Genomic DNA, 143,835 nt, shown 5'->3' with positions numbered 1-143,835 from the left:
TGTGTAGCCCTGGCTGTCCTGGAACTCACTCTGTAGACCAGGCTGGCCTCGAATTCAGACCTTTCTGCCTCTGCCTCCTGAGTGCTGCCACTGCACCCAGCTCCTGCTGCCCTCCTTTTGTATGTTAGACAAGGTGAGCCACCGGTGACCTTGCTACATAAAGGGTTATAGAGTAAGCAGGAAACCCAAGCACACTGTGATGGGTTAAAGTTAAACCAAGAACCGGAGGGTGAGGGCGAGTGCCAAGGTCTCGATGCTGGGAGTCAGACAAGGGCCACTGGGAGTCAGACAAGGGCCTGATGCTGGGAGTCCGACAAGGCATCACGGGCCACGGACAAGCCCCAGTGTGTGGTGCGCTGAGGGGATACGCCTTCACTCTGTCCATGAGTAAATCACTCTCACAGGAATACATATGTCCAAATATCATAGTATATGCTTCAAATATGAACAGTTTTAATTACCTCAGAGTTGAAGATGGCTCTGGGCTTCTTAAAGAATTTCATAAAACATTGCTTTATAAATACTGAGTTTCCCTCATGGGGAAACATTTACACAGAAATTGATAAAAGCCATAACCACCTGTTAACTGAAATTGGGTGTTTTTCCAAAAGTCCTTTATCTCATCTATTCACATTTGTAACCTTATTTTGTTACAACTGACTTGAAATTGCGTTAAGCCTGTAAGTTGCTCGTCTGCTCATCGGGGAGGACAGGTAGCAGTGCTGAGGGCTCTCTGCTGCATCGATGCTTGTCTGTCTTACTAGGAGCACAGAATCCCCTCATGAGTGCTGGGACACGCTCTGGTGCTCCTGCCTCCAGGTGTGGCTGCGCCTCCACACGGGACCAGCAGCTACGTGTGCAGCGTACAGCAGCCTTGCAGTGAGCTGGGGTCTGCCTATCCTCTGCTTGGTGTCTCCCAGAACGGCTACTACTTCTGAAGTTCCTTTCTCTGCACTCATTCCCTGTGACTTCCATCTGAAAAGTCAGCTTGCTCTGAGTGAGAGAACTCTCTCCTTGTCCTGGAACTGGCCACACCCTCATACCTCTTTATTTCAGGGTTAGGGGCAGGGCTAGCACAATGTGCCCAACCTCACTGAAGCAGGCAAAAAGTCAGTCATGGACGTCTAATGAGTTCTGGTGTGGGCCATGTTGCTTTTTCACATTTTGTGCTTTCTCTTTTCTTTTACAACAGAATCTGTTTGCCAACGATGTATGGATTCCACGCCTGTTGGGTAGGAGGTATGAATGAGGGCAAACTTCCAAGGCTCACGGGTATGACTGGTCACAGATATGAGGGACTGAATGTTTAACTGCGAATATTGTCATGTGTTCTGTCTGTTCATGAAAGGCAGAGTCTGGAGAGACATTGGTTTGTAGTTAAAGAAGGGAACCATGGACCCTCACTGGGATAACTTCCTGGTAGTTAAAGAAGTGAACCATAGACCCTTACTAGGATAACTTCCTGGTAGTTAAAGAAGCAAACCATGGACCCTCAATGGGATAACTTCCTGGTAGTTAAAGAAAGGAACCATGGACCCTCACTGGGATAACTTCCTGGGTGTCTGGGTTGTGCTATAAGTTTGATTCCCCTGAGAAAGAACCATGAACATACATTGTCCTTCATCCCTCCCCCCACACCTCCCACACTTCAAGGCGCCTGAGTTGATGGATTTTGTCACACAGAACACAGTCACAGGGGTACCTCTGCCTTGTTCCCGGAATCAGGACACTCTGGTGTGTTGTGCTAGAATATGGACTAAGCTTTAGCAGACAGGAAGCCTAGGACAGATTTGAGAGTCTGCGCCTCAGAACTCATAAACATCCATATGTATAGTTTTCTTTTTTTAGATATATGTATTTCATGTTATGTTTATGAGAATCTTGCCTGTATTGTATATGTGTACCACTTGCGTGCCTGATGCCTAAGGCCAGAAGAAGGTGTCTGGTCCCCTGGAACAGGAGCTATGTAGGTGATGGCGAGCTGCCATGTGGGTGTTGGTATCTGAACATGAGTCATATTTTTATATTAAGCAGGTGTCTTGCCAGATATTTATGCTCTTGGCATATGCCATTGTATATATTTTAGTTGAGGGAAATGTCTATATGCGTCACTTTAAAGAACTTTTTATTCTTTTTTCCATTCCCGTAGTCAGGGAAAGGTCTTTGAAAGCTGCGAAGCAGATGGACCTTCGCACCCACGCCTTGATGCTCTGGGACAACCAAGCTGCCCTGTTCTGTCCGTGCTCTGTCTGGGGGAGCGTAGGTTCTTGCTACTCGTGCTCTCTGCCTTAACTCTACCAACCCTGTAGTCCTCCAGGGCTGCACTTCCCACGTGGAAGAGGAACTTGGCCCTGAGAGAGAAGGAATCACCAGCTGCTACAGGCTCCCTTTCCACTGACAGTCCCCAGATGCCAAACTAGCTGGCATGGTGCTGCAAAGACAGAGCGGTGTTGGGGCATCTCCCATACAGCTTTGAATTTACTCTGTAGCCCAGACAGAACAAGAATCAGCTTCCAAGCAGCCAGGGTTACAGGCTCACACCTTCAGGCCTGTCTGTGTGCTGGCTTGTACAGAGAGAATTGAGCCAGGCAAGGTAGAGCACACCTGTAATTCCAGCAGCACGCAGGGGCCCGACTCAGAATGATTACAAGTTTAAGGCCAGTCTGATCTCCCTAAATTATCTGTCTTTAAAAAAGAAAAAAGAGGAATGACTTAAGAGATGCTTCTTTACTACCAAAAAATAATTTAAAAGGTGACTTTGAAAATAGGATCGAGTCGTCCCATTTAGAGGGCATGACAGGGAGTGGCCATGATCACGACCTCGGTTGTGGTGTCATTACCATCTGCAGGCCGCCATGCAACTGCGCTACTGCTCATCACAATGGGCGACTTGAAATCCATGACTGAGTTGGTGTCGTCGTGGGCCAAGAAATGGAAATTAGGGTCATTATGGCCAGAACCAAGATCCCTGCCTTGAATAAAGTGCTAAAAATAACTTCAGTGACTCTTTCTGAGGTAATGGTCTTCAGATGTGTAAGGGTTAGTCTCCAAGCAGAGGTGCTAGTGTATGCTTGGCTATTGGTGGATTTGGTCCCTAGGTATCTCTCCATTTGGAGACTTTGATATGGCAAATTAACAGATATCGATTCAAGTTTACTTTGAAAAGATTTGGTTATTATGTGTATATGAATGTTTCCCTGCAGGTATGTTTGCAAACATACTTGCTTGCTGTCCTAGGAAGTTGGAAGGCTCCCCATAGCCCCCGGGTCTGCAGTTAGATTTGTGAGCTGCCATGTGGGTGCTGGGAATTGAAATTAGGCTCTCTTCCAGGTCTCTTAACTGTTGTGCCATTCTCTAGGCCCAGATTCAAGTCTTCAGCATCATCTTAAAGCCATCAAAATATTAAGCATATAGATAGGACAATTTTCACCAATGGAAACTCATGTTACTGATAGGTCAAGAATCAACTTGTCTCACCATGGAGTAGCCCTGCCTGCCCTGCTACTGGCCACTCCCCTAGATGTAACCAGGGGCCTGGTGAGTTTTGTCTATTTGTGAACTGAAGACTCAATCCATTTCTTGGTTCTTAGGACTTGACAAAATGTGACCTCCTGTGATGCAGCCCTGTATAGATGCAGCCCTGTATGTGTAGACTCAGCTCTGTATCTATAAAGTGCAGCTCTGTATGTATAGACTCAGCTCTGTATCTATAAGTGCAGGCCTGTATAGACACAGCCCTGTATGTATAGATGCAGCCCTGTCACCTACTGTTTGGAGAGTGTGGACAGTACAAACCTAGACCACAAGCCATCTCATTTTCAATGCAGTTTTTTCCTTATGTATTATTAATACTCTTGTCAAATAAGCCTTACATTTTTCCTTCTCAATATGAAAATACTCTAGTGATATTTAGTAAGGGCTCCAAAGAAATTTACATTTAAAGGAAGGAATGAGGAGTCCAGGAGTGAGGATTGTTGGGCCTCGAGAAAGAGGAGCACAGGCTAGCATGAAGACATGTTCCATGCTTTTTACATGGGATAACTCCTGGGTAGCTGGCTGTGCTCAGATTTCAGATCCTCTGAAGAACCATGGAAAGACTTCAACTGATAGTTTCCCAAGATGTCTAAGTTAGTAAAAACCGTGGTCACAGGGGGTAGACGCTTTCTCTCTTGTTCCACATCTCAAGGACAGACTGGCACATTGTACTAGAACCTGCACCAAGTTTTAGAATAAAGGAGATTTGATTTAAAATTCTCAGTCTGACGTATATAAATTTGTCTCAGAACTCATGAGCATTGATGTTTTTCCTTTTAACACAGACTGAATCTTGTATAAAGTTTTCATAAGGTATGTCATTCTGTGTTTACAATGTGCTAAAACAGCCTTTGAAAATAGGTTGTTATCTCTCTTTTCAGATGGTATCTCCCTTAACTTCTTACATTCAGTCTGTTCGTTTTTCTTGGTATTATGTGGAAATTAGGGTGGCTCTGGAAAGCTCATCTTGTTAAGTGCTATATAATCTAGATTCAGAATATGTGTGAATGCAGCAGCAGGGGTCTGCAGGACTCAGGCAGTGATTGCAGCAGCAGGGGTCTGCAGGACTCAGGCAGTGATTGCAACAGCCAGGGTCTGCAGCCCTCAGGCAGTGGCTGCAGCAACTGGGGTCTGCAGCTTTCAGGCAGTGGCTGAAGCAGCCAGGGTCTACAGCTCTCAGTGGCTGCAGTGACTAGGGCCCATGGTTAATTTGATGGCGGCTGCAGTAACCACAGGCCTGCAGCTCTTGCACAGAGGCTGTTCTTTGGTTGACTACACATTGTCCTCAGGTTTTCATAGTGTTTTTAAAGCATCCTCCAACCAAACTCAGATCCTGCGTTACTTTAGATGAAGAACAGAAGCAAACAACAGTTGCCACCACTCTGCAGATAAAAACTGTTTGGTGACCCACAGACTCATCTAGAAAGTGTTCAGAAAGGAACATTCAAAGTCTGTGGTTAGTAGTTTTCTTTGGAAAACCTTAAACTGTGTCTTTTGGTTGGTGGGAGCTGGAGAAGAGCGTTGTTTAATCATCTGACAATGGTTTCCAGTCCATAGCTTTAAAGACTTTATTGATTCTTTATGAACTCCACATCATGCACCCCAGCCCCATCCATCTCCCCCGTGTCTGTCCTCTACCCTTGCAGCCTCCTCCCAGACCTCCCCGTGGAAGCCGCTGTGTGTCGCGCAGTCCACCTTCCTGCCCACACATCTTCACTTGCCAATGTTCACTGCACTGAGTCGCTGGTCTGGCTCGAGGCCTCTGGCTCCTGCTGCACCGTCAATACTGGGCCTCTCTCCGAGATCCTGCAGCGTTGGGTCTGCAGGCTGGTCCCCTCACTGCTCCAGCAGGTCATAGATGGGGTGGATGCTGGGGTCAAAGCCCTGGGTCTGGGCCCAGGTGGTAGCTGAGTTGGTCAGCCCACCGGCTCTCCTGCACTGCCCGCTTCCATAACTTTGGCAGGCAAAACTCTTACAGCTATGAATAGGGGCCTGGTTGTTGTAGAAGTGCACAGAGTGAGGTAAACTCCTGCTCAGCTTTCTGGGTGTCTTCTGGGTTCAGAGTCTGTGTGTGAAGTGGCAGAGTGTCATCAGAATTAATTTTGCTCTAAATTCTCCCCATCACCTATTGTCTTTGCCTGTAGGATTTTGGATTTTAGTCAAACACTAACAGCAAATGGAGGGTCAGATGTGCGTAATAAACTTGAGGAAGCTGTTCTGTAGCCCACCACCCTTGGCTCACCCACCACCCTTGGCTCACCCACTTCTGTCTTCCCAACTGTACACACACTCAACTCCGGATGATGGCTAGGAGAAAGCCAGCGGGCTGTGGTGGCACATGATGTAATCTGTTGGGAGAAACAGAATCACTGCAAGTTCAAGGCCAGCCTATATAGCCATGGGACACAGTGAACTAAGGATAAGAGGTGGGCTAAGGACAGAGGAAAGATAAATTACAAATCTCACAGTTGAAGCCCATGAAACGTGGTTTCTGTGACCTCAGTTAAATTGATTATTTGTGTTTTCTGATGGCATGTCTCTCTGTAATCCAGGCTGGCCTATAGGTTAGTGAGTGGTGGTGATAACAGTTACTAGTGTGTCCTTAAAGTTAGTCCATTCAAGCTGCTGAAAATTAGCATTGAAAACAGGAAGGAAGATATTTCTGTGTCGTACGTGTTCACAGAGTCTCAGGTAGGCATAGCAGTGACCTTCGCCATGTCTGTCTGAGCAAGCATGTTGATTTGCTTTGTTGTGACTGCTTCATGAGCTGCTAGGACTACACCATCCTGACAGCCACTCGCTCCCACCGCGCTGTTTATGTAGGAGAATAACAAGTCTGGGTGCTTGAGATTGTTATCCCCCATTTATAAAGAGAAAGTGACTGGCTGGGAACGATCGGTGCTATAAGCATCTGTAGCAAGCCACATCCCCTGGCATGTCCTCTATGGCAGACTCATGCTGTGAAAGACTAAACAGCTTTAGGAAGCCTCTGGAAGATGTTCCGCACTAGCTGCTTTGAGCGGAGAAGGAACTTAATTAATCTGCTCTATTAACCATGTCCATACTAGATGACAAAGTCTGACAAGAATAGAGGCTGGGAGGCAGTTTCATTTACTGTTAGATCAAACGGACCAAGGATTATTGTTTAGGCTCCCACAGTCACCCAGATAAAAAGAATCTTTCCAGAACAACAACGCCTGAAGCAGTGGGGTGGAATCCTGAATCTCTGGCAACTCTGCAGCTCTGCAGCGCCTTAGGCCTGCTGTCCCGCTACTGTTTACCAAAGTCTGTTTGCAGGCAGGGCCCCTGCTGGATGGTGACTTCTCTGGGGCACTCACCAACCCACAGGTTAGATGTGGTGCAGATGTCACCCTGTAAATGCTCACTTTTGTTTCTAAAGGAACAGACATAGAATAAGGAGGATCCTAGGTGAAGCCTGAACGAGGTTATCGGCTCAAGGAGCCGCTGGCTGCAGTCAGTGGACCAGCCGTGACGGACATTGGACTTTGGCAGGAAGCCTGATGTGCCCTTAAACAGAGCAAGCTCAGAAAGACATGTCCATGGCAGCGTGTTCAGCCCAACTTCAGCCATGGGGTTCTGAATCTAACCATTTCTCCCAGCAAGGTAAGTGGCTGCCTAATCGAGGCTTCAGGGAACAGGTCTGCTGTTGCATTGCAAATGCAACTTAGCAGCTGTCCTGGTTTCATTTCTGTCCCCGGATACAACACTGTGACAAAAGTAACTTTGGAGAGGACAGGCTGGCTTTAGCTCACAATGCCATCACTGTCCATTACTAAGGCAGTCAAGGGAGGAGCCCTCGGCAGCTAACAAATCACAAACACATCGAGAGCATAAAGACACAGCTGCCCCCGCTGCTCACTTGCATTTCTCTCATCTAGTTTCCTTTACTCTTACACAGAGCAGAATCCAGTCCATGGAACGGTGCTGCCCACACTCAGAGAGGGTCTCCTTAGCTCAATTAACAACCACACTAACCCCACAGACATACATACAGGCATGAGCTGCATAATTCTCCAACTAAGGCTCTCTTCTCAGATGATTCTAGGTTGTAAGATGACACTTAAAATTATCACCACAGGAGCACGTGGTGAAATCCACTTTGTCATTTCTGAGAAAGTTTTGAATTTTCAGTGTGATTTAAATTTTACCACCATAATCCTTTCAAGAAATCAAGAACACAGGACAAATGAAATGTAGTGAACTCTTCCATTTTATACAGAACCTGTATCCAATTGGAATAATGAGCTGATTCTCTTTCTAAAAGCCCTGCGAGCTTGTAGCACACACTCGTGGTTCCCTTGCGTATTCACAAGGGCCTGTGGCTTTCACACACTCCCCATTCTAGGCTGTACATGAAGCCTGGAGGCCCAGAGCCTTCCTCTGACTCCATCCCACTGGGTTGTAGAGAAGAGCTGGGGAGTCTGTGGGTGCTCAGAATCGAACCATAGATCAGGAAGGCCTTCCCTCTCGCTGTATGGCCTGGCCTGGTCTTACTCATGGCTGATTCTCAGTTCTAACTATTTGGAAAGAAAACCACAGTGAGCAAGGCATGGCAGGAAACCAGCCTTTCCTAGAACCAAGCTTTGTGCTCTGGGTCTTTTCCAGGAAAGCAGCTGGTGCATGATTAGAAATGAGTTTTGAGGGAGGTAGACGCAGGAGGATCAGGAATTCAAGATCATCCTCTTCTGCTGCACAGTGACTGGAAGACCAGCCTGGGCGACAGGAGGCCATGCCAGCCTGGGCAACAGGAGGCCATGCCAGCCTGGGCGACAGGAGGCCATGCCTAAAGCAACAACAAGATGCTTATTTGGGATTTACTTTTCCTTAGCACCATTGCTTTCAAAATAGGACTTTACAAAGAAATAGGTACTAACCGTAGGAATGGAGGAAAACGAGGCTAGGGCCCAACTTGTAGCGCGGTCTAGCCAGGATGCAGAGGAGGCCGTATGTGGGCTAGTTCAGAAGAATAAAGATGGAGAGTAAAGGAGACGAGCTGAAAGAACTAAACACACAGAAGGCTTTCAACGTGGTAAAAAGCTCTCAGAGTTGCTCAGCATATCCAGCCCTCATTCTTCTGCAAGTAGGGGCAGACATGTTTGTGTCCAGCAAAACAGGAGTGAAGTGGGGATGCAACTGAAACAATCTGGGTGATGAGGGAGCCTGGAACTGTTCTCGGCCTCCATGGCGAGCCAGCGGGGCAGACCTGGTTCAGAGGTGAATGAAGGCCAGGAGGGGGCTTGAGGCTGAGTTTGTTCTCTGAGGATAACCTCCTCGAGGTGCCGTCACTTTGAGTCACAAGACATAGCACTTACCTAGTAACAACCTCTCTTCCTAAGCACAGCAGCCACTGAGACGCAGCCCTTACCAACCAGCCTGAGCTGTGCGTGCGCTGCTCTCCATCGGACCACTTCCTGTCTCCTACAGTGCGACTACTCAGGCTTTCTCCGTGCATCTTGAAGACACACGAGTCGAAGGGCCATGGAGTCTTCCTCCGTGGTTTCAGAGAGCCACCGAGGTTGGGCATCGTGTGGTAGGCATGTCCCTATGCAAAGGTCTGAGAGGGCAGAGGCGCCAAGACGCCTGCTGAATAAGGCTATAAAAATCAAGCCAGGGTTGCAGCGGAGAATCTAAGATGTTGGAGAGGCCAAGGTCTGAGCTCTACCAAGAAAAGATGAATGAAGGACGTGGAGTCAGCACGGGAGAGAGAGAGAGAGAAGTGTGTCGCAGGCAGCAAAGCTGGTGGGGCAAAGCCGTACAAGTTTGAAATCAAAATCCCAGGAACTGAATGTGACATTACAAGATTTGGTGTTTGCCCTGATGGATGTTTTTTTCCCAAAACAGGGTTTCTCTGTGTAGACCTGGCTGTCCTAGATTTGCTTTGTAAACCAGGCTGCCCTAGAAGTCAGAAATCTGCCTGCCCCGGCATCCCTGAGAGCTGGGATTACAGGTGCGTCCACCACACCCAGCTTGCCCTGCTGGATTTTGGTCTTGCTTTGGTCCAGCATTTCTTATACCCCTCCTTCCTTTTGGAATGACAACATGTATTCTGTGCCTTGTATTAGAGGTACATTACTTACTCTTTTACTTTATGGGGAGTTGTGATGCAACAGTTAAGAGAGTTCTTTGAGTATCAGAAGAAACTTTAGACCTTGTATTTTTGAGGTTGGACTAAGTGCATTTCATAGTATGGTTTGGTTACAAGCCTGTGTAGAAGAAGCAGACTGTGGTGGTTTGATTGAGAAGTGTCCCCATGTGGCAGCCCTGTTTGCTGTAGGAAGTATGCATGGGGCGGGCTTCGTGATTAAATGCATCATGGATGTCTCTGCTCTGCTCTTACAGTTGAGCTGTGAGCTCCCAGTGTCCTCTGCTGCAGCCATGCTATGGCCACGGTTTTTATCACAGCAATAGACAAGCAAGTAATACATGTATGCAAAATAAATAAAAATTTTAAACTATCCCATTCCCAACTTAGAGTACTCTCTGTATACTAGATTCTTATACAGAAAGGTGTTTTCTGGAAAATATGCCTTTTTTATTTTGCCTTTTAAAAACTCTGACTTTGTTGTAGTATCACTAAAAATACCCTGTAATTTTCTAACCTAGCATTTCTGTGATATGAAATTGTCAGCTAGGACCTTGTGGAATTGTTGTTTCTAAGATGATAGCTGGCAGACCTACCTGCACAGCTGTAATGAAGCATTACCTTGCCTGTGCTCTGTGTAACTTCCTGTACTATTAAGTGCCATGTTTCTCCCTATGGGAGCTAATATTTCATTCAAGAGTAGTTTCTTACTGATTTAAGGAAACAGTTGATCATTTTCTCTCTCTTTCCTGGACATGACCCCTGCTCCCTGTAGGCATCTACTGTGGGCCAGGCCCTAGTGAGCCCCCAATGGACCCCAAGCCTCACCTCAGCAAGGTTAAAATGTAACAAGGACATGAGGCACTGTAGAAACATTAAAATATATGTCAGATGGAGACACCAAGGGAGGGAGGATGCAGGGGTGAGGGCAGGGAGGGAAGATACGGCTATGAAGGCCACAGAGATCTGTGTCACTAGACGGGGTGGGGCTGCGGTTACTGTAGACTGCGGCATCCCTCATAGCAGACCATGGGAGATGCACACCACCAATATAGCAGAGCATAAAACAGCTGGTCAACGAGCAAAGGTTTTTCATGTCATTAAAAATGAAAAAAATATGAGCTACTTTATATAAAGAAAATAAAAATAAAAAAGAAAAGAAAAATCAATAATTGCCTAAGTAAACTCTTCAACAGAAAAATGTTGAACAGGTAAACCTGAGATTTTCAATAGTTCTGAAAATATTTAAAGGATCACATAGCATGTTTGTAAATCAACGCTGGAAAAGCTTGAATCTTTAAAGACTATATTCTCCTGGTGCTGTCAATATCACATCGATCAGATTTAAAGTTAAAAAAGAGGCTCAAGCCTTTTATCTTCAATTCTTTCCCCACTAGCTGGCCAACTGTTGAGTAGGGTCTTCTGAAAGGAACTGGCCACTGCCCTCTTTCGATAGATGAGGAAAGTGAATATTTCTCTACTGGTTACTACACAGTCTTCAGTGAGTCTCTTGGGAAGCAGACGCTCAGCATGCAGGAGTCCCCCAGTTTCAGACTCAGCACCCCCAAACAAGCTAGCAAGTGCTTCAAAGTGGCTCTCCTCTTTTGTTTCCTGTTGCAGTAAGATGGATCCTCTGACTGTCTCCGTCTATTCATAAGGTTACAATGTTCCTGCAAGAGCACTGGCTTACAACAGAAGCAGATTTGAATAACCAGTCTTACAAACCACTCTTGATGTGAATCCACCTCTCCCAGTATAAAACATTAGCTCCCAGTATAAAACATTAGAGATTCTTTTATATTGGAGAATTCCTAAGATTTAAAACAGTATATGAATCTAGACACAGTGGTACACACTTGAAATCCCAACACTTAGGGAAGCACAGACAGGCAGACCACTGTGAGTTCGAGGCCAGCCTGGTCTAGAAAGCGAGTCTAGGGCATCCAGGGCTACACAGAGAAACCTTGTCTCAAAAAACCCAAGTGTATTAGCTGAGACACGCCTCAGCAGGCAGAGTGCTGCCCTGGCATGAGGGATGCCCTTCGCTCCACACCCAGCACCATACAGATTGGGTGTGGTAGTATATGGCTGTGATTCAAGGATTTGGGAACAGTGGCAGGAAGATCGGGAGTTAAAAGCAAGACCAGCCTGGGCTACAGGAGATTCTATATGAAAACAACAATGTGTGTGTGTGTGTGTGTGTGTGTGTGTGTGTGTGTGTGTGTGTGTAATTTCAAAAGAAAATTCAACCCCCTCCCTTTTTAAAACTTATCCAATAGGAGGGGGAAAAAAGTCAGATACAGGGCAGACATTTTAGAGGAAATCACACACATACTTACAGAAGATAAGGACACTGCAATGCTGAGCCTCCAGGTAGCAGCCAGTGGTTCCTTAAGCTGTTTGTTTTTCGTTCAGATTAGACCCTCCAGAGAAACAAGGAGCCAGCAAAGATCACCGGACTCTGATTTTCCCAATTTCAGGAGACCTGGAGTAAACTGTTTATATAATAATCTCTCCGTTCAGTGGTTTCATTGCTCCCTCCCCGTGTTTCTGAACAGGAAACACCGGCCCTGGAACTGAGCACGCGCATGACAGAGCTGCCCCTGTGCACAAGGAGGAGCCTTGCCCATGAGGACGTACAGGTTTCCCAGTAAAAAGGTAAAAGAGGTTTATTCTATACTTAAAAGACGTGACGTGCCCTATTAGGTAATCTCAGATGGACCTGATAGGCACTCTCAGAAAAGCAGCAGTTACAAAATCAATAGACAGTATCAGTGGGCTTTTCCCTACATTCTAGTAACAAGTACAGTGAAAAGGAAATCAGGAAAACTATTTACAACACATTTAAAAAAAAAACTTGGAAGCCGGACAAGATTGTGCACACCTTTAATCCCAGCACTAGGGAGACAGAGGCAGGTGGATCTCTGTGAGTTCAAGGCCAGCCTGGTCTACAAAATGAGTCTAGGACAGCCAAGGCTACACAGAGAGACCCTGTCTCAAAAAACAAACAACCAAACAACAACCCCTTGGAATAAATAAACAACAAGGGAAATGTTCATGTCTTAAAAAGGTTTGGCTTTGTCCAAGCTAATTTGTGAACTCCCTTGCCTGGCCGGTTTGCTGCTTATCTTTCGTAATCCTACAAACAGGGCCTTTTGATTCAGCTACAGACAGCTGGCTGCGGGTGCTGTGTCCTGTCAGAGCTGTGACTGCACTGCTGCATGCCTTGTCCCTGGCTAAGATCCTGCGTGCAACGCTTTAGGTGTGTGACCCACAGCAGCCTGTGACCGGGTGGGTTTTGTTTTTGGTTTTCTGTATTGTTTTGAACAAGAAAACAGCCCGAGATGTTGATGGTACTTGTCTGGTGTTTCAGTTTTTATGGATCATCTAGGAATGCTTGTTAAAGCAAGTTTGGTAAAAGTAGGACAAGTGTTTTTCAGTATATTGTTCATGAGATAGAGATAAAATAGTTGGGTCGTTTATTTCCAAGTAATGTCAAACATGAGCCCAAACATTCATGGCTAATTAAGTTCTATGAAAAGCAATATACTTGGCTCTAGTCATGTGTTTATATCTAGTCTTGGCATATGATAAAACAGCTCAAGACTGCTTTCTTCCTTGGTTTTCATTAACAAGCAAGATTACTAAGTGTTAAAAATACCTTTAATTCTGTATATAAACAATAGAGATTGTTTCAAAATATAGATATAGGGGGCTTACAATGAAAGAATCAATAAGGATAAAGAGACCCATGAGGAAGGTTGTAAGTATGAGACTCTGCATAAGGAAGGACCTTGTCCATGGGCGACCTGCCCTCAAACAGAATGACAGGAAGACGGGGCAACACCAAAGGTTCATAGAGATACAGGTGCCTCTGAGAGCGTTCCTCACGCCGCGTCACTCTCCTGCTATCCAGAGCCTCTGAGAGCATTCCTTACGCCCCATCACACCTCTCATACCCAGAGCCCAACCTTCCTCAACAAGGTGATGTCTTTGAGGGGTTTAAACAACAGAGGTGTGGCTGTGTCGCTCTAGGGAGTCACCCCTCAGCACATCCCAGGTAACCTGTGGTGAGAGAGAGAGAGAGAGAGACTACTACAGCTGAGTGCCTAAGCCCTGGCAGGAGGCCTCCGGCACCGCCCGCGGAGCTGGGGTGAGCCAGTGTTCTTTGGGCAGCAACACTGGGCAGGGATTCTCAGAGCCCCCAGAATGGGAGGGAAGAGCAGACATGACGTTCTCAGTTCCTTCTGCACAAAATGAATACTGACACCAAGGGTCTGCCCAGCTCCCTTTCACATAGCCCTGATGGTTTAAAAAGAAGCCCTGGGTTATCTTTGACACATCCAAGAGAAGCTTAGGATTTTAACTCAATACTGGATCCATATACTCTGTGTTGACTGTTAAAAAGTTACCCTTAGCTGGGGTGGTGGTGCACACCTTTAATCTCAGCACAGTTTGAGGCCAGGACACAGAGAAACCCTGTCTTGAAAAGCAACAACAACAAAACAAAGTTATCCACTGCGTGGGAAAGGGGGAAACTGGATGGTCTCTCAAGTCACTGAAATAGGCTAAGAAGTTTCAGAGCATTCACTTCTAGTGGCTCCTGAGTGCACCGGCAGGAAGGGCTCTGTTAGGAAAACTGGGGTGACTATAACTACCTAGTAGAATAGCAGGGAAGCTTCTTAGTCATCATTCCTCCTCTGACAAAACACCTGTGCTGAACACAAAGACAGGAAAAGGATGGGTTTGGCTCTCAGCTTTGGAGGCCTCCACCCAGGAACCCTTGGGCCTGTGGTCCCTGAGGACAAGGTGGAGAGACAGGCTCTGATTTCTTACATAAGGCTCTACTTCCTAAAGGGTTCCACCATCTCCTGTGTGCCTGCGTGTGAAACTAGGCATGCATGCATGAACGAATACAAGTGCACGAGTGCTGTCACACACACGTGCTGTCACACACACGTGCTGTCACACACACATGCTGTCACACACACATGCTGTCACACACACATGCTGTCACACAGCAACATACACACACGTGCAGGAGGCAGTCTCCCAGGAAGAGGCTTGCCCACTGCACTTGGATGTGCTGGGCCCCGAGACTCCCCACATGTGGGAACTCAGCTGTCTGCTTGTGATAGTGAGGAAGCTGCACTGGAGCCATCCTCTGAAAAGTGAAAATACCTTTAAAAAGAGGCATTCCCCCAGGCTGACATTTCTCACATGGCTACTTAGTCAGCTGGCCTTCAGTGGGTTTCCCAGTCAGAGAATTATGTACTTACTACTTCCGCTCAGCTTACGACGGCACCATGAGACATTTATTAAGAGCTTCACTCAAGTCGGAATCCTTAGCTTCATTCTGTTCCCCACAGCCACCTCATATCAGATCTTCTGAAAATGAAATTGGGTTAATCAGTGTGGCATGTTGAGGACCCTGTGCAAGCTTCTCGTGACCAACAAGCCCTTTTAGTACTGAAAACCCATCTGCCTAACTCTTCGCTGAAGTTGACTTTAATCCAACACACAGTTATGATCCGCTCTAAACATCAGCTGGCTTAATCCCCTTTGAATATTATAATGCATTACACTCTCAAAAAAATATGTAAAAGAAAACCAAGCAGAGCATGAGGCTAAGCCACATGCCCAAGACCACAGGATTTAAAGGTGATGGAGACTATGGGCCATGCTTGGCTCAGCAGAGGGGCTGAGCCACTCCAGCCTTGCACTGTAAGGGGACAGGGGGAGCTTGCCCTCCGAGACCAGCAGCTCAGCCTATGGCCCAGGGAAGAGAGTCGTCTAAGACTTGCTGATAGCTGGCCCCTTCAAAACACATAAAACAGGAAAAATGGAGAAATAGGATTATACAAAATTAATTTTTAAAAAATTTATGCACAACAAAGAAAAGAATCATCAGAGCAAAAAGACAACACGACAAAAGAGGAGGGCAGCATCAATCCAGGAGACTCTAACCACAGGCCAGAGACGCTAAGAGAGGCACCGACCCCTACGTGGCACCAGGGAGAATCTTGGATCATTTCTAGGAGGCGAGTTATTTCTACATCATCTCCAGTTTCTTCTTCATCACAACCCAAGAATGCACTGAAACAAACCCGGGCTTAGACTCCCATCTAAAGCGGCCTCAGCGAGAGCACGCCGCAGGAGCCCAGCGAATCTGCTCCAGCGCGCCATCTAGTGGTGAGGCACGGGAAGTGACAGCAAGCCCAGGGAGAACCGCCTCCCTCGGGACACTCGGGCTCAGTGGCAGTCGGAGTGGAGTAAGTATCCCAGCCCTGGGTGCTCATGTGCACACCAGCTCGCACCAACAGCCTCTAGGGAGCCAGGACTTATCCAGTACTCAAAGTGGCACTAATGTGCGAGGGAGAAGTCTCAGTGAGAAGCTGAAGTCAGTTTAAAGGAAAGTTGATGAGTTTAAGAAACTCAGAAAGGTTTCAATATCCTATCAGAGAAACTCATCAAGCTGAAAGCAGTTAAAAAGTTGCCAAGATGGGATATATTCGCACGGAAGGCATCCAAAGCGGGCAGGTTCGAGTCGGGCTACTTAAAATGCACTGTTGAAGAAAAAAGAAGGAAGGAAAAGGCTTACGGGAGAACCAGGAACCTCTGAAACAAATGCTAGATCCAAATGCTGGAGAAATTCTACTTTCATCTCTAGCTTTTGAAAATGCAAATGCTGAATGTAAAAAGCTGTAAGACCCTTGAGGGGAAGATCTGCACCTCTTCCTGAATGTCAGACATAGAAGTAAAAGCTCATGATTCAGTTATAATTGGACAAAAAGCTACAGGAGACATCAAAACACAAAATGCTCACTGCTGTGACTGTAAAAACTCAAATCATAATGAACAACCCACTCCTAAAGATAAATTACTCACAATGGTAATAATTCAGGGAGGAGGTTTCCTGTAAAATGTAGAAGATGTGGAAGGAATGGTCACGTGGCTCATGAATGTAGGCCATCCACGGATACCCAGGCAGTTCCCTGATTTCAGAAAACTGACTAAGGGGCTGAGCTCAAGGACCCACGATAAACAACATGAGCCATTCATTTCCTGTTCACCAAAAAGGGATTATTCTAAAGACAACAAGAAAATCCAAGGTCTGATAAAACAATAAGGCTACTAAAGACTTAGAAAACTCATTTAATGGAGATAATAATACCCCTAGAGATAAAATAAAAGGTACTGAAGATACTAAAAAACAAATATTTTGACAAACTACTATTAATGATAAGAGACTAAAGTCAAAATTACAATTAAATGTCATTGAGATTGAAGGATTGCTAGATTGCAGGTGTCAGTATAATTTCCCAAGATTCCTTGCATCTAATTTGGCTACTTCAAAAGGTATTTACCCAGTTCATAGGGATTGGAACGTTATCTCAAATGTTCCAGAGTGTCAGATGGTTTAAATGTCCAGGGCTAGAAGGTCAAACAGGAAAACTAAGGCCATACGTGGCTGATAGAGCCTTAAATTTATGGGTAAGAGATCTGTTACCACAATGGAAAACCCAGGTAACATCCCTCCAATTTCAGAAACAAGGCAGAAAACAGGTGATACTCCTGATTTAAAAATATTAGAACTATAAAAATGGGTTATCAAAGACAGTTACAGTCTGTGCAGGCTGTTCATAAACAGGGTACAACAGGGGCTGACTCTTCTAAATTATACTGGGAAACCACTGCAGATAAAACACCTGCGGCCTTGTCACTAAAATGGTTGACTGACCAACTAATTTGGATTGAACAATGGTCTATGACTAAAGAAAAATTTCAGGCACTAGAAAAGCTAGTCCAAGAACAACTGGAGGTTCAACATATAGAAGAGTCCAACAGCCCTTGGAATTCTCCTGTATATGTCATCAAAAAGAAATCTGGAAAATGGAGGATGTTAACAGATCTCAGAGAAATTAATAAAATTATCAGCCGATGGGAACTTCACAATCTGGAATCCCATTGCCTTCCTTGTTATCTAAGGAATGACCTATTATAGTGATTGATCTAAAGGATTGCTTTTTCAGTTTCTTTACATAAACACGATAGAAAGAGATTTGCCTTCTCAGTACCTAATTTTAATAGAAGCTGCCCAATAAAGAGCTACATTGGAAAGTTTTACCACAAGGAATGTTAAGCAGTCCTACCTTGTGTCAATATTTTGTACAACAGCCATTGGAGATAATTGGCAAGAAATTCCCTCAATCCATAATTTACCATTATATGGATGATATCTTATTGGCTGATTCCGATGCAAGTATATTAGAGCAGATTTTTGATGAAATAAATAGAACCTTGCCTAGTTGAGGACTACAGATTGCTCCTGAAAAAATACAAAGAGGGGATTCTGTTGATTAGCTAGGATACAAAATAGGCCTGCAGGAAATTTAGAGCACAGAAGGTACAAATCAGGAGAGATCAATTAAGGACTCTTAATGATTTTCAAAATTTGCTGGGAGATATTAACTGGCTACGGCCTACAATTGGTTTAACCACCCAAGAACTAAGTAATTTATTTCAAACCCTACAAGGTGATAAGGACTTGAATAGCTTAAGAAAGCTACCAGCTGGAGCTGAAAGGAATTGGCTCTGGTACAAAGGAAATTACGAGAGTCCAAAGAAGGCCTGTATTTTAGGGATCTTGTCTTCTACTCATTCTCCCACAGGAATTCTTATGCAGAGGGAAGACTGTATCTTAGAATGGATAGTTTTACCACACAAAGTAAAAAATTAAAAACCTACATAGAAAAAGTTTTTAAATTGATTGTAAAAAGAAAAAATGAGACTTTGCCAGTTACCTGGAAAAGATCTGGCTGAGATGGTGGTACCTTTTACTAATGCTGAGATTGCCTCGTTATGGGCTCACAATGAACATTGGCAAAGGGCTTGTAGTGATTTATTGGGAGAAATTACAGGAGATACCCCAAAGGCAAGTGATTTCAATTCATTAAAAAGAATTAATTGGATTCTTCCTCATATAGTAAAGAGGATCCCAATTTCTGGTGCTCCTACAATTTACACTAATGCCAATAAATCAAAAAGAGCAGGTTATAAATCAGAAAATATAACTAAGGTAGTTGAGAGTCCTTATGATTCCGTTAAAAAATCAGAATTAGAAGCAATTCTGCTGGTGTTATCAGAGTTTGAAGACTCTCTTAATATAGTTACTTACTCTCAGTATGCTGAAAGAGTTGTGCTGAATATAGAAACAGCTGACCTAATTCAGGATGATTCTGAATTAACTTCACTGTTTATTCAATTAGAACAAGTGACCAGAAATAGAAACCATCCATTGTATGTAACTCATATAAGAACTCACATGGGTCTACCAGGACCTATAGCTCAAGGTAATGATGAGATTGATCAACCATTGATCAGAAGTGTGTTAGAAGCCTCAGAATTTCATTTTTTAAAAAAGACACCATGTTAACAGCAAAGGTTTAAAAAAGGAATTTTCTGTTACTTGGCAACAAGCCAAGGAAATTGTGAAAAAATGTCCTACTTACTCTCTATATAACCAAACTCCATTACCTGCAGGAAGTAACCCTAGGGGTAATCAAAGAAATGGAATTTGGCAAATGGATGTATTTCATTTTACAGAGCTTGGAGAACTGAAGCATGTGCACTATATACTACAGACACATATTCAGGATTCCAGTGGGCAACAGCTCTAAGCTCTGAAAAGGCTGATTCTGTTATCACGCATTTATTAGACGTCATGGCAATTATGGGTATACCTAAACAAATTAAAACTGACAACGCTCCATCATATGTCTCTAATAAAATGAAACATTTTTTAATGTATTATAACATAAAACATGTTACAGGTATACCACATAATCCTATATGACAAGCAGTCATTGAAAGGTATAAATGTATAGGTTAAAGTTTTTTTTTTTTTTTTTAATTAGACTAAAAAGGGGAATTGTGGAGGAATGTCTTGAGTGGATATAACAACTGTCAATAAAGTGCTGTTTAGCCAATCAGCTGGGCAGAAGGACAGGAAGTGGAAGACAGGACTTCCAGGAGAGAGGGTAGAGCCAAGACTGACAGTTGAGAGGGGAGGAAGGTTGACACTGGAGGAGGACGGGGCAGAGAACTGGCCCAAGGATTATAGTGGCAAGTGCTTAGGATATATGTATGAGGTTTAGAGTAGTTTGTTTAGTTTATGAGCAGATTCGTATCCATTTAGATTCTGCCTGGCGCATAGTGCTAACAGTTTGAAAGTACATTTTAGACTCTGTGTCAGTTACTAGCTTTGTAGGCTGAACGGATGCAAATTATTGTAACACATCAAGTGTCCTATTGGGGTGCAAGGAGGACCTGTGAATGCCAGAGAGCAAGAAGGCTTATTCACAGAAATAACAGTAGAGAAGTTCCCGACACTGGAGCACAGGAAAGGCAAAGGTCGCCGGTCAGAGTACACTCAACACATCTACCCCAGAAGGGCAGAATCCAGCAAGCTCTTACAGGAGAAAGAAACGAGAGAACACACAGGCAGGCCCAATTCACCTGAGAGTACGCTTCTTGGCAGAGACTGCCATCGGGAATACTGCTCCAACCTTGCTGTTCTGTAGAAATGGACAGGTAATGACATTCCCAGATCACAGCTGAGAGTGTGTCTGACTTGATATTCTAGAACTAATGCTAAGGAAAGTTCTAAGGAAGCACAGGATGGCTGTACTCCCAGCACTCAGGAGATGGAAGCTGCAGGGTCAGGAGTTCAAGGTTATTCATAGCAACTTTAGTGCTAGCCTGGTCTACAAGAAATACTGTTACAGGAGAGAAAAGGGGCGTGATAAAGGAGGGGAAGAGAGAACAAAAGAAGGAAAACACAAGACTGTGTAAAACAGGGTAAGAGCGAGCTCAGCAAACACACCCAGGACTGTACTATTATAGGCATGGTGAAGAGGCCATTAAGGTCTTTAGCAGAAGCACAAAGAAAACAGATGGTGGACCTAGCTGGACCTACCTCTGTGCTCATATAAATAAGTAAGCTCAGGTTTTCAAGCTTCAAATTGGTACACAGAAACATGACGGAAGCCCATAAATTATACAGCTAAGTGTGCTGGCTCACACCAGTAATCCCAGCACTGGGAGGCTGAGGCAGAAGAACTGGCCCAAGTTCCAGGCCAGCCTGAATTATAAGCCAAGTCTGTCTCAGTAAACAAACACTAGTTAGTACAAAATTTAAATAGAAAACTAGCAATCACTATAGCTAAAGCGCATGATAAAGAGGCTCTGAGAAGCCAGGCAAGTGTTTCAGAACAAACTGACCATGGGGATTGGCAGCTAGGGAGAGGAAGGAAACACAGAGGACTGTAATCCAATCGAGTTTGAGGCTGCCGGTGATGTTCATTTCTCTATACAGAGAGAAGGAATTTGGGGTAGAAGAAAGACACAAAATCCTCTTGAGGCACACACGAGCCTCTATAGGGTAAAGAAATACCAGTTCCTCTGATGTTTGTTATTCACTAGCTAACGCTCACATCCAAACCACAGAGAAGTAAAAAGCTGTCAGGAAAATATACTTTGAGCATTTTCACTGAATACAGGCTGTTTTGAACCAGTTGTTCACCCTACGCTGAAACCTGTCTTCAATAACTGAAACATAACAGGTGGGTCTTCTCAAAAGCAGACCGCTCTCCAGACATAACACTGCCATGAACACAGAAGCTAACCTATAAAGTTAGCAGGCTGCACTGGCAGTGTAGCTCAGTGGTACGGCTTTACTTCTATCAGGCCCAAGCACCAGACTAAACAGCAAAGCACCGCAAAGAAAGAAACGCGTTAAAGAAAACAGAGACACAATGAAAAACAACTGTTTCGTTGCTTATCAGGTTCCACTCTTTGGGGAAACACTAACTGCTATGCTCATGTTAGCTTTGAAAATTATGGTTATTTAAAAATAGTAGAATCAAATTAGTTAGTTTTTCTATATTGTGAAGCCCAAGTCTCACGGGATGGTTATTACCCCTAAGGGCAACTTAGCCTGGAGACTCAGGATCAGGTGTGACTAAATGAACAACAGCTCAGCCTCTACCGAGTAAGAGCCTGGCCTGGGATCGGAGAGCTGCAGATGTCGTCTCTATGGCTAAGATTATAGCTAAAGTGAGGCTGCCTTTAGATACTTATTAACACATTATTATGCCCATTTCACAGATAAGGGGATGGAGATACAAAGAAATGCACTATGCTCTAAGTCACACGCTATAAACTTGTCAGGCTGGACTTCCAACCTAGGAAACCCTGGCTGGAGGCCGCGTGGATACCCATTCACCGTGTTCCTTAGGTGAGACAAGTGGAACTCACATTTAATTGGTGTGATTCTTAAAGTCTGGGAATTAGGTTGCCATCAGAGGGCACGCATCTGGCCTTGGTTTGAGGGGTTTGAGATTTTCCCCTCAGTAAAGGGTATTCACAAAATAAAACACCGTGCTCCATGTACAGCTTAGGACTTACGGGAGTCAAGATTCCCCAGCCTGTTTCTCCTTGACAGCTAATTACTCCTTACCTCCCTCTTAAAACTAAGATTCCTTACTCACTAAGTAAATAGTGGCATTATTTTGCAATAGTTTTGTTAGGATTAAGTAGGTAAAGCGGTTTTTGTTTGTATGTTTTTCGAGACAGGGTTTGCCCTAGACTCACTCTGTGGGCCAGGCTGGCCTCCAAGTCCGAGATCAGCCTGCTCCCCAGTGCTGGGGTTAGGGTCCAGCCCCGCGGGGCGAGAAGCGCTTCACAACAGTGCTTGCCGCGTAAACCTCCGTCACAAACACGTCTCTGTCATGTAACTGTTTCTCCTTTGGGCGCGCCTGGTCGCAAATGGGTGACAAGAGCCGGCATGGGCTCCCCGAGCTCCAGCCTTCCGGAGCCTCTCCCTTCCGCCCCGCGCAGTGAAGGCACAGGAAACGCGCCGACGCTGGGGAAGGGCCACGAGCCACCCTGCTTTCCGGCGGCGCTTACATCGAGGAGAGCGTTAAGCACGCCGGCCGCTCCCCTCGCCCGACAAGGCAAGTTTAGGTGTTCTTGACCGGAAGACGGAGGACGCTCAGCCACCGGAAGCGCACGGTGCCGCCGAGGCCTTAAGGTGGCTAGGACCACTTCCGGTCTGAAGACCCATTTCGTTCCGTTTTCTCCCGTCGCCTTCCCGGAAAGGAACGGACCTCGTGGTTCCGCTTCGCTTCCACGTAGCCACGCCCCTTTCAGGCTCACCGCGCCGCTTGATTACGTCACAGGCGGTCAACCCAGGAAATATCGCGAGGTCTCGTCCTGTGCTCCCTCCGGACACGGTCAGCTGCGGGGCGTAGGGGGCGGGGCGGGGAAGGAGGCGCGGAATTGTTTTTGTTCTCGCGATATTTTCCGGTTCGCCGGGCTCGGGCGACCCGGGCTTCTGTGAAACATGGCGGCCGGCTGGGACCGAGGCAGTAGGTGAGATGCGGGAGCCCCGCCGGGGCCGTTCCCCTCGGCGAGCTCGGGGCGGGTGGGGACGGGGCGCGTTGACGGGCTCCCCGGCGCGGCGCTGGCTGCTGGCGCTCGCTCCCCGGGCTCTGCGGACGGCCGCTCCGCTGCCTGGGGGCGTTCCTGCCCGCTGTGGCCGGCGGCCCGGAGCCCCGCCGCGGGGCTGCACACCGGCCGGCAGCTGCCCCGCCAGCGCCGCGCTCTCCCTGGCTGTCTTTTAAATTAAAAAAGGGGGCGCGGGCGCCGCCGACCCAGGTGGTGCGTGTGTGTGTGTGTGTGTGTGTGTCAGGTGTCGACCCTTTCGGGGGGTGGTGGCTCAGCTCCCGCCACAGCACAGCCGCGGGTCCCCGCAGGCTGGATCTGACAGGTTCATTAATTGTGTGTGTGGAATTCAGTGACAGCCCCCCGCCCCGGACTATAGGCAAGTAACATGTTTTCGATGGGCGAGATCGGCTTTCTTTCGGAAGCAATTAAAGGCAGTTAAAAATAGACTTTCTCCGTTGGTGTGAAGTTCCGAATTTCAGTTCTTCAACCTAATACATAGAGCTCCAGAGTGTGCTGGCTTGCGGAGGAGTTATTTGCCTACCTTTTTAAAATCACTCACCTTAAGTTTATTATTACTATTCCAGCTTGTAGAGGAAGATCGTGAGAAATAGAAATTACATGTTTTTGTCGTGAGGATTGGGAGGAGGAGCTTTTTTTTTTAATAGTAAACTTCACTGCGTTAGAGTATTAGACATTATTACACGTCATGGTACACATTACAGAAGTTAGAAGGTCTCTGAAAGGAAGTCACTGTAGTCCAGAACAACAGCAACAGAGATTTAGAAAAATAACATTTGTTTACACTGGGAGTTAGTCATTTAAGTGATAAGTCATTTGAAAACAAGTTGACTTAAAAAAAAAATTTATTTAAGTATACACTGTTTCACCTTAATGTATGCCAGAAGAGGGCACCAGATCTCACTACAGATGGTTGTGAGCTACCCTGTGGTTGCTGGGAATTGAACTCAGGACCTTTGGAAGAGCAGGCAGTGCTCTTAACCTCTGAGGCATCACTCCTGCCCCAACAGAAGTTGATTTTACACTGTGTATACTACAAATTCTATTTAATAATTTTCCTAGATTGTAATTCTGTGTTTTAGTGGCATGGAGAGCTTATCATTTGACTTCTAGTTTCCTCATCAATAAGATGAGAATAATATAGTAATAGTTATCTCAACAAGTTGGGAAGAGGGCTGGAGAGATGGCTCAGAGGTTAAGAGCACTATCTGCTCTTGCAGAGCTCCTGAGTTCAATTCCCAGCAACCAATAGCCATCTAGGATGAGATCTGGTGCCCTCTTCTGGCGGGCAGGCACACATGCAGGCAGAACATTGTATACATAATAAACAAATAAAACTTTTTTTAAAAAGTTGGGAAGAGTATATATTTCAAACCATGAAAGTACCTTGGCTGTCCAGGCTACCTTGAACTCACAGAGATCGCCTGCCTCTGCCTCCTGGAGTAAATACACAGGACAGTTTCTGGAAGACAGCAAAGAAACCATCTGTGGTATTAGAGAGCACTGTGTCTAGCAGTAACAGAAGCACGCAGTGACGCCTGAGTCTTTGAATTTTGTGGAGCAGTGTGGAAATACAAGAGCAATTACAGGGAATGCTGGGTTTGAAGATGGAAATAAAGTTATAAATTTAATTTTACTAAACAAGGATATCCAAAACAAAAAAGCCCCTGTGTTATCTACTTGTATCTTTTCTGTTTCTTTTAGTTTGTTTTTGTTGTATGTGTATGGGTGTTTTGCCTGGGACATGTATGTGTATACACCTCATGTGTGCGTGATGCTTTTGGAGACACCAGATGATGGTGGAATGAGAAAAATAAAAAGATGAGCACTGGCTGATGCAGGTGCACGCCACGGGAGGTTATAGGTGCATTTGGATGTGCATAGAAGTTGGCAGCAAGTCCTGGAGGCAGGGCCACTGGAATTTGGAGCAGACTTTGCAGCCAGGCTGCTTGGGACCAACTCTGTTCTACACAGTAGCACTTGCAGCTCCCTGGGAAACGTGTACAACTGCTCTTCTTTATAAAAAGGAATAAACTCGGGAGGCAAAGGCAGGTGGATTTCTGTGAGTTCGAGGCCAGCCTAGTCTACAGAGTTGAGCCCAGGACAGCCAAGGCTACACAGAAAAACCCTGTCTCAAAAACAAACAAACAAATGAAGGAATAAACTCCATCCGAAGCATAGAAGAGCAAGTTAGTGTGTACAGTGCATTGGTATTACCCAAACGTCAAGTTTGCCTGTTTGTCTTAATTGCTGTTTTCAGGGGAAGGGAGACTTCAAAAAGAAGAGCTGGGTGAGAAACGTGATTAAGAACACGCAACTTTTTACCCCGAGAGTCCTAGGAATGAAATATTGAATGGAAATTACAACATGAGGAAGTAGGATTTCATAAAGAGCAGGTTGATTTTTTTTTTTTTTTTTTAAGCAATTGCTGGTGTCATAACTGGTTTTATACAGTGGCAAGTGTTGGAGGTGGAATGGGTTTCTTGGAAGTAGTAGTGAGCTTGCTGGAATGGGACAGGAGACCTCATAGATGGTAGCCCTCTTCCTTCTAAAATGACAGCCCTAGAAAACAAGCCTGCAGGAGGCTTGAGGCTGGGCAATAGCCAGGTGGGCTATACTGTCTGGCTCAAGGTAGGGGAAATGCATAGATTGTTTTCTTGGGGTTTGTGAAACTAATAGCTGCTTGTCGTAGTGTCGTAGTTTAATTTGAAGGAAACTTTATAAAGTGCACCTTGAAAATAGACTTGAGTTTTGGAAGTGGGCTCCCCCACTCACTCCTTCAGTAGTTATAATACAGTTTTAGGCTGTCGATGTAAGTGTTCGTTTATGCACATAGGACACTTTGGATTCGCAGTCTGTGCTGCTGAGCATGGTTTTTTCTTCCCTCAATAATGTGTCAGGTATTGGTACTGCAGAGGTGAAGTTAAATGTGGTTCCTTTCTTGAGTGTCCTGTGGAGAAAGCAAACTAGGCAATCCATGGCTAGAAACAGCTGTGGGCACAGAAGGCACAGAAGGGTAGGCAGCACCCGAGAGGAAAGAATGAGCCCTGAAAGGTTTTCAGTGCTGCGGGGACTTCGGCTGCAAGACATTTGCTTTCATGGACTTGGTTTTGAAGGCTTCTGTCAGCCATGTTAGGGTGGTCTAAGTCCTAAGTGTCAGTGGGAAGAGAGGTCATGTGCAGTGTGACGGCCGTCAGCAGCCGGTTCATAGTGTAGGGGTGCACTGAGCAGTGCAGCGACATCACAGCAGTCCTGCAAGGGCTTCTCTGCCCTAGGAAGGAAGAAATAGAAACGGAGGGCGAGGCTAGGTCCCAGTGTGGCCTGTGTGTCCGCTGCTGCAGCTAGTTCCCCAAGTGCTGACCGTCATCAGGACAGCAAAGAGGAGGGCGGGGAGTGGGCCAGGCTTGGACTGCTGGCCTACCAGGAGGCAAGGAGACAGGTTTTTGAGGGGTTTGAGCTGAAATGAAGATTAGGAGGGATCCAAACATAGATGGGAAAATGAAGGATCAGGGAATCAGTTGGAAAACGAACATCGTGTCCAGTTTCAAAATCTGGGTTTGAAGCAGTTTTTCTTTTCAACTTTTGATTTTGAGATTGAGGTGCCCGCTGAGTTTCTTAGGTCAAGGCAAGAGGCAGTTTTACGAGGAAGATGACTCACACACACGGGTGGGTGGGGGAGATATGGATATAATACATTCTGCACAGGCTGCAGTGGTAAGGTTTTCTCTTGGACATAGTACTGTGAAAAATAACTGTGAGAGCCAGGTGAGTCAGGAGACGAGAGGGACTAAGGTTAGAGTTGAACTCAGTGCGTGCAGACCGTACATCCCTTAGAGCTGGACCGAGTGTGGAGAGCAGTACTGTTCCTTAAAGGCACGTGCACACTTTTTCTAGTTAATGAGAGGCCTGTGGTGGTGGCTCAGTCAGGTGCTTGCTGAACAAGCGTGCAGGCCAGGGTGTGCATTCCTAAGTGCCCATGTTACAGGCTGTGTGTGGTGGCATGTAGCTCTAATCCTAGCGCTCGGGAGACAGGCAAGGACACCCGGGGCTTGTTGGCCCGAATCCAGGCTATCTCGGTGATCAGCTCCAGGTTCAGTGGGAAACCTTGTCTCAGATAATAATGTGGAGAGATTGAGGAGAACGCTTACCATTGATCTCTGGCCTCCACATGCGCATGCACACATGTACACGCATGAGCAGATGCACCTGTATGCATCACACACATATAAGAAATCTTGTCGCATACAGTGTATAGAGACTGAATGATGGAAGGATCAGTGTGAGGTTTCTGCTTACGTGACGTGGAGATGACCTAACCGTGTGGGAGAAGGCGTGTAGGATCCTTGGCAAGTGCCGTCTCAGCGCACGGCTGCAGCTCCATATCTGTTCTTACTGTCTGTGGACTCCACTCCCCATGGACACTGAGAGACACCTGTGTTGCGACTATGTCATAGTATCTGAGAACTTAGCCATGGCTTGTTTTGCCTTATAACTTCCCACCACATATATGTGGAAATTATATATAAATTGTTATATATGTATATAATTCGTCAACTTTATAGAAAATAAAATTTAAATTTTTAAATATTAAAAATGTGACAGTTTCCCACCTTCGGTTGTTTTGCTATTTAATGTATGTTTGCATATTGCCTTTCATTAGTAATTTTGTCAGAGTGGGATTGGAAAAAAGAGAAAAAATGGGCATATATATTATATATACTTTACGCCCATTTTTTATCAAGGAGAGTTGGCGAGAATAATTTCTGGGAAAACATGTCGTCTCTTTATCTGTTTGTTCCTCAGCATGACTATATGAAGGAGGAGGAGGAGGGTTTTCCTGAAGATGAGGCGACTGAATCGGAAAAAAACCTTAAGTTTGGTGAAAGAGTTAGATGCCTTTCCCAAAGTCCCTGACAGCTACGTGGAGACGTCAGCCAGCGGGGGCACAGGTGAGCTCTGTCGAGACTCCGACCTACTGATCACCAACACCTGGGCGCTGGCCACAGGAAGGAGCCAGTGCTGATGTCACGGAGGCTTTGCCGCTGCTCACCACTCTCTGTATTAGTGCTCAGCAGTGCTTATCACAGTGTAGTGAGCAGGGCAGTACAGCTTAGGCTGTGCTGTGCAGGATTGTATTTACACGGTCTTACCCAGAAATGAGATTGAAACTGCAGGGAGTCAAGAAAGGCTGCTGACACAGCCCTGTTCCTGTCCTGAGCTGACTGACAGTAAATAAATGTATTAAATAAATAAGTTGTTATGTGTGAAGTGCTTATAAGAATACTTGATAATATTTGTTAACTACATGGTGAAATATAGAAGAAAAATATATGCCTATATTAATGTTTCCTGTTATTTCTTTCCCTGTGGTGAATTAATAAGGTACTATTGCATATGCCATTAAAACTTCATTGGATTAAAAAAAGTGTAATGAGGGCCACATATAGCTCAGTTGGGGGTGCTCGCCTAGTGTGTGTGTGTGTGTGCGCGCGCGCGCGCAGCCCTGGTTTTGAACTCCAGCAACACGTAAGCTGAGCACGGTGGCACATGCCTGTGATCTAGCACTAGGGAGGTGGAGGATCTCAAGTTCAAGATCATTCCTGATCACACAGCCAGGTGTACAGTAGCCTGACTACTTGAAACTGCTCAGAAAAAGAAAACCCAACAAACAAAAAACAAAATAAAGTGCAACAAAATGGCTTGCTAGTTCTGACACCTATAAGCTAGGTGAAAAGAGTGCCAGTTCTTGTTTCGCAGCCCGCCTTGTATCTTGCAGTATTCATTTAGTGAGGTTTTTGTTGTTGTTGTTGTTGTTTGAGACAGGGTTTCTCTGTGCATAGCCCTGGAACTTGCTCTGTGGAGCAGGCTGGCCTTGAACTCAGAGATCCGCCTGCTTCTGCCTCCCAAGTGCTGGGACTGAATGTGTGCAACACCACGCCCTGCTATTTAGTGAGTGCTTTCTGACTAGGTTTTTACTTAATTTGTGGTGTAGTGACACATTTAGGATATTGCAAAGTAGATGAAAATATTTTAGGGGCTTGGAGAGCTTATTTGATTTAAGCTGCATTCTAAGCATATATATATATTCCTTAATAATTAGGGAAGTGTTTCTAAGTTGGTGCTGTAACTCAATATGGCTTAGTTTTATTACTTATCCTGTCTGTGACTGCTATGCGGAAATACAAATTATTTTGACAAGTGAGTGATGCTGCTGACACTGAAGACGAGTGATTCTCAGTGTGCAGATGTCTGCTCCTTAGGCTTTCATTTTTGAGTTGTTTTAAAACATGTATAGCATCTTAAGACAAACCGTTTATACTGTTTTTTCAAATAACACTCAAGTTGGACTTTTTACTTTAATCCTGCTTAAGATAGCTGTGTGCGCTTTCATTGTTTCGACTCTGTCCTTCCTTGTTGGCTTTCCCAGTTTCTTTAATAGCGTTCACCACGATGGCTCTGTTGACGGTGATGGAGTTCTCAGTGTACCGGGACACGCGGATGAAATACGCGTACGAAGTGGACAAGGACTTTTCTAGGTAACTGGCTTAACATCTTCTTAAAATGTCCTTTGTTTTGTTTTTTCCCTGTCTTGGTTTTAAAGAAATGGTACTGAAAATTCTCGTTAGTTGCTTGCATAAGGTGAAGCATTTTAGAGTCATTTAAATACTGGTTAAATCCTAAAACAGGTTCAGTATGCATTTGTTTAAAAAAAAAAAAAGAACCCCCGCCGTGGCCCGCCCCCCCCCCCCCGAAAAAAAGCTCAAAAAACTAGAAATATGCTTTTCCTTAGCTGGGGTGTGGAGGCAGTTATGTCTAAGCTAAGCTGAATTTTGATAAATGACTTTAACCTTGTGAAGACGAAGTGCTAGGAGACAGAGTAGCCTGGCGGTCACTCAGGGTCATTTGCGTGTTTCTGATGGGTGCAGATAACAGGCAGAGAGATAGGCTCACTCCTCCACATCCCAGCTCTGCTAATGACTCCAACACATACGTGATTCTGGGCATGCCACTAGGTCTGTGTTGTGTGTGCTTTGCCTTTCTGTTTTCTAAAGTAGACATGGTAAAGTAGAAGTGGGTTGATGACCTGCATGGCTCGTCACATAGCCAACACTCTGGGCCTTGGTCTGCTCACCTGTGGCGTCTGTCCCTCCGCTGTTGTTCAAGGACCTTGTTGCTGCTGTTACTTCCTCTGTGTTCAGTGTCATTCAAACACTGGCTTTTGTGTGTGCTCTCAGGCGGGCCAGGAGCCTGTCTTCTTGGCCTCCACTGCTGCATCTTTTAAGTTCTCCTGAACTTGACACGTATTGACATTGACTGGTTTGAGTTCCAGACAATTAGACTGTGATACTCTGAAAATTTTTAATTCCTACTGAAATCAGTTGAAAACAAGTCATTAGAAGAAAAAAGTTTTGGTAGGAAGCACAACTGAATATGTTTATACCATTCTGTTAATAGTGTGTGTTAGTAACTTTTCTGTTCCTCTGATAAAACACCTTGGCCAAAAATAACTTATGGAAAAAAGAGTTTGTTTTGGCTTATGGTTCCCAGGGGCTAGAGTCCAGGAACCGGAGCCGGCTGGTCAGTGCTCATTCATATGGAGAAAACTCAGAGGTTTCTGTGTCAGACACAGCAGTCCTTGAAGGAAGTGGGTCTAGGCTACAAGGAGCCCTCACAGTCCTCCCCAAACAATGCCACACTGAGTGCACAGCCTGCTGGGGACATCCCCATTCCAACCACACAGAGGGGACAACTAGGATTGGTGTTTGGCAGTCAGCCATTTGGTTGACTCTTGTGTAAAGGCAGCTTTGGTGCTGCACATTGTTAATCCCAGCACTCAGGAGGCAGACGCAGGTAACATTGTGAGTTCCAGCCAGGGCTGTACAGTGAAAGCCTGTCTGTCTCAGAATGACAGGGCTAGCTGTGAAACCCACAAGCATCAGGTGCTTCCCTGGTAGCTGCTCTCATTTGTCCCGACCCAGACCCAGTTTCTAAGGCAGCCTGTGTATCTGTTGGCTGAACCTGCCAGTCATCAGTGCTCCTCTGAGCGCGAGCCCTTGAGCACCTGGGCCACCTCCTGCACGCTTCCATCCCATAGGAAAGCACTGAAGGATACCAGCATAACGCATGGCTCTATGACACTGGAAGGAAGACAAACTTAGCGTTCCTGCTCCTTAATTCAAGTTCCATGTTGTTGAGGACTGTTGTATCTGACGTTTAAGTAGTCCGAGGCTTCCCTGAGTTTCTCAGGATTGTTGGCTGTGGAGTCACTGTTAACAAAGGTGACTTGGGCTGGACATGGTGGCACACGCCTTTAATCCCAGCACTGGGGAGGCAGAGGCAGGTGGATCTCTGTGAGTTCAAGGCCAGCCTGGCCTACAAAGAGAGTTCCAGGACAGCCAGGGCTACACAGAGATGCCCTGTTTTGAAAAATGAAAAAAACCCAACCAACCAACCAAACCAAAACAAAGATGACTGTTAAACATGAAGAAGCAGAAATGTTTTGAATAGTCATTAAGTAGAACTTGGGGGAGCCAGAGGGATGGCTCAGCAGTTAAGAGTGCATATTATTCTTGCAGAGAATCTAGAGTTCGGTTCCCCTGTCCACATCAGGCAGTTTACTCAAACTAGACTTTTAAAAGCTCTCTTGTTCTGTTTTGAAGGAGTACAGGTTGAGCTGTAGCTTGTGTTTTGGGGTCTGAAGCCACATTTCCATAAGAGTTGATACATTTCTCGTGTCGCTGATTGATAGGCACTGATGGCTGCCCTCTTCTCTTTCAGCAAGTTGAGGATCAACATAGACATTACTGTTGCCATGAAGTGTCAGTGTGAGTACACTGTGCGTGTCGGTATACACACACACACACACACACACACACACACATGCTCTACTTGGGTGTGCAATAAAAATGGAAAGGTACCAGTGTCCAGTAGGTTATGCGTGACTCAGCAACGATGCTTTCCATGGAAGTTGTCATCTAAGTTACTGCTGGGAAAGTGGAAACCAACAAGATATTCATGCAGGATGAACTAGTTTTACCTTGTTAAAGGGATCAGTTCTGGGAGATTTTATCATAAAACAACATTTCTTGATTTTTTTTTTTTTTTTTTTTTTGGTTTTCCATATGTTAGTGGTTTTAAGAGATAAGGAAATAACTAAATGTTGAGTAGTGCTAATTATGAATATGTACCATATTTGAATATTTAAATACCATCAAAATGTTAGTCTTTCAAAATAAAGTTGTGATTAGTAGTGTGTTCACCATCTTTAGTACTTAGAGCCTATTTAATTTTGGGAAGCTAGTCAGTCAACCTTAAGCTTTTTTTTTTTTCCTTGCCTTTTTTTTTTTAACCATGTGTCATCTACTTTTCAGAACAAAAAGTAGGAAAAAAGTTATCTATAAAAGCTTCAAAATGCTACTGTTTTAACTTTTGAATACATGAAGGTTCCATTACATATTTTAGTTTGCTTTCATGTCTCTATAGCAGATGGTAGTTTTGATTTGTGCAGTGTGTGACCCCTTGGTTTTAATGCAGACGTTGGAGCAGATGTACTGGACTTAGCAGAGACCATGGTGGCTTCTGCAGATGGCCTAGCCTATGAACCAGTAAGTGTGATTTATGTGCTTTGTAAATATTTGCTGAAAAAACTTGACACATTTGTTCTTAGTTTTGTCTGATTTCTTTTTTTGTTTTGTTTTATTTAAAACATAATCCAAACTCTTTGTAGAAGCTTGTGATGGAGAAAAGTTCTACCTAATATCAAAAACTTGAGACAATCACAGATGGCGTTTGGGGTCCTGTGATGCTCTTGTCAGGAGCCCTTTCCTTTGCCTTCATGACCTACGCACTTTCACTGTGCCTAAACCTTTACAGCCATCTGAGCTGTAGCTTTCTTACCACAGCCCGAGGGAATCTCAGACATTTATTTACCTCTTCCAGTGTTGATATCTGTTACTAGTTTGAAAGCATAAGCCATTCATAAAGTACTTATGAATGCATAGTGCGTTACAGGGTAGGTGTGCTTGTACCTGATCAGAGCTAGCCCTAAAACAGCTTCTAACTAAGCATGCAGCCTATTGGTGGCCAGCATGTAGTTTACTTGTTCATTGTAAATTTATTTCCTTATCATTAAGCTGACTTGCAGAATGATGATTAAAGATGGCTGAAGAGTAGAAGTCGTTGACTAGGTGAAGTGAGAAAAGCCCCTGGACTAGTTCTGAGTGTTGAGTCAACTTAAGTGCACAGCCTGAAAATACACGCTTATTTTTGATGTGCATTCATTTTCATTACTTTTAAGTGGCTGTGACAGAACACCCGTCAGAGACAATCTGAGGGAGCAGCTGTGCGTTTTGGCTCACAGAGGGTTCTAAGGCCCCTTATACTTAGGCAGAACGTCATGGGCACTGCACTGTGTGGCAGGGAAACTCATACCATGGTGGACGTGTGACAGGGAAAGGCCATGACGAGACACCTGAAATCAACACCCCAAAGTCCCTCCTAGCCCAGGCTTCCACAGGTTCACTGTTAGCTGGGCTCTGGGCTAGCCCAGGCTTCCACAGGTGCACTGTCAGCTGGGCTCTGGGCTAGCCCAGGCTTCCACGGGTGCACTGTCAGCTGGGGTCTGGGCTAGCCCAGGCTTCCACAGGTGCACTGTCAGCTGGGCTCTGGCCTAGCCCAGGCTTCCACAGGTGCACTGTCAGCTGGGGTTCTGGGTTTTAACCTAGGAATCTGAGGGGAACAGTTCATATTCAGACCATCAAAGCACTCAGAAAGAAGTGTTGATAGAAAATAATTTATAATTGCTACTCTAATCGCCTCTTCTGATCTCTGTTTTTCCACTAACAATGTATATTTTATAGTAATTTACATGGATTAAAGTTACTTTTAAATTCAGAAGTTGTTAACTAGAGATTTAAATTCAAATGATTTCCAGTAGACACTGAAATATTTGCATATACTGTTTTCAGGATATTTAGCTGTAGTGCTTTTTCGTATCCTGTATGTATATGCTCACACACACACACACACAAACAGATGCGCTCACACACACACACACACACACCTGCACAATGTACTCACATACACATGCATGATGTGCTCACTCACACACATGCACGATGTGCTCACTCACACACACATGCACGAGCACGGAGAGACCTGTCAGCTGCTGTCGACCTTGGCAAAGGTGTTTCCTCCATGGTTCTTGAGCTAAGACTCTCTGTCCTGGCACTCATCCGTTAGGCTAGGCTGGCTGGCCGGCCAGTGAATCTGCTTCAGTGCTGGGATTACAGGCATGTGCTACAACATGTTGGCTGTTTTACATGGGATCACCGTCAGTTTTTCATGCTTGCAAGGCAAGCACTTTACCAGCTGAGCGTCACATCCAGCCCCTCTGACCTTTGCTCTCTACTATTCATAATTGTGTGGATTTTAAGTTTTGAGGTTTCTTTTTCAGCAAAGGTGTGTGGGTTTGTTTTGTGGCTGTTTCCTATCAGGAAGAAGGGTGGTGGGTGCTGTCTGTCAGCTGTCCACCCACCCTGGGCTGCCCCTCCAGTTGTAGTTCAGTTTCAGAAGCGGTGGGTCTGAGTGACTTGTAACCCTGAAGTCCTCACTTTTGTGCTTTGCCTGACGGCCAGCTGCATCCATTCATAGTGCCAGCGACTGCCCACAGGGAGCAGTCGGCACTAGTGAAGCTTCTCTGTGCTGTCTCTGAATAAACCATAATACTTCTTAGTAGTACTGTGGTTTATATTTCTTGTTCACAGAAAAACTTTTAAATTTGTGGTATATGTAAGCCAGGGGATTTGTGTGCCAGTGACTGTGTTCTCTTGTGTTACAGGCAGTGTTTGACCTTTCCCCACAGCAGAGAGAGTGGCAAAGGTAAAGTGTTAAAATATTTTAGTATATAAATAATCCTTAAGACCTTAAAACTATCAAATCTTAGGAAAGTCATACATAATCTTTACTGTAGTATACTTTGAATCATAAATAAGTTTTAGTTTTTATTTACATTTTATTTAATTAAAATTTAACTACGAAAGTATATATGAACATTGTTTAGAATTTAGTTTGGAGCTAGGTATGATGATGTACACCTGTAATCCCAGCATTTGGGGCTGAAACAGGAGGGTCATAAGTTCACCTCCTTCCTGGGCTAAACAGTAAGTTCTAGGAGATGGGTTAATTATGGAAACTGTCTCAGAAACAAATAAGTTCATTTAGACCTTGTCAGCATAAAGGAAAACTTTCTCATTCCGGGAATTGCAAAACCAATGAGTATAAAAGTAGCTTTTATTCTCCTTTCTCAGTTGTTGTCTGGGAGGCTAATGGCCTCTGTCTGCTCACCTAGGCCTAGCCCTGGGAGCTTCTACCCTCCATACAGTCTAATCTAGGCCTACAATGTTTTAGCCTCTGAGACTTACTGCTTAATAAGCTCACCCTTACTTTTCTTTCTGAGCTCTGGGCTGGCTGGTTCAACTCAGCTGTTCTGAATCAAACACCTCTCCCAGATGACTTATTCAAACTGGCTTCTCTCTGCCTGGAATTGCTCTGCTTGGCCTCAAACTAACTCGGCAATCTGCTCTAATCTTCTGGCTCCTTCTCATTTTCTGGCCTGTTCCGTCTTCACCTGAGTTCTCTCTCTGCAACCCATCTCTCTGTTACTGTCCTGGTACAAACTGCCTCTTCAGTAGCTTCCCTCTTCTCTCTCATGAGAATAGGGTGAATCCTATTCTGTCACCTTTTCTGTCACTCAGTTACACATCACTTTCAAACATGGGTGCTTCCTTCTATAAACTAACTACCCTCCTTTGGGATTAAAGGCATGTATCACCACGCCTGGACCTAAGCTTTTCTTTACCTGAAACTTGCTCTATACTAGGCTGGCCTTGAACTCAGATCTGTTTGCCTCTGTCTCTGGATTAAAGGCGTGTTTGTATTCCAGCCGGATCACACAGACCTAGAGGGTCTTTGGATGTGATCTCTTGCCAGAGCAGCCATGTTCTGAATTGACAGTCCTCTACAAATGAGTGATGAGAACTACAGTGACTCTCTAGGACTGTGTGTCCCTGCATGAGCCTCCCCTGCCAGTGAGTGCACTTCCTGGTGCTGTCTGCGTAGGTTTGATCCCTGCATTTGTAAGAAACTGCTTCTTTGTTAAGTGCTCCCAAGACGGCTTCCGTTTAAGGTTACCTAATTTCAGATTATTACCAAAAATGGACTTACATGGGAGTTTTTGGCAGACATTCTAATTCCTAGTACACGTGAAGAGTCCTTTTCTTTTAATTACCACTTTTCCTGGTTGGAAGAATCTATGGTTAAATAAAAGCAGTGAATATTAGCGCTCTCTGGATTTCCAGCACTTTTACTAGAAAACTCTATCTAGAGATGAAATATATTACTTTTGTCCAGAAATAATAAAGTAAAAGTCAGGTGTGTGGTGCATACTTTTTTTTTTCATTTTATTATTTTATTCATATTACGTCTTGATTGTTAGCCCTTCCCCTGTTTCCTCCCATTCTTCCCTCCCTCCCACTTCCCCCCTTCTCCCCTCCCCTATGTCTGTGATTGAGGGAGACCTCCTCCCCCTATATATGCTCTTAGAATATTGAGTCTCTTCTTGGTAACTTGCTATCCTTCCTCTGAGTGCTGCCAGGCCTCCCCATCCAGGGGACGTGGGGCCCCAAAGGCCGCAGACCAAACAGAAGGCCTACCCCCCTGGGGCAAGCAACATCCCGGAGGTACTAAACATACTCCCCAAACTCTGGAATGGAATCCACATGCAAACTGCAGCCTGTATATAAAGCACAGTCTCGCTGTTTGGGGAGGGGATTTTCCGGAGTCCCCAGCCAGAGGAGTCTCAGTGAAGAGGGTGAATCTGCCCTAGGATTCCTCCTTCCACACCACCCCAAACTGCGGAGGATACCTGCCTATGCGGAGTGGTGCATACTTATAATCCTAGTAATTAAGAGGCTGAGCAGGAGGATCAATAGTTCAGAGCCAGCCTGGACTACACATTGGAACCCTGTCTCAAAAAGCTAAAACAGACAACCCACTGTAAGATTTGTATTTATGTGTATGTTCTGTGCTGTGAGCCGCCTGGGGCTGCTGGGAGCTGAAGCGCGGTGTTGAAGAGTCGTCATGACTGGGGCCGACGCTGGGCCGCATCCCGCCCGGGCGTCTGCACTCCTTCATGTAGCGTTCACACTGGCTTTTGGTTGGTGTGCTCCAAGCACAAGTCTCCCACACAGTTTCCTCAGACGCTGACCGTTGCCGTCCACTAAGCTGAACTTGAGCTGTAAGACTGAGGAGATATGGAGACTCTCAGCTTCTCCGAGTACTTATGCCTTTAGATGTGGGGTCTGCTGTCTAGAAGCTTCTTAATTCTCATGTTCTGCTTCTGAGTGGGTCTTTCTTCTCATGTGGAGATCAGCGTGGCCATGTCACCTGATTGTGTGCCTTTGGAACTGGCTCTTAGTTGGTGTTTGCCTTAATTAATTAGGAATTCAATCTCTTTCTTTAGAAGACAATTTCAAACCTTGCACACACACCTTTCTCTTTCTCTTTCTCGGTTTAAGGTTTATTTCAAACTAAATTTCCTGTATAAAGTTGCTTTGTAATGTTAGCAGGCCTGTTAATCCAGTATTCTTGATAGGTAATGCATAAATACTTTCTCTCATTTCTATTTCTGTACAATACTTTCACCACTGCAATGAGTTATAGTATATTATGGAGTTAGTATATTTGTGGTTTTGTGGCTGCCTGTCCATTAAGCTGCTAGTCAGCCTACGTCACTCTTCTAAGAAACGTTCATGAGCTTGTTCTGGAATATAATCTAATAGTAAATATGTGGTTTATCTAGTCAGAAGCTGTGGTTGAGCGAGTCTGGCCTTGATGTGTGTGCTGCTGTCTTGTTGCTTTAGGATGCTGCAGCTGGTTCAGAGTCGGCTTCAAGAAGAGCATTCCCTTCAAGACGTGATATTCAAAAGTGCTTTTAAAAGTGCATCGACGGCACTGCCACCAAGGTGAGAGAGGCGCTTCACGTGTCCAGTTGTTTACCGGAACTTTACTTTGATAACAGTTTTCATATTGGTCTGTTTTGTTTTTGAAAGTGTTTTCTGTATTGAAGGTATTGTGCCCTTACGTTCTAGCCTGTGATCTTGAGCTTTTCATCAAGTGACTTTACTTTTGTATGTATTGTGTATCTCTGTATGAAGTTTTACTGTGTTTTAAGAACAAGTTATAAGTCTGTATACATTTTGGGTAAGAATTTATTTTTATTCCCATGTTAGAGTAGGTAACAAGAATTGTTGTAATCATGAAAATGGTTTTTCAAATTTAAAAACATGCAAAGGTTTTATATTGGCTTAGAGAGAAAACACCAATGGCAAGTGGGCTGTGTGCCCTTTTCTGACCTCGTGTTGTTTCCACCCCGCCTGCACTGCATGCACAGTCATGAGGAACGTGTGCCGCTGCACCCTGAGATCATAGCTCTTGTGCATTGGAGTTGGTCCTTTCGGTAGAATTGAGGGGACGTAATGATTGCTTAGTGTAAATAGGGTAGCTGCACAGCAGCCGTAAGAACAGTTAGACTGCTGCTCTAACCCTGACAGTTAGCACACTGGCTGTGTTTGTCTCACGGAGTCGTCTCTTCCCTGTGCGCCCCTTTTTACTCCACTGCATGGTCACAGTGTCCCGTGTGCACTAAGACACCTGAACGTTTGCTGCTTTACAGGGAAGACGACTCATCACTGACTCCTGACGCATGCAGAATCCATGGTCATCTATATGTCAATAAAGTAGCAGGGAATTTCCACATAACTGTGGGCAAGTATGTTCTTTCCACTTCCTGAGGGTCTTCACATGGGGCTGGAGTGTGATTAAAACCACAGTGCATAGGCAACCACACAGGGACCCCAGAGTGTAAATAGGACTAGGGTCTTTTACTTGGTGACTCTTAGTGGCCAGCGAGCCTGACCTTAGGTGCTCCAGCTGTGCTCACTGGCTGATAGTAGGCTTCTGTTTAGCTCTCATCAAAATGCAGTCCCGGTTAACTTCAGAAAAAGTCAAAAGTTGTTACTAGGTAAAAACATAGGAAAATTGTTATTTATTCTCCTGGATATTGCCCAGCATAGAAACCGTCACAGAAAGCTCATGGTAGAGGCCCCCGTGGATGAACAGCCCCTCCAGCCTCCTCCTCCCATGGAGAGCTGAGGAGCTCCTCACCGTCGAGGCCACTGCCGGAGTTGTTGTTGCTGTGTGGGGACCAGGCTGCAGCCTCAGGACCACAGTGAGAGAGAGAGAGGCCTTCACTCTTGCTCGATGCTAAAGTCCTGGCGAGAATATTCAAACTTTGACCTGTGAGAACATTAGTTATTACTTAATTATACTTGTACTGAGGCTCCAAAGAAGATTTATAACTGATAAGAAAAATTGTGCAACAGTCTGCGAGTCAGCAGATGCTTCCTGAGGAAACCTTGGCACCATGTGAGGAGTTAGGACTCTGTATGTGAAAGAGAGCAAGCCAGAGGGAGCGCGCTCAGAAAGGAGCGGCTTTGGTTTTTTGTTTATGTAGAGAGAACGTTAGATTTTCATCAGGAAAGACTTCATTGCTTATAATGATCAGATCAGACTTTGTATTTTCTTTGTTGTGCTTCTCCCCTGGAAATTTAGACTTTGTTGTTTGGTCACTGTTCGTTTCCAACCATTTACCCATTTGCAGCATGGTCCTGGGGACTTTGAAACCTTGGCACCGCAGAGGCAGCTGGTCAATGAGAGCGCTCATTACAGCTTTACCTGTAGATAGTGCCTCCAGGTCACATCTCAGCTCAGGCACCAGGGCGAGTATAAAAGGAAGGTTTAAAAATCAACTTAATTGTACAGTTTAGGAAATTCTGCATTAGGTTGGGAATTACTGATCTGTAATATACAAAATATGAAAAGAAGACTCTAATAGTATTCTAGAAATGTCTTCAAGGGACTAAATAGGCTTGTGTCTTCAGATTGTGTCTTCAGAGAGGAAATGTGAAAGGTTGTTTTAGGCCTTTACCAGACACATATGAGATCAGTTTTGAAATTAGAAACACCAACGTTAAATCTCAGGGTTTTCCCTGGAAAGCATATGTGAACTACAACGTGACCTCAGCTATTAGGGTTTTGTGTTTTGTTGATGATTGTTTATGGTGTTCTCATATGTAACTACATAACGTCCTGGGTTTCTCTCATCTTGGCTCCTAGAAAGTTAACAGGTTTCCCGTTTGGCTTTTGCAGCTCTGAGCTTCTTGCATTGCTGAGTCGGCTCAGCTGTAGGTTAGCTGCGCTTCTCCTATGCTGTGATACGAGCTGCTGAGTGACGTGGGAAGATTGGCCTTGTTAGTCACGTGTCTGTTTTTCCTCCTTTTAGGGCAATCCCACATCCTCGAGGGCATGCACATTTGGCAGCACTTGTCAACCATGATTGTGAGCAATTTCTGAAAATTTGTTTCAGTATAGAAAAGGTTTTAAAGAAAAGTTAATTTTGTCTGTGTGTTTTCCACTTGTTTTAAGTGCAAACATTAAAGACCTTTAAAAGTAAACTGATGACTCATGTCTTGGCACAGACCTGCCTTTAATCCCAGCCATCCAGAGACAGAAGCAGGAGGATCTCTGTGAGTTCCAGGCCAGCCAGGACTACATAGTGAGATTCAGTCTCAAAAATAAGCAAATAAAAATGTTAGCTAAGTGTGTCAGCATCTGTAACCCCAGCAGTTGGGAGGCTTAAGCAAGGGCATTGCTGTGGATTTGAAGTTACCCGTGCAACATAGTGAGTGTAGTGACCCGTGTCAGTGCCCTGTTTCAAAAAGCAAATGCCAAAAAATAAAATTAAAAATAAATTAAAAATTGATATCAAAAAAGAAAGCAAAAGCTTGACATCCATCTAGAGGAAAAACAAACAAGCAAACGTACTGTCCCTAGTGTGCTCTATCTGTAAGCTCACTGGGCTTCCTTTGTTCACTGCCAAAGACCACGGCAGCTAGTGCTCTGTGTCCTGCGAACATCCGGTGGTTTTGGAGAGTGGGGTTGAGGCATGTAGCCTGCAGGGTTGGCATCAGACTTAGAGATAGCCTTAGGAGACCTAGGACACCTGACCCTCTTGTGTTGGCTTCCAAGGGCTGGGGTTACAAGCTTGTACCACTGTACCAAACGAGTCTTTTTCTTAAACTTTGCTTTTGAGACCAAAATAAAATTTTCACAAAGATGATTGCTCACAGTAGCAGCCTGTATTGAAAATACCTGTGACCACTTTCCTTATTTGTCAGCATCATCCTAGGTGGTCTCATTGTTTTTGTACAATGTTTAGAATCAAGAATGTTGTATGTTTTTGGATGTAAGGATTAAATAAGCCATTTCATAGAAGTTAATTTGTTTATAATTCTAGCATTTCATCAGAATTTACTAAATGTACACTTCTTATATGGATCTTTCTTAACATGTTTTAGATATTAGATGATTTTGAGGGTAGGTGAGAATATAAAACCATTTGTAGCATGTCACTTTGAAGACTAATATTAATTTCTTTTTCTTTTTTTTTTTTTTTGTCTTAGCTTACAACTTTTCTCATAGAATAGATCATTTGTCTTTTGGAGAGCTTGTTCCAGGAATTATTAATCCTTTGGATGGAACTGAAAAGATTGCTGTAGATCGTAAGTATTTAGTGACAGCTCTTAGAATTTACATATAGGAAATCGATCTTGAAACCTTAATATTGATATGTTTTCCTTCGTTCTGGCACTCTTGTGAAGGTAGTCTGTAAGTGACCAATAAGTATGTGGTAGATGTGAATGGAATTCGAACGTTAAAAAGTCCTTAAACAGATTGAAGAGAGAAAAAGAGCAGGAGGGTTGGTGTGTTGGTGACGGTGTAGCTGTCCTCTTCATGGTCACAGAGGAAGGCGTTCTCTTGTCACAGGTTTGAGGCTCTACAGTGCTGTGTGCTTTGTTGTGGCTGTGTCAGGCGTGTGAGAGCACAGGAGCTGAGCGTGCCTGTTCTTAAGCCTCCACTCACCTTCTGACTCTGCTCAGTCAAGCGCTGAGGGTTAGTTTCTTAGTTCTGTAGCAGGTGGTGCAGACCATTAGACCAGGCTGGCCTTGAACTCACAGCAGTCTTTACATTGCAGGTTTGTGTTACCCTGTGCTCTTCGTTTTGCACATTGATTTTTGTAACTAGTTTTAACCCTGGTGATGCCCAGTGACCCTAAAAGTGACCCTTTGATTGCATAGCAATCACTAAGCAGTTTGTTTCGTCACCTTTCTGTTCTGGTGTCACTTTCAAAGTCTGGCTACTTGAACTTCCTGGTATGTTTAGGGTTAACAGCCATGGGCACTGTGGTTCCTTTGGTTTTATTCCTGTCTCTGCTCTGAGGGAAGCTTGCTACCTTTGCCTTCTTAAGTTCTGTGTGTGGTTGTCAGCGCCTGAGCCAGTGCACGCGGCACCCTCATGCCTGTTGTGTCCTAACTGGGACTTTGTTTTACCAAATATAAGCACATTGTTTTCATCAGCTTTTCTTTCCTTAAAACTGTGTTTATTACATACTAAATCAAATGGTTATGTTAAATTTCAGGTTTATCGTATTTAATAGAAGAATAGATTTGGTAGATTCTGTTGCTGCTGGATTGATGAGAAGCCATATTTTGTTTTTATTGTAGACAACCAGATGTTCCAATATTTTATTACAGTTGTGCCAACAAAGCTACACACATACAAGATTTCAGCAGACACCCATCAGTTCTCTGTGACAGAAAGGGTAAGTGGGACCTAACTGTTAAAATGATCAAGGGGTTTGTTTTTTAGTTCCCCAACTGCGAGATAAGGTTGGAGATTTAGGAGGTACCCTCCCCATCTAAAAATTCGTGTAAGTTTTAAAATGAATTAACATTGAAAGCAAGAAATGTGTCAGAAATGGGTATTGGTTGTATGTTCTAGAGGGAAAAAAATTTAAACATGGGACATGTCTCTATTACAAACTATGATGGCAGCTATTTTGAGTTTCGATTCGTAATATTCTCCTGTATTAATAGAGGTAGGTCATGATCTGCTGCAGGTTTTCTGGTTCCTTGTTGTCTGTAGTATGTCTTCCTCCCTGTGCATGGCCCTGTTCACAGCTAGTCCTGCAGTCAGTGCTGCACCAGGTCTGGCTGTAAGTGTGCATTCCAGCTTCAAGGCAGATGGCCTTAGCAGGTGCGTGGAGACAAAGGGCAGGTCTGAGCAGTGTCTGCTGTGCCTTGCTGTGAGTGAGTTTGAGGCTGATAGTACACAAGGCCAGGGCATGTGAAAGCTTGCTGCTGCTCTTCCTCGTGTGAGAGTGCTGCCCTTGATCTTCTCTGGGGCTTCAGGGAGAATAGTGTCTCCTTACTCCTCTCAGTTAGGTGTTAGTTCAGAAGGTAAGTGTCTGACTTGCAGATGGTTCAAGGAGCAAAAGCAGGTGTGTGTGTGTGTGCGTGCGTGTGTGTGTGTGTGTGTGTGTGTGTGTGTGTGTGTGTGTGTGTGTGTAGGAAGAGATTGCAAAGCAGCAATAATGACAAACATCTGAGAAACATTGTATAGGTTGGGCAAGATTTTGGGGCAAAGCAAGCAGGTATATAGGATTATAGAATTGCTGTGGGGTGCTAAGTGCCAGAGTCTATGAGAGAATGTGGCTGCACTTTGAAGCTGGCGTGTGGTGCATGCTTCTATTGCCTCTCTCCCTGTGCTGGAACCCCCTCTCCAAGACAGGGGAACCAGAAAAGCGGGAGGTTGGTTGTTGGTTATTGTAACGGTAGAAGTCTAGAGACAGCTCAGGCTGTGCATCTACTCAGTGGGACGACATGGGACTGTAAAAGGGACGTGTCTGGATGTGCGATTACCTCCAGGGCGTACTTAAAAACAGCAAAATTAAATCAAAAAGGAAAAACATCCATGTGTAAGCAATGTTTGCTATGATGAAAGTATTAATCATTTTATTGAGCTTTATAGTGTGGGGTAGGAGAGGGGCTGGCCAGTGTTAGTTTTAGAAGCGCAGTTTAATCACCCCTAGTCTTCTCCAGGGTTACTGGGTGCCCTGATCCCCAAGATAGCTTGCTTTGTTGGAGGTGGTCACAGGGTTTCCCTGCCTTCAACACGATATTGAGAGTTTCTGAATGGATTAATTGTTGGAAACTTGGTTGGTGGCTCATATGTAACATTCCCCGTGTTAGTAATAAGGGAGGGGGATTTTGACCACACTGTATTTGTTCCTAATGTTTGCAGTTTAATTTCAGCTTAGTAGACATAAAACGACACTGAAGTAAGTGCAAAGAAACAACACAAAAGCATGTCACAGAGTAAACTTGGGTTTTATTGCTTGGTTACTTGTAAGCACATGAAAAAAATGGTCCGTTTAAGATGACCATGTCTAAACACATTTAAGAGTGGTTCACCTCTGGGCTCTGTTCTCTTTTGAAATAGTGCCTTGTCCTTGAATTCATGGCCTCCGGCTTCTGCTTCCTACGGAAGGTCAGAGCTGAGCGGCGCAGCGCCAGCCAGGGCCCAGGTGATGCTCTGGAAAGCGAGCACACCCAGAGCTCATCCTAAGGAAAGTAAGGGTGTCTTGAGTGGTAAACCAGTAGGTTGGTAAGGAGTGCATGTTAGCACCCACAGACTGCATTCTGTTTCTCTTTCCTCCTCTTACCTTCCTTCCAGGAACGCATCATTAACCATGCTGCTGGTAGCCACGGAGTCTCTGGAATATTTATGAAATATGATCTCAGTTCTCTCATGGTGACAGTCACTGAGGAGCACATGCCTTTCTGGCAATTTTTTGTAAGACTCTGTGGTATTATTGGAGGAATCTTTTCAACAACAGGTTAACATTGATTTCTTTGCCTAATTTTGTTTTGTTTTCAGCTCTTACCGTGTGCTTTCATTGGGATTATAGTCACTTGCTGTCATGCCTGCTGTCTATCTGACTTCTAAAAGTGTTTATTGCTTCAGATGTTGTAAAGACAGTTCACTGCAAGAACATGCCATAGCTTTTGCAATTCACAGCCTAGCACAAAAAGTACATACACAAATGATATCTCTGTTAAAAGTCAGCAGAAAATACACATTTTTAGCCAGGTTCAGTGGCCCCGATACTCACTTAGGGAGGCAATGACAGTTTGGGTCTCTGAGTTCGAGTCCAGCCTGGTCTACAAAGTGAGTCCAGGACAGCCAAGGCTACACAGAGAAACAGTATCTTAAAGACAAACAAAGAAGTCCTTTTGCCAGCACTCGGGACGGGGAGGCAGGCAGATCGCTGTGAGTTCGAGGCCAGCCTGGTCTACAAAGCAAGTACAGGACAGTCAGGCCTACAAAAACCCTGTCTTGAAAAATCCAAACCAAAAAAGAAAATAAAAATATACATATTTATATTTTAATACTTGGAGACTTCTTTAAATTCTAAAGCTCTAAAATATATTTCCTGTCCTATAAGCATACCTAGTTCACAGGAATCAGCAGTGTAAGGAATTTATGTGGTTAGCCACACACACTCTGCATGTTAAATACAGACACAGCTAGGATGGAGTCTCTTCTCCGCTGACTCAGCAGTCCTTAGATGGTTCACCCATCTCTTCTGAGTGTCTGGTCTGAAAGTGTGCTGTAGGACAGACAAGAAAGTGCCCAAGACTCATCACAGATGTAAAGTCCCTATGCACTGCACGAAGTCATAAATTGAAGACTCTGGTGTGTTTTCAGAGATCCATCTTCAGCCTTAAGTTACTCCAAGCTAGATAAGTTCGTGAAGCCCTGTCTTGTTTGATTTATGTTTCTGGTACAAGTGAACAGCTTTTCTTACACAGTTCTGTTTGCTGTTTCATTTAAATCTGTTATTTGCAAAACGATGTGAGAAAGTCCTGAGTAGCTTGTATCAAGGTTGTGAGCTATGTGTGTGGACTGTGATTTTGATAAAACATTGGTTTGTTTTTTAAGTTGAACCCCCGAGGATAGCTTTAGCCTCAGAGGCAGCCCAGAGGTGGCTTGGCTTCCTTTTGCTATCTGTCCCGTACAGTTTTGTGCAGTTTTTTTATTCTCACGTAGCAGTTTCAAAAGCAATTTAATTAAGAACTTGAACTTATTTTACATGTTGCAGGCATGTTACATGGAATTGGAAAGTTTATAGTGGAAATCATTTGCTGTCGTTTCAGACTTGGATCCTATAAGCCCGTCCGCTCTGTAAGTGGCACTGCGCGTGGTGCTCGTCTCTAAGTCATGTTGCTGTCGTGAAGGCTAACTAGAAAAGTGTTGCAGTTGTCTTACCTGTATGGCCTAGGAGGCCAGTAACTCGTAAAACGAGACTCTAGTGTATTTCAAAGCTGCAAGCAGTATGCTGGGCAGAATCTAAACTTCTACCAATCTACTAGTAAACTAAAATAAACAACTCTAATCCCATGTCCTCATAACGTACATATATGCCCAACTCTCAACTGTCAAGCCACTTGCTCTTCCAACGTCCCTTGGAAGCCCTGCCTTCCACTTCCTATCCTTCTGCCCAGCAGATTGGCTAAACAGCGCTTTATTGACAACTGCCAAATCCACTCAAGGCATTCCTCCACAGAAAAGGATTGCGCCCCCCAGCCCCCTATAAAGTCTGTTCTCAGAGACGCCATACAGAGTAGAGCTAACGCCTTGGTCTTTTCTTCTCCTTCCCTCAGGTCCCCTTTGAGGATGGCCACACAGACAACCACTTACCTCTTCTAGAAAATAATACACATTAGCACCGCCAGAGTGCAGAAAAACTTTTTGCCTGAGACATAAAACCTTTTCTAATAATAAAATGTTGTGCAATATAGTCAAAAGAAAATACAAGAACCCGGAAACATACTTATTTAAAAAAAGGAAAAAAGAAAAACAAAAACCAGCCAAGGAGAAAAACTGAAGTCGTCCTGTCTATGTTGTGTCTGTTACAAATGTCTTAGAAGAAATGATGCAGCTAACTGCAGCACCAGCCCAGCCGGCCAAGAGTGCAGGTGACAGCAGCACCTGATGCTCTCCCTCAGCGGACAGTAGGAGAGCAGGGCCTGCAGCATGGAAGTGGAACAATAGTTAAGGACAAGGCATTGACAATGCACATGTGTGCGTCCTTCTGTCTTTAAAGATGTCGGAATAAAGTTTGTAAAACATGTGCAAAACTAGTCTAGACTTTAAAAAACTGTCATCAGCTCATGTGGTTAATAAAGGAAACAGGGACAGGCCCTGTGTTACAGCCATATTAATGCTAAGCCATACCGACAAGACCGTGTTGTCAGGTCCTGGGGTCTTGTGGCGGTTACTGCTTTCCCATGAGCTCCAGTGCTGACTTCCTGACTGTAGAAGGTTGGTCTTAGAAGACGAAGGGCAGGTATATGAGTGCTATGCTACGAAACAGGTGCCACTCACAGCGTGTGTGTGGACACTACGGGGAGAAGAAAGCATAAACGTTTAAAAAGTCATCAATTTGTAAAACAAGGAAAAGTAGAGTGTTGTGTGTTGTGAGAAGTGGAGAACAGGATAGCTGACTGAGCCGGGTGAGGCAGAGCCCGTCAGGTCTGAAGCAGCGAAGGCGCAGCTGTGAGCAGCTGGACTAGACCACAGCGCTGCCCCAGGGTCTGGACACAACTGAGGAGGCCGACGTAGCTGGAAGGAGTCCTGACGGGCGTTAAAAACTGCTGAATGTGCATCCGTTAGCCTCTGGGGGCTGGACCACTGGGTGAGAAGACCCGTTTCATCCCTGTCAGACACTGCACTACGTTGGCCGTGGTGGCTTACAGTGTGGCCTGTCACAAATTAGTGTTTCAAGTGAAGGCTTTTAAAGATGAAAAAATGCTTTCTTGAAAGAGGGTCGACAACCAAGGAAGGAGAAATGAGCAAAGCTCTCAGCAGCAGAGTCTATGAAAAATGACATTTTGTAGAGAATTTAAAAATCGGTTAAAATATACAGTACTAACAGTTAAGAGGTTTTTTAAAAAAAAGAGGTTAACCGACTAATAATACAATAATGTTTTAAATCTTTAAAAATGAATCTAGGAAATTTCAAGCTATGAATGAATGAATGAGGCTTCTCTGAAGTTTTGGTTTCATTTTGTTTTGTGTTTTTCCCCTCAAACTTTATAATTGTGCTAGAAACAGAACATCTTTCCAGAAGAATCCTGTTGGTGGGAGCTGGGATATCAGCTGCTGGGGCCGCATGTTCTTCATATCTGCTTGTGGAAAAAGTCAGGTTCTAGGGAAGGAAGCACTGGTCTAGAATTACTTTCAGTATTACAATGGTTTTAAAAGATTTTAAATTATTTTAAATTATTTCCATGTTTTCTAAGTGCCACGTTTAATTTTTATTGAGATGTATCTTTTCCATTAAAATTGACTCTGGGAATTTGTTTAAAGCAAAATTTTCTTTGCCATTAATAGACATTTTAAAAGTTAAGACTCTCATTTGTAAATGGGATCACTTTTTTTTTTTTTTTTTGTCTTTGTCAGTTAAAGAATGAAAATATGAAAATCCCGACCATCTGTCTGGGTGAGGAAGGCAACTGCAGCTAGCACTTGTAGAGAGATCTTTTGGCCTCACCAGCGTTTCTTTTCCAAGTCAGGAACTTGTCACTGGCCTGACAGTTAACAGCTTCTTTCTGCCTGTGGAGACAGGGTACCTGAGTGTTCAATCCACTCTTTTTCATTTTGTTATGATAGGGTGTGTGTGTGTGTGTGTGTGTGTGTGTGTGTGTGTGTGTGTGTGTGTGTGTGTGTGTGTGTGTGCGCGCGCGCGCGCGCGCTCTTCAATCCCAACATGTTAAGTCTGAGGCCTCCTTTACTTGAAATGTATTTTTTTATACAACTTTGTATTTGTATACTGTGGCCTAAAAAGGCGAGTAAATAATAAGGTGAGTAAATGCTGTCAAGTGTGTAAGCACTTCACTGTCTACCTCCTGAAATAGCATGGCTCAGTATTAGCATTGCAGACCCACTTAGATGAGCAATGGACACTTTTCTCACATTGTCTTTTCTTTTCTTTTTTTTCTTTTTTTTTTTTGAGACAGGGTCTCTCTGTGTAACCTTAGCTGTCCTGGACTCACTTTGTAGACCAGGCTGCCTTGAACTACTCACAGAGATCGCCTGCCTCTGCCTCTCCTAGTGCTGGGGTTATAGGCATGCGCCACCATGCCCAGCTTCTAACATTCTCTTACCAGATACACAGAAAAGCTGTCTGTTTCATCATCATTAGAATTTGTCTTCTGAAAATCAACTTACGGATAAGTTGTGATGTTCTGTGGATGTATTGTGATTCAGACACCGGGAAGTAAAGCTGCGTGTAACTCCTTTACTTCTGAGTTCTGTTTACCCTGTGTCTAGATACGTGTCCTTGATGGCTTAAGAAATGCTCCCTCCAGAGCCTCGAGATCCTTAGCAATTCAGCCACTTAATCTCTCGGAGGCTTTCCTTGCTTAAGCTTCTCTGCATAACATTACCAAGACAATAATGGAGTCTGGCACGCATCTGTAACCCCAAAATGGAAGGTGGGGGAAAGCAGAGGCAGGAGCCTCCCTGGGGCTTGCTGGCCGCCTTCCTGAATCAAGCTCTGGGTGACAGACCCTATGTCAAAAAATGAAGTGGAAAGTGAGTGAGCGAGACTCCCAACATGGACTGCTAGTCCACACACACATGTACACGTAGATAGCGTGGACAAGCTGTCTTGTGTGTACAACACTGAGCAGTTTATATGAGGGGGTCTGATCAGTTGACTAAATTGGTCAGGAAAGCACTGAAGTGCTTGGGGTCTCCTAATAATTATTCCAGTATTAACACATCTGTGCACTTCTGCATGCTGCCATAAAAAAGCTGCTCATAGGGCACAGGGGTCCCTTAAATACCAGCTGGGTGCCAAGCAGGCCTGCCACTACCACTGGTAAAGCTGTGGAAATTGTGTGTGTGTGTGTGTGTGTGAGTGAGTTTGGGTGTTGAATTCAGGGTCCGGAGTACTGTCAGTAAGTGCTCTGCCACTGAGATGTCCCTGCCTGCAGCTCTGCGTTAATTAAAGTACTGTTTTCTAGATTGACCCATGTTATTCTACCTTTCCAAATGCAGGACAAACAAGATGCTGAAAACATTCTATGTCAGAAGACATGGTTCTGCTCAAACTCAGTTCCAGGGAAACAGTGTTTGCCATAGAAATAGCCACGCTCTGTCATAGATCCAAAACCCAGCACTGCTAGTGTTACTAGCTTGTTAACCATGCTTTTAAAGCTGATGGAGGTAGTGACTTTTTTTTTTAAACAGTTCTCTGGACATAGGGAACCAACACTGCCTTTTAGTATCCCAAGGGAGCAGGGCCATACAGTTCAGACAGGTAGCCCTGTGTGCTCTGTGAACTTTAAAAATTACTCATTTTGTCAACCAGGTTGATCTGGTTTCTTATGTTCTTTGTGTACAGTGATATGGTTTGATTGAGAATGGTCCCTATAGGGACTGTCTGAAAGGTCTTGTTGGAGGAAGTGTGTTGAGGGTGGGGCAGCCGAGGCCCTCTCTATCCCTCTGTGTAGATCAGTGTGTACCTTCAGCACTGCTCCTGCACCGTGCTCCCTGCCATGATTAAGGTGGCAGCCTCTTAGACTAACTATAAAAGGAAGCTGTAAGTACCTTATGAGAGTTGCCTTGGTCATGGGTGCCTTTTAACAGCAACAGAACAGGGACTAAGACAAATATTTGGAAGTTCTCTGTTTGCCTCAATGTTCTGAATTATGTACCTAGCTACTAGGTGACCACAGAAGTGTGAGAAGGGCTTTTTTGAGGTGTATGTCAGCACACCTAGTGCCTTTCTGAGACGTTAGCTGCCTTAGTGGCTGTCTGATCACTGTATCGTGTGGATACAGACTAGATGTTATCAAGACTTCCTTTTGAAATGTTTTCATTAGCATATATTAGTATAAAATATAATAGTGTTGGCCTTTTTTCTTACATTTGTAACAGACACTTGGGTCATAGTCAACCCTCCTTTTACCGGGACTGCTTTTCAAGCCCGTACCTTTGTACATCTAACTCTTTACCTACGTAGATTTTCCCTCGATTATTGTGCATATATTAGGGTTCATGTAGTTAATTGGTCCCAATACGATTTCTCAATGATGGGAACTTCTTTCATAGTTAACCTGCTGTTCCTGTTTAAGCATTGCAAGGTAAGCTCGTGCCACACATCACGCCACAGAATACTGATGCAGGCCAATTGGTGTGGCAAGAGGCAGTAGCTTGTGTGTGTGTCCTCTGGTAACTATTCCTGTGGCTATTTGGTTGAGAGGATTACTGCCCCTTTTCTGGGGACAGGCTGTAGGGAAAGGTGGTCAGCAGCTAAAGAACACTGAGGACAGGAGTTGGTAATTCTGAGTTTTATTTAATCTGTTCAAACTAATATTCAATCTCTGGAGTTCTTGGATTGATGAAATAATGGCCAAAAGGTAGTAAAGTTCTAGAACTGTTGTTTTCATCTAGTCCTGCATCTAGAGTTTGTGTTTTATTGTTTCCTTAGCTAATGTCTTTCATGTAACTCAGTGACTTGCAGATGTCTCACGTGGGGTACCCACAGGTGCTTTGTCTCAGCGTTGAGTTCTCTGCCTGGGGAGTAGGCACTGGCCTTAACTCCAACCTGCAGAAACTGTCCCAGCAAGGACTTTCCAGCATGTTCCTCACGGAGCTGAGGGAGCTGGGCATACATGTGAACTGTGTTGTGTGTGGTTTCCGATGATTTGTGTGGCGGCTACTTTTAGGTCCCAAATGTCTTATCTTGAGTATTTCATGCTTTTAGCATACAGGGACCCTGCAGTCCAGCATGCCCCGATCTCAGATATGCGTACAGCTGGGGTGACAGCTTATGAGTAGGAGAGTTAATGAGTGCACAAAGGTTTTATTTGTATGTAAAATGTTTAAATAAAAACTGCACTTGGTTTTTGCCCTCTGTACATTACACAACTGATGAGTGACTAGGCTGGCTGAGGTACACCGGCCTCAGGTGACCACAGGAGTGTGCTCCTCCCAACTCCACACGTGAAGACGGAAACTAGAACTTACAAGTTTTATTAGCTCAGGAGGGCTCCCATGGCTCTAGTCTAGGAACTTCTCCCTCCTCCTCTCTGAGGCTTGAGTGAAACACACTTACATGGAAAGGACGAGTTTGGCAACATCAGTAAATGAGAAGGGACATGAGAGGGTTGTCAGCACAGTGGTGATTAAAAAGATGGAGAGTCAGGGATGTCAAAATCGTAAGTCATAAACGACGTGGAAGTACATGGCGCCCTAGTGCATCTATGGCTAAGTTCTTGGTGTGCAATTGCCTACGCCATTTGTTCCTTTTAGGGTTAGGATGTGGACACAAGTGAGAAACAGATCAGACAGGAACCTACTTTTCCATCTCCCACCCCTCAACCCAACCACGACTCAGGTTACCAGGGAGGCTGCTTCTGTGGTGCTGTGAGGGTGCAGAGCCAACCGCTCACAGCGGAAGCTTTGCCTTGGCACTGAGCACACTCCTTGCTCAGTGCTGCCTTTCTCGAGACTGCGCAGGCTCTGCCATGTGTCCTTCCACGTCCAGTGAGTTGGAATCAGTTTTGCATGGAAGGGAGAGTTAAGATAGAAGGAAGGGGAGCTTTCATGCTTCGTGTGTGACAGTATACAGTGGTGTCAGGGTAGAATACGGAAGGAAGCTGTGTTTCGGTAGTATGCAGTTAGAGGCTGACATTCCTCACTGAACAAAAACAAAACAACAACAAACACCTCACAAGCACACAGTGAAGAAGTGGGAAGAAGATGGAATGGCAAGGTTGACTGGAAGCTTGGGTGTGCTGCTTGTTACTTTATAGCTTAAGACACAGTTGACTGCCTTAGAGGTATCTGAGGTTCCAGATGATGGGCTGCTGGAATGCTCTTAGACCTTGAGTGTGCTGGAGGCCCTGAAATAGGAGATGAACTTGTAACAGAAGCTCACGATGAAGAACCAGATGTTCCGAGCCATCTGAGACCTTGCAATGAGGAGGCGCCAGATGATGAGAAACAGGGCGGTGTTAAAGAGGTAGTGAATGTTCCGGAGCCTGAGGGACAGAGACAAAAGCAGTTAAGACAGCACTTGCACCCAGCTGTGTTCGCTGAAGCATAATGTGTCCCTCTCTGTGACCAGCAAATAAATACCAAGTTCTTAGCCCTTGGCATGGCTCGGCGCTCCTTGGTTTTTACCACTTTCTTTTTCTATTCTTGAATAATGAGGTTCCCCTAGTATTTTCTTAGCTTGTTACTTTACTCTTCCTACTTCTGTTTGAAGCTCTTTTAGAATCATGTTTCATGGTTGAATATATTTTCAAAATACACTCTGGTCTTTCAGTATTGAAAATGCTTTCTGGCCAGTGACTGTTGAGTGGGTTACACTTTGGGAGTCAGCCTGGAGCTTGAGAGGAACCCATGTAGGGTCAAAGGAGGGCATTGGCTCCTTTAAGTTGTCCTTTGACCTCCACAGGCTCTATGGCGTGCACGCCCACACACAATGCACAGCTTGAAAGCTCTCCCTGTCTTGGTGGTTGGAGGGTAGATAGTGGAGTTGGCAGCCGGCTTGTCAGTGGCCTCCTCAGCAGTCTGCCTTCCCGTTGTTACCATTGCCACCAAAACCCCTTAGCGTCTGCAGGAGTCGCGGCCTGAATCCTCTACCTTGTTTGTCGGGTAACAGGAGCAGGAGGGAGTTGTAGGAGTTGAAGAGTAGTTAGGTGATTTTCCAGGTTACGCAGCATGGCCTACCCTTTGGCTATTCCTTAGGTCACGGCTGTGATAAGGTGAACAAGAAGAAACAAACTTAGGGTTTGTTTCCATGAACAGCGTTTCTGTCTTCCCTGTGCCCTAAATCCTTGCCGTGTTAATGAACTAGCAGAAGGAATGCCTTCCTCAGGAGTGCAGTGAGGTCTAAATTCAATGTTGTGAATTTTAGGATAATACGGAATGCTGGGTCTGTGGTGCTGCATAAATGCGGAACAATTTAAGTCATACACACATCCTGTGCAAAGTAAGTCAACAATCCAAGGAGTGTGCCTACCTTCTTAGGTGCTGCTTTGCTTTGGGGATACCAGCCAGATCCTCTTTCAGTAGGTACTTCTTAACCCCCAAAACATAATTTTCAATGTATTCGAGCCAGTTCAACTGACGCACATCAAAGTTGAATACCTGTGAAGCAAGATTATATATATATATATTGGGCTGCTAGCAATGCACTGCTGAGCAGTCACCTTGTCCAGTGTGGGTGCCTGGAGCTCAACAATGTGGCTAGACTTGCCAGTGAGCCTCTGGGACCCACTTGCCCCACCTCCTCATCACTGGGTTACCAGGCATGCCACGACACCCAGCAGCAATGAAGGTCTAAACACACCCAACAAACTAGTTCTCTGAGCTGCACTGAGGTTGTCTCTGCCAGTGCTGACATTCTTGTCTGCTTTTCTTAGGAAGAGATTAATCTGTCTGTATACCAAGCAACTCCCCTATAATTCTGAGTTCCCAGGGTGCACTGGAGTCAGAGCCATACTTACTCTCTGGTCTTCAGGACTCAGCTCTGACAGAAGCATCTCCGTGTTGTTGGTGCTCCATTCCCAACTGTGGTTGATGAAGAACTCCAGCATGGAAATGGTTCTCAGGAGCCGGTTCATGAGCTTCAGCATCCTAGGGGGGGGGGGGGGACGACCAGACACATAGGAGCTGCTGCAGCTCGTCCTGGGGGAGACCAGATACATGGGAGCTGCTGCAGCTCGTCCTGGGGGACCAGACAGACGGGAGCTGCTGCAGCTCATCCTGGGGGACCAGAGAGACGGGAGCTGCTGTAGCTCGTCCTGGGGGACCAGACAGACGGTCCTGGGGGACCAGACAGATGGGAGCTGCTGCAGCTCGTCCTGGGGGACCAGACAGATGGGAGCTGCTGCAGCTCGTCCTGGGGGACCAGACAGACGGGAGCTGCTGCAGCTCGTCCTGGGGGAGACCAGATACATGGGAGCTGCTGCAGCTCGTCCTGGGGGACCAGACAGACGGGAGCTGCTGCAGCTCATCCTGGGGGACCAGAGAGACGGTCCTGGGGGACCAGACAGATGGGAGCTGCTGCAGCTCGTCCTGGGGGACCAGACAGACGGGAGCTGCTGCAGCTCATCCTGGGGGACCAGAGAGACGGTCCTGGGGGACCAGACAGACGGGAGCTGCTGTAGCTCGTCCTGGGGGACCAGACGGACGGGAGCTGCTGCAGCTCGTCCTAGGGGACCAGATACATAGGAGCTGCTGCAGCTCGTCCTGGGGGACCAGACAGACGGACCGGAGCTGCTGTAGCTCGTCCTGGGGGACCAGACAGACGGTCCTGGGGGACCAGACAGACGGGAGCTGCTACAGCTCGTCCTGGGGGACCAGACAGACGGGAGCTGCTGCAGCTCGTCCTGGGGGACCAGACAGACGGGAGCTGCTGCAGCTCGTCCTGGGGGACCAGAAAGACGGTCCTGGGGGACCAGACAGAAGGGAGCTGCTGCAGCTCGTCCTGCCTCTGTCGCTTCCTCCACGGGGAAGTGTGAGCCTGGGGCTCATGCCAGTAATACCAATACTCAGGAGGCCAAGGCAGGTCGACCATTATGATATCAAGATCACTCTGGTCTACTTAGTTAAATATCGCCCAGTAAAACTCGTAAGGAACAAAACAAAAATGAATGACCCCTATTTCCTCCAGGTTCTCAGAATTCCTTGTGTTCCTGGGTCTCCTCCCTCTTTTGGGTAGTTTACAGTGTGAACAGTTTCTACCATCAAGCTTCGAGTTCACCGTTTGTGAAGTCTTTCTTCATGTGAGTACCAGCAATAAATCTAACAAATTGCTCATTTTCTCTAAAACCTACCTGTGGTACTAGAAGGGTTTATGTATTTCTGTAAAAGTTTGAATTGTTATTTCTCCTCCCCACTTTCCATTCTAACTCTTTCAAATAACACGACGAGAGTGAGTCTGCCTGTCACACATTTTACACCCTCCTGCACGACCACTTCTTTCTCGTTAGACATTGCAAACCTAGGCTAGTTATTCACCTGGATGGATTATTGGTTTTTTTGTTTTGTTTTTTTGTTTTTAATTTTGAGGCAGGTCTTTACAATGCTAATTTCTTTTTATTGTATGTTCTTAAATTTGTAAAAACAAAAATAGCATCTCGGGTCTTAGTATATAAGCTTTTTGCAGAGTGTTGAATATATTATCACTTGAGGAAACAAAAGCTGGTTGTGATTCAGACTTAAAGGAGAAAGACGTAATGTTCATGATCTACTCTGTTAGATGCAGTGCTGACATGTCTAGAAAATACTGACTGCTGATTTTAGAAACATCCCTGTTGGTAGCTCTTTACCTGCATTTTTATGAATATGATTCATAAGCTTAAGAGGGTCAGCATTCAAACTGCAGCCTAGTTCTGACCAGCCCTGGGAAACTGCTGCTGCAGCCCCACTGCCCTGTCTGCTCCTTACAACTTAGCACGCGTTCTAGTTCCACGGTGGGAGCATGAGCCAGCTCTTCTCCTGTCTCCTAGGACAGCGAAGTCTCAGGATTTATTCATAGTAACTTTACAGAAAGCTTATGTTCAAGGTCACATAGGAAATGCTCCAGGTAGGTCTCTGAGTTGAAAGTGTGCTTAAGCTCAGCTTGTCCCTAGAGTATAGTAGATTCTGTTATGAACTGTGATGCTCTGGGAATTTGGTTTTGTTCTTGGTTTAGATTACCACCAGCTGTTGAGAGACATCCCACTGTGCTATGGGAAATTTCTTGTCCAGGAAGTGGATTTAAATGTTCTGCAAACAGTAGTTGTTACAGTGTGTCACTGCCCAAGGATTATTTGAACTAAGGTAATTTTAGAACAACAAAATGTTACTCTCAGGGAGAGGACTTTTTGTACATAACAAACACAGACCCTCTACAGAAGTCAGGACACAGCTACAGCAGTGACTGTCTATTTTGCGCAGCTTTCTGTCAAATACACACGGTCACGATCCCCTTCTCATACAAAAGCTGGGAATCTAGAAATAAAATTGATGGCTCATGGCTGAACTAGTGAAGCCAAGATCTTACAAAAAGCCATAAAGATGGGCTGCAGAGATGGCTCTGAGGTTGAGACCGCTGACTGCTCCTCCAGAGGTGCTGAGTTCAATTCCCAGCAACCACATTGTTGCTCACAGCCATCTACAATGGGATCTGGTGCCCTCTTCTGGCCTGCAGTCATACATGCAGGGAGAGCATTGTATGCATGATACATCTTTAAAAACAAAAACAAACAAAAAGCATGAGGATTATTGTGGGGCCAATCATTGATGGCTTAGTGGGGAAAGATATTTGCTGCCAAGTCTAATGATCTAGGTTCAATCCCCGAACGCACATGGTAGAGAGAACCAACCTCCCTACAAGGTGTCTGTCCTCTGATCTCTGCTCCTGTGCAATGATAGCATATACACAATAAATGTAAAAGTAAATAAATAAATAAAGATTAATTTAAAAGTTCATATAAAGTCAGGCATGGTGGCACACACTGTTAATCCCAGCACTCGTGAGGCAGAGGCAGGCAGATTGCTGTGAGTTCGAGGCCAGCCTAGTCTACAAAGTGAGTCCAGGACAGCCAAGGTTACACAGAGAGACCTTATCTCGGGGGGAAAAAAAGTTCATATCAAAGAAAACAGTGGTTAGGTTTTTGGTCTTCTGCTTTTTTCTTATTCACCAATCTTTGTTTTATCCAGACATTCCTAGCCCTGACCTGTTTTGGAGGCCTTAGAACTTCTGCTTGCGTTTTTCTTTTCCCATTTATCCTGGGTAAACTTCACACAGGTGTTTTCCACATAGTTACAATATCTCCTTGTGTGCATGAGACAAGCTCGGTGAGCCCCATGGCCTCTGTGCTAGTCCTGGGAAGGCTGGCTGTGTCAGAAAGGCCTTCCACCTCGAAAAGGGGCTGCTCAGCGGCCAGGCCTGTTCCTACTCAGGGCCAGGCTCCAGGACTCTCCTCCTGTTGAATGTGCTATGGAGGTAGCAAGAGGTGGGTGCTGTCACTGTTGGGTGGTGACACAGCTGCCTCAGCTTTGGCCCAATCCCTCCTTTCTCATCTCTCTAGGTGTCAGTAAACCTAGTTCGCAGTAGTGGCTGTGAGGTGGCTTTCTGTCCTTCCTTCCTACCTTCCTTCCTTCCTTCCTTGGTCACTTCCTGTTACACCAGCAGTTCTCAACCTTCCTACTGCTGTGACCCTGTAATACAGTTCCTCGTGTTGTGGTGACCCCCAACCATAAAATTGCCCCATTGCAGTTTTGCTACTGTTATGAACTGTAATGCAGATACCTCATATGCTACCTCAAAGGGGTTGTGATGTGCAGATCTGCCCTTAGCTTCTCCTTCCATGGTGAAAGTGTTGGCTGTGAGGTGTGGAAACGAGAATGGGACCATCATGAGTCCTTGCTACAGGATGGCCACACAGCAGCGTTCAGCGAGTGAGGCTGCTGTCATTATTGGGTCTTATTTTTGTTTATATGTCAGAGACACCTGCCTTCACTCCTCAGCTGCAGGGAGGATTGAAGACTTTGGCTTCCATGCAGTGACACGGTTAGAGCCCTGCTCCAACTCCTCACCTGGGTTTCCTTCCAGTAAGTCTCAGGTAGAAGTCGTAGATTATGGCCGGGGCCCTGTGGCTGACGGCGTTCCAGTACTGTGTGGTGAAGTTGTTGGTGGTGAAGTCAGCGTTTGGCCTTCTGAACGCACTCTCAAATGGGATCTTCTCAATGGTCGCCAAGACCTGTAACCCTGGAACAAAAAGAAGTGCCAAATCTCAGTTCGAATCCATCGTAAGCTTAAGCTATCTGCGGCACTTGGGTGGGGGGAGCACTGAGACAGCTTGGGTGGGGGGAGCACTGAGGCAGCTTGGGTGGGGGGAGCACTGAGGCAGCTTGGGTGGGGGGAGCACTGAGGCAGCTTGGGTGGGGGGAGCACTGAGGCAGCTTGGGTGGGGGGAGCACTGAGGCAGCTTGGGTGGGGGGAGCACTGAGGCAGCTTGAGTGGGGGGAGCACTGAGGCAGCTTGGGTGGGGGGAGCACTGAGGCAGCTTGGGTAGGTGGGAGCACTGAGACAGGGTCTCACTAGGCAGCCCTGGTTGTCCTGAAGCTCACTATGTAGACCAGGCTTGGCCTTGAACTCATGGACATCCTCCTGTCTCGACCTCCTACATGCTGGGATTAGAGGTGTGTGCCACTGTGTCTGGCCTTTTCTTAAAACATTTACTCCACAGATACTTGGTGAAGTTGTTTATTCACCACAAGGACTGGCTACAGATGATGTACGCCTGTTCAATCCCGGGCTCTCCAGTGGACTCTGAGAGACCTGAGACTGAGGCTGGGGGGAGCCCTTGCACAGCCAACAGGAATGTTTCTTGGCAGTTGCTTTTCTTAAGGTTAAATTTCCTAACAAAGGCTTGCATAATAGTGCCAAGATAGTTTCCTTGTGTGGTTCACGTTAGATAGCACAGATCTTATAATTGTCTTTTTATTTTCATATTGTTTAGATTAGCTTAGTTTAAATTTTTAATATTTGTAGATACAATAGTTCCTTTTAGAACATTCATTTAAATTCAATTTTAACTTAATTGGATCTTTTCAAATGCCACAGCTCATTATTCAATTATTATGAAGGAAATCAGTTATTGAGGTAATTTGATTATTGTGGCCTTTTAAAAAATCCCCCCCCCCCGCAGAAATCAGCATATAAAACACACATGTTCCTGGTTTGCCCTAAGTCAGAGGAGAACTTTAATTGAAAACTCGTCAGATGGCATGTGGGCATGTCCCTGGGGGTGTCGTGATTATTAATTGATACAGGATGGCCCAGGCTGTGGCTGGCACCATCCCTGGTGTGGCGGTTCAAATAGGAACGGCCCTCAAAGGCTTGGTCGTTAAGGAGCCGCACTACTTGAGAAGGGATAGGAGGTGTGGCCTTGTTGGAGGAAGTGTGTCACTAGGAATGGGCGTGGCAGCACACGCCTTTAATCTCAGCACTCGGGAGGCAGAGGCAGGCGGATCGCTGTAAGTTCAAGGCCAGCCTGGTCTACAAAGTGAGTCCAGGATGGCCAAGGCTACACAGAGAAACCCTGTCTCAAAAACAAAACAAAACAGAACAAAAAATAAAAAAACAAAACAAAACAAAAAAAAACAAAACAAAAGCCCAAGCCTCTCCTCTCCTACTGTATGCAGATCCGAATGTAGAGCTCTCAGCTCCCTCACCAGCATCATGTCTGCCTGCACACCACCATGCTTCCTGCCATAATGCTAATGGACTAAACCTCTGAACTCTAAGCAAGTCCCAATTAAATGCTTTTTGAGATAAGAGTCGCTGTGGTTATGGTATCTCTTCACAGCTATAGAACAGTGACTAAGACACCTGGGTAGGGTGTCTTAGACTACACTGAGAAAGCTAAGCATAGCCTGTGCAAGCCTCATTCCTCGAGTTTTCCGTTGTGCTTTCACTGACGGTTCCTTAGGCAGAAGAGTACAGGCAGGCCTGCCTTCAAGTTTCTGCTTGAGTTCCTGCCTCAGGAGGGACTGCAACATGCATTGTAAGCAAAATCAATCCCTTCTCCTTCTGCGTTGTTTGTGGTGTGTTTATCGAGGCAACATAAACAAAATTGTGGCGTGCAACTTAAAGGCCTCCACACTTGAAAAGGAAAATAGAGCCAAACACAGGCAATTTTGACATCAGCACTGACCTTCTCCTCCACGCAGTGCGTGCTTGCTCCACATTTCACTTGGCTACGTAGTAAACATTCACATTTGACAGCTCTAAAATGGGCCTCTTGATGTTCCCTCTACCAGCTGTGTTTTCCTGACACAGTTCACAACACCTCTACATGATAATTATTTTCAGTAAGTCAGTCAAAACCTTTGGAGTAATCACGATCCTCTCCTTTGTTCAATAACTCTCATAACAGTGAACATCAGAATAATTGGCCTTCTCCTTGAAAAGTATCCAGCGTCACCTTTGCATTGTTGTCAGGTAGGAGCTCACCCTGTTGCTTGGAATATTAGGGTAGCATCACTGCTGGTCTTGGCTGTGGCTCCTGTGCCCCAGGAGTCTGCTCCCCATACAGCAGCTAGGACGAGTCTTTGAAAATGCTATTCAGAACGCTACTTTTTTTTTTTAACATAACCATTTGATGGACGCTCTTATTTGGAGGGAAGCAAAACCCATAGTCCAGTTGGTAAGACCTTACTAGCATCTGCATCTTCTCACACAGAGAAGAAATGTTCAACATGGATAAAGCCTTGCAGGATCTGCCTGCATCCTCACTCCTGTGCCCATCCTGCGTTGGTTTTCAAACATTTTTACCCCCTAGTTGTTTCTGCTCCAGACAAAGTGGCCTTCCTGTCCTTGAATATAAAGAACTTTTGTACTGATGGTTCCTTGAGCCTACAAGACTTCTTTCTGCTGTCTTCTGACAAGCCCTCACTCTCTTCGGGTGTCTGCTGAGATGTCATATTACCAGAGCTGTTGCCTTGGCCTCCACATAAGAAAGAATCCCCCTTATCTCACTCTGTTTTTCTTCAAGCACTTAAGTATATCTGATGTATAATTTGCTGTTGTTCCTACACAAACATTTAAGAAGTGGCTGGCAGACAGTTGGTGCTCAGTAAATACTTTTGAACTGAATGAATGAGTATCTCAGTAGTTGGCAATGGCTCTCTATTTCCCGAGTCTATCTAGACTCTTTAGTGGTTTCACTGTGACCTCATGTCATTAAAACAATTTTTAGAGCATTTTAGATTTTCAGACTAGGAGATGAGTAACCTGTGATAGTTTAGCTGGGTATAAGATCAGCATACTGATCAATTTTATGTCTCCCCGATAACCATTAGAAAGTATTTTTTTTATAAAGACACCATTAATTGTTAACAGTGTATACATTTCCAAGCTCATACATATAAATCTAATTTTTTAAATGCTTAGCTATATGAAAAGACGATTTTTTTTCCTGGAAGGGCATTTAATGGAGACAGCTAGATGTTACATGTGTAGAGGCTCCAGTCAGAATCACTTGGGTCACCTCTAATAGCCCTGTCAGGAAGTGAGCTTCAATCTAATCGAACCTGAGTTAGTGGGCAGGGACGTCTTGAGTTAGTGGGCAGGGACATCTTGAGTTAGTGGGCAGGGACATCTTGAGTTAGTGGGCAGGGACATCTTGAGTTAGTGGGCAGGGACATCTTGAGTTAGTGGGCAGGGACATCTTGAGTTAGTGGGCAGGGACATCTTGAGTTAGTGGGCAGGGACACCCCAAGAAGCTATATGAGGCGTCTTGTTTAGCTGCTTGGCTGTATGAAGAACATGACCACCTAAGCATGCATGCTGCAGTGTGAGGGGAAGGAAAGCATGTGCGTGCCGTTTCATCCCCAGAAAGGCATCCCTCAAGTTACAGTTTATCATACAAGCCACAGGGGCTGCCTGCTCTGCACCACTACTCCCCTGATGCTACCACTGGAGTGTGTAGAGAGAGTTGCTGTGTAACACTGAGAAAGGAGATGTGTCATTGGGGACGCATACCATGTAGGACAGGACAGCTTAACTTCCTTCCTTAATCTTGTCATCATTAGGTATTTAAATTCATTTCTAAGGGACTTGGGCATTGAGGTCTTGGACATTGGTTGTGGGCTTTGAGGTTTCAAAAGCCCAGTAGGCCAGGCCAAGGCGATCTCTTTCTCTCTTCCCTCACGTGCAGATCAGGATGTAGCTCTCAACTACTTTCTGGCACCATGCCTACTGTACCTGCTGCCATGCTTCCCACCATGGCGATAATGGTCTAAGCTCTGAAACTATAACAAAGTCCTCAGTTAAATGTTTTCATTTATAAGAATTGCCTTGGTCACAGTATCTTTCACAGCAATGTAACAGTGGCTAAGCCACAAGCCAATAGAGTTTGTGTAGTAGGGGTTTCTTAAAGCAGAGACTTCTAGTTTCTATAGCTATCTAGAAGTTTCCTTGGCACCTCCCAAGGTCTTTGATCAAAGACTGGCTTTACGTTTGTCTTCAACAGTGACTTATATATATTTTTTTATAAATTAGTAGTGAAATTGTTATTCAGACAGAAGAGAGATGGGAGACCAGGCTTTACTTTTATTTCAGGGACCAACTAGCTCCCTTTATGAATCCAGGAAGCTCACTGACTCTCTCTCTGGGCCTCCTGTGAGTTGAGCACCCTAATTCTCAAGGTCTTTGTAACTGTAATCATCTCTAACTCCATAAAATAAGAGTCTTCAGGAAAGATTTTTTAAAAATACTATATCTTCTGAGCCCTTCTTTAAAAAAAAAGATCTTATTTTATGTTCAGTCCATGTGCATATATGTGTGTCTGTGTGCGGGTGTGTGCATTTGAGCATAAGTGCTTGAAGGGGCCGGAAGGCATCACATCCCCTGGAGCTGGAGCTATGGGCAGTTGTGAGTCAACTGATGTGGGTGCTGACAACCAAGCCGGATCCTCTGCAAGAGCTGTACACACTCTCAACCGTGGCCCACCTCTCCAGCCCTCGGTTTACAGTCTCTTATTTGTTTATGTTAATATCCATTTACATGGGTGGGATCTTAAATAGATATCTTACTATTTCAAAATCAATTCTGATTTAGATATGTGGTCTAAATGCCTGGATTTATGAAGAAAAGAACCTGATCATAGACATCTTTGTGTTTGCAACTTTGCAAGTACAAATAATGGAGTGTGTGCGCTCGGGATGGGAATCGGACCAATACAAAGGCTTGAGGATAGGAAATCTCAGACTTTAGTAGGAACACCAACTCCCAAGTCAACAGAGGAGCGCACCATTGGTTACTGGCCAGGCAGATCTCTAGACACGGAGGCCTGTTACCAACAACGTCCTTTAGGATCACAGGTCCTATCAGTTAGGGCCAGGCGACATGGATGAGCAATGCCACGGTCCAGTAGCAGAGGTGGGCTGCTGTGTCATCTTCCTAAATATGCCACTGGTCACACACATTCTCAGAAATACAGCAGAGGGGAAGGCCACCGTGAGGGGCACAGGTGTGTGTGTGTGTGGGGGTGCCGGTCGCCACCTGCTCCGTTTATCTTTGCCAACTTTGTTTTTTATAAAACCTCCTGTCAGACCTTCCATTCTGTGCAATCGTTTGTGTGTTCTCACAGACCATTTTTCTCCTATCACTGCATGTTCTGGTTAACTGCAACACGCTTAGAGTTTGCAGAGATTTTCTCTCTTTATGGTTTTGTTTTGTTTTGGCTTCTTTCCCAACTGTGTTCCTGTCTGTAAGACACACTGTTTTTCCCGGGCAGTACTGGCGGTTGTGCACTTACCCATTTTATACCAGTTACAGGGATTGAGGTTGCCGGATGTGGAATGGTAGATTAATGTAGATTTAGGCCTGGAAGATAAGATAAAAAGTAAATACAACAAAATTGATAACTAATGGAAGATAAAGAAAAACAACACTGAGACAGGTTTCGAAACCTCGGTGGCTTCTGCAATCTACACAGCACTTTCATATCCTTTGCTCTTTCTCTGGGTTGGTAGGAAAAGTAGAAAAGAAAAGGTTCACACAGTATGTCAAATAGGCATGACCTGTGGAGCTCATATGCTTGAGTTCACATGAGAAAAATGCCACTCTCCTTGTCATTTAATAGCAGAGTCCTGTGCATACACCTTTCCTTTGTGTCAACAAGTTTTCTGTCTTAACTCTTGGCATTTACAGGCAACTAAGCAGCAGCTCAGTAAAATATAAACCGTGCTGCCATTTCATCAACTAATAATCTTATTTTCAGATGCTGAATGGAAAGAACCGTTTGGTTATTGAAAAATCCCACAGTAAGTAGTTTAATGCAAATTACTTTATGACCTACCAAGTATTAATACATATTCATACACCGTAGCCCATGTAGGATGGTCTGTTGGCAATTCTGAGACACTGAAACAAACATCCTGTCACTTTGGAGTGTTGTCGGTTGGAAGTGTGACTGACGTCACCTTCCAGGTCTCAGAAGCTCGTGTGAGCGTGCTTACCTGTGAACTGCGGTATACCATCCCACTGCGATGGTGAGATTGACCACGGTGTCAACCGGAATCACGTCTGCCACTGCCATGGGAGTAGCTTTTATGGACCGGAGAAATCCTTTCCCAGTCTGCTCAGGAGAGATGGAGCACAGAACAAAAACCAGATCAAAAATCACATCCAGAGGGCCTGGAAAGATGGCTCAGAGGTTAAGGGCACTGACTGCTCCTCCAGAGGTCCTGAGTTCAATTCCCAGCAACCACATGGTGGCTCACAACCATCTATGATGAGATCTGACGCCCTCTTCTAGCCTGCAGGTGTACATGCAGGCAGAGCACTGTATATATAATAAATAAATAACAAATCTTAAAAAAAAAAAAAATCACAGCCAGGACTAGCCACTGGGTGGGAGATGGTCACTAGGCCTGATCCTTCGCTGGGCCTGGCATGGTGACTCACACCTTTAATCTCAGCACTCAGGAGGCTGAGGCAGGCAGATCACTGTGAGTTCGAGGCCAGCCTGGTCTACAAAGTGAGTCCAGGACAGCCAGGGCTACACAGAGAAAGCCTGTCTCAGTAAACAAAAACACTCAAAAGAATCCATAGATGGGTAGGTAGATATCTCTCTCTCTCTCTCTCTCTCTCTCTCTCTCTCTCTCTCTCTCTCTCTCTCTCTGTGTGTGTGTGTGTGTGTGTGTGTGTGTTTGTGTGTGTGTGTGTGTGACCAGCTGCTGTCCTTTCCCTGTTAAGGATGTAATCTGGAATGGGTGGGATCTCAGTGTGCTGGTGTACACTGTAATAACTGGCTCTGGCCCGTGTTTATCTGATGTTTATCCCCCTCTGAACTGTCATGAGGAAGGAGTGAAAGCAATCAGGGGACAGAAAGAGATTGCTTGGGAAAGCAAATGTCAGGCAATGCATACCTGTAAGCTTGTCTATTTCAGTGTCAAGGAGTCCATAATCTTTGGTTCTAAGGCAGCACAGGCAGGCCTTGAACTTGTAACCCTGCCTCTCCTCTGAGCTCTGGGGTTATAGGTGTAAGCTGCCCTACACCCTCTTTATAGAGTGCTGGGGATCAAACTCAGGCCTTCAAGTGTGCTACACCAGTCAGTCTACCAACTGAGCGGCACCCCTCGCCCCTGCCGAACTGAGCTGCACCCCTTATCCCTGATGCTAATATTTTTGCTGTGCACCTGATTGGCTGCAGTGCAAAGAAAATATCTCCACCTTGTGGTAACCAAAGGACATTCCCAAAGTAAAACTCCTGCATAGCAATTGGGCATGCCAGTCATCTCTGTCCCTATCATGAAAGTGACTTCTGGCTGCCTTTTAAGTTAGTAACTCCAAATAGGCTATGTCCTTTCTCAGCACCCATATTTTGCATTGAGGAAGCATAGGTCAACACTAAGGTCCCCGCTACGTTCTCTTTGTACGTACCGCAATGATGAGTCCGCTGGGTCCATTTATATTGTCAACCCAACCCTGGAAAGAAAGAGCTCTGTTCGTTACACTTGTTAGAAAACCGTTACCCTTGGACAGTGCCATCTGTTTGTTTGGGGGAGGGTGTGTGAGTGTGTGTGTGTGTGTGTGTGAGTGTGTGTGTGAGTGTGTGAGTGTGTGTGTGTGTGTGTGTGTACATACCCACACAGCCATTTGTAATACTAACTAACTGGTCATAAAGAACATGGGAAAAGAAAAGAAAGGAAGAGACAGGGAGAAGAAAAGAAGGGACAAGTAAAAAAGGGAGGGTGTAAGCCAGGCGTGGCGGCACACACCTTTGATCCCAGCACTCAGGAGGCAGAGGCAGGTGAATATCTGTGAGTTTGAGGCCAGCATGATCTACAAAAAGCAAGTTCAGAATAGCCAGGGCTGCACAGAGAAACCCTGTCTCAAAAAAGGAAAAAAAAAAAAAAAAAAAAAGAGGAGGGTATAGGAGAGGAGGAAAAGGAGGAGGTGTAAGGGAGGAGGAAGAGGTAAGGGAGGAGGAAGAGGAGAGGGGGTAAGGGAGGAGAAGAGGTAAGAGAGGAAGAGGAGGAGGGGGTAAGGGAGGAGGAAGAGGAGGAGGGGTAAGGGAGGAGGAGGTAAGGGAGGAGGAAGAGGAGGAGGGGTAAGGGAGGAGGAAGAGGAGGAGGGGGTAAGGGAGGAGGAAGAGGAGGAGGTAAGGGAAGAGGAAGAGGAGGAGGGGTAAGAAAGGAGGAGGGTAAGGGAGGAGGAAGAGGTAAGAGAGGAGGAAGAAGAGGAGGGGTAAGGGGGAGGAAGAGGAAGAGGGGTAAAGGAGGAAGAAGAGGAGGAGGGGTATGGGAGGAGGAAGAGGAGGACAACAATGAGAAAGAGGTGGGGTTTTAAGGCACCGGGCGGGAAGCAGACAAAGGCGGGTGCTGGGCTCACCGGGAAGGGCTCCTGCCAGGTAGCTCCCACTATGGATGGCCTGACAATGGCTACATTCAGGTTTCCGCTCTCTTGCTGCACCACGACCTCTCCCAAGGCTTTGGTGTAGGTATAGGCATTGGGCCGGTCTCCGATCAGCTTGGGAGTAATCTCATCTATGATAGAGTCATCTAACCACCTGGAGGCAGAGAAGAACATTCTAGCAATGTCCACTGCACCATAGAACAGAGAGACAACAGACATATCCCATCAACCAAAGCTGCCATCTTCTGGCTGGAATCCTGGAAGACAGACCCATGCCAGGGTCACAAGGACCCTCCTTCTTATACCTTCGTTAAAAGCCTGCTTCCTCGTGCCCAGACACGCTATTTCCACGGCTATGTGGCCTGCGGTGTCACATGTAACCCTGTGCTTACTTCTACGGTAAGTCTCATTAGTCCTTAAACAACATCTCAGAGCCTCGTGACTATTGGCAGGGCTATTTGCTTAAATTATTGATATAGCTTAAAACTTTAAGATCGCCTGAATATGTTCACGTAAGTCTTTTAAAAATATTCTAGGCTGCGCAGTGGTGGTGCTCGCCTTTAAACTAAAATTTTAGAACATATATACATCTATATATATATTGGCTTTTCAAGACAGGGTTTCTCTGTGCAGCCTTGGCTGTCCTGGACCTCTCCTTGTAGAGCAGGCTGGCCTCGAACTCACAGAGATCCACCTGCCTCTGCTCCCGAGTGCTGGGATTATAAGCTGCACCACCATGCCTAGCTGTTCATGCAATTCTTCTTCTCTTCTTTCTTTCTTTTTTCTTCTTCTTTCTTCTTCCTTCTTCTTCTTCCTCCTCCCTCTCCTTCTTCTTCTTCTTCTTCTTCTTCTTCTTCTTCTTCTTCTTCTTCTTCTTCTTCTTCTTCTTCTTCTTCTTCTTCTTCTTCTTCTTCAGATTTATTTATTTAAAATATATGAGTGTTTTGCCTGTGTGGACATCTGCAGGCCAGAAGAGGGCATCAGATTACATCATAGATGGTTGTGAGCCACCACCTGGTTTCTGGGACTTGAACTCTGGTCCTCTGGAAGAGCGGTCAGCGCTCTTAGGTGCTGAGCCATCTCTCCAGCCCCTGTTCATGCAATTCTTAGCCTGATGTGTTTGGCGCCCTTGCTCTGGTTTTATAGGAGGAAGTATAACTGTGCTGCTTTGATTGTAGGAAACATTTGATTGTACACAGCATTTTCCTGTCCACTGCTTTGATATTGTTAAACACTGTGTCTGATGCTAAGATCTGTTCAGTCATGACGATGCCATCATGCTCGTTGACAGCGGGCAGAGTCTAAACGCTGGTACAATGTTTCCATTCCTTTTCTCTGCTTCTGTTGGTGCTGAGCATAACCTGGCCACACAGATGCCTAGAACTGAGACAATTTCAAGCACACAGAGAAATAGAGGGTATTACACTTTGTGACGTATGGGACTGGGGAGGGCTCTCGGTGTATATACTACTCTCCATACAAGTGTTGAGTAGCAGAGTTTGGAGGCCATACAGGCCAATGTGGTGGCCTATCTGTAATCCCAGCACTGGGGAAGCAGAGGCAGGCTCCCTGGAACCAGCTGTCCAGCTGGACTAACCATCTCAGCAAGCTCGAGTCAGCCAAGAGACTCTACCTTGGTACATACCATGGAAGCAATTGAGAAAGGTAGACATCAACTTTGAGCCTCCATATGCATCCACTGTGTGTGCACACATCTGTGTGCTCACACAGTGAACCTACATGCATGCATACCACACACACACACACACACACACACACACACACACACACACACACACACACACGTCAAGAAGAATTAAGTGACCACACAGGGCATTCAGAGAGTGATGGATAAGACAGGCTCTCGCCTTGATAATCCTGTTATCAAAAGGGGATTGGTTTGCACGCAACCTATGCATATCCTCATGTGTACTTAAACCATCTCTAAATTACCTATAACACTGAGTATAATGCAAATGCATGTTTGTTGTATGACAAGTGAAAGCCTGTACAGGCTCAGTACGCACACAGTGTTCAGCAGGTTGACTGTAAAGCTGAAAGGTCACAGACATGGAGGGCACCTGCTCCAGTGTCACTTCAGCTCATTGGTAGGTACACAGTGAATCAACTAGCCCAGGACTGTTCCCTCCACACCAATACAGACTACAGAAACCAAGTTTAATTTCAACCAGGCTGCAAGGAAAAACACTTTCAAGAGAACACCAGAACCTAGCAATCACAGGGAGTCAGCATCACCCAGGACAGCTGCTCTCTGCAAAGGGTTGTAGCTGAGGGATCTGCAAAACGGGGAAGCTTAGCTTGTCTTATCGAGTATGTGCTCCAAAGACTTCTGAGGATGCAGGTGTGCAAGCTTACAGCATCATGCAGAAGGCTTGCCACTATTCTTCATTCTGTCATGTACCTGTTCTTGTTTACTCATGAAAGATGGCTGGCTCTGCCTGTCCTAATTCTTGTGTTGTCATGGAAACAAGGATGGATGTATGCACCTATACACGAGTCAATGAAACAGATCTCTCTCCTCTCTCTCTCTCTCTCTCTGTCTGTCTCTCCCTCTCTTCTCTCTCCTCTCTTCTCTTCTCTCTCTCTCTCTCTCTCTCTCTCTCTCTCTCTCTCTCTCTCTCTCTCTCTCTCTCTCTCTCTCTCTCTCTCTCTCTCTCCTCTCTCCTCTCTCCTCTCCTCTCATCCTTCTAGCTGTCTCTCATTCACAGAGTTGGGAATCGAACCCAGGGCTCTGCACATACATTTCTCATTCCCAGACCATTGGTGGCATTCTGTTTTAGCAAAACAAGCCCCCACTCAATTTAAAAATAACCTTTCTTCCACTGTCCCATTAGCCATGTCCTATCACACCTTGTCCCTTCCTGGATTTGGAGGAGAAGGCAGTGTGACAAAAGCCCACCCACTTCTGCCTAAGGCCCTCCCCTGTGCCAGTCAGGGGTTTCTGATAGTCTCTTCCCCATTAGGTCTTTTAAACCATAAATTAGCATGGAAAAAGAGATACCGCATGAGTCAACACACATCCTGAAATTTTGGAGCATTTATCCAAAGCACTTTGCTTTCAAAGTGTTCTACCTCATAACTCCATTAACCACCACAGAGGCACCTGGTGCTGCCCAGTTCATTTGGCCCAACTTACTCCATGGAGTCGATGATCTTTCGAGGCTCCACGGGGCACGGGTATATAATCTCATCTATGTGGCTCAGGTTGCAGTTAGAAAAGGCAGTAGAGATGTGGATGAAGGCTTCCAGCTTCGGCATCTGGCTGGCCATCAGCAGGAGCTGCTGCGTGGCGGTGACATTCAGCTGCACCGCTTCTCTGGAGAGGACGAGGCAGAGAGAGACGCAGTAAAGACACCCAGCACACCCTGTCTCGCCGCATCTCCTCCTATGGCCAGCACACCACAATGTAACTAACTGTACCATCCCAGTGGCTGATAGGCCAGTCTTTAAGTGGTGTATACTTACTTCAATAATGGGTAAAAGGCTGAGATTTTGGTGGCACCTCATGAGACAAAGAGGAAAGGGATAGGTCTGTGGCTACGCGCACGTGCACACACACACACACACACACACACACACACACAGAGAGAGAGAGAGAGAGAGAGAGAGAGAGGAGGCGAGAGAGGAGAGAGAGAGAGAGAGAGAGAGAGAGAGAGAGAGGAGAGAGAGTGTTCCCAAGAGGTTGGAGGGAGTGTACCTCAGATGTGCATCAAAGCGCACAGTGGCCGCACAGTGGAAGATGATGTTGGTCCCTGACAGAAGTTCCTGCATGTCATCCTTGCTGATGGCGAAGTCACGCTGGTTGAGGTCTGCTGAGATGGGTCTGATCTTCTCATGCACATTTGGACAGACTTCTTTGACTTTCTCAAACAGCTGAAACAGAAATCCACAGGCCACAGGCCTCATCAGCACCACGAAGCCCTGCAGCAAAGCCCTGCGTATGTGTCTATCAGCTCTCAAAACCCGGTTTACACAAACGCTAGTATTTCCAGTGAAGGTGATTCCAGTCAGGAGCCCTTTACTTTACTCCATGCATGTGGTGTAATTCGGATCCTAATTCCAGGAATATCTGAAAAAGCAACGTCTAACAATCAGTTGGGTGCATACTTTGAACTTTGCCCTGAAGGGGAAGGGATGAAAGTCACTGTGCTGGGCAGTTTTATGTCAGCTTGAGACAAGCTGGAGTCATTGAGAGGAGGAAAACTCAAGTGAGAAAAGCCTGTAGGGCATTTCCTTAATTAGTGACTGATGGGGGAGGGCCAGCTCATTTTCTTCCCCACTTAGCCAGTTTGAGGCCAACTTGAATGGCATGGGATGCCATCTAAAAAACAAAACAAAGTAAAATTCAGGTAGTCAGATAAATCTATCTCGTTTGCATCAGGCAAAAGCTCATTCAAAGACGCCGGAGGACCTGGGTGAAGACACTAGGGAAGGAAGTCAACCCCTCAGGCAGCCAGCAAAGGGCTTCCAATTCCTGCACGGTAAGGCTGGCCCATCAGTAGGTGCCACTACAGCTCTGATAGCAATTAGAAAGTTGGGTGGGCCCTGGATGGTTTCTTTTGGTATATGGGATAGACAAGACTGATAAAATGTCAAGTGCGTCAGTCTCAACAAAGCTCTTGGAGGCAATCTTTAGCAATTTTTGTTGTTGTTGTTTTTGAGACAGGGTTTCTCCGTGTAACAGTCCTGGCTGTCCTGGACTTGCTTTTTGTAGACCAGGGTGTCTTCGAACTCACAGAGATCCGCCTGCCTCTGCCTCCTGAGTGCAGGGATTAAAGGTGTGCGCCACCACGCCCGGCCCATCTTTAGCAGTTCTAATCTTGGCCAATCAAGAACATGCTGGCCGTTTGCTTTTACAGTCAAGTGTCTTCCCCATGACAGTTCTTCCCGCTGAACAGCACATGTGTGAGTTTGCACGGAACATCTGCCCTCTCCCCCTGTTGGTAACTGAGTCTGTCTGAGCCTCTTTGGGTCTTTGTGGCATCATTTCCTTCAGTGTTAACTGTGGCCTGTGGACACTGTGACTTTGGAGAGGCCTGTGCGTTGGGTGGAGGGCAGATGAATCACACTGTGCTCCACTTTTGAAAGAGTTCACGGCTGGAATTTGGACTCTTAGGAAGAAGGGGTGACCCCCGTTGGCCTCATTTGGAAGGTGTCTGCAGGAGATGGGGCTTTGTTTCTGGTAAGCTGAGCGGGTGCTATCTATGATAAGGGCTCTGTTGCCTGCTTTTGATCACTTCACAATAATGGGGCTGCCTTGTGTGGCCTCAGTGGATGAAGAGGAGCTCAGTCTGGATGTGACTTGAGTGCTGGGGTGCTGGTGGGGGCCTCCCCTTTTCTGAGGACAAGGAGAGTGGGGATAGCGGGGAAGAGGGTGGGAGGGAGGGACCAGGAGGAGAGGAGAGAGGGAGCTATAATTAGCATGTAAAGTGAATATATAAATTAAAAGAAAAGCAAAACAGTTCTGAATTGAACCTTGGGCACCTGAGCTCAGTGCCAGCTAACAACTGTGATAGCTGACACACTGCAGGTGTGTTCCAGAACTGTGAGGGGCGGTAAGGGCGCTATGGGGGACGCACAGCCCTCAGAAGACCTGCCCTCCAGCTTGATATGTCACTTCTTTGGCACAGCTCACACAGCCTTGGGGAGAGGACCGTTTTCTGGGATTAATTTCTTGTTAGTGACATAAGAATAAACACTTCGCAAGGATTTTTAAGATGAAATATGATAATGAAAGTCAGTGCTCGGCATAACACCTGTCACTTACCTCCCTTCCTCTCCTCTCCCTTCCTCTCCCCTCTCCTCTCCCCTCCCCTTCTCCCCTCTTTCCCCTCTCCCCGCCTCTCCTCCCCCATCCCTTTCTCCCCTCCCCTCCCCAACCTCTCCTCTCCCTGTCCTCCCCTCCTCTTCCCTCTCCTCCCTCACTTCCCTCTCTGTCTCTTCTTTCTCCCTTCCCTTCTCCCCTTTTCTCTCCTCCTTTCCCCCCATCCTCTCTTCTCACCCCCTCCCACTGTGTTGAATAAGCTTTCTCTGATCTTAGTACCTGTCATATCCAGTGTCTAAAACCTGTGTTTTGTGAGCTAAGGTCATGGCTGCTCACCCTGCTCACCTGATCATTCTCTGTATTTCAAAGTTCATCCACCTCAGGGACAATTAAAGCTTATTGAGTAATTTCTGTTTTACCACGGAAGTTGACACTGTGTCCAATGTAACATGCCAAAATAACAGGTCTAGCTTATAAAAATACAGCACAATGCTGTGTGTAGGCCCATGCCTTTAATCCTAGCATTTAGGAGGCAGAGACAGGAATGTCTCTGAGAGTTCCAAGACAGCTTAGTCTATATAGCAAGTTCTAGGACAGCACCATGAGATCCTGTCTCAAAAAAATCATAAAGAGAATTTAAAAATGTGAAAATACTTAAAAATTAGGATGCACAAGTTCTTTATTTCTCAAAGCTGCCAAAGAGAAAGTGTTCTCTTCTCTCGCCTAAAGTTGTTTCAAGCGTGTTTTGTATTTCCTCAAATGGATTCCCCCAAACCCTATATTTCCTCTATAATTTAAGATATAAGACTTTTTTTCTTTAAATCTAAGGTCTTTCCATTAACATATTTACTTCTTATCTGGGGGAGCTAGGGTACCTTCAACATCTAGCCCAGTGCTGGCAACAGACACTCAGCCTGCGCTTGCTGACTGAAGAAGTTCAAGGCCCTCCAGGGTTTTAGGTTGGGGATCTTGACACTAAACTCCCATTCCTTCTTGTACCTCCCCCTCATCCCCTTCCCTCTGTGGGGCAGGCTGACCTACACTACACACTAACGATGCCATTTGCTCTTCCTTCTAGGGTCAGAGAACACCAGATCCTAAATGTGCACACACCTGCTGGTTTCCCCCTTCTGCGCGCAGCATCCAAGAGTACATTGCTAGAGACAGGCAGACGAGGACCTTCCCCAACCACCGCAGCAGCGAATGGCAAAGGAAGACCCTTCCAGAAGGTGGAGCAATGGCCACAAGAGGTGACACAAGTGAGGCCTCTTCCCTGAGGAGCCTTCGTGTTTTCTACCAGGTATGCTTCTTAATAAATACAGGCCAGCCTCACTGCCTGCAATTTTAAATACCTTATTTGCTTAATTTTCTTATTTCTCAAATGGCAGTTACCTTGTCTCTGCCCTACTGCTTCACATAAAGTTTGAGTTCTAAGATTATCAGCCAAAAGCTGATGTACCTGTGCTTGGTAGAGGGGATGTCTGTTTCCCTATCAACACAAACTCTGATTTGAGAACAGTGTGAATGGTAGGGCAGAGAGGAATTTTTATGACCTAAGGAGAAGAAGGTTGGGGGTTTCCTCGTGGGCACCTGCTGTGGATTTCTCAGGCACGGGAGATGTGGCCCGGGGGCAGTCTTGCAGAGTTGGCTGGTACTGCATGGGCACTGCACTTCCTGCCTAAACCAGAAGCCTTCCTACGGAGTCACTCCTGCCTTTGTCCCCATTGCTAGAGCCATCCATGGAGACCTCAATGGCTCGGGGGCAATGTGTGAAAGATGGCAACCTCTCCATCAGTCACCTCGGATCCTAAATGGCTGGTATGCCGCCTCTTTTATCAGCTGGCTTTCAGGGAGGGTGGGTCTAAGTGTTTCAGCACATGCGTGTAATTCATGTAACCTAGACAGGCACCAGCTAAGCTGCACACACGAGCGTGCATGCACAGACACACCATAGGTCTGCGAGATCTGGGAGATGAAGGTTACTTATGAGCCTGGCCCGGCGGTACAGGCCTGGAGTGCCAGCCCTTGGGAGGTAGAGCAGGTAAATTCCGAGTCCGAGGCCATTCTAAGACACATAACAAGACTCCATCTCAAGCACAACATTAATTAAAAAGTGGCCTATTCATTTTTACTTCTATCTCTTGCAAACGCCACGGTGAAGTGATAGAGAAGGGAATGTGGGGTGTGTGTGTCTTGAGGTACCCGTGAAACTGGCTCAGGCAGCCGCGATCTGGCCTCAGGGATAATGGTGAACAAACAAAGATCTTGCCTGGGTAAAAGAACTCAGGGGTCATCGACATCATCTTTATATTATTCAGCACAATATTGTTTCATGCATTGGTATCTCATTTAATCCTCATAAACCCCTGAGAAACAGGTTTTGTTAATTGATCCGTTGTATAGATAGACAGGATGTGGGTGGGTCAGGCAACTGAGGCAACCTGTCCCCGCGGGGCTCTGTTTCCCTAGTGTAGGAAGGAATGGGTAGGGCTAAGTCTGGAGCTTTTTTCTACTGTCCTGTGCCATTCCTCAAGGAATCCAAGAGCTAAAACTAACAGCGATAGCTACTGGCTACTTAGGCTTCTAGAATCATCAACCACTCAGACAATAGCTGTGACATAAGAAGAAATTAATGGGGATGCCACCAGAACTGTCCCAGAGGGCCAAGCTTGGGAATTGCTGGTGTGTGTGTGTGTGTGTGTGTGTGTGTGTGTGTGTGTGTGTGTCCAACATCAAAGGTCGCCCTCTAGTGACCCACTTCTGCCAGCCAGGTCTAACCTTCACTGATTGCACAGCCTCTCAAATTTTACAATGGAGAGCAAGTACCCCAAACTGGAAGAGTGGGGACATTTCAGCTTCAGAGCATTACAAAGATGATTTACTTTCCTGCCCTAAATACACCCCTCTACGCCTCTGCTCTCTTTGGGGGAAACACCACAAGCATCTCTGTTGTGTCTGTCTTCTTTTTCTGTCCCCTGTAGGTGGGAGGTCAAGTCTTCATTTCCTTTACAGCCATTGTAGTAAAACAACCCAACAAAAGCAGCTGGAGAGTGAAAAGGTTTACTTTAGCTCACAGTTCAAAGTACATTTGTCATAGCAGGACGTCAAGGCAGCTGGGGCCAGCCTGTAGGAACTGGTCACATTGTATCCAGGGTAGAGAGCTATCGGGGAGGTCTCCCGCCTCAGTACCCTAATTAAGATAATCCCCCACAGGCATGTCTCAACTGCCCAATGCCTGTCACAGAGGCCTGGAGGCTTGCCTCCTGTGGTTCTAGACCCTGTCAAGATGGCACTACCCACCTCAGAGCCATACAGAAACACGCACAAGCTCACAGGCCCAGGCGTTGCCCACTGTCCACCATCACCCCACAGCACATACCTTACTGTTGAGGATCTGGAAAACCCTCTCCTGCAGGGTTTGCCCGGACTTGGGTCTCACAAGGATGTAGATGACTTTCAAGTGGGGGCTGGTGCGAAACAGCTTCTCCATCAGCACCTTGCCCAGGAAGCCTGTGGCCCCCGTGATGAGGATAGACTTGTTGCTGTAGAAGGCTGCGATCATGGACATGATTCCGGTTCTCCCTGTACGGTTCTGGGAAGAGGGTCCTGAGGAGAGAAGGAACAGGCTAAGGTCTCAGAAGTCTTACAGTTCAGTCACTCACAGTATGTCCAGGGCTTCCCGAAGTTTTGAATGGGGGAAAAACTGAGAGAGCCACAGGTTTCTGGGAAGCAAAATCGGCCCCAATCGATATTTCTGAACCCGCTCCACATCCTAGGCTTTTTTGTTGTTTTTGTTTTTTGTTTTTGTTTTTCGAGACAGGGTTTCTCTATGTAGTCCTGGCTGGCCTAGACTTGCTTTGTAGACCGGGCTGGCCTCGAACTTACAGCGATCCGCCTGCCTCTGCCTCCTGAGTGCTTGGATTAAAGGCATGCACCACCACCACCCAGCTCATCCTAGGCTTTATGCTAGGAACCATTGGGAAAAAGACAAGTGTGACAGTTTGCCGTCTTGTGAAGGACACACACACACACACACACACACACACACACACACACACACACACACGAGATACCGTCGGCTACATTGTGTTGAGTGAAAAGCACTGGCGGGCAGACCAAGGCTGTGGAAGAGCAGGCACCTGGGACTCAGGCCTGGTGGCGGTGTCCATGGTGGCGATGCTGGGAGGTGGCAGCTTGAAGTTGAGGCTGACAAAGGCTGAGATAAGTGTGTTTTAGGCCAGAAAGCATGAGAATAACCCTCTAAAATCAGAAACTAGGGCTCACATAGCTATTTTATTTAAAATTACAATGTAATTAATACGTTCACTTATTTATTTAATTAGTTACCGAGTTGGGACAGATAGCAGAGTCCAGCTGGTGTTTCTGCTCTTTGGATTCTTCCTTAGGCTGAAAATGGGGGCTGTCACTTCCTGCCTCTGCCATTCTGGGTGTTTAGCTATGGCACACCACAAAGAGGGAAGCCTGAAACCACCTGCATTGAGGTGCCTAGGAGAAGCAGTGGCACGGTGCCCGCCCGGGCCATTTGGGATCACCATTTGCAGGATTATAGAAAAAGAGCTGCCTAGTTAGCTGAGGGCCAGGGTGGCCCAGGGTTCTCTGGCTGCTGATGTGAGCCCCCCTGGGGGCTGTAGCAGTAATTACGTTCTCTTTTCCACCCTGAGTGGGAGACCATCAGACAGCAGCCCAGGGCGCTCAGGGAGACCCACCTCTCGTGCAGCTCAGACCGAATCTGCTTCTGTCGCTAAGATCAAGTTCAGGACCCCTGTTTTCCATTCTCTGCTGTCAGCCTCTCTCCCTGCCCCCTTGTTCTTTTCAGAGATTTGAGGTTTTCATTACCTCCTGGTTAGGTTTATTCCCTGACAATGCACTTTCCTTGAGGCTGTTGTGATGGGAGTGTGTCCACGGTTCCTTTCTCATCCTGTTTGTGGTTGATGAAAAGGTGTGAGTGGCTTAGTTGAAAGCTCTGTCTTGTTCCTGATTTTAGTGGGATTGTTTCAAGTTTTTCTCCATCTGGGATGATGCTGTAGTCCTACTCTGTTCTAGGACTTTTATTATGAAGGCATGTGAATTTTGTCAGAAGCTTTTTTTTTTTTTTTGCATGAGATGACAATGTGATTTATTATATTTATTGGCTTGCATAAATGCTTTCTGTATGTATGTACCTGGTGCCCTCAGAGGCCAGAGAGAACATTGGATCCCCTGGAACTAGAGTTACAGACACTTGTGAGCTGCCATGTGGGTGCTGGGAACTGAACCCAGGTCCTCTGGAAGAGCAACCACTGCTCTTAACTACAGAGCCATCTCTCCAGCCCTCATTTCAATACAGCTGAGTAAGTGCACGTACTGAGAGTCTCCTTCTGTGACTCGGTGTGTTAGCCTGCGTGTTGCCAGACATGGCACTTGGAAAGCCGAGCGCGGGGAGATCTTCATGTGGTGACTCCTAAACGGTGACACATTACAAAGGAAACCTTATCTGTTAACCCAGTGGCTATGGACACGCAGCTGAATGATTGATAAACCAACGTGACTTTCATACTTTGCTTAGAATGAAACTCTCTTATATGCAGATGACTTTCCATATTCCAAGTCAGTGGTGTTTGCCCAACAAAATGATCAACAATGCAGAAGTTCTGCCCCTGGGGATGACCCTGGAAGGGGCTGCAGTGCTGCGGGTGTCCACTGTGGGGCGGTGCCTGCTTATCGAACATCCGTAAACCATGTCACAGGCGTCTGCTCTGGAGAGGGAGGAAGTAGTGGGAATAGCATCCTGGGAAGCTGAGCTGCTGTTTATAACTTTCTGTATCTGCAAGGTCTGTGCAAGTCCATTCACACCCTCACTAGTTCAGTGTGAAAGCACGCGTGGCACAAGCCACTTCATGGCCAATGCATCAAGCAACCTCAGTCGTGAGTGTAAGACAGTGGTCCAGACTCACTCTAGTCTACTAAGAGACCACGAGTCATTTCTTAAAGGGGTGGTATCCTAAATCTTTGCTGATCTGTCTCTCTCCTCTTTCTCTGTCTCTCTCCTCTCTCTCTCCCTCCCTCCCTCTTTCTCTCTTCTCCCTCCCTCACCCCCTCTCTCTAGTGTGCATTTATGTGTACATATGTATGTGGAAGCCAGAGCTTCCAAGATCACCTTGGATTTTCTTTTGAAAGGATCTTTCCATGGCTTGGAACTTGCCAAGTAGGCTAGGCTTGCTGGTCATGCAACCACAGGGATCCACCTGTCTCAGCCTTGCCCGCACTGGGCTACAGCGTTATGAGGGGTTGGGTCCTTGTGCCTGGGTGGCAGGCATTTCCTGCCCGAGCCATCTCCTTAACTCTTGCACCTAAACCTTAAGGGTCTTCTATTGCAGAGTGGTCACTGATCACCCACGCACATCAGATCTGCTGGTGTTAGACCACAGGGCCGAGTGGCATGAGCAGCTTCCTTTTGCTCTGGACCCCACTCAAAGCCAGGTGCCTTAGAGAGCTTTGGGTGAGTGGGCTACAGTGTTTCCTAAAAGCCCAAGGGGCCCACAGAATATTGTGCACCTTATTTTGGTTTTAGGAGAGACTAGATGCAACAACTTATATCCTTTACTTTGGACAGACTGTCTTGACCTGCTTCAAACAACTGGATTCCCGGAGAGGTCACAAGACAGGAAGGCCCTGAGATTTTGTTACTTACTTGCCCCGTGGCTGCAAATGTCTTACCAGCAGGTTTGCGGTTTTGCCATCTCCTTGCTCACTGAATCCTCTCAGCACAATGACTGCAGTAGTAATGGGCCAGGAAGGAAAAGTGATCAAGATTCAGGCTAACTACTCTATCACAGGCTGGAGAGCCGACGGGCTCCTTCGCAGGACACTGAGGTGTGTTGACAGCCTTCTTGGCTCGGAGCAAAGTGCTTGTTACATCTTTATTCTGTGTAATGGAGTCAGTAGCAGCGCACTAGCCTGAGCACGGGCTAACTGTCAGTCAGCTCAGGCAGTGTGCAACGGTTGTACGCTGGATATAGCAGATGCATTTGGAGCCACTGCTTGGCTAAGTTGAGGGTAACCAGTCAGCCATCCTCTGAAACTGAATTCTGAACAGACTAACCAGGTGGCTAGAATCTGGATGTGGTGGGAATGGTGGCCCTGCGTCTTTCATGTCTGTCATGGTAGCACTAATTTCTGTAATCTTTCTAGGAATATGGTTTTGCTTTGGGGAAACTATTTGGTGGGTAGGGCAGTCGCCTTGCCCGCCTCTGTACTCCCATTTTTGACAGTGGCAAGACAACACAGGTGTTCTGCCTGTTCTGGAGTGTGTTTATTCCCCTGTGCATCTGTAACCTGAAAAAGCACCACATGTTGGTCCTGAGAAAGCCTGGCCCACTGTGAGCAGGACCTGGCTGAAAGGCCAAATCTCCTTCAAAAGTGCTATTTCAGGGCTGGTGTCTGATTTCCTTTACCTCAGTGAAGTTTTCCTTGTAAAAGATGACACCTTATAGGCCTCATTGGGGTGTGTGTGGGGGCACATGGAGGAATGAAAAAAAAAAGGTTAACAGGACAAATTCTTGGTATCGGGGTCCTCAAGCAGACCCATCCTTCTCATCCACAAACGGTTGCAGTCATGGGAACTGATTGAAGGGCCAGGAGAGTCACATGAGAGATTGAAGGGACCGTTCTACGTGGCCCAAGCAAGACAGAACAACAGCTTTCTGACTCTGGGTGCCACCTGTTGGGGCTGGTGTTACTGCCTTCATCTTGAATCAAACACTGACTGTCTAGTAAAGCTCTTGGGAAAGAGTCTATAATTTACATTTTATTTTAGTTTGTGTGTGTGTGTGTGCTGGTATGTGTGTGGTACCTTCTATGTGTGTGTGCATGTGCTGGTGTGTGCGTGCGCCCATGTGCACATATGTGTGGTGTCTTGTGTATGTAATGTGCCTGTGTATATGTGTCTGTGTGTATGTGCACATATGTGATATTATAGTTATAATAAAACATGCAAAATTATACCTTCTCGACACAGGAGAGTGGATATTAAGTGAGAGAGGAATATAAGGGTTTCTAGGAGGGATAAAGTAAAGGTTAGGATAAGGTTGAAAAAATATAGGTGTCATTTTGGTAATTATGATGGATATCATAATCTAATTGAGTCAAAACCATTACTTTTTTAAAAATTTTATTTATTTATTTATTTTAGTAGACACTGTTTTGCTTGCATGTATGCCTACACACCAGAAGAGGGCACTAGATCTCATTACAGATGGTTGTGAGCCACCATGTGGTTGCTGGGAATTGAACTCAGGACCTTTGGAAGAGCAGGCAGTTTTCTTAACCTCTAAGCCATTTCTCCAGCCCCAAAACCATTAATTTTAATTAAACTAATTACCATAATTCCACTTAATGTGTGGTGGCTTCTGTGTGTATGTGCCTATGTGTATATGTGCTTCTGTGTGTGTGTGTGTGTGTGTGTGTGTGTGCGTGCACATATGTGTGTGGTGCCTTCAGAGGCAGGAGGGGGATATAAAGTCCCCTGGTGCACACATCTGTATCTCAGCCTTGAGTCAGCCATTGGTAGGTGGGAATTCTCATAACAAACCATGATCAGCAGGATACTGATTGAGGTTTATAAACCCAGTCTACCGAGAGGACTATCGATTTATGGAATATGACACTGGAAAATTGCCGCTGTAATTGAGTACAACTGAGTGGTTGTACTCAAAAGTCTTAGTGGCTCTGTCACAGTATGTAGGTGGTCAGAAAGGCTTGGTGGCGGTTATTGGATACAAATTTACTAACTGTGTCTATGGCAGAGCAGAGACACAGTGCTAGGTGCGTCCTGTCATGACCAGGATGCCAGGACCTTGGTCGCTGCCGTGAGCTAATGACGGTTCTTGAGCCACATGCAGAGTTGTATTTTTAAAAGGTGACTACAAAAGTTGGTTGAGGACAAAGGACCACCACTTGGTGAACTAGAAGTTGGCATTTCTTAACATAAACTGCTGATCACACCCTGTGCTAATGAGCTGACAGTCTCTCCAGAAACATCAGAATAAATACAAGCACGCTGTTTGGAAGTACACAGTTAGGTTTTGAGAAAGAACTAAATTCTGAGTCAGTGCTAGTAATTTCCCTCATTCCCCCATGGGGCCTCATTCCTCCTCAGAAAAAGCAGCAGCAGCTGCTCTGAAAAGAGGAGTTCTATTGAGGGAATGAAGGAGGGCGTTTGTTAGGAGTCTGTTTTAAGACAAAGCCCTCAGGGAGCTGATTTCTTCCCATGCGCATAATCTGCAACAGCGGGCTTCAGAACAAGAGAAGAAAAGTGCGCCCTGTACAACAAAGCACACCAGTGGGAAGGGAGCCATCGGAGTGATGTGGGGGAACTTTCCAGAACCTCATAATTTAGCTGTAACAAAGGGTAAAATGGCCCCTTTCCCCTCTTGACTATGGTACGTGAGTGTCTACTCACTGTATTTTAACTTTCTTTTATAATGGCGATGAGGATAAACTGTGTGGTCACACTTTGCCGAGCAGTGAATGGAACTGTAAGACTGGCTTTTTCTGCATGGTTCCTCCAGTGGGATGGAGTGTGTTTCTTACTTCAGGCCACTCTTGCACCATCTGACCTCTGCCACGCAATGTTGTCACCTGGATGCCACTTACTAGTAACCTCGCTTTCTACCTAGGGCCAGGGCCTGTGTTTGCTTATAGATCAAACGATAAACAATTTGTCTTCTTTTTTGATTTCTATTACACCACATAATGTGATACTTAGTGTGTGGGGCTAAGACGCCTGCCAGCCTTCTTAGGCTTGCATCCAACAGGTGACAACTGACACATCCTGAGGGAAATGACAAGTGTTGTCATGTATACATGTATGTATAATGATATATGTAAAATAAAACATGGCACACATAACCATACAAAACATAAAAAACGTCAATAGAGCTTCCCTGGCCAGAGGAAAGATAATTCTAAGAAGAGCCTCTTGTGCTCAGGGAATGTGTGCAGCCAGAGGATGGCTTGCCTCCCAGCGCGGTGGTCCACACCGTGCTGGCAGCTTGATTGAGGCTGAGTTAGTGATGGCTGAGTGGTGGGCAGGACCACACAGCTGTGCATACCTCCTGCCCTCACGTCAGGGCCCCATGGTTGGGTGCAAGGCGCTCCTGAACCTTTTCCCTCTCCCCAGTGTGGCCTCACTGGCTGAACCATTTCTCTAATTTTCACTCCTACTTCTTTTGAACTTGCCAAGGGAAGAGATATCTGAGCCTAGCTCGTTGGGGTGCCTGTGCCCAAGTGTCGACCCTAGCAGCTCTGGAACACAGCTTCAGAAAGGAGGTTTTATGTCTTTGGTGGTGCATCTTATGAAAAAAATTTGACAATACAGTGATTAGAAATGCAGAACGAGACGTTTGGGGTGATGGACAACGGAAAAAGAGCGAGGAACCCCAGGCTGGCAGAGTAGGTGGCAGAAGACTGGAAAGTTCAGTGCCAAGAGAGGTAGGTGCTTATGGGGGCTAGGACACTGTGCAAGGCCAGAAGAGAGTGTCAGCACCCTAGGACGGGAGTTAAAGTTAGCGTGAGCCAGTCTGTGTGGGTACTAGGCAGAGCAGCGGCAGTCTGTGCCTGTCCTTCTAACCCCATATGGCTGTACGGACCAGCCAGCGTGAAATACAGGCCTGTGAAACCCTTTGGATACGGGGCATAGTTAGCGTCTGACGTGAAAGTCTGCTGCCTTTTCATACAGATCCTAGTAAGGGTCAACTTCCCTCCCCTCCCTCCCACCAGACAAGGCTTTGCAACAGCACTTCATGGCCTTGATGGCATTTTCCTTCTAGAACTCAGCATTTCAGCAGGGAGGGGATGGCCAGAAGTCATTTGCCTATTTTATTAGACAGTCCACAGCCTATCGCTGGATTGTCCTTAGCTCAGTCTCATATTAGGGGCAAGAAAAAAGAAATACAGGGACAGCCATGTGGCAGCAGCTGACTAGGGTCAGCTGGGAGTCTGTCGGGGGACATTTTCTGGAGTGCTTAGCAGAAGCAGGGCTTACAACACTGGCTGGTAGACTCTCACACAGCCTTGAGGACTTGGCAAGGTCCTTGTGTTCACTAACTTCCTAGAAAAGAAGGATTAGTATTAATTCCAGGTCAGAATGTGGAGCTTGATGCTTGACCTCAAGTTGAAAGAAGTCTAATCATATAGGTAAATTAATTGTCAGCAATGGCCTTTGTGCCAAGTTTTTGTTCCAAGCATTTTTCTGCTTCACGCACAGGGACACTGCATAAAAGGGCTGAGAGGAATAAACTCGGGGCAGCAGAGTTCACTGTGCGCCCTCCCGATACTTTTCTTTTTACTTTTGTCTTTTCCTTTTATTTTTCCTTTGTCACTTCTGTTTCCTTATCCTTATTCCCCCAAATCTAGGGTCTCTTTGACTTTGCCGGCAGGCTCTAAGAGGAGTCAAGCTGATAATGACTCTCCCTCCCTCCCTCCCTCCCTCTTTCTGCATGTTAAGGGTAAACCATGGCCCACATGTTGTATGAGACGACAGATACAATAAAGAACACACTGCCGAGCAGCTCAGGGTAAAGTGCTCTGCACTGTGGCAGAGTTCCAATTATGAAGCGTCCCAACACATTCTAACCTGTCCTCCCGAGGCCTCTGAGGGTCCCTGGAGTTTCCTCTGGCTCGGACAGTTCCTAGACACGAGGCGACTGGATGTGCCATTTCAGTTTCCCTGGAAGAACTCCACAGTGTTTACAACCCCAACTCTTGCATTGCAGAAACAAATTATGCTTGTATAATCTAAGCATTCTCCGCACACATGCACCTCACCCACATTTGGGGAGTGGACCTAGGAGCCCCATGCGCGCCAGGCGTGGGCCTGACCACTGGGCTGCGTCCTGGCCTTCCTCTCACTGTTAGCTTTGAGGCAGGGCCTCTCTGAGTTGCTCTTGTTGGACTTGAAGCCATTCTGCAGGCCACACACTGTTTCTGCCTCAGCCTCCTGAGTAGCTGGGGTTGTAGATCCTAGGCTCAGCTCCTCTGCCCTCCTCTGATCCGCGCTCAGGCACCGACATGAAAACACACGCACCGCGGGGCCGTTCTGCATGTGGGTAAAGACTGTGGGTCTCTCGACTGAGCTTGTGTTTTTCATGGGCGCGGCTGAGAGACTGAATAGACAGTTGGTAAGAACAACAGAAGAGAACTTTAACCCACAGCATGAGCCGGAGGCCTGAGAAGCCATCCCTTCGTCTGCGATAAACAACCAGAAGCTACGCTGCGCTGACACTGCAGGAAGCCAGACCGCCATAGCTGGTGACCACGCAGGAAGACAGACAGTAACTTCCATGGTACCTGGCTGACAGCTTTCCTGTATTTGCCCCCCCCCCCCCACTTCCAGCTCAGTCAGAAACTGCCGCAGGCCAACAGTGGCCGCAGCCAAGCTCACAGTCCTGAGCTTCTGGCCTCTCTATCTCCAGGGCACTGGGGTATAACTCCCTAGGAACACAGCAGGGGTTTCTTGCCTCTCTCTGCCTCCTTCTTAGAGTCTGCTGAAAATCCAGCGAAGGGCAGCGCAGCACGGAGGCTTGGTGTGCACAGGCTCACGGATGCAGATCGAGGGATCGTGCGCACGCACTTACTGAGGTAGGCAAGTTTCTTGCATGGTGTTGCTCACAGTCAAGAAGAAGCTACTAGAATAATAAACTGTAAGAGTGTGAGCCTCCTGTTCCAGGGACACCTGTGCTGCTACTGCTGCTGCTCTAAATTATCCGGTTCCAGGGAAAGACCCCCAAGCCCATGAAGTTTTATGTCTGAACCTGGGTGGACTACTCTCCAGGCAAGGAAATCCACGTAGTGGGGTAGATGGCTAAGTTTCTGTCTCCACACAGGAAGCCCATGACACCCCACAGCTGCCACCTTCGGCTGCCACAGCGTACACTGGATGACTCAATTATCTCTCTACAGAGACGCTGGAGAGGAAATGGACTGTTGTCCCAGGCTCCACTACACACCCCAGGGCGCTCAGTACACCCATCAGTCATTCCCTTGGGACAAGTCTCTCTCCAGAGCAGCCGAGCCATCTCCTGAGGAAGGAAAGCATTAGGGCCTACCAGACCTGGGGCTGCATGCACAGGGCTGAGAAGCTGTTAGCTGGGCCAGTGCGTGCCTTGGTTCCCATTTCAAGTGTTGATACCAGAGAAGAGAAAGGTTTTTTTTTCCTTTCTTTCTTTCTTTCTTTTTTTTTTTTTTTTTGAGAAAGGTTTTTTTTCTTTCTTGTCTTGTAGAGCTTGTTGGAGAAAGTATCCCAGAATGCCCCAGGAAAGGGCATCAGGAGGCTACTATAAAATGTGCAGCCACCTCCAGTTGTGAAAGTAGAATTAGTGAGGGGATTAATTTTGGAAAACAATAGTAGCAGGAGGAATTCTTGACTGATAGAATTCAAGTAAGATGTGTTTAAAATTTCCAAAAATTAATTCCACATCTTTCTGAGAACGTCTTTGTAGCTCCCTATCAAATATAAGACAAAAAAATTTAATTGCAGTCACACAGCCACACTCACACAGCATGCACAGGAGTGCAGGGACACACTCACTGCACAGTGTTCTCATGTGCACACGATGGATTAGGGCATTCTTGTTGGCGAAGGGCTCCATGGCAGGGGGGAGGAGACACAACCGAGTATGGTCTTGAGAGAAACAGAACTTTTTAGTAGTACATACCTGGCCCTAGCTGGTGTATTAGAGGCTCTGGCCTTGACCAGACCTTCCACTGTTTATATAGGATGGGAATCTTACATATAGTTTCATGGAGGCCGTCTTTAGGTTCCCACTGCAAGCTAATTGTCTGTGCAATTAAGTGAACTCAAAGATACAAAGAAACTCAGTTGTCTTAAGTAGGTAACTTGTTCTCAGAACAGCTGGCAACCAAAGCCATTTCTTCAAAGCAGCCCTACAAAGGCCCCACTTCCGATGAGCAGTCCTATAAAGGCCCACTTCTGACCAGAGGAAGCAGCTCTAAGGAGTGAGCCCAATAAAAGGCAAAGCTAGTCAGAAGCATAACTTTTTAATTTTTATACTACCCAGGCAAAACCTGTCAGAAAGCTACCTATCTTAGAGTTATGTTTGAGTCACAATTGAGAAAGAACTTGGCCTTAATTTATCTTCCCTTTCAGTCACCGGCAGGGTGGGTCTGGACATGCGAGAAGTGGAGACACACACCCCTCACTGTGAAGTTAGAACTAGCTCCTAAGTGGACAGTGGACAAAAAGACAAGTGTCCCCAGTGTCAAAATAAAAGGGACAAGTTCTCAAGAGAAGACCTTCAAGAGGCCAGAGGCACAGGAAGAAGTTGCCCACCATCAGTGGTCGGCAGAGAAGTGCAAGTCAGAGTCACCAGACAGAGCCTGAGTGCAGCGAAGAGCTGGGGTGTGGACGCTACAGATGCCAAGTGCTGGCAAGGGCATGGAGGAGAGGGCACCTAAGCCAAGGCAGGCGCTGTGGAAGATGGATGATGGGCGCTCTTGAAAATATTCAAGTGGAATGATCTATGATCTGGCAATTCTGAAGGAGATAACATCAGTGTGACAAAGTGGCTGCTGTGCTCTGGCGTTGTCTGCACCAGCTCTCACAACCACTGACCCGTGAACGCACAATGCAGAGGTGGACTACACGGGAGGGGACATTAGTAAGGAATGGGATTCTCGCCTTTGCCGCACTATAGGTGGGGTTAGGTATCATTAAGCCAGATGCCGAAAGGGTGCACGGTCCCACTGCGTGTGGGATCCAACAGTGATGAGGGCAGAAGGGAGGGAGACTGGAGAAGGTTGGGGTGCAGAAAGGTTGGTCACTGGGTACCAAGTGGAAGCCAGATACAGGCAAGAAGCTTGGGCTAAGATCGCACACTTGGAGACTTGCAGATAACAGCACGGACTATCTCTCAAACGACAGAACTGTCGGGAGCTTTTGCCCCGAGATTGTTTGACGAGATATATGTTTGACCAACTTTAAACAGCGTGAGGGGAATGCATACAACACTACCCAGAAACTTTTATGATCTTTCTGTATCAGTTAAAAACTGAAATAATTGGGGCTGGAGAGCTGGCTCGGCTTGTGCAGTGCTTGCCTTGTAAGTGTGGAGATCTGAGTGCAGCCCCCAAGCATCCATTTAATAAGCCAGGCACAGAGATACACACATGTAAACTCGGGGCTGGGGGGAGAGGGACAAGTGCCCTCTAGAGTCTGTAGGCCAGCCAGTCCAACTGGATCAGTAAGCTCCAGGCTTAGTGAGAGACCCTTTTGGGGGAAAGAAGAAAAGTGAAGACCGACTAGGAACATACGTGAACATGTACACACATGCACTAGCACACAGACATGCCACACACATACAGAGCTAAACAATTACAACCCAACAGTTTAAATTAGTTATTTTAGATCATGATAATCATATTTTAGTTACCATTTTAAAACACTATTATGTTTAAGTGTTGTGCCTACATGAATGTATGTACACCATGTGTGCGCAGTGCCCGCAGAAACCAGAGAGGCCATTGGATCTCCAGGAACTGGAGTTACAGACAGTTGTGAGCTGCTGTGTGGAATTTGAATCTGGACCCTCTGCAGGAGCAGACAGTGGTCTTAACCAACGATCCATCTCTCTAGCCTCGTGACCTTCCCAAAGGTGCACGGGTAATAGACGTCACACCTAGTTTCACGCCAGAGAGGAGCAAGGACACCTGAAGGCAAGGGAAGAAGCCATTTCTGAGAGACAAGTTATGCCTATAGAAAAATCTGGTGGTGGATAAAGAGGCTGGGCAGTGAGGAGCACCGTTGACAGAGCCCTCGTCCCGTGGTCTGCACGCTCTACACGGTCTCACACTCCTGTACGTGGGACTCCTGGGAAACAGCACAACACGCTCAGGAGCCTCGGGAATACAGAGCCAAGTTCCTCCCAGGAAGGATGAAGTGGGCCTGGTGTGTGTTGCGTAGTAGAGGATGACCATGTCTGAGCTGCTGAAGAAGCTCTCCACCCCCCCACTCTCTCTCTCTCTCTCTCTCTCTCTCTCTCTCTCTCTCTCTCTCTCTGTGTCTTGAGTCTCATCACACAGAGATGCTGTCCCAGTTCCTTTTCCTGTCGCTGTGATGAGCTCTGACGAATGCACTTAAGCGAGGAGGGGTCGATTTCCGCACAAGGCTGAGTTACAGTCCATCACAGCAGGGAACTCGGCTTTAGACATGTGAAGGAGGGGGTCAGACAGCACCCACGGCCAGGAGGAGAGAGGGGATGCAAGCATGTGTGCTCGGGTTCTGCAGGCCTCATCTATCCTTGACTGATCCAGTGTCTCTTGTCTAGAGCGAGGAGCCACCCGTACCTAAGTCTGTGGAGCCAATCAAGGGATTCAAGCTAGTCCCCCGCAGGCGTGTCCAGGGGTCTGTTCTCCCCGGCAATTATAGTGTCTGCCAAGCTGACAATGAATGGTAGCATCATAGCTGTGTACAACGCCAGGAATACAGTGTTTTAAGCACTCATGTAAGGACATGCTTAAGGGGAATCATGCAGTGGACATCCAGTGACTTTGGTGCGGTCTGAAGTCACCATGTCAATTTGCGGTGTGCTTCACCTTGTTTCCGTTAGCACAAGCACTAACCCAGCAAAAAGGCAGACAGCACATCACCACTCTGTCTGAGCAGTCTGTACCCCTGCAGCCTCAGTTCACCGCTACACCTTTGAAGACAGTGTCTCAAGAGCGTCCTCATGTACTTCAGGGAGGACTTTGTGGCTACTGTTTGTTGAGACAAAATCCCTAGCAGCCCAGGCTGGCTTTGAACTCTGTAGCTTAGGGTCCTCCTGTCTCCACCTCCAGCCTGTTGGGCTCACAGGTGTGCACCGATACAGTTTAGGTCATCTTAGGGATCCAATCCAGGGCTCCTGGGCGTGCTCAGCAAGCACTCATCCAACTAAGCTGGTGTCCTTAGTGCCTTTAAGGTGAACTTACTAGCACTTCTCTTTCGTGTGTAGAGCTCTTCAGGCATTCTCAGACCCAAAGGAAAAGCTGAGTGTGCTTGTGAGCGCGGGCATCCTTAGCGGTATCGTATAGACGTGTTAAAACGAGGCAGCGAGGAGTTTCCTCACACAGCAGTCTGGGCTGGTGGCCAGTGAAGATCACGGTGAGCCTAATTGGCTCTGGCTGAAGGCAACAGCCTGGCTTCCATTTTACCTACCTAGCATCTTCTTGCTCCAATTATCCTGGCTCAGAATTTTGGTGTCCTCCTTAAACCAGAAACTAAGACCTAAAGTTACCGACGGTACCAGGATCCTACTTTTTGTTTTATTACCTGTGCCCCAGTTTTCTGGCTCAGGATATACTTTGGCGTGCCAAGAAATCTAGGCAGCTCTTTTGAACTTTATAAGTCATTACTGTCATAAAGCAGATGTGTCCTACTAGCCATGCCCTCAGCTGGAAGACTGAGTCCCCCAGGAAAGCAATTTCCTTTTTTAGTGCAGCCTAGAATTTGCTGCAAGTTTGGAGAAACAATGTCGTTGGCCAATGGTGCTTTTTCACCTGACAGGAAAAGTTTACTTTGCTTGCTCCCTTCACACCCACATCTCTCCTGAGGGCCCCCACAAGCACAATGCTTCCCAGACAGGGAGCTCCCCAACTGCTAGTGGGCGGGGCTCTGCTGTGGTTTTCAACACCCGGAAAATGCACACTTCCTATTGTTCTGCTTTCTTACCATAGCTCAGTAATAGCTTTCAAGTGAAGGACTTGTGGGGAAATACCGAGATAGTAAGAGAGCATTCGCTATTGCAGGGCTCTGAGGCTGTGGCATCCCCAGCGTGTCCCAGTGAGCATGTGATGGGGTTTCTAGCAGGCGCTTCAAAAACTCCATCCATTGTCCGCCATGGCGCTGTGCCTTAGAGCCTGTTTCCATCCTGCCTGTTCCTGTCCTCAGGGTTCCCTGCAAACATCTCTCTCAGGTCTGACTGACTGGGGATCGCTCATCCAGGCATTCATTTGAGAGGCAATTACGGAAACCCATTACACAGCGGGGTGCAGGATAGTGGGAGTGAGGGGAAGGTGATTGAGTTCTGCTGCGCAAGGTGGAAACAAAGGCTGCAGTGAGGACAGACAGAAGCAATGCAAGCACAGCACTCAGAGAGACTGGCAGCTGACAGCTTGTGTGAGGGCTGTTAGACCGCCACGCTCGCTCCAGGGATCACACACTCAGCCCACTGCAGTGAAACATACAAGCATGTGAAGAGTGCATGATTGTCACAGGACAACTCCGTGGGAGAGACGGTGGATAACTACAGTGCATAAACAGGGCTGCGAGGGGACTGTGAGAGGGGTGTGGTGCCAGAGTCCCCAAAGCAGAATGCGCCAACTGTGTCTGGAAGGTTAGGAGGGCAGTAATGGCTGTGACCAGGGGCCACACCATGAAGAGATGTGACTGGCCTGGAGGCTGCATGCCCTTGAGCGGCATCAGGAATGGCAGGAAACCAGCGCGTGTGAGACTGGGCGAGGTATAGGTAGCAGCAGGTGTGACGCAGGAAGGAGGAAGGTGGAGACGAGGACTAGAAAGGGGAACATGGCTGTCCCAGAGCAGGCCAGGTGCCTCGGTGAAAGTGGGACACGGGAGGGAGCGAGGAAGGGAGGCCTCAGCACCCTTCACAGCTGCGTTAGCTGTGCCTTTGGGAAACCTCCTGTAGCTGGAGGGTGCTGGGGTTCAGTGGCTAACACGTGAGCTACACACATACGAAGGCTAGTGTCTCTATCTCCACAGACCCAAGTGAATGCTGGGTGCCTCTGGTGGCCCCTCCTGTGATCCAAGTCTTGGAGCGCAGAGATGGGGATCCCCCAAACCAAACTGGCCCTGGAGCAGCCACATCACCAGCAACTTGGTTTGAGTGACAGACCTTGTCTTAATGGATGACATGTGCAAAAATAATGGAGGATGGCCTCCAAGTGATATCAGCCTTTGGTCTCCGTGGGTACACACAGCTGCACACATGGGCCCCATACATGTTCCTACACACACGCATACTACACACACACACACATACACACACACACTCGCGTGCAAAGGGAAAATAGAAAACAAGCACTGTTCATCTACACACAAAGAAAGCCAAACTGAACTACAGACAGAACATCGCTGAGTGTACATGGAAAAGGAAGAAAACCCTCTCATGGTCTGTGCATTTTCTGTCCCTGAGATGAGTTCTTTCTTTCATGTGTTTCATTCTGATACTGAACGCTGATAGAGACATCCTCTCTGCAGGGAGGCTAGTAACATCAAATGTGATACCAGACGGATCTTATAAAACAATCATTTTATAGCAGGTTTTCCATAGGGAGCCTTTTGACATTATAACACCTGGAATAACTCATTTGAAATTGAAATCTTCAAAGTAAATGTAACGCTGGAAAATCTATTTTCCAGAAGTCATTCTCCAATATTTTAAGATTTTAAAATCCTTTTATTTTGTTTCTGGAGACAGGGCATACAGATCAAAGCTGATGTGGGACTATGAGACTATTTGCTAAGAAGGTAAATTAGACTAAATAAAAGTACTTTGCAAATAATATCTACAGAAGCCCCTGTCACCCAAAGTTCAGTCCCCGGAACCTCTGTGAGTGTGGAAATAAAGAATCAACTCTGCAAAGTTGTCCTCTGGTGCCACACTGCATGACATGCACAGGGGCACAATAAATGAAATAAACACTTAAAAAGAAGCTAATTATTACTATTATTTTTTACTTTAGCTAAGTATACCAATTATGTTGATTATATTTTATTGTCCACTTGACACAATCTGAAGTCACATGTGAAGAGGGTACCTCAGCTGAGGAAGTGCCTGGATCAGACTGAGAGATTGTCCCAATGGCTGATGCCCACTGTGGGCAGCACCGTCCAGGAGGTGGTTTCAGCTCGGTAGGAAAGCTTATCTGGGTAAGAAGAGCCAGAGAGCAAGGCAATAAACAGGGTTTGTCCACAGTTTTCTGCCCCAAGTTCCTGACCTGACTTCCTCAGCGGTGGACTAGCACTGCAAGCATAAGGGCGAGAAGCCGGTCCTCCCCTAAGTTGCTTCTGGTCAATGTGTTTGATCACACAAAAAACAATAAAATGTGTGTGCGTTGTGTTCTGGCTGTTACTCTGCTCTAGCCTTAAGCCGTTTGCCAATTGTTCTTGTCCTGGGGAAGGAACTAGGGGGAAATCTCCTTTGCGTGGGGTGGTGCTTGAGTCCTAGCCAGGGGAATGCAGTTAGAATGTTTCTATTTTAGAAAAGGGATTGATTGGTAGACAAACACTGTCCAGAAGGAACAGAAAAGTTGTAACATTCCTAGAGAGATGATGTTAGGGGGAAAAAAAAAAAGATGGTATAGAAAACTTGAGGGGAAAGCTGTAAACACAAGGAGTGTCTGGTCCACTGAGAAGAAAGTTATTCAGTGTGCTGGAGGAAGCCAGCACTGTTGGTCTGTGGCCTCTCTGCTGCTGGCTAGCGCTCTCTCTTCCTTCCTTCCCCCCTCCCCACCCTCCTCTCTCTCTCTCTCTCTCTCTCTCTCTCTCTCTCTCTCTCTCTCTCTCTCTCTCTCTCTCTCTCTCTGTCTCTCTCTCTGTCTCTCTCTTACACACACTTTAAACTGAAGAAAGTTTTCAGAGCCTATACTACTAAAATAACGCAAGCACAGGGATTTTTGACTGTGGGAACCAGAGTGACATCTAATTTCTTAGTGCAAATATATTCCAAGAAATAAGAAAAGAACTAGGAAGGGTGGCTGCACTATCTGAGCGAGTACTATGGTTTAAGCAACGTCTCCCACACTGTGCCATCACTTTCACATACAATCCTTGCAGTAACTCCGGGAGGTGGCAGAAGGCACTGCTCACCCCAGAGGGCTTAAGGAACCTTGTGTAAGTCCTGCGGCAGAGAGAGTAGGGCAGAGGGCGCTCACTTTTACCTGCATATATGGTTAGTCGGTTTGGAATTACTTTTAGAATCAAAGTGAAATGTGGATTGGAGACGCCTGAAGGTACATTAAAATGACATTTGTTGAACAAAGCTGTGACCCCATGGCTGAGGCACTGCCAGGCGGTTGCAGACCTCTGACGTGGAGCCCCTGGGATCCCGGCTCCAGTGTTTGTCTCAATGTCTTCCTGTTATCTGCTGTACAGTTGCTGCTGACTTTACAGGGATCTTCTAGCTATGCCCCCACCTCCAGATAGACCCCCACCTCCAGACAGACCCCCACCTCCAGACAGACCCCCACCTCCAGACAGACCACCACCTCCAGACAGACTGACTCCCACAAGGAACAGCACTGCCATGAGCCCAGTAGCCTTCACCCAGGTTTCAAATTGAAGAGCCATGTCAGTTGCTTAGGACATTATGCAATTGGTGTTATCTTGCAAGTTAATCTTTGATCAAAGCCATAGCCCCTACCTTTAGTATCTGTAGTGACATCTCAGACATTTTTTGTGCCAGCCTCTTCCTGAGACAGCTACACAGCACCCTGTTTAATCCTTCTGACAACCCTACAAGGCAGGTGCCATCTGTGTGGGTAGAGGACTCAGGCAGCAAAGCTGGCACACTTCAGCTGTTCTATACGGCCAAACAGTGTTCCTCCCACGGTGCCATTCTTCTCTGCAGTGGAACCTACAGAGCTCTAAAGACCGCCAGTTACGGCTGCATTTACTCAGCTACCACTGTGGTATGCAGAGAGCTCGGGCACCTCCCATAGAGTGGTGGGACGAAGTATACGAGAAATTTCCATGGAAAGAAAGTCTGTTCTTATTTCCCCATGCCCGCCAGAGTAAAAAAGCCTTTTGAGTGCCTGGAACATCATTAATTAATAAGAAAAATTCCATTGCCAGATACAAGCTGGAATATATCAGTTGTGCTTTGGGTATAAAAAACTAAGTTCTGACCTTTAATTGATTTTTTTCTATGCAAATTTAATAAAATGATCAAATGAAATTGAAAGATCACATTCTTCCCTGGAGTTCTTCAGATCTCTTCTTTAATCTGTGCTTAAATCCCACATGAGAACCCCCAGACTCCAAATGTGCCCCAGATGTGCAGAAGGAAGCAGTGTGCATTCTCATGACAGGACTGGATCTCAGAGAGTGGAGACCCCTCCCTGTCAGCAGGGCCTATGGGCAGTGCGAACTTCTTCAGTTCTGTTTTCATTCAAATGCCTAACCTTCAGCAACTAACTGGCCCCGACTTTGCAACCCAGAGTAACCCGGTGCTCACTGTCAGCCAGTAGAGAACGTTGTGGGTCGTCCCATCTATTACACAGGAAATTAGCCATTGATTTTTCCTCAATGAGGTCTGCTGAGCTATGGCGGAGAGCAAGGAAATATGAAAATGAGAGAAAGACCCCAGTTCGCGCCCCACTCCCCAGACTCAGCTTGCCGTGACTGTGGCAACCTCTGAGGCCCACACACTGCCTAGGCTTCTCTTACCTCTCTGTCTTTTTCCCTCTGGCTCCGGGTTTCTCTGAGACCAGAAGGTGTGGATAAATCTAGAAAACAGGGCCGGATTGAAATCACCTCCAAAGAGCAGGGAGCCTGTCGCAGCACCCCAGGGACAGCGGCTTCCACTGCGAGTCTCCAGAGGCACAAATGGCAGGTTGCACCATTATATCCCCTGCCTGAGGTCCTGCTCTCCCCCAGCTGAGCTTAGAAGGCTCCGTGGGCTGGGCTTCCCATGCCTGCAATCCTGTCTGAGTTGTGACACACCGACAGTGCCTTCTGGTCCCAGAGTGTTGCCATTGCAGCCCTCAGCACAGCCAGGTTTGAGAAACAGGGCCTTCATATCTTCTTAGACATCGGGAACAGGCTATGCAGCCATCTTCAATCCACCAGCCATCCAGTTAACTCAAGAAAGGACTGAGAAGCTGTCTTCTATCAGACACCGCACTGGACTTTGTAGACAAGGGGTTCAAAATGTGCCAAAATATACATTATTGACTTCGCTTTGTTCTCCCGCTCCATGCCCGTGTGTTTAGTGGGAAAAGGGAGATCAGGCCAGCCCAGGGCCTGAGAGTCCCCTCACACACCTGGGTCTTAGGTTTCAACCACACCCTGACGTGCTGTGATTGGGTAATTTTGGACAAGCTTTGTAATAGCCGTGAGCTTCAGCCCTCTGCAATCCCGAATCAGAGATAATACGGTCAGTCTATCAGAAGACTCTGGAAGGACGAAAAACATCAGTTTCTAGAAATGAGTCGGGACAGGAGGCAGCAGATGACTCGTACAGTCTTAATATTTAAGTGTGTTTGCCACCACCAAAGTGCACACTTCCCAAGCCAAGTCTCCTTTGGACGTGTGTGTGTGTGTGTGTGTGTGTGTGTGTGTGTGTGTGTGTGTGTGTGTGTGATTCCGCTGACAGAGTTCATTCAGAGGAGGCCAGCTGGTGACAGTTGTTGATACAGCATCCGAACAAAGAGGAAGATTATATTCTGGAGTTTATATTTGTTTATTTGATTTAATTTATTTATTTGAGACAAAGTCTCTGTAATTTAGCTCTCGCTGGCCTGGAACTTACTGTGTAGATCATCCTGGACTTGAACTCAGGCATCTATCTACTCCTGTTTCTTGCCTCCTGGCTATTTCAGTTTTAAAAAATAAGTGCAATGCATACCTCTTACATTTTGTGTGTGTGTGTGAATGTGTGTGTGCAGGCGCACCTGTGTGGTAGGAGTATGCACACTCACACAAGTGGTACATTTTGGCTGTTATTTTGAGACATTTTCTCTTACGCATTTCTGAACTCACTGTTTAGGTAAGGCTGGCTGGCCAGCAGGCTTCGGGGGTCCCTTGTCTCTGCTGCTCCAGGGCTGGCATCACAGTATAGGCTACCATGTCCTGCTTTTTTTAATGGGTCCTGAGGATGGAACTCAGGCCCTGGTACTTTACCTATTTAATGCTTTACCGATATTATGGTCCCAGGCCCACATTTAGCATCCTTAGGGGAGCCTCAGGAGTGCATGAATCTTCAAAGACTGTACTTCATCGAGCTTCTGTCTGAGTCCTCTGAATCTAGTCTTAACAACAAATGTTGCTAGGCTACCCTTGACGTCACTTCCCACACCGTCCTCTCTGACATCCCAGCCAGCTGCCTCTGGCCAACTTACCATTGTCCTCTATCTACCTCCTAATACCGACTTGCCTTTGTATGTGAACTTGGATTCACTCTTATCTATTGTTAATAGTCTTGAATAAAGACTTAAAAAGATGTGAGGATAATTGTTCTTTAGCACTCAAAAGGTCAAAATGTCAGTGTGCCTAAAATAAAATGGACTTTTCTACACAGGGAAGTGGGAAGGCTGATGAAGGTTAGGGGATTAATGATGCTTAGATGCATTTTCTTAGGGTGATGGAGTGAGGGGTGGCACAGGACCAGGAGGGTGACTGAGTGAGAGGTGGCACAGGACAGGGAAGGTGATGGAGTGAGGGGTGGCACAGGACAGCACAGGAAAGGTGATGGAGTGGGGGTGGCACAGGACCAGGAGGGTGATGTAGTGAGGGGTGGCACAGCACAGGGAAGGTGATGTAGTGAGGGGTGGCACAGGACCAGGAGGGTAATAGAGGGAGGGGTGGCACAGGACCAGGAGGGTGATGGAGTGAGGGGTGGCACAGGACCAGGAGGGTGATGTAGTGAGGGGTGGCACAGGACCAGGAGGGTGATGGAGTGAGGGGTGGCACAGGACCAGGAGGGTAATAGAGGGAGGGGTGGCACAGGACCAGGAGGGTGATGGAGTGAGGGGTGGGACAGGACAGGGAAGGTGACGGAGTGAGGGGTGGGACAGGACCAGGAGGGTGATGGAGTGAGAGGTGGCACAGGACAGGGAGGGTAACGGAGTGAGGGGTGGCACAGGAACAGGAGGGTGATGGAGTGAGGGGTGGCACAGGACCAGGAGGGTGATGGAGTGAGGGGTGGCACAGGACAGGGAAGGTGATGGAGTGAGGGGTGGCACAGGACCAGGAGGGTGGTGGGGTGAGGGGTGGCACAGGACCAGGAGGGTGATGGAGTGAGGGGTGGCACAGGACCAGGAGGGTGATGGAGTGAGGGGTGGCACAGGACCAGGAGGGTGATGGAGTGAGGGGTGGCACAGGACAGGGAAGGTGACGGAGTGAGGGGTGGCACAGGACCAGGAGGGTGTTGGAGTGAGAGGTGGCACAGGACAGGGAAGGTGACGGAGTGAGGGGTGGCACAGGACCAGGAGGGTGTTGGAGTGAGGGGTGGCACAGGACAGGGAAGGTGACGGAGTGAGGGGTGGCACAGGACCAGGAGGGTGTTGGAGTGAGAGGTGGCACAGGACAGGGAAGGTGACGGAGTGAGGGGTGGCACAGGACCAGGAGGGTGTTGGAGTGAGGGGTGGCACAGGACAGGGAGGTGACGGAGTGAGGGGTGGCACAGGACCAGGAGGGTGTTGGAGTGAGAGGTGGCACAGGACAGGGAAGGTGACGGAGTAAGGGGTGGCACAGGACCAGGAGGGTGACGGAGTGAGGGGTGGCACAGGACCAGGAGGGTGATGGAGTGAGGGGTGGCACAGGACAGGAAAGGTGATGGAGTGAGGGGTGGCACAGGACCAGGAGGGTGGTGGGGCGAGGGGTGGCACAGGACCAGGAGGGTGACAGAGTGAGGGGTGGCACAGGACAGGGAAGGTGACGGAGTGAGGGGTGGCACAGGACCAGGAGGGTGATGGAGTGAGGGGTGGCACAGCACAGGGAAGGTGATGGAGTGAGGGGTGGCACAGCACAGGAAAGGTGATGGAGTGAGGGGTGGCACAGGACAGCACAGGGAAGGTGATGGAATGAGGGGTGGCGAGGACAGGACAGGGAGTGCAAAGGATCCTGGGTATTCATCCACACATATTTCTTATAGGAAATGAAAGGACTTGGAGGCTGAGGAGGTCACGGCCAGCCTTGGCTATGTAGCAAGCTCAAGAACAGCCTGGACTGGATGAGGCCTTGGTTCAAAAATAAAGTAATGAAAGTTCTGTGGTTAACTCAGGTTGAGGCTAGAAGGAGAACTGTTGGTGAACGGTATGACTGCTCTCTTCCCATCCTCTACTTCCTTCAACCCCTCACCATTAAGGCTAGAGTAGAGAAAAACTGACTGTGAGTTAGAAATCAATTGCCCTAAACTGTTTGTTAAACTGAGGAAAACGTAAGTAAAGGAAGGAAGTACAAGGAGTAATATTTGTGTTTTTCCATATGGAAACAATCCCTTATGTCCGGGATACTTCTATCAGATTCCAAAAAAACCACAGGTGTGTGTGCATGTGCATGCGTGTGTGTGAGAGAAACAGGGAGAGATGGGGGGAGAGAGAGAGAAGAGAGAGATGTGTACCCTCCTGCCTGTTGCTCATTCCTCATTTCTGCATTTTCACTGTAGATTATTCTCATTTACTCTAAAATCATTGTGAAAGGTTTTCTCTTTGGTCATTTGGAACTGCAGCTGGCGAGACCCTGCTTTTCTGAAAGAAGTGCTAGGTGGTCAGAGCCCTGGGTGTGAAGCTCAGCCCGTGGAGCTCCTCACACTGATGCCAAGTCACCTCAAAGCAGTAGAGACACAGAGCAAAGGCCTGGGAAGAGCTGCATTCCCTGCACAGCAAACCAGACCACCTCTGTGCACAGACACGTACCCCAGACTTGCTAAGCTTTCGACCATGGGAAGATACCAGCCTGCCATCTTGTGTGTCTGCTGCTCTCCGTCTGTCTGTACCTGATGCACACCAGTGAGGACAAGAGCTCAGGTGTTAGCCTCAGCTGCATTTAGAATTAGGTCTGTGTAGGACTCAGAGATTACCGTCATCTCTGCTCACTGGTACTCTCTCATCTCGTGCGTAAGCGTAAGCATGCACGTGTGCATGTCTGCACCCATGCATGCATGCGTGGAAACCGAGGTGGGATTTGTGTGTCTTCCTAGGGTTTTCCTTGTGTGTTTGAGACAGGGTCTCCCACTGGAACTGGAGCTCAGCAATAGGCTGGGTTAACTTGCCAGATTGCTCCTAGGGTCCTCTTGTCTCCCCAGAGCTGGAATTAAAGGCACATCCTCCCAAGAGCAGGTCTTCTTACATGCATGCTGAGGATCTGAACTCAGGGCCTCACGCATGTGCAGCAAGCGCGCTTGTGCCTAGGCCATCTCCCCAGCCCCTCACTTGATTTTTTTTTTCAGTACATACTTATGCACCAAAAGAGCTACTCCTAGTTTTGACACGGATGCTTCTGTTTTTGTTTGATTTTTCAACCTCTGAGACAAAAAGCTTTCTGTGTCTGAATCATAAGAAATACTAAAGTCTTTAGCATTAAAAGACAAAGCAAAGGAAGCCATTACTGTGTAGTGCTTTGAGAACACAGGGGCTGACCACGGAGAGCTCTGTGTCCAGTGATGCAGCCACTCAACTGTGGCTGCCAGAGGAGGAACCTGCCATGGCTTTTAATTGTTCCTCTTCTTTTTCTTTCTAGTCTGTTCCATTACAACATTGCTGTAAATTACCACGGTAAAAGCACTGCCACACAGAGTAGGAGGGGCGAGCTGGTCTGCAGTGTTCAGGTCCCAAGGTCCAGGGTCCCTGATGCCATGGAGCATGGCTTCTACTTGACTTTTCTTGCTCTACATTTTTTTTTCTGTTGTCTTGTTTTAACAACAGTTGTTTCTTCATGTAGGAAAGTATGGAGGAAACACGAGCCTCCTGCGGCAGGTAGGCAGGTACTTTGGTGAGGGCTTAATGGGTTAACTTAGTTTAAAATCAGGAGGTGTTAAAATCGCGCTTTAAATCGCGCCATCCCACCATCTTGGTTGCCATTGTTTCTGAAAGAATCCACATATTATCTCTACTGTGAACTTTCCTGAATATAGTCTTATTCATGAGCTTCTTTTTAAAAGATTTCTCTCTATATTTATTCTTTAGTGATGTCTAGGTCCTTTTCTTTGTATTTACCTTGGTTGGCTTGGCCTAACATGTTTTAGCAGGCGAACCGACATTTTAAAAATCAGTTTTGTCATAGTCTTAGTGGCTTCCCTGTTCTTTTGCCTGCTCCCCACCTGCCCATGCCAAGACTTCAAGTTAGGAATGGCTGATGGTTTGGTATCTGTTTGCTGTTTGGGTCTCATTCAATTGTTTCCTTCCTTTTGGCTCTCTGGATAATTCCTGCTGCCACAGCTTGTGTCCGGCTTCACACACCCTTTCCTTCTCCTGTGGTGCCCTCTCCAGTCGGCCAGTCTGCACAGCTCAGTCTCCTCCTATGTTCTAATTCCTCATGTTCTCTCTCTATTTGAGTTCTGCGCTTTAATTCACATTTGTTTCTTTTCCTTTGCTTTCTTTAAACAGATTTTAAGCACTTATTTTAAAGAGCTTGCCTTGAATTTTGCCATCTGAGTCTTTTATGAGCTATTTCCATTAAAAACTAATTTTGACCACTGGTGAGATGGCTCAGCAGGCAAGGGTGCCGGCTGCCAAGCCTGATGGCCTGAGTCAGCCCTTGGGATTTACATAGTGGAAGGAGAGACTATACTCCCAGCAAGCTTGTGCACTGTAGCACGAGTGCCCACACCCGTCCCCCAACATACAGATAATAAATAAATGCAATTTAAAACACTTAAGACTATTGGATTTCAACAAGAGAACAAACTCCTCAAAACCTCCTGGAGAGATTATAAGGCTTGCCTGACACTGTGTGTGTGTGTGTGTGTGTGTGTGTGTGTGTGTGTGTGTGTGTTGGAATACTGTATTTTAAAGATCAGTACAGATCAATATAGATCACACATCATAACAGAGTAGATGTGTTCTGCCAGAGATGGATGTGCAGTTTTCTTCTGTTAGCAAGAAGCTATTCACATCAAACCAGTTAGGACTTCTGTTGTTTTCTTCATGTTTTTGAGATGGAGTCTCGCCTGTGAATCAGATTGGCCTTGAACACATGGTGTGGCTCAGGCTACAGTGACCTCATGGCTGGTCATCTTGCCTCAGCCTATGGGGTCCTGGACTTCAGGTCTGGGCCCCACACCTGGGGCCAAAGAACCTAGCCCACTGAGGCTGGGTGGATGCCTCGGCAAGTTTGACTGCTGTCTGCTTGGAGCATCTTAGGATGTGTCATGGCTCCTGTCTCTGGTGTGACGTTGGGCTTTAGGTACCTCAGGTCAGTGGACACCCTCCTGCACCTGTCTAGCCGCACCTGCAGCTTCCCCGTGCACCTGCAGCTTCCCTGTACACCTGGGGGCCATTGCTCATTCCTCATGTCTGGATTTTCACCGTAGATTACCATCATCCACTGGTCTGTCTATCCAACCCTGACATGTTTACGGTCCATTCCACTTTAACACACGACAGACAGGGGGCAACTTTCTCATCTGTCCTGCCTGCAAGCCACTGGAGCTATCAAGAGCCATTCGTGACATATGGAAGTGTCCCCACAACTCTTGGATAGGGGTAGCTTTCCTGTGTGAGGCAGGTTTAAGTCATCTGGGATCATGGTAGGAGAATGCCGGCCTTCCATGCTGGTATGTTTTAAGAACTAGAGTGCCAAGGATTCGCTTGAAATGCAGTGCATTGTGGGATGTTGGAAACTATCAGTCTCCTGCCATGCCTTTTCCTATCGGTTGCAGATGATTATGATGCAGGGGGCAAAGTACAGGGGTGGAGTTAGCGGGGACCTGAGACATCTGTCACAGATCTGTGTCTCACGGATATCGCTCTCTATGAGTCACGGCTGCACTGGTACACACAAAAGACTGAAAAAGCATCAGAGCCCTTCTGTGGATGCGGAGAACTGCACCCCACTAGAGCCTGCAGGAAACCCGAAAAACGCCGAAAGGCTGCTGAGGACATCTAGTAGATATGACAGTCTCTGAATAAGATTGATAATGGAGAGTGCTCCATTAATGGAGAGACCCCCCATGAAGAACCTTTCTCCATTCATGGAGAGACCCCCATGAAGAAAATTACCATAGTGAAGGCAGGATGTGGATAGCCTCTGAGGAGAGGTGCTTTCAAGCTGACACCATAAGGCACCTCCTAATGCTCAGACACCGGCCCATTGTCACAGTCCTGTCTGGTGGCTTTGGAAACCACCTAAGACTGCAGCACTGACTTCCTTAGTCAGAAGGACAAAGGACTCAGTTGGAGAAGCCCGTGAGCATACAGTGCAGACTGTCTAGGAGGGTCTGAGAGCTGAACCCTGAAGCACAGTGTCCAGAAAGAATGCGGAGGGCCAGGAGCAAATGCCCTGCGCTGTCTTTGGACATCATAAAGCAATACTAGGGAAGTAACTATTAGACCCCTTTAACAACAGTTGACACATAGCCTACACACGTGCTGTGTAATAACTCTTTCTTCTGCATGGTCACACTAACTGTCTGTAAACCACCGACTTAGCACAACAGTTTTAGGCATTGGTGAGCACAGAACCCAAACAGAACTTTAGGTTTAGGTTTTAAAAAATGAATGATGATAACCACAAAGCAGTTTTATGGACCTGCCATAGATGCTTTTAAAATGAAAAGCGCACATCGCCAAGTTGCTCTTACTAGCATCTAAACAACTCTTTCCAAAAGACCCGTGATCCTATTTCTTTGGCAGATGGCCTTCCTGTTTGATTGACGAGCAGGCGTGCCTGTGGTCCTTACCTCAGCAGTACAGAAAGAACCATCGTATGAGCCATACTCGGCAGCACTTCATGTATCCACGTCTTTCATATTTAAATCCTGCCAATCTCTTCACTGCAATTTAAGGCCCTGTGCGACCAAACTCTTGTCTTGTGTTTATTTCTCCCTACAATGATGGCCTAGGTGCTCCGAAGTACACCAACCTCCTCCCCACCTCAGGGACTCTGAACTTGCTCTTTTTTTTTTTTTTTTTTTCTCTTTTTTGACTCATTTTCCCAGCAATTCAGACATTTCCTGGAATACAGTAGACATCGAAAATGAGTTAGTGATTCCTGTTTCTCCACAATAGTACATAATCGGTTCTAGGTAATCCTGGTGAAGAGATCTAACCTCTGGATTGAGAAAATGTTGCATCAAGAACCAGTATTATCAAATGCTATGAATAACACCACAAAACAAACCTGAAGGCTGTTTTTGTCATTACTACTGGATTTGATGACTTGGAGCAGACAGTCTCTTGAAATACAGGCTGGGATGTTAGGATAGGGATGTGTGGCTTCGTGGGGGAGTTATGCTCAAGTGTGGGTGAACACACTCAAAACACGATGGTTTTATGAAGGTAACATAAGAGAAAAGCCTGAGCCGAGGAGTTAAAGAGCAACTATGAAGTGGGGTGTTGTATCGTCAGTCCACAACTCTCAATGTTTGGTTTTGGAGGATTTCTGCTGTGAGTTGGGCATCCCGGGCCTGTCCGAAAAGAGCTGGGTGAAGTCAGCTGAGTGATTTATTTCAAGACCCTCAACATGTGATGGTTGGAGCTGGTTTAGTGTGACAGAGAACAGGCTGGGTTCACTGTCTGGGAAACAGTCAGGGAAGGGGACGCTGTGAGGGAGCAATTCAGGTAGCATAGCTCACCACAGCATCTGCCGCAGGGCATGTGTGCACCTGCACTCGTCTCTGCCCTGACTTGTGTTCCTGTTAATGCCCAACAGCCTTTGTAGTTTCTAAAACTGAGTGGTTTTTTAAAATTTGCTTTTTTTTTTTACCTACAGAAATGCTGTTCCAATAACAATTATCATTTTCTGTTCTTGCTTACAGCTGTGGTGACGCAGAGGCAGAGGGCCACAGCCTCTGTTAAAGTATCAGGGGACCATTAAATGCTTCTGAATAGGGAGCCACGGGTCAGATATGCTGTGAGGTGGATTTTATGGACTATGCATGACACATGGGAAGAGAAAGTCAAAGAAGGAGGAGCAATTAGCACATTATTGTTATTGTTAGGCAAGAAATGAAAAAAAAAAACACACGCAGGTATCACTCACTGTGTGGGATGAACAAAGGATGAATAAAAGTGACAACGCAGAGCAAAGGTGACAATGGCTTTTTATACACATATCATGTGTCAGCTACTCAGCTACCTTATGTGTGGCCATTCTGATCCTTAGTAGGTCTCCAATGTTACAAAAACATGCTGTAGGCATCAGCTACTGAAAGAAGGGTGGGACTCGAACCCACATCTTGCAGAGCCTATCTTCACCATGAGGCAGTACCAACTGGTTGCCATATTTAAGGAGGATGGTGTAACTGAAAAGCACTGGCCCTACAGTGTTCTAGGGAAAGGCTCCTTCCAAACAGCATGTCTCCAGTGTTGATAAGGGACACAGGAAGAGAAGTGTAAAAGGCAGAACTTCAGACTGGGAATCTGGGGTAAGTTAGGGCTTGGTGTAGACTTGGGGGTCACCTGTGTATGAAGGATGTGTCACATGACAGTGTCACATGACAGTGTACACGGGGACAGTGGAGAAGTAGGTAGACATGACACTCTGAAGAAGCCTGTGTACAGACAATTACAGATGTCATCAGCAAGGCCAGAGAACAGAAGAGGGACAACAGAGGTGGTTGTCATGTTGTGGAGCCACTGAGGAGAGATGGTGATTAAAGTTTCAGGGAACAGGTGTGACAGCAAGAATGCACCAGAGATAGGGTGCTACATTTAGTTTTTTTTTTTTTTTTTTTTTTTTTTTACAAAATAGAGAACACATTTCTTTTAGTTTTCAGAGAGAGGGTGGAAGCCATGGATTGCAGGCATTTGCTTCCGATTTCAAGACCAAACCCACAGGCTGCCATTCACAGTGGCTTCCCGAAAGTGTGCGTATTCTCAATGCCCAGAATACAATATAAAGTATTTCTGAGCATTCGTGTATTAGGACATCCTTTTCTTAAAAGCCTCTCAAAAATATCATTAAGGCAAAGAAAGGTTATGTCAACCACGGAGTTGTAAAATATGTTTTGACTCAAAGTGGAAATGGCCCTTCATTTCTCTGTGAGAGCCAGGGGCATCTTCCTCACAAACAGTGGGTAGGACTAGGGAAGAGTACGGGTTTGTACCCCATTCCCGGTGCCCTTCTCACAAGTACTCTACTTTTAGGGCTCCCTCTAATTTCATTCAGACTTTCACTCTCTCTCCTTTTCCTGGGACATGAAGGTTTGTCTCAGGTGTCATAGAATTCTGTTTTCCTTAACGTCTTATCTTTGTTCACCATGGACTTGTTTATAACAAGGGGAAAGACTGGGGGAATGCATAAGAGGAAATTGAAGCACTTAGTTCGGTCATGAGATGAAATGTTACAAGTCTATTAAAGACAGCTGTATTGTAATTAACAATCTTTTAAAATGTTGATATTATAAGTGGAGAAATATGCACAGCCTGTATTCTGGTTAAAACAAGAGTGCTTTTATGGACATAATAGAGAAGAATATTTAAAGTTGGATTTCCTTCAAAATAACATATGGTCAGAAGCACCATGTTAAACAATTTTAGGACGTGGAGTCTATATTGTGCCTCAGCATATAATACCGCCATTCAAGCCATGTGCAGTAGTAAATAGCTGCCAAATGTCTCTGCATGTCTTGTTTTTAAAAAGACATTTCTATAGCTTTGAGTGATTTATAGATTATGTCATGGTCCAACAAAAACTTTCGATTTTGTTTTAGAAGATTAAAAAACATAACCATATTAACATCTTCAGAAAAGTTTAGTATGTATTCTAACAAGCGCGAGAGGAGAGGGCCTTTAATCACGGTCCATTATCACTCATGGGCTGAGCAGGGAGTTCATTCGTCTGGTCTGGTTATATGTCACTAAAACAAAACCTCCTGCGCCATCTGCTTTTATGCTTTGTCTTGGGATTTGTAATAGACATTTAAACAGAAAATTGAAGCTTTGTGTTTTGTTTTAAAAAGAAAAGGCTAACACAAAATGTTTCCTTATTAAAATAACTATAGTTGATTTGATAGTAAATCAAGTTATAAAAGAATTCAAGGAATCCAAAATATATCTTTTGCAAACTAGCTATTTTTAAAAAAATAAAAGTAAAAGTAAATCAAACATTGATTTCTTTTTGTAGCCAGGGCATTTCAACTTAGTATTGAGACAACCAAACTAATCCACAGAGCACCCAAATAACACAAGCCGTCAGCCTCTGGGCTCCCCGTATGGGAAGGAAGATGTCGCCTCATCCTAAACGTAGGCCACATAGCCCAAGGCACCAGCTACGTTATTTTAGGAGATTGAATAATTCATTGGGGAAAAGGAAATAGAATGTGACTCACACATTGCTCCTCACACGAAGGCGCGGTGTTTGGCTGTGATAGGTTTCTAGCTGGAGGATGGGTTTCACAAGATAGAGCATTATTACAACAGCCTCTAACGAAAGATGAATTAAACCCTCAAAACACCAAGATGCAGAAGACGACATCTGCAAATATGCAAGCACACACCCAGAGTCTATTGATTTCCGTCTCCCTGAGACTCATAAACACACATGCACACACCACATAGTGCAGTCTACTGATAACATAGTTATAAACACACACACACACAGCTTATACAGCATACACACATATACACATACACACCAACGCATGCACACGTATACACACAAGCACTCACGCAGAGTCTAAAAAACTTACATGTACATGCAGGATGTGCTACTGAACACATATGCACATACACATATGTGTAGAGCTTGGACTGAACACACACACTGCAGAGTGTACTGATCACACACACACGTGCATGTACACTCGGTACTGAACCTCCCCCCTCCACAACACACACTGCAGAGTATACTGATTGCACACACACATGCATGTACATTCAGTACTGAGGCCCCCCCAACAACACACACACTGCAGGGTATCTGGCCAGCTCCACTATGCACAGGAAGACACAGAGGGCGTGCACATCTGTCCGGCAAATGGAGCAAGTCTGAGTGGAAGAAAATGAATCATTTCCCAGTGTCACTTGAAGGTAGGGTCAGAGTGATTGCCCTTGGGAATATATCTGGAACGCATGTTGCTTTCTTGATTGGCAAGAAGGAAATTCATATTCTGGCTGGATTAAGAAAATAAAGCACACCGAGGAAGCCTCTATCTTTGAAATAAAAAACAAACAAACAAACAAACAAACAAACAAAAAAACAAAACCACACACAGCAACCAAACGAACACTCAGGAGGGAGGCCTGGGTTAGTGCCATCAGGTACACAAATTCACTCATTCACTCATTCACATGGTGAACCAAGGTTGTGCCGTGGGCTAGGCCCCTTCCACACAGGATAAAGCCGGTGTCTGAAGCATGGGCACACTGCTGAAGTCAACAGTAGCTTTTCTGGGAAACAACACATGCAGATGACATGAGGCCGAGGGGAGCACGTCACGAAACCAATCTCAGATGTACCTTTTTCACATTACATTTTATCTTGTGTATGTGCTTTGTAGACCAGGCTGGCCTTGAACTCACAGAGATCCGTCTGCCTCTGCTTCCCGAGTGCTGGGATTAAAGGTGTGCACCACCATGCCCAGCAAGATCAACATTTTAAATGAACTTTCTGATACCTGAGTAACAAAGGATTGTGTGTCTTTTACAAAACTCACCAACAGCCTTTTAGTAAAACCTAGCAGTAAGCGTGGTGACACACAGCTCCGCAGCCATTTGCTGTGCTTGGTCAGGAGCAATGACGAATCAGGAGGGAGCTTTCTCTGCCTCAGTGTACCTTACTGCAACAGTCCAGAGGGCACCGTCAGACCCAGGAGGTCTTGGCTAGCTCACGGCTGCAGGGCAAGGCTGGCGCATTCCCTGGGGTTCTGGGAGTGCCCGGCACAGAGCAAGCAGCTTGGTGCCTGGCATAGAGCAAGCTAACGCGGCAGGATTTCAGTTGTTGAGAGCGCTCCCAGCTGAAGATCTGTGACAGTGCCTGTGTGTTTGTGCAGTCAGGAAATGCTGAGCCTGGAGTTCAGTCCGGGCTCCTCACTTCCTGTGCTTTAATGAAAGCGCAGTCCCACTTGGAGTAGTGCTTTGCACATGTCCCACCACAGAAACAACCAGATTTCCAGCCCCAGGTGCTGGTTCAAGTTGGGGGAGCTGGGCAGGAATGTGAAATTTATGATTTCTCTTAAGTTTTAGCAGAATGTATAGTCTTACAAAGTGCTGGCTGGTAGCTGAATACTTTCTCTCTGGAGAGGCAGCTCTTGCGTAAACATCCATCCTCGATCTGTCAGTTGTCAATTATTCACCCAGTATCCCACTCGGCCCGTCTCTAACCCTTTATCCACACATCCGCACAATGCCTGTGTCAACCCACCGTCAACTACAGTAGAGTCAGAATTTTAACACTGTCCCCCCACCCCCGCCATTTAAAAAGAAAGGAGGCCTGGAAGAGATGGTTCGTCAGTTAAGAACACTCGTAGACCTTGCAGGTTGGATTCCCAGCACGCACATGGTGACTCACAACTCCAGATGTAGGGCATCTTGTGACTTCTAACCTCCGAGGGCACCGAGCACACATGTAGTACACATGCATACATGCAGGCACACCACTCATACACAAAATAATCAAAAATAAAGAAAACAAAGGACAAAAGCAGAGACTATAAGGCAAACCACCAGAATCAAGGGGGCAAAGTGGTGGATGTGTTGCCATTACTAGGACCACTTGTCCTACCGGAAGGTACTCAGGGTGGCCACTGAACTTTGTGAAGGCATTTGGTGGCACCTTCTCCTGGCTTTTAGGGGAATTACATAGGCAGCCAAGCTGGGCTGCATCACCACTGTGCACCTGTGTGGAAGTGTGAGCACACATGTTTGCACGTACCTGGGGAAGACAGAGTCAACGTTGGGTGTCCCTCTCAACCACTCTGTCCTGGAGTTTGAAGCAACTGTGTCACGTGCTCTATGTCATGCCTATGTCTTGGAGAGCAAGGAATCAGTGAGGTCCTGGCAGTGGTCTACACTTATTTTATGTTAACCGGACGTTCCCAATCAGGAGGCAGGCGTGAGAAGGAGGGAGCAGCGGGAGGTGTTGAGCCTGGACCGCTCTATCTGCAATTCTCAGGTGCTCTGGCAGTACATGGCCAGGCTGTTCCCAAAGCCCTTTGGCCAGGGCCTCCGAGGCCTTGTGACAATCAGATAAGATCTAACCTCTGCCTCTCCTTGTCTTCCACAACACCAGGTTTTCACCATGTCCAAAGAACCTTTGTTTCTTAGAACTTCTCTTCCTAACTCTACAATTTGTTTATTTTTATTTTTATGTGCATTGTATGTCTGTGGGTGTCAGATTTTGGAGTTACAGTTGTGAGCTGCCATGTGGGTGCTGGGAAGAAAAGTCAGTGGGTCCTCTGGAAGAAAAGTCAGTGCTCCCAACCGCTGAGCCATCATCTCTCCAGCCCCTCTTCCTAACTCTAAAGTCCCGTGCCATTCCTGTGCCGTCCCATGTGGCCCTGGCCTTAGAATTTTAAAGCCCCTCTCGTACAGGGAAGGCTGAGAGTCACTGACTTATCTCAGGCCCACTTGTCCCTCAGTGAGCCACGGTGCCCCTCTGGCTGTCACTCTCACCACACCCACTGCGCCGACAGTTCCCGCAGCAGCAGTCTGCATAGTTACCGACCCTCCTTATATCACTCCTCCTCTGTCTCTTACTCTTCCTAGCACCAGGCTTCCTAGTCTTCCCAGCCTCTAAATGCCAGTGTGCCTTAGTATCCAAAGCAAAGACAGAGTCATCTAGGTGTGTCGGCTCATGCCTGGACGTCCTCAAGCAAGGCGGGTGTAGGAGAGTCCAGAGTCCAAGGCCAACCTGAGCTACATATTGAGGCACTGTCTCAAAAAGACTCAATAAAGTTGAGGAGATGACTCGGTCAACAACACACCTACCAAGGAAACATGGCCCGAGTCCAGATTCCCAAGTAAAAAAGCCGGGTGCCGCTGTGCACATCTGTAATCCCAGCTCTGGGAGGCACAGACGTCAGGATGCCTAGCATCTGATGGTCAGCCTGCCTGACAAGAAGGTGACTCCAGGCTCAGGGAAAGAGCCTGTCTTAGAAAATAAGGTGTAGAGTGTCCGAGAAGAGCAACATTGACTTCTGGCTTCCCCACGTACATGCAAGCACATATATGAACACTTCCATATAGGTGCACACATGCAAACACACTCATAAGCAAAACAAACAAAGTATGGGAGATACTCAAGTTGGATCCCAAGGAACCTTCCATTTAGCTCAGTCTGTAAGTATTTTGATTGCTGCACATGGAACAGGAGCCCTGAAGCACAGCCAGACCATAATGTCACTCAAGGCAGCCATGGAGGACCTTTGTGGGAAAGTCATGCGGCCCGTGAGGCTGCGGCATTGGCTCTAGGGGTCTGAGGCTGCCGGCCAGGTCGACTACAAGGCAGTGGTTAGGAAGCACCCACAGTTTCCCAAACCATCCTGAGGAGTCAAGTACCTGTGTCAGGTAAACTTTGGGGCCACTTTTGGACTCAGTATCTTAATTGCACCTGACGTCACTGGTGACAGAAACATAGCAAAGACCTGAGTGTTTCCGTCAGCAGCTGAGACCAATGTGAGAGAAGAACCAGGCATAGGGTTCAGTTCCTACGGGGGTGATGTCACCAGTAACAAGTCAGGCAGAGCGGTAGAGAGGGAGATGCCTCTGGGAGCTCGATGTCACGCTTTGTGGGGTCACGAGCAATCCCTGTACGGAAGCGTGAAGTGTCGGAACATCTGCTTCTGTTAGAGATTCACTCCTCAGAGATGGACAGCACCATGCCTCGGACCAGAATCACGGTTCACATTTTAAAAATAAGGCTTTAGCTGGGCATGGTCCACTCCTGTGATGCTGACATGTGGGCGGAGGCCAGGGGACTAGACATTTAAGGTCATCTTTAGCTATATACTGAGTCTGGGACAGCGCGGGTCACACAGAACCCTACCTAAAAAAAAAAAAAAAAAAAAAAAAAGTAAACAAAATTAAACTTCATACTGGGCAGTCTCCAATCAGAAATGTATAAACAGTGTTTTGTTTTTGTTTTTGTTTTTTAAGATAGGAATTGTCTCTGGGTCCTTTTTACGCTAAATATATGGCTATTTAATTCCCAGCTCTGTGACACAGTTGTCTGAGACCTCATGAGATTCTAAGGTCCTTCCAGCCCTAAAGGAAACTGCCCGGTGTGAGGACCTTCCACTCTGGCTGGGACTATACTTCTTTTGAGTTTAGTGGGTCACACGAAGCCTTTGCTCCTCTCTCAAGGGACATGATGACCACAACAGCGAGCGCTGGAAATAGGGGACTGATGTGTGCAACACCACACTTCATCCATGTCCTCCTGGCCTGAGCATTGAGTAGTCACCGTGAAGTGTCTGCTTGTGCCTCAGGGGGGTCAGGAGGCGGAGGAGGAGCCGGTGCTCTCACATTCCTCTTAGAACAGGGGCTAACTAGGCACCGTCTGTACTCAGAACAGACGACATGCCTCATTCTAGCTCACAGACCTACGCCTAACCTCTGAGGACTTCTGGAAGGATTTGGGTTTTTGGCGGGGATGGGGGGGGCGGGGAATCTGCAAGCTTTGTTATCACTCATGGCACAATGACCAGATAACACTAGGCCAGGCACTCCATAGCCTCCCTGGCGTGAAATGAACAGCATTGAGGGGGGGACGCTTAGTGAAATCAGTCAACCCAGAACCTCAGGTTTCTTCATAGAACAATGGGACAACTATGTGCATTTAGGGTAGCTGATAACAGATCACAGATAGCGTCTGTCAGGAAAGACCTGGGAAAAGCAGGCTGGCTCCTTGGGTGTGGAACTCTGCCTCACCTCAGGGTCAAAGCACCTGCTGCTCCCTCTGCCAAGAACACTTGTGCTTTCCTTTTGTTCCCTTTGTTCCCCAGGCTGGAGTCGGCTATAGAAGCCAGCCTAGGATCGCAGCGATGGCAATCCTGATGTCGGGGCCTTAGGTGCACATGGCCACTCTACTGGGTGTGTACTTTTCAAATCTCTTTCCTGGGCTGGAGATGGCTCCATGGCTAAGATCACCTGCTGCTCTTTCAGAGGGCCCAGGTTGGATTCCCAACACCTAAAAGGTGACTCACAATCATCTGTAACTTCAGTTTCAGGGTGTTTGAGGCCCTCTCTTGGCCTCTGCTGGCTCTGCACACATATAGTGAACATCCATCCATCCATCCATCCATCCATCCATCCATCCAAGAAAAATACTTATAAGCATAAAGTAAAAAAATAAATAAAAGTTAGAAACTCCTGCGTTTCATCCTGCAGACCTCAGCTGCTGAGGGTCACACCCCAGGCACTTTCTTGGGAACCTTTTATGTCCACCTGAGTCCGCGTTTTCCTGTCTGTTGTGTGTTGGCTCCTCCATAAAACGTGTAGGAATTTTTCATCACTTCTTCTTACGAGGTTTTTGCCAGTGGCCTCATTGTAATATCAGGCCTGAGAGAGTGAGGCTGTGTCCTCACAGAGGGGCAGGGGTGGGAGGCCTGTGTATGCAGAGCTGTGTCTTCCTGGGAGCCATTTGCTCCGGGAACTATGTCCCCTCACAGGGCTGTGTGGTCACTTCCTCAGAGGCACCGTGTCCTCTGAGGTCAGCTTCATCCACACTTAGGGAGGAAACACTGAGAAGCCATCAGCATCTCTCTGTCTGGGGGCAGCAAACTCGTGTCCATGGATTTTGGTCTTAGGGGTTTTAATTTTTACTTTATGAGCCTGAGTTGTTGTTGTTTGTTTGTTTGTTTTTGTTTTGCCAGCATGCACTGCACTCACAGGAGTTAGAAAAAGGCAACAGATCTCTGAGAACTAGAGTTACTGGAAGTTGTAAGCCACCCCGTGGGTGCTGGGAACCAAAGCTCTGTCTCCCGCGAGAGAGGCCACGCTCCTTACTGAGCCCCTCTCCAGGCCTTCATGTCTGTGCTAGATACAAGGCAGCTTCTCATTGGATGTTATGCCTAGTGGCCCAGGCATCTTGTGTGGGACCTTATTCTTTGGAAAGGAGAAGAGGTAAGCTACACCGACAGGCATTTCTTAGCTGCTTCCCAAGATCTTGGTTGCCGGCCATGCAAGGCCTCTCTCTGTGGGACCTGATGAAAGAGGCCACTTTACCTCTGACATTGAACTCAGAATTGCGTGCAGTTTTTGAGTTGCTGGTGGTTACCACACAGTGTATGCAGGCGTGACCTTTGTCCCTACACCGCGGCTCAGTTTCCTCATGTGTATGCAGTAACATGATAAGGACGAAATCCCTCTGATGGCCTCAGAGGAGGGTCACCAGGCGCTCACAGTGTGACTCTGAGGCCCTTCCCACTAGCCAGCATTCACAAAGCATGTCACTCATAAGCCGTCCTTCCACACGAACCAAGGGCTGTGGCCACAGCCTCTCCCAGGTCAGCGTTCTTTGAGAAATTAGACGTATATTATGAACTGATAGCTAACTTATTTTCTGGGGAGTGTTGATTAAAAGTAATGATCTCTGACTTGTAGTGTTCTGCAAAAATGAGCCTGGTGGTACAAGCCCATACTCCCAGCTACTCAGAAGTCTGAGGCAGGTGCATCTCAAGTTCAAAGCCAGTCTGGGATACAGAGAGAATCTGAGGCCAATCTACATAACTTGCTGAGACTCAAAAAGTTAAAAAGAGGGGTGACTTGTGGTTCAGCATTCTGACAGTATCACTTACAGTTTAAGAGCCTGGGACTTTTACTGTGCATTGCTGGAGCTCATCACGGACCTCGAAGTCATTTAAGACAGCCACCCTCCTGTATGCCCAGACTGCTTGTCAAACCTGCTTTTAAGAACCACATAATGGCCAGGCCGGGCGAGGTGGTGCACGCCTTTAATCCCAGCACTGGGGAGGCAGAGGCAGGTGGATCGCTGTGAGTTTGAGGCTACCCTGATCTACAAAGTGAGTCTAGGAAAGCCAGGGCTACACAGAGAGACCCTGTCTCGAAAAACAAAAACCAAAACCAAAACCAAAAAACCACGTAACAATCAACCTGGCTTGCCTTTGGTTTCCTATAAAGTCAACTATTACAACCTAAACTAATCCATAGCAGTAGCTTAAGTTATTCACTGTTCCGTGGCCTGACCAGAATAATGCCTGTGTATCATTTGGTGAAAGTAGCAGATGTAGAAGTCGAGATATTCCCCAAATCTACCACAAAGCTTGAAAGCAACCATTTACAGGTATTGGTCGATAAACACTGATGTTTGCTGTCTGGGTCAGATGGAGTCTGTGGCTTCATCCTTTGTAAGCACAGTTAAAGGTTTCTGAGGAGGGTCTCATCCCCTCTCCCTGTGATGTGGTCATGCTGCTCAAAACAGAGCAAAGCCTTTGTTAGGCTCAGACACACAGCATACACTGACAGTTCATACAACTCACACATGGGCTCATACAGACACACATAGACAGGACAGACACAGGGACAGACACAGGGACAGGAGGAGACGGAGATCCAGACCTATGTAAGAGACACAGGAAGAACATGGGGTAGAGAACGCCATCTGGACCCGCTCTCTGTCAAGTGGCTCCTGGCAGAGGTGTTCTTACTTCTTTCTGTAATGTGGCACCGATGCTTTAGCGGCAACGTGGAGTCAATAGCTAATGCATATAACCCATGCGTGTGTGTGAGGCCCTGAGTCCAATGTCAGAACGGGGATGGGGGGGAGCAGTCATGCAAACCAAAGACAAGAGCTTCGCGTGGTGTTTCCATCTCAAGGGATATCGGGTGCTGAGCACCAGAGCTCCTCTGAAGTCACCCTCACTCTGAGCGTGCGTACAAGCACTTACCCTGCCTCACCTCCACACGTCCCCAGCAACTCATGTGGAATAAGACAAAAGCAGCTCAGACAGCAATGTGACGACTTCCTATAATAGCAGCGAAGGCGTTAGCAAGGCCACACAAAGGCACTACACCACCCCAAGTCCTGAGCTGGACCCCAATAAGGCATCACTTCCTTTTAGTGCTACCCTTAGATTGCTTTTATGTTCCCAAGATGGCATCACCTCCCTGAACACCACCATAACACTGTGTTTACAACCCTATAAGGTACCTGCTGACAAGCTCTCCCTGAGATCGATCTGCAGCCTTGACTATTCTGCCCCTGCCAACCTCTTGTTTGTCCCCTTGAGATCCCTGCACCCTCTCTTTATCCCCTTGGCCTGTCCTGCTTCCACACTGCTGCCAGCTGATAGTTTTGAACTGATGTACACCCTTTTCCAATCTCCTGTTGGGATTCAGGGACTGGGGGGTAGACCCTGAATTCTCCCAGAGCCAGGAAGCAAACTACTCAAGCTGACTGGTGTGCGCTTCAGCACCTGTCCCACAGCAGGTCTGCACATCACCTTTGCCTTCCTGACCAGGCCCAGCTTCACTGCAGAGACCGGGTCCGCAGCCTCCACTGTACAGTCGCATTTGCCAGGGACACGGCAACAGTTTCCAAATCTGTCTTCCCTTTAGACTTCCCATGCCCTGAGACCAGCAGGATGACGCTATCTTTCTGTCTCTACCATCTGCCTCCAACCTGGCGCTATGAATAAATGCTTGACTAGCAGACTGGGGGGGGGGGGGGGGCACAGGTCAAAGAGAAGGGAAAGAGAGAGAAAAACTCCAAACACTGGTCAGATGCCTCCAGGTGATCAGGAGGGGTGGGACCAAGAGGAGGTGGGACAGGAAGGAAAATAGAGGCTGAGCCATAGATGTATCTTCAGATCTAAAGCCTGCCCTGCTGTTCCTGTCCTGGCAGGTAGGACCATGGAGCCCTCTGTCGTTGCTCACAGAGGGGAAAATACACTTCAAAGCATCAAAGTTCTAAAGCCTCTGTCCAGAAAGCCGTGGATGTCAGCAATGAACACAAAAGGAGAGGGTTACGGCATTTGAGGGGATGAAGGATAAGTGGGTGGGCTGTGTGTGCAGCACGGATGTGAGGGGTAAGGGGCGGTCCTCTCTCAGGTGGGACACGCAAAGTTCTCAGGAAGGCATGCAGTTTAAAACTTAAGAATTGTTTGTTTCTGCTATGGCACCAGCCAAGGACAATATGTGAAGTAAACACCGAACCCCTACCCAGATCTAGCCAATGGACAGAACATTCTCCACAGTTGAGTGGAGAGTGGGGTCTGACTTTCACATGAACTCTGGTGCCCCATATTTGACCATGTCCCCTGGATGGGGAGACCTGGTGGCACTCAGAGGAAGGATGACAGGTTACCAAGAAGAGACGTGATACCTTATGAGCATATACAGGGGGAGGAGGTCCCCCTCAGTCACAGTCATAGGGGAGGGGAGTAAGAGGAAAGCAGGAGGGAGGGAGGAATGGGAGGATACAAGGGATGGGATAACTATTGAGATGTAATATGAATAAATTAATAAAGTATTTTTTTAAAAAGAATTGTTTGTTACTGAAACTTTCCTCTCAACATTTTCAGGGTGTAGTTGACACCAAGATGAAAGTGTAGACAGGTGCGTGGATGGGGCCATTAAATGCACAGAAAGCCCACTGTTGTTCTACACGGGCAAACCCAGACACAAGTGTGAGGTCCACGCATGCGCTTGCTCTGCGCACAGGCCTTCGCTTTGCCGAGTTCGAGTGTCTGGGATGTGTTCCTCGCTCAGGTGTCGTGGTTGCCTGACTTCCTAAGTCAGCACCCAGGGTTCGCACCACTAGGTCGGGGCCGGACTCAACCACGCATTTGATTTCCTTTTATAATCTCAGACACGGATATTTTGAAACATTAAGCTCTGTTTTGGCTTGTTTCTTAATTTTTTTTGAGACAGGTTCTCATGTAGCCCAGGCTGGCCTGAAACTCACTGCGTAACCGAGGGTGACTTGATTGTGAACTGTCTCTTGAGTGATGGCACTCTAAATTTGTGATATATATATATATTGTGTGTGTGTGTGTGTGTGTGTGTATGTGTGCACATGTGAACATGTGTGAAGTTCTGCTCATCTATGTGTGCACATGTGGAGGCCAGAGATTGACTTTGGGAGTCTTCCTCTCTCATTTCCTGCCTTATTTTTCAAAACAAGAACTCTTACCAAACCTGGAAAATCTCGGCCAGATTGTGCAGTCAGAGACCCCCCGGGTCCACCTGTCTTTGCCACCCAGCAGTGGAGTCATAGGCCTGGGCCACCTTGCTTAGCTCCTGTGTGGGTGCAGAGGATCTGAACTTAGGTCCTCGGATTTACACAAGAAACTCTTTACCCATGAAATGACCTCACCGCTCCCTTACAATAGCTTGTAAAAATTTACCAAAGCCACAGCTTGCTTCACTTGAATTCTCTTATGCAGTGCCAGACATTGGAAGGGTTGCTTAATACATACTTAGGCGAAGTGCTTAACCTCTATAAATCTTAGTTTATCAACAAAGTGAGATTAACGTCCGTACTGTAAAGCTGTTGGAGGGTCACTGCTTCTGCTGTGTTTGTGCAGGGCACGTGGCCCAAATGCTGCTGTTTTGTCTGCGTACCCCATCCTTGACCGTGGTTAAGAGTCACTTCCAACCTCATCCTAGGAAAACAACTACATGTCTAATATTTTGGTTTAGGAAGTCAGGTACTATTTGAGCAACGAAATTCAGGGCCTATTAGAGATACATTGGAAGCCAAGTGGACACAGTGAAAAGCAGAAACAGCCCTTGTAAGGACTCAGGCTGCGACAACACTCCTGACTCCTTGGAACAGGTTTTGTTTGAATACCTTAGTGCACAGGTCGGGTAGATTGAAAACGTCCCTTCATGTGAGTTTTCTCTCCACCATGGGCGTCCATCAGTCCTTAACAAACCCACGATCCCAAACACAAGCAAGAGCCACTCACCTAGCTGGCGGGCCACGGAGTCTATTTGCTCTGCTTATAAACAGTCTTAAAGAGAAACCCTTTCAAACAGTGCTTTTAAGGGAGAGTTTTTTTCTCTGGATCTTCCTGGATTTTGGATTTTTTTTTCTTAACAAAATAAAAATCTAGCAAGATAAAACAAAAGCCATTACATCCAAGTTGGGCAAAGCAGACTAACAGAAGGAAAAGAGACATAAGAGCGGGCACAAGAGTCGGAGACTCACTCACTGAAACATTCAGGAGTCCTGTGCAAACACTAAACTGGAAGCCATGCTATGTACACAGAAGATCCGGTGCCGACCCTGCAGGTGCCGTGTATGCTGCCCAAGTCTCTGGGAGTGCACAGGAGCTTTGCTTATGTCGTTTTAAAGGGTCTCGTAATCCTGGTACCCTCCGTCCCCTCCGGCTCTCACACTCTTTCGACCTCCTCTTCCATGGGGTTTCCTGAACTCTGAGGGGAGGGATTTTATGGGGACAACCCCTTTAGATCTGTGTGTTCCAAGGGTTTCCACTCTCTGCATAATGTCTGGCTGTGCGTCTCTGTATTTGTCCCCACCCGCCGCAGGAGGATGTGGTCTTGGATGATGGCTGAGCAAGGCACTGGTCTATGAGTATGGCAGAATGTCACTGAGAGTCATTTTATTTATTTATTTTTTTTAATTTTAAACTAGTAGTATTTGGTTTTGCCTGAGGTCTCTGGACTATCTAGTCTCTGGTTCTTGGTCACTCAAGCAGTGTTGGGTATGGGCTCCATTTCACGGAATGAGCCTTAAAGTCAAATCAGACATCAGTTTGTTATTCCCACAGGCTTTGTGCCGCCATTGCCCTAGTGTATTGTGCATGCAAGACAGCACCGTCGAGCAAAGGCCTTGTAACTGGGCTGGTGTTTATGTGTCTCTCCTGCATAGAACCTTCTCACACCAAAGACACTAGAATGTAGGGGTGAAGGTTCTATGTAGGAGTGAAGTTTCTATGTAGGGGTGAAGCTTGCCTCTTCCATGTTCACTGGGTTGTGTAGGTGTTCCCCTCATCCATGGGGCCTTGACATCAGTTTGTGGAGAGCAACCTAATGTCTTGGCAACAGCCTGGGTTGTTTTGGGGATTTCTGTGGAATCCCTTTAGAAAAAAAAATTTTTCCCAAGTGTCTTCCAAACCTTCTCTGCTTCTCTTTGAGTGTGTCCTTGTGTTCCCTCCTCTGTGGATCCATTGAGGAGTCGGTGGTGGGCACTCCTAGTTGATCAGGTTTTAACTTCTAGTGGTTTGAATAGGAATGGTCCCCCATCAGCTCATAGATTTGAGTGCTTGGTCACCAGGGAGTGGCACTATTGGGAGGTGTGGCCTTGATGGAGGAAGTACATGGTGGGCTTTGAGATTTCAAGTACTCAAGCCAAGCCCAGTGTCACTTTTTCCTCCTGCTGCCTTCCAGTCTACATGTAGAACCCTCAGCTCCTTCTCCAGCACCACGTCTGCTGGCAGGCTGCCATGCTTCCTGACTTGACAATAACGGACTGAACCTCTGAACTGTAAGCCAGCACCAATCAAATGCTTTCCTGTGTAAGAGTCGCCGTGGTCATGGCGTCTCCTCACAGCAGTACAACACCCTAACTAAAGACATACCTCTTTATTCTTTATTCAACCCTAGGGTGGTTTTTTTTTTTTTTTTTAAGATATTTTGTTTGTTTTATTTTTCCCTGTATACTTCTCCAATGCACATTATTTTCCTGTTAAAAGATAGCACCAGGCCAGCTCTGGTGTTGTGTGATATGCTGGTTGCATCCCCCCTCCCAGTGGGAAGGATCAGATATTTGGGGGACCCACCTAACAAATGTGTTAATCCCAGGTGAAAAGTGTGAGAAGAACCAATGAGAAAATCCACTGAGTGTCTGCAGCCAAAGAAGGTTTAAAGAAAGTCTTTTAAAAACAGAATAAGCAACAGTCATAGGGGAGGGGAATAATGGGAAAATGGGGGGGGGGAGGAATGGGAGGATACAAGGGATGGGATAAACATTGAGATGTAACAAGAATAAATTAATAAAAAAAAAAAAAAAGAAAAAAACCAGAATAATCAAGATGTAATATAGTTTTCCCCCTAAGAGTGCTTTTAAAAAAAGAAACACACAAAATCTAGGTTTCGGGGGCTGGAGAGATGGCTCAGCAGTTAAGAGCACTGGCTCCTTTTGCAGAGGACTGAGGTTCAGTTCCCAGAACTCTAGTTCCAGGGGATCCGACCTCCTCTTCTTGTCTCCTCAGACACATACACATAGGCAAAACACTCAAAAACATACAGATAAAAATAAATAAATCTTAAGAAAAAAAACCAAAATTAATCCTGATCTAAGAGAAATTTAACTTTGGGGAACATCCCCCCATGAGCTGTGTTGAGAGCGCTGGCCGGGGAAGACCCCCATGAGCCGTGTTGAGAGCGCTGGCCACTCTTTCTTTTCCTCATTGTATGTTAGGCAAATTATCTTGTCCTATAGACCCAGCACACTGACTCTAGCTTGTTGTAGGCAGGCCCCTCCCTCCCGGCCTTCTCTGCACTAGGGCAGGCTGAGAAGAGAGGCCAGGTGCTCTCTTTCACCAGCTGTCACTCCGACCGTATGGTCCGGTTTCACCCAGCCCCTTCCAGAAACCACCATAAAGCCTGGAGGGCACCAAGAGCCGCCAGCCATTGCCGAGGCAGCACACGTGGTCCCACCGCCTGGTGGGTTCTTAGAGAGTTCGGCACTCTCTTGATAGGTTCACTCATTAAAGTGATCCAAACTCAAACATGCACACAACTGTTTCCCTTTGCCACCTCCGCTTAACAGCAGGCACGGGAACCCTCACTGGAGGGACAGGTAAACAGACAGTGTCTAGATTAAATAGACGTCTACTACAATTAAAAAGAAAAAAAAAAGAGCTTCCAAGCCAGGAAAAGAATTGGAGGAAAGATTCCAGAGCATGGAGAAGTGAAAGAAGCCAGCACCAAAGACCAGACTCTGTGCTCCAGCTAGTGGCATGGCCCACAGAAAAGATCAGCATCTGGGCTGGATCAAAGTGAGGTAGTGGACAGGCACAGAGGACTTTGGGTTGGCAGGGTCACTCTGTAAGCCATTAAAATGGGGGACACAAACTAACAGGGGAACAACACTAGTATAAACTCCACTGCAAGTGTGTGTTTGTACATGTGTGTGTGCATGCATGTGGGTATGTGAGTGCTTTGTGTATGCACATATGTGTGTGTGTGTGCATTTATGTGTGCACTGCTGACTCTGGGTGTCTTTTTCAATCACTATTATTTTTTGAAGCAGGGTCTCTCTTCACTGACCTTGGAGCTCACTGTTTCAGCGCAGTTGAGTGACCTCAAGGAGTCCGCTCATCTCTGCTCTTGCAGCTCTGTGATTATAGATACGCGATTGCGCGCCTGGCTATCCGCATCTGTGTGGGGTCACGGCTCATGCTTTTTCCCTGTGTAGCACGCACGCACTTTATTGGCTGAGTCATTTCCCCAACCCGGATGTAGGGACTTCCTGTACTTTTCACTCACTTCTGCTGCGAACCTGGAGCTGCTCCAGAGCCTTGCTGCCACACTACAAACGTCAAGGTGAAAACTTGCATAGCTAGAAGTGTAAGAATCTAAACCACCTGTTTGAGCTTGTCTCAGAAAATAAAACAAAGGATTTTAGCCACAATTTAAAAAGAAATCTCTTTTTAAACATTCACGGCTAGGGTAAACGTAATAATGCTCACAGTCCCAGAGGCTCAGGGTCCAAGAGCACTGCGCCGATGAGGACTTGCCTTGAAGGTCGGGGGGGGGGGGGGGGGGGGGGGGGGGGTAGGCTTTAGCTCTGCGCTGGCTCGTAGGGTGAAAAGAAATCTCTTCAGGTGCTCAACGCAGAAGAAACCCAGGGCACATTTGTTTATAAATGTAAAAGCAGTGTCCAGGAAGGAACCAGAGCGTTTGTTGTGACATTTTGTTGCCTTCCATTTCCTCTTTTGTTTTAATGTTGACCAGAGTACCCCCCCCCCCAATCAGGAACTGCCATAAAACTGTTGCTAAGTTAACAGGCCTCACCCCTTAAATAAACTTAAGACTTCTTTACACCTCCGTCCATGTTACTGGTTCAGTCACAAATGAGTTTATGGATCTGCTGAGCGCTAGTTGACAAGCACTTAACAAAAGTCATCTGTTGAGATGGAACCTGGAAACAGGCAGATGATGATGTCTCCAAGGCTTTGAAGCAGCTTATCAGTAGCAGCTTTCATAGGCGTCTTGGAGGAGACTGTTATACATAAGGCACAGGCAGCCATGCCTGGCACCCAGCAAGAACTGGATAAATGTGAATCTCCTTTCCTTTTCAACTAATTGTCCTTGAACCCTTCGGGGCTTAGAACCTGGAAAATCTTCTAGGGCCTTCAGAATTTATTAGTTTGATCCCCCCCGCCCCCGGTACTACAGGTTGAATCCAGGGCCTCCCACACGCTAGGCAAGGCCTCTGCCACTGAGCCACTGAGCCACCTCCCCAGCACCTCCGATAGTTTATTTTTGTACTAAAAACATTCCGTTGATACAGTAAAAAGGATAATTTAATTTACTTCATTTGTAAAACACAGCATTTGCTCATTGTTGCATCTGAGGTGATGGAGGAGGGGAGAGGCCATGATAGTGTCTGTCCCACCTCTCTTCTCTTACCCTAGGAATCTGTCTGCTTAGAGGCCTTACCAAAGCCATAAGGAAGCCACTCTTGACTAACTTTCATAAACCATTTAGTTCTAAAAAGGAGTAATATCAAGAATTGAGGATTCATCGCAGAGCAGTGAGAAGGCAGTTCTGGGAACTGCACACAGTTGCCGGGAGCACTATGGACGCCAAAAGAATATCCAAACTCTTTCTCAACCTCAGTCTTTAGCTCAAGTCAGTGCCCTTGAAAATGAAAGGCCAAGCCCCTAGCAAACATCCTGGAACCTCTCTGTGTGACTGAAGCTTTGTCAAGGGGAACCTGTGAATATGCCAGATCAAGTTTCAGCCAGAGTTCCCATAGCAGGTATGCCTTGGTCACTTCACACCGCTGCCTCACAGTGGCTTCCGCCACCACTAGGGAAGGCAGGCCTCCTGGAGCTCTGGGCTTGCACCTGCTTACGTGTGAGTGTATAGAAAGCATTGCTTAGCCCAAGGCATCAGGAGCTCTTCACCAGGACTGCAGTTTTCCATGGGATCAACTTAGGCTACTCGCAGTCCATTTTAGCTCACAGAGTCACAGGCGCATCCTTACACATTCATGGAGTAGTGTCTGGCACCAGGCCTCCTTGCTAGACCACATAGATGCCAGGGTATTACCGGCTAGAAAACTCAGGGGTGTTTACTACTCTGCAAACAGACACAATTGAAACATCAAGGGTCACACATCAGGATCTAGGGCTGGAGAGATGGCTTAGATGGTAAAGTGCTTCTTGTGTAAGTGTGTGGACCCAGCACTCACATAAAAAAACCAACTGTGGTGCCACACACACCTGTAATCTCAGTACTGGAGAGTTGGGGAACAGGGAACCTCGGGGCTCACTGGTCAGCCAGCCTAACTGCAGAGACACAAGTCCCACAGAGAGACCATGAGCCACCAGAGTAAGTTCTTCACCATGGCCTCACCCACACGTGAACACACACACACGCGTGTGTACACACACACACACACACACACACACACACACACACACACACACGGGAGCTGGACCGGAACCAGGCTGAAATCTTGATGTAATTAGTACACTAAAGTGACAGCATTGTCAACTCAGAACACGGTTGCTTTGAGAGCAGAGGCATGAAACAGTTTGTGTAATACACAAAGCAGAAGAACGCAGAAGACAATGCCCGTCACCATGGGACCAGAACGGGGAAGCCTGGGTTTATCTTCTTTATATTCAAAGTTCAGGGAGACAAGACTGCTGGAATGACAGTGCAGGATCCACAGCCAAGTGAGGTGAATGGAGCGAGTCAGCCTGCAGCATGCAGATCAAGGCCCAGTGGACGGAGCCCAGGGGCCAGATCCCACCCACAACTGCTGTGCTGAATTTGCTTGGAGCACAGCCAGAGAGTAGTTCACGTTAGCTTCTGCCATGGAGTAGCGACAGGCCAAGCCCAGCAGCTGTGAGGGAACCTGGCTCGCCTAAGTCTACAGTGTGTGTGAAGTGGATCTTCACAGTGACCTCTCTAGAAGACACACACAGCAAACAGGCCCGCAGCTGCAGGCCTGGGAGCAGCGTCTTGTGCTCCTCTGCGGAACCCAGACCTACAAATCCCAGCTAGTCAGAGAAAGCACAGTTCCCTGTGAAGTTTTCGCATGAGACCGGGAGATGGCTCAGTGGTAAAGCGGTAACCATGCAAGTGTGAGGGCCTCAGGACTCTAGTAAAGTCAGTTTGGATCTCATGGCGGGCCTGTAATACCAGTTCTCAACCGCCAGAGACAAACGGTTCCTGGGGCAAACTGGCTAACTAGGTTGGCTAAATCCCCAGGCTCTGGGTTCAGCAAGAGACTCTGGCTCCGAGAGTGAGTGTGGAAAACACTCAGTAGCAACCTCTGACCTCCACATGAATGCTCTCACATGTGTCTGCCCACCCCCAAGCACACACACAGTGAACACACACACACACACACACACACACACACACACACACACACACACACACACAGGTGCACTACTCTTATAGATGGATGAAAAAAGACTATTTTCAGAGAAGCTGTGAAATCCTCTAAACTTTGTAACTTAGAAATGTACGCTGATGCTTATATCTCAATCCACTTAAAATATCTGTGACTTGTTGGGTTTAAAGCTCTAACACCTTAGATTTAAAAATTCAAACAGAGTATACATATAAATGCATATGTGTATGTGTATAGACATGTGTGTATGCATAAGGTATTTTAATAGAAAATAGAATATATTTATGGAAAACAGGAAATAATTAAGGAATACCTAAAATGTTTTCATTTTTCAGACAAGCTTTAAGGAAATGAAAAGTGCACAAAGGGTTGTGTTGATGTACTGTGACAAATGCCAGAAAAAAACTAAGAACATATAAAATTGTTCTTGTAAAAAAAAAAAACCAAGCAGGCCAGTGTGGTGCCTCCCACCTGTAAGCCAGCGCTGGGGAGGGTAGATGGAGAGGAGCATCATGTGTTTGAGGCTAGCCTGTGCTACGTAGCAAGTGCCAGGACAGGCAGGGATCCGCAGGAAGTCTGAATCTCCAAGAATAAAGGTGGGAGAAGGTGACATTGAGTATGTCTCCTTGCTGGAGGGCACAGCAGAAGCATGTGTGGAAGTTCTGAGGAAATTTTGAGCAAGTGCTTCTCTAAAGCCAGAGCTTTAGCCAGGACAAGGCTGCGGAGATGGAGGAGACAGGAGAAGCCTGGGTCCAGGTCCCACCCAGTGAGGAAGAGGAAAGCGACTATGGGCGCAGAAACTGGCAGATAGAGGTGGGATTGCATATTTTTTTCTTCTGGAGTGAAGCTGAAATTACAAAATGGTCAATTTAACTTCATCTCTGAAAAGAACCACACTCAGATGACTCAGTGCAGAAGTTGACTCGCAAGCTTCCAGATGATCAGAAGAGGCAACGCTCTAGCAAGCGCAGGGCGGCCTTTCTGCAAAGCACATCTGACTGTGATGGCGACAGGACAGACACTCAGGAACGCTGGGGCCTGTCACTTGATGCGTGTGGCACGGGCACACGGCCTGTCACTCTGAACTGAAACGCACTGTCAGTGTAAATGCGCACCAGGTTCAAAAGTCTCAACCCCGAAAAACCCCACACACAGCTAAGCGAAGTGCGTCATTGAAATATGTTATCCAACAGCCAAAGTATGGAGCAGCCTGAAGTCACCATGCGGGGGGATAAAGCAGCTCTGCATGTGCTTCAGTGTGAAGAAGAACAGCTGCAGGATGTTGGCAGGAAGATGGGCAGAGACAGGATGGCCACTAGGTAAAGTGAGCCAGACTCCGGGAGACAGATGCTGCCGGCTTTACTCACAGATGAAAGCTAGATCTAAACATACGCCTATGTTAAACCTTCGGACTTATATGTGACCACCCAAACTATATATATATACACATATACATGTATATGTATATATGTATGTATATATGTAAGCATACACACACACACACATATATATAAATGCACACACACAACTGAATGTAGAAAGGGGATTACGGGACGAAGACAGACTATTAGAATGCACGTGACATGAAAGAAAAGGTTATTTTTGGGAGAAGGAGGTAGCAAGAAGGAAGGAAAATGCTTGGGGCAATTAAAATGCCTACTGTTACTTAATGTCAGCAATGACGTGGTATAGAATATTTCATTCATTTGAGATCCATCCATACACTTAATGCAATATAACAGAAGTTCATAAGGGCAAGGAATTACATCTTACTGGGGTAAGAAATTACTATGTGACATCGTATAGTTAGGGACTAAAAGACTGTGCAAAGCAAATGTATTAGCTATTGGGAGACCAAGGCTGCAGGGGAGTTTGATCTTGAGCTTGTTTGGTCCTCTGATGCCCACACTGGTGGTTCCTGCTCTTCAGAACTGTATGTTGCTTGCTTCACACGTGTCCTGACAGATCTCCCCTCAGAAAGAGACAAGGAAAGGATGTGAGTGGGCAGGGAAAGCTCCAGGAAGGACTGTGACATTGTCAGGCCCATGTTAGATGGGCCGCGGCTTCTCAGTAAAAACCCGCATTCCAAATATATCAGATCCGAGTTCAGATGGACTCCTGACGCAGACTATAGCCCGGGCAGAGGGTTCTGATCCAGACTTGACAAAGGACAAATGAGATAGACGTGTGAGCGACCTCATTACCCCAGCCCCGTCTGATGGGATTATTACGAGTGTGGAAAGAGAAGGAAGTGGAGAGTCCTGTTGTGTGACGGTAAATAACAGCCTCTGGAGGCATACTAAACGAGGTATAAAGCAGGGATACTGCAAAAAACCAAAAGACGAGGACAGCTGAAAATCACTTACAAACAGAGAGAGACACGTTGGAGCTGAGCTTCTGAGGCCAGGAGGAAGAGGGCACAGTAGAAAATCTGTGGGAAACCAGCTGCATTTGCATCACTTGTTTTTCCATTTGCATTGAGAATTTAACCCAAAGAGGAAGGGAATTTAAAAGTCGGAAGAGTGTTTTAACTGAGCATCATAAACTTGGAGGATCATAGGAAGGTAACAGAAAATGTCAACCGAGGTTAAATATCTCCCTTCCAAAGAGGGCACATGGTGTTTGGCCTGCTTGGATGCTCCAGGCGGCGTGAAACAGGCTGAGGAACAGCAGCTCCCAGGCGCCAGGCAGAGTGGAAGGGGGTGGAAACAGCACAATTCGCCCATCGCAGCATCCTGATTCTAACCCTGACCTGATCTCCCCCAGGAGTGCAGATACAAATTGATTTCTGCCCTGGATAGGTAATTATCCTGGCGGAGTTACGTAAGGTTCTTTACAGAGGAGGACTGGTCTCTTGGAGATATTTTGACCTTTGTGCTGGTGTGTGTGTGTGTGTGTGTGTGTGTGTGTGTGTGTGTGTGTGTATGCATATATTTGAGGTTCAGTTCTTATGCCGTAAGACATCACCTTAGGGTGCTCAGTTAACCCCGTGGGTTCACAGTGGTGTCAGCCATCACCTTTGCTGCCTTTCACATCTCTGTGCCAGTTCACACTAGGACATACGTCTCTGTAAAGTTTCCTCCAAGATTCTCAGCTGCTGCAGCTTGAGTTAGCATGCACTTGGAGTTGTCGGCTGTTCACAGCAGAGGCACAATGCCTTTAGTTTTAGTGTATGATAAACACGTAGGCATTGTTGACAGAACAGTATTCCGGGCGAAGTCTCCATTTCAGCTCATGGGAATGAAATGAAACATATACACATACAAACACATGGAAATGAAAACATGTAATACTTAAAAATACTATGGGCGTATTACATATCAATTTGATTTTTGAGACAGGGTCTCATTCTGTATCGTAGGTTTGACCCGGGGCTCACAGCAGCTGTCTTGCCTCAGGCCCCAGATGCTAGGGTTACAGATATAAATGAGCTCACCTGGGCAATCTGATGATCTTAACTATAGGATATTTAATTTTCATGGGCTGATTTTAAATACAAATTTCAAAAAGAGTAATCTAACGGTATCTGTTTCCTATCATTATGTATTTTAAAATTTATAAACAAAATAAACACTAAGAAAAAGCGTGGCCCAGTATTTTGTAGATGAGTAGGAATCGATGGAGGTTAGAGGTAAACCACAAAGTAGACATGGCTTTGGATTATGTTTGCTAGTGTGTGCAGTGCTGCGCGCCTGTGCTGCGCGCCTGTGCTGCGCACCTGTGATGCGCACTTGTGATGCACACCTGTGATGCACACCTGTGATGCACACCTGTGATGCACACCTGTGATGCACATCTGTGATGCACATCTGTGATGCACACCTGTGATGCACACCTGTGATGCACACCTGTGATGCACTCCTGAGGAGGCTGAGGCGAGAAGATAGATTAAGCTCAGTCTGGGCTACAAAATATGGCCTTGTCTCAAAGCAAGTAAACAAAACCAAGCATACACATATACATGCACACACACATATATATTTTCATATACGTCCACATGCACATGCATCCACACACACACACACATCCTCCATATACACACACACATGCAAACCCAGCCCCTACTCCTACATGCACATATTGATGTACATACCTACCCACACATATATGCTCATACACATCTACATACACTCATTCACATGTACACACAAACCTAGATACGCATATGCACCATGTGCACATATACATATTTACATAGATATACACACATATTCAAATACACCCCACCCCACACGCATACACACATTTACATATATGCTCCCACCTATACATACATATACAAATACCCACACATACCTACACACACATATATACCCTACACACACACACACACACACACACACACACACACACACACACACTTATCTCTACCCACATACTCATATACAGCCATGTAACGTTTATTCACATAAACACAAACATACACATATACACACACACACACAGTCATATATACACAATTCACATACATACACACATTCACATGTACACACATACATACACATAGACACACACACACACAGTCATATATACACAATTCACATACATACACACATTCACATGTACACACATACATACACATAGACACACACATATACATACATAGACATACACACACTCAAACATATATGCTCACATACATACACACATTCAGATATACATACATATACACACAAGCATACACTCATGGTAGACACATTCACATATGTAACAACGTATATACACACTCCCAACACATACTACACACCCACCAACCCACACACACACACACACACACACACACACACATGCATATACGTGCACACACACACACACACACATTCCCATACCAACCCCTCCGCACAATACACATGCCTACATTCATTTGCATATACCCACACACATACATGTATGCATACATTTGCATATGTACATACACACATATATGCAAATGTAATGCCTGGAGTGTGAGTGCACGTATGATGGTGGTACAGTCCTCTTCATATGCACAGGACTAGTAAGTGGGAAAACCCACACGGCTCCTCAGGAAACTCCAACGTTGCAGCTGTTTGTATTTTATGACTGTGCGTGGAGCTGAGGGGCAGATGGATACACTGCAGTGCTGGGTGCTGATGGACAGGCACGTGGGTACGCCCTTTCAGTAAATGTTCATGTAAGTTCAGGGACATCTTGGGGACCGAAGAAAGGAGTCATTCCCGTCACCAAGTACCCCTCTCTCTAGAATTCCTCATGGAGCCTGGATCCACTGTCGGTAGGTTAAGAGGTCTGGGTGCATCGCAGGCCTGTTAAGGGGCCCCGAGGGCAGTGAGTGTGTACCCGGGAAGGTGGACAGCGGACGTGTCCTGCCACCGCCTTTCTCCTTCCCTCCATGGCTTCTGCTCACAGCTGGGAATGCTCTGTCTTCATGGACACACACTGCTGAATGTTTCAGGCTGGCTGCAACCGGTTTGCAGTTCAAAGCTGACACTGTACCTGGCATACCTACAGTGTGAGGATAGCAGTGGCCCCCACGGAGCCCTGTCTGTGCATGGGTGAACTGGGGACACTGAAGCTGGGTACCACAGATGCTCCCCCACCCAAGAGCCGTGTGAAGCGTCTATGCGCAGGAGGGAAATCTAGGGCAGCTGTTCCCACTGGCCCTCCTACGCTGGCTGCTGGAAAACGAGTTATGTCTCTAGTTCCCAGTTTTCGGTCTAAAAAAATTGCCACTGGATCAGGGGTGAGCGGTGCCTGGGCAGGGTTCCCAGTGTCATCCTCCTTCTGTCCTCATTTGCCCACAAAGGCATTTGTGCAATAGTCAGCTACAGTAAAGACAGGGACGCGGACAGAGCCCTTTAGAGAGCTCCTGTGAATGCCATGGCCAATCCAGATGGGCCATTTGCTCTGTAGATTATTGGGGTTATTTTTTTTTTTTTTGCAGCGGGCCTCATCCTGTCTCCCTCATCTGGACTCAGCTCAGCTGAACCAGGGTGAGTGAGATTTGGGTCAAGGACCTAAGCGTGTGGCTCAGGCCAAGGCCTCCAACTCCACCTCCCAATGGTTTGGCTCCATCCGTGGTTGCACCACGCACAAGCTCCTCAGGCTCTGGGCCTGGGTGACTGAAGCAAGATGACTAGTTTCAGAAAGTCTCTGGTCCCAGGAAATATGTACTATTGCTTCATTTTATGTGGTAAACCCAGGCTACCTGTCAACCTTGCACAACCCAGCTGATGGAGGAGCACAGGTCAGCACGGCTGAATGGATCTCTGGCAGTTTGTTCAAGAATACAGCTTCAAAGACTGGAGACGCTCGGTGGAAAACACCTGACAGGCTTGTACAGGCTCTGGGTTCAAGCCCCGGAACTTGGAAAAACAATAATACAAATAATATATAAAAATAGCTAAATAGAGCTGGGCATGGTGGCGCATGCCTTTAATCCCAGCACTCGGGAGGCAGAGGCAGGAGGATCGCTGTGAGTTTGAGGCCAGCGTGGTCTACAAAGTGAGTCCAGGACAGCCAAGGCTACACAGAGAAACCCTGTCTCAAAAAAAAAAAAAAAAAAAAAAAAAAAAAAAAAAAAAAAAAGCTAAATAGTTTTTGCCTCTTCCATAGCCAAGCCTATCACTTTTTTTTTTTTTTTGAAAAGTATCAATGTGGTTACGTAAAATGAACTTTTTCTTCCTCCCCCTTCCTCCCCTTTCTCCACCATTTTGAATTGCGTTCTCTTGGCTGGAAGCCCAAATGAGCACAGAGCAATGCAAACAGCCCGGATGTGCTCCGCAGATGACAGCTGCAGGGGTGTCACAGGACCACCCTCCGTGCACCTGTGGCGCGTGCTCTGACTTCCTCAGACATCGTGACGACAGCCTAGCAGTGTGGCGGCAGGGTTACGTTCTTACCTCAGACTCTCCTAGGCTGGCCCTTGACCAGATCATCCATGCGCTATTTTCTCTACATGAAAATGAGGTATTTTCCCTCTTAAAGAGCTCCTTCATTTCCAGGCTGTTAACATGAGGCAAATTACACAAAAACTGCTCCCAGTCCTGCCTTTCTCTCTGGTAAATGACGTGTTCTCACTGTTTTTGGTCGAACTTGGCTGGCATTCTGATTCCTGAAGTTCAAAGAGCTTAATGTCAGTGTGGTGATTCTGAGAGATGCATCACAGTTAGGAAACTAGCTAAGAAAAACAAAAGGATTCTCTCCTTAAAATAATTGTGTGTGTGCGCGCACGTGTGTGTGCATGTGTGTGTGTGTGCGTGTCTGCACATGCACGCATGTGTGTAGAGGCCAACAGCAGCTGTACTCAGTTTCTCTTCACCTTGTTTTCTGAGATGGGGCTTCTCACTGATGCAGTTAGAAGGGCTGACCAAGAAAGCTCTAGCAATCTACCTGTTTCTGCCTCCCCAACGCTGGGGTCACACGTGTGCACCGTCATGCCCATCTTTTCCATGGGGGCTGGGCCTTCATTATTGGGTGGCAAACAGTTTACTCAGTGCTCTCCTGCCCTGCCCTGGGCTCCTCCCTTTAATAACCATCTGCTTTGCTATCACCAAAGCACAAGATCTTTTATATAGCAGGAACCAAACCTTCCTTTAAAATGAATTTGCTGAGCTTCTCTGACAACCTTCACACAGGGAAGCAGCAACTGAGGCACTTATAGTTTAGAGACACTAAACAATTATCTCAGGGCTAGAGAGGGGACACAGCAGTTACGAGCACTGGACACTGTTCCAGAGGACTCAGGCTTGGTGCTCAGCTCCGACCTGGCAGCTCACAACTGCCTGTAACTCCAGTTGCAGGGGATCCAATGTCCTCTTCCATGGGCAGTCCATGCATGTAGCACACACACATATATGCAGGAAACACACTCACATACACAAAATCCAGAAAAATTTAAAAGCTAGTTACCACCCTGCTTAGCAGTTTTTGGAGCTTACATGGCATTAGGAAGCTTTGTTTGAAATTTCCATAATTTAAGTTTTAGTTGCTGCGGTCAGCTAGATTTTAAATTTTGGGATTTTGCTCCATTTTTTTTTTTCAGTTTTCCCTCTAGGATGTCAGTGGGATGAATGTAAGTGCATCATCACTTCTAACCTGAAAGACTTACTGTTTGCTTGGTCCTGAGCCGAGCTTCAGACATTAAGATGATCCCCGGATGAAGGCAGGAGCCTGCGAGGGCCACTTTGTCATCAGTTCCCTGCTCTCCACGTCCAGAAATAAGGTGACCAGGGTACCACCAGGATCACCTGCCAGTAGCCAAAGGTCCTCTTGTCACCTCACAGTATTGTCGATCACAATACTCTGTCTCCGGCAATCCAGGACACATCCAACCACACACTTTTCTTTTGCAGAGCTGAACCAAAGTTCACTAACTCCTAATGGGTCTGGCCGTAAGCCAGCATCAGAGGCGGGACTTACCCCACATCCGTGTTAGCACTTCACTGCCTCCTTTATCAAGATCCCACCTTCTGGTACTTTCCGGAACCTTACTTAAAGAATACTTGTGGATTCTAACTTTGTGATGCACATCTCCTCCAGAACTCTGTTAGTCACCGAGTGCCCAGCGCTATCCCAGCACTTCCTAGTCCCTATATGAGGTTTTACAAGCTGATAACCGCCTGTGACCGGTTACAGCCACATGTCAGGTGCACTTACTCACATACAGTAAATGTCCTTCTTGAGTAGGTCGACACATGTCAAAGTAGAAGAAAATCTCTAAATAAATCAGCATGCTAAGTGTTAGTATAATTCATAAGTTGTGTCTTGAATGTAGAATTTATTTGACAACTCTGTGAACAGACAATTTAATCACCTCCAGCAAAATTCAGCCTCAGAAGGAGAGGTGCTGTGGGGCGGGTGCTGGCCATAGAAGAAGAGGACACGAAACAAAGGCGTGTGGAAAGCCATTTGTCAGCAAAACAAGATGTGCAAGTTTACACATTGAGATGAATGGAATAGAAGGGGGAGGGGACAGCAGCTGAGAACAAAATTATAGGAGAGGTACGCTGAGGAGACGTGGGCTGGGGAGACATGGGCTGAGGAGACATGGTCTGGGGAGACGTGGGCTGGGGAGACATGGTCCGAGGAGACGTGGTCTGGGGAGACGTGGTCTGGGGAGACATGGTCCGAGGAGACGTGGGCTGAGGAGACATGGGCTGAGGAGACGTGGGCTGAGGAGACATGGTCCGGGGAGACGTGGGCTGAGGAGACATGGTCTGGGGAGACGTGGTCTGAGGAGACGTGGTCTGGGGAGACGTGGGCTGAGGAGATATGGGCTGAGGAGACGTGGTCTGGGGAGACGTGGGCTGAGGAGACATGGTCTGGGGAGATGTGGGCTTAGGAGACATGGTCTGGGGAGATGTGGGCTTAGGAGACGTGGTCTGGGGAGACATGGTCTGGGGATACATGGTCTGGGGAGACGTGGGCTGAGGAGATATGGTCTGGGGAGATGTGGGCTTAGGAGACATGGTCTGGGGAGACGTGGGCTGAGGAGATGTGGTCTGGGGAGATGTGGTCTGGGGAGACGTGGGCTGAGGAGACATGTGCTAAGGAGACGTGGTCTGGGGAGACATGGTCTGGAGAGATGTGGGCTGGGAGAGAGCTCAGTCCTGCCTTGTACAAGAACCTGAGTTTGATTTCCAGAATACAGAAGAAGAATCTGAGCATGGTGGTACATGTATGTAATTTCTATGTACACAAACACACACACACACACACACACACACACACACACACACATACACACCCTTTAGGAAAGACAGAAGTGTCAATCGTGGACACGAGGAGGTGATTTCATTCTCTCAAATAAGAAGGAAAAAAAGTAGCTGAGAAGTGACCAGCTGAATAAATGTGTGGGCTGAACAGAACCCAGCGCAGATCGCTGCTTCTGTGCAGTGAGAGACAGAGTCCTACCTCATGAGGAAAGCTGAGGATAAAGGAAGGGCACTGGAAGATGGGCAAATGTCTGTAATAACTGCTTCAAATAAGACAGGAAACACACGAGAGACACCAGTGAAGATGCTGCCAGCAGCGACGAGTCCCTCTGAGAGTCAAGTCGCCTTTGCACTGTCCCCAATGCTTATGAATATGTATCTGTTTTTGTCTAGTAACACTCAACTGCTTATATGAAGGTGGAGCAGAGACCACAGCTGTTGCTGGGATCCAAACTCAGGGGCTGCAGAGATGGCTCAGCGGACCTGCGTGCTGCTTTAGCGGAGAGGCAGAAAGCTCCAGACCTGATCCCCTCTTCGGCCTATGAGGATACCTGTTCTTATGTGTTGCATGTAAACGCACACAGGCATATGTACATGCAGATTAATAAATCATTTTTTAAAAAAGACCAAAACTCAGAAATTAAAAGTAGAACAGAGTAGGGTCAGATTTAAGGACTGAGTCACAAATGTAGGCCACACAGAGAAGGGGTTAAGATCAATAGGAAAGCCACTGACTCCGAGAAAGGCGGTTGCCTCCGTGTTTATGTGTGTGCATCGGGGAGTCAAATGGCCTAGAACAGAGGGAGCAAGAAGCATCTGAAAATATTCTCCTTCACAAGCCTGACTGTCAGATTTAGAGATCTCGTGGAACACCATGCAGAACAGTGATGAGAAGGGGCTGGCCTCACGTGTAGATTTCCAAAAAATAGGAACCATTGGTGCTCAAAATAAAAATGAACAGAGATGCAGGGTCGCAGCTGGAGGGGACTCTGTGCTTGCCCGTGTGGAACTTGCTGTCAAGGGTGCTCTCAGGAGAGGGAATGGAATGAAGCTAAAAACTAGACATCAGGGAATGGTGTGGGGGCACAGGCAACAGTGAACAGGTTCCCTGTGTCAGTGACGTGGTCAAAGAAGACTGACCCACATTCTGGGATGCACATAAACGTTCTCCAAGGAGTGCAATATATAGTTAGCAATGGGAAGGATTATGAAGCATAGGATTATGTGAAATGGTGGCTATTATCTGGGTATAGCACACACACACACACACACACACACACACACACACACACACACAGCCTTCACCCACCCTCAATAACACTTCCTACCCACACCAGCAACTCTTGTATCTCATGTACACATCTTAGTCTTTTCTCATAAGAACTCTGTGAGATAAAACCCTGTGGGTTTTACCCATTAAACTGAGTAATATACACATCTAGTGACTGGCTGAGGACAAGGAAGGACTGTCAACTTGACACAGTCTAGAACACTTGGCAAAGGAGTCTCAAGGACTCATTTCCTGTTTCAAGCTGGGCAGTGGGCATGTCAGTGGGGAACTGTCTTGCTTACATTGTGATATGGGAAGCCCTGCCCACTGTGGGTGGCACCACTGCCTGGTCACAGGATCCTGAACCATATAAGAGTGGAGAGAGTGACCTTAGAACAAGCAGGCAGCTGGGCATGGTGGCACACACCTTTAATCCCAGCACTCGGGAGGCAGAGGCAGGTGGATCGCTGTGAGTTTGAGGCCAGCCTGGTCTACAAAGTGAGTCCAGGACAGCCAAGGATACACAGAGAGACCCTGTCTCGAAAAACCAAAGAGAAAAAAAACCAAGAAAACAAGCAGGCATGCATTAGTTCATTAGTTCATACATTAGTTCATTAGTTCATGCATTAGTTCATACATTAGTTTATTGCATTAGTTCATTGCATTAGGTCATGCATTAGGTCATTGCATTATGTCATGCATTAGGTCATGCATTATGTCATGCATTAGGTCATGCATTAGTTCTGCTTTTGACTATTCTCTCAATTCTACTGAACGACACTGATGTCTTCCAGTTGCTATCAGTAATGAGAAAGTTCTGACTGGGTGTCCATTTGCTTCCTCTTTCTACTGTATGACAGCACCTAGGGCACTTTGCACACTTGATAATTATCAACTTAAAAAATTATTTATTTATTTATTATGTATACAGTGTTTTGCTTGCATTTATGTCTGCATACAGAAGAGGGCACCAGATCTCATTATAGATGGTTGTGAGTCACCATGCAGTTACTGGGAATTGAACTCAGGACCTTTGGAAGAGCAGGCAGTGCTTTTAACCTCTGAGCCATCTCTCCAGCCCTCAATTTTTTAAAAAAAGACAGGGTCTCTTTACACAGGCCGGGCTGTCCTGGAACCCATTGTGTAAAGCAGGCAGCCTGCCAACTCACAGAGATCCTCCTGCCTCTGCTCTCTAGTGCTAGGATTAAGGGTGTGCACCTCCCTCCTTCTTTCCCTCCCTCCTCCCTCCCTTCCCCTCCCCCAACCCCCCTCCCCTCCCTCCCCCTGTCCCTCTGCCCCCTCCTCCTCCCTTTTCTTGACCATCATGTATTACGGCCAAAACCACCTTAAGTTTGAAACCACAGAATCAGGAGAATCAGCAACTAATGGCGTCAAGTGTGAAGCAGACAGAAAGAATGTTGCTTGGTAAACTCGTCCTTGTCGTTATCATGTCTGTCTTTCACTAGTGAGCCCCAAGACAGAAAACGGGAACCAGGACACACTTCCTGCTCTGGGGATGTGGCACATGGCTGCAGAGGTTGGGCCTGAGCAGCTGCTGGGAACAGTTTTGTAGGAGCATTCCTTTTACCTCAGGTGAAGCACACTTTCAATCTTTCCTGCTACTTTCCTGTCAGCTGTCAGGGCTCAGTTCTCACCCACTTATGCCTTCATCACACTGACCACACCTGGTGGTCAGGCGGCTAGAACACGCCTACCCAACAGCCTCCATTTCTACCACTCCCCAGTCCCAGGCTGAGACTGGAGTCCTGTCCACCTCCTCCCAATTCTCCCCCCTTTTTTTGAGCCTCTACTCAAGACCACTTATATATTACACCTCCTTTGCTGTCTCTGAGGGTTGGCTAGGGAGTCTGCCAAGCAGCTTTGAGCTGTTCATGGCCAGCGTGACTCCAGCAATCCACCACAAAGGATGTGCTGGCGGGGGTCGGGGTGCGGGTGGCCGGGCAGGGCTCACTCATGCTCAGGCCTTGGTGGGGAAGGGGCAGAGGTGGAAGAAAAAGGAAGCAACTGGCTTCAATCCATGGATTTTTAGTATAAATAACCATTTGTAGGAAAACCCAAGACCTATCTAGATTAAAGCATTGGAAACCAGAAAATGGCTGCGGGTGTCAGCAATGAAGGCAAACACAGCCATCCTTCAGGGACTGAGCTTTGTGTCTACATCACAGCATGGGGAAGAGGGTGCTGACATGCCCAGTTGCTGATTGCACTTTCTGAACTAGGTGGGATATGCTTCAAGGAAGTGGGCTGCTTCTAATGATGACAAAAGTACCCATGGCACTGTGGCACTGTCCACACCTGTTTACCCATGGCTCATCTTATAGATGAGGATTCATTTTTGTTCAGTCCCCAGAAATCAGGAGGGCTGACGTCAGATATCAGAGCTCCCTTTGTCCTCCCATTGGTCAGCTTCTAATCGCTTCCCCTCCGCAGTGCCCAAAGGCACCACTCCAGAAGGTTTGTGACTTCCCCACAGGCAGTAAGTTTGACCTTCGCTTCTCACTTTCCCTACCACCGTTAGGAGACAATTACTTATAGATACAGTCTCCTGTGATCTTTAAGATCCCCAACGTCACCAGGCTCTGGCAGGGCTGGACCGAAGTAGCAGAAGACAGAAAGAAGAAGAGGCAGTGGCATAATTCCACTAAGGAGAGGGGTTGACAAGTACAAGTTACTGGTAAACCAACAACAAAAGCATTCGTTTTGGTTGAGGGAAGGTCGACACCTTCAAACCACTGGAGATTCCTATAGGTTTCCTGGACTGTGCTGACTTTCCCTGCGCTGCACACATAGGTTTAAGCATACGGCAGCCAGGCACACAATTTAACGGTCTTCCTAATGTCCATGCATCCTGACCTCAATACACCTGGGCTCATGCTGACGTCTGTGGAATGTGTCCTCGTGGCGACCTGTGGTGGACAGTGCATCGTTAAGAAAGCTGACCTAAATCACAGGGCATTTCCACACCAGCTCTGTCTGGCCCCTGGGCTCTCTGAGTGTTTGCTTTGCCCCCTGCAGTCATCCTGTTTTTCTCCAGTGAGGTTACTGTCCTTACCAGGGCTATACTGAGGGTATGTAGATATTCCCCAGGAATTCCTTGCCTGCCTCTCCTGTCTTCAGGACTTTGCTGTGGTGTATTAGGGGCCGTCTCTGGAGAAGCCTGGGAAGTTAAAATGTTGTGTAAACAAAACTATCCTTGATGAGGGATGAGGACCGCATTTATCTGTGGGAATAAGGACCAGTAGTTAGAATGTAGTTAGGGACAGTGCTGGCTTAGTGAAGCGAGAGTCTCCTCTGCGATCCGGGGAGTCAGCAGCCCTGGGCGATTACATTTCCAGCACCAGGCGTGTTTTCCTTTTGTTGAGCAGGTCTTAAGTCCAATTAGAGAGACAGCGGTTTCCACTAATGTCTGTTTGCCACTTGGGCACCCTTAGGGTTCCTGTGCTGTGCTGGTCATTGAACTGGTTTGTAGGCATCATACTGGGTATGACCGTTGGCTGCTTCCTCCTTTAGCAGCTCGCCTGACGGCACTCGGAGGGGCCTGTCCTCAGGGAGGGGCCTCTGGTCAGGGCCACACCGCTAAGGCTGTGCCTTCTAGGGACATCAGAAGCTTGTAGCTGTGCACTCTCACCATGCGGCCCTCTAATCCTGAGCTGCGCACGGCGACACCACGAACACGATAGCTCGCATAGCAAAAGCTCACGAGGCCTCAAAATTAACTATAGGCAGCAGGGAAAGTGTGGGAGAAGCACTCTTCCGCAGGGAAGTTCATACAAACTGGCTATCCAATACCAAGTGATCAGCCCCGAAAACACACACAGAAGTGACATTATTATAAGACTGAGCACGCTGCATTTATGCGTTTGTGTGTGTGTGTGTGTGTGTGTGTGTGTGTGTGTGTGTATGTGTGTGTGTGTGTACATAACAGCAACAACTAATGAGAAAAGATGCACAGATTTGAAAGAGGCTAACTAGTGGCATATGGGAGGGTTTGGAGAGAGAAAAGGAGAGGAAGACATGATATAATCTCAAAATTATTATAGTATGTATTTAACCAATATAAGTATATAGTAGAATTTATATGATACATATATAAAATATAATCTCAAAAAAATTAAACTCGGGCAGTGGTGGCGCACACCTTTAATCCCAGCACTCGGGAGGCAGAGGCAGGTGGATCGCTGTGAGTTTGAGGCCAGCCTGGTCTACAAAGTGAGTCTAGGATGGTCAAGATAAAACAGAGAAGCCCTGTCTTGCAAAAACAAAACACAAACAAACAAAACCAGGAATAATATAATTAAACTTGTTTCTGAAACAAAACAAAACCTCCACAATGCATTAAGTCCAAAAGCCATAAGGGACACTTTGTATCAACTGGAGCTTGGAAAGGGTTTTGCTCCATTCAGAGGTTAAGGCGGAAGCATCCAGTAAGACTTTCCTTAACCCTTGACTGGAACTGCACCCCTGTGAACTGCTGCTGCCACTTTCCACGCCTGAGAGTTCACTCACTGTTCACTCAGTTGCACTGTTGGCTACACGAAGAATCTGTTATACCCGTTGCTGGGGTCCAGGTGCAGAGCTGTAACCATCACGCAGCAGACATCCTCAACAGACACTGGTGCCCCTCCCCTCCGCCATCAGACTATTGAAACAATGACCTCAAAGAACTCGGAATTTCCCTAGGAATCTCACGCTGGGTGAGGGAAAAGGCTGAAGTCTGGAGTCATCCAGAAGAGGAACTTGTCCTCCCCTCAAAAGACTTTACAGGCATCTTACAGCTTGTCAGCCTGTCACCTTACTGGAGAGACTGGAGCTGGGACAGTGAGGATGGGACCACGCCTTGCTGAGGCTTTCTGGGCGAGACTTCCTAACTTCCATTTTAAACTCAAGCTTCTACCCAGGAACTTGGGGACCTTTCTTGACCTCTCTTGTTTCTCAGCTCAGCTACACTGACGGACCTCCGTTTTCTGCTGTTAACCACTGTCTCCTGTGGACACACTGAGGCTGGGCAGCCAAGCCTCCCTTGTTAGATCGGCAAGGGCCCATGCTCTGACCTTCACAACTCTGGGGGACAACGTGGAGACAGACCTCATCTGAGACCAAATTCCTGCTCAAATCCCTGCCTCTTTTCATGGGCACAGAGACAGCTGGGGTTCCAAGTGAGTGCACCCTGCAAAACTCGCTGGCTAGGAAGACTTCAGGGCAGGCAGCCGGGAGCTAAGCACCATGCTTGAGAACCTGACTTTCTGATCTCACATCCTACTGTGTGACCTTGGCCCTCCAAGCTCTTTGCCCAAGTCAATTGTGCTGACTACCTTGGAAACGATTGGTAACTCTTACACCCGAGACTTAATTCAGTGGACATTGAGTGGGAACAAAGCAGCATTTTTCAGTCATTCCTGGGTTACCAGCCATGAGAAAGTGTCTGTTAATAAGAACAGATTTCACTCATTGTTGAAATAAAAGCCTAGAAAGGGTGCTCATGGAAAATCCATGCTCAGAAGAAAAGACTTCCACAGTGACATCAAGATTAGTTTCCGCCGGCACCCAAGGCTGTAGTTATATTTACCTGAAGTTGTATCGTTTTGCTCCCAGTGGGGCTGGGGGTGGCATCTAACCTGGGGCCTCACGCACGCTAGCAAGCGCTCTGCCACTAAGCTGAGTGGCACGCCTAGCTTGCATCTCAGTGGTCATGGATGACTTTAAGTGTTGGAGTAGTTTAAAATCTGTCTCCTTCAGGGTGATGTGCCCTTCACAAGGCATGCAGCAGCCATTTGCTACACTGGCCATCTACAGAGAGTGGCTGGCTGCGCTGTGGCTTTATTGCCTTATCGTTCTGAGGATCCGACTAGGAAGTCAGCTTACATGTCTGGCTTTCTACCCCTTAATGCACAAAACCAATGGAGTACAAAATGATTGATATTAAACTCAGCTGGCCAGCAAGTGTAGGAGCCTGGGGCTGGTGGTATGTCTACTTGGCTTGTGGCGGTCACACAGTCACCAACTGGAGCTCTAGATCAGCCACGGATAGTATGGGGTGAGGGCTGCTAGTTTTTACTAAAACTATATTTATGGATATCTATATTTGAATTTCATATAATTTACTCATGCCACAGAATATTCTTGATTATTTTTAACTTAAAAAAAAAGAAAGGAACCATTTCTAGTTTGAAGATATACAAAGTCAGAACCCAAGCTTGACCTCCAGGCTGTTGGACAGCACTCGGGATTGAGTTCCAAGCAGATGATATGGGAGGGTCTAAATCTGCATGGGCCTCCTTTAAGAACTGTCAGCACTGCCAGATGCTGCAGTCACAGACTGCACTCCTACCCACAGCCAGGAGTGGCTATTAGAGATAATAGGAACAGGGCTGTGTAAGACTCAGAAACCACTGCTGTTTGCTCAGAAACCAATACCACACCGAGGCAATCTGGTAGAATTGTAAGTCCCAAACAAGGCCCCCGGAAGATAAAAACTTGAATGCAAGAAACCGAAGACTGCCTAGGAAGTCTTCATCACTCAGAAGAACCTCACCTAAAAATGCTAACAGACGGAACCTTCGAAAGGCCCAGGAGCGCCTCACCAGGACAGCAGACGCTGAGAACAAAGCCTGGGAGAAAATGGTTTCCTTCCAGTCAGACCCCAAGCCCTGCTTACTAGTGCGGAATTATTTTCGCTTCCACATAGCAGAGCGGGTCCGCTGCCTTCGCTGGTGGACGCCAAGGCCTAGTCTGCTAATATAGGGCAGTGCTTCCCACAGGATTTCCCACACACTGGTTTCTCAAGTGCGGACTCTGTCAGACGCTCCAGAAGCAGCTGAAGGTCATGGGTTTACGAAATCTCACAGGAAACTTGATTCACCTTTGATGATTTTCAATCTTCATTTGTATATTACGGGCTCTGAGGATTCCTGTAGTAAAACCACTTAACTGGGTTAAGTCAAGTGTGTTTCAGGTTTATATGATCAGCAAAGCTTTTTCTTTTTGTCCTTTTCTTTCACTTAACTGCTAATACCCCA

General features: G+C 46.6%; 2 protein-coding genes across 2 annotated transcripts; one reads left to right on the top strand and one right to left on the bottom strand.

Moving 5' to 3' along the window:
• The first annotated feature begins 22,955 nt into the window (after positions 1 to 22,955).
• On the top strand, positions 22,956 to 47,052 carry Ergic2 (ERGIC and golgi 2). The gene is made up of 14 exons (XM_051155615.1): positions 22,956 to 23,071; positions 27,968 to 28,113; positions 29,592 to 29,700; positions 31,943 to 31,989; positions 32,699 to 32,769; positions 35,004 to 35,044; positions 38,086 to 38,187; positions 38,898 to 38,993; positions 40,566 to 40,621; positions 41,746 to 41,844; positions 42,847 to 42,944; positions 44,858 to 45,020; positions 46,287 to 46,369; positions 46,849 to 47,052. Exons 2-14 carry the CDS (start codon positions 28,008 to 28,010, stop codon positions 46,909 to 46,911), a joined length of 1,134 nt encoding a protein of 377 aa, XP_051011572.1. The 5' UTR covers positions 22,956 to 23,071; positions 27,968 to 28,007; the 3' UTR covers positions 46,912 to 47,052.
• A 5,426-nt stretch (positions 47,053 to 52,478) lies between these two features.
• Far2 (fatty acyl-CoA reductase 2) lies at positions 52,479 to 96,063 on the bottom strand. The gene is made up of 12 exons (XM_051155614.1): positions 95,876 to 96,063; positions 76,793 to 77,019; positions 71,347 to 71,522; positions 70,786 to 70,965; positions 67,605 to 67,782; positions 66,654 to 66,698; positions 65,228 to 65,346; positions 64,525 to 64,592; positions 58,796 to 58,967; positions 54,715 to 54,844; positions 54,228 to 54,355; positions 52,479 to 53,241 (listed from the first exon to the last, which is right to left on the bottom strand). The coding sequence occupies exons 2-12, from the start codon at positions 76,979 to 76,981 to the stop codon at positions 53,079 to 53,081; spliced, it is 1,548 nt and encodes a 515-aa protein (XP_051011571.1). The 5' UTR covers positions 76,982 to 77,019; positions 95,876 to 96,063; the 3' UTR covers positions 52,479 to 53,078.
• Positions 96,064 to 143,835: the final 47,772 nt, after the last annotated feature.

This window comes from Acomys russatus, chromosome 13 (genome assembly GCF_903995435.1).
Source record: "Acomys russatus chromosome 13, mAcoRus1.1, whole genome shotgun sequence".
Classification (NCBI taxonomy): domain Eukaryota; kingdom Metazoa; phylum Chordata; class Mammalia; order Rodentia; family Muridae; genus Acomys; species Acomys russatus.
The sequence above is the reverse complement of the archived record's forward strand: the minus strand, read 5'-3'. Positions and strand labels throughout refer to the sequence as shown.

What these genes read in the sequence shown, in the direction of transcription:
- Ergic2 (XM_051155615.1), top strand. Translation starts at nt 28,008, where the DNA reads ATGAGGCGACTGAATCGGAAAAAAACCTTAAGTTTGGTGAAAGAGTTA. An exon ending in GTGGACAAGGACTTTTCTAG is followed by an intron (nt 29,701 to 31,942) that starts GTAACTGGCTTA and finishes CTTCTCTTTCAG; the next exon opens with CAAGTTGAGGATCAACATAG. An exon ending in TCGACGGCACTGCCACCAAG is followed by an intron (nt 38,188 to 38,897) that starts GTGAGAGAGGCG and finishes GCTGCTTTACAG; the next exon opens with GGAAGACGACTCATCACTGA.
- Far2 (XM_051155614.1), bottom strand. Translation starts at nt 76,981, where the DNA reads ATGTCCATGATCGCAGCCTTCTACAGCAACAAGTCTATCCTCATCACG. An exon ending in TGGTATACCGCAGTTCACAG is followed by an intron (nt 64,593 to 65,227) that starts GTAAGCACGCTC and finishes CTTATCTTCCAG; the next exon opens with GCCTAAATCTACATTAATCT. An exon ending in CTGTAACTGGTATAAAATGG is followed by an intron (nt 58,968 to 64,524) that starts GTAAGTGCACAA and finishes TTTTTGTTCCAG; the next exon opens with GGTTACAGGTCTTGGCGACC.